The following is a 123,843-nucleotide window of genomic DNA, read 5'->3' as shown; positions in this document are numbered from 1 at the left end:
ACATCATTAGAAAACATAATTAGGCTGCTCAGGGACCCTAGTCCTTGGTTATCTTGCTGTTTGTTTTAGCTTACACTCAAAGTTCACTGGAGGGTCAAGCCCAACCAGACAATCCAGGTAACACTGATGTCACCTGCTGCGTGTCTCACATACTACAGACAAAAGCCAGTGTATGGACCTCTCTGTGACATGATTGATCTCTCCATCTCAAAGTTCACCATGCTCTTTGTGTTAGTGTATATCCCTCCTGAGGAGCGAGAACTTCTGGGAACTTAGATTAGTGTATTATAACAGCAGTGAAAGCATTTCATCAAACCTTTTCGCTTATAGGACATTATCACAAGACATTTGTAAACCTTTACATTTGAAACTTATGATGTTAAGCCATATTTTATGTTTCTTAAGTGGAGTTCCTTGTATTTGGTGAATAAACCTGAATTATGATCTTTGGGTTTCAGGTTCTGAAATAAGTTACTACTTCACTTCACTCCCTTAAAGCTATACTGTGTATGTTGCTCAACTAGTGGTCAGTAGCGGTATAGCAAACCGCGGTCGCATCTGTTTTTTTTCCCGCCCGTTTTTCACCGCGGACCGGGCCTCAGACCACCACGACCACCGCCTCGCCGAGACGCATCTGTAGAGGGGTCTCGCGTCCCTCTACGACCAGGCGTTCGGGAGTTACGGACTCCTACACCAGAGTAAATGCTGTTGTTATGTTGAGGCTAGCTACTTCCTTAGAAGACAACAAGACGCGCTGTGATTGGCCAGCAGTGTATGATCCTTGCTGTGATTGGCCGGTAGTGTATGATGACGTAATTTTTCCGCGAAATCCGGACCTCAGCCCCGATTTCAAAAACATATTTAAAAAAGCCTTTCAGGGCTGAAATTAATTGAGTGGGTGTTCTAAAACTTTAGCGATGTAATAGTTAGATCAAATTTAAGATTTGTTCAATTGAAAAAGTTGCATAGTATAACTTTAAAGGGTACTGTAGTTTTAATGCCAGGCAGGGACATTTCCCCTCACTGGCCGATTCTTACCCTCTGACCGCCCTTATTAGATTGATGAAGGCCATGCAAATGGAGCTAATTAATAGTAGCCTGCATCAAATGTAACAGAACGACTCTGCTATGCTAACCACGCAAGCGGAACTGTGTCGACTGGTCAACAAGAACAGCCTGGAATCAAAGCCCTGGGTCATTTCAAGGGGGATGTGTAAACAGTGTGAATGAACAGCACCACAAGTTCCGATTCCCTTGTTTATGTCAAACTCACAGAAGATATAACCCTGCCGTGTTATATACTCTTTTGAGGATCAAATGATGGAATTTAACCAATTTACTGTACAAACATCAATCAGTGATACATTGTGTCGAGTTGAACATGCTTCCTCGTAGGCTACGTGAATTGGTGCAGGTTAAGGAGAATCAAATCTGAGAGAGAAAATACAGTATTACATAAACAAGGACATTAAGTAATAGTGCCTTCATGTAAATAGCTTAAGTAAAATATATTTTTTAAACAAACAGCTATTAAACAGCATTTAATTAAATTGTTTATTTGTTTCTTGCATTCAATAATCTGCATATAGCATAGATATGGAAACAAACTATTCGATGTCCAGGTTATGTACAAATATACAATTACCAGCATCATGGACAATATAATACATTATTGAAATATAAAAAAACAAAACAAAAAAAAACACATCTATGATGTAGCTTATCACTCTGTCAATACACATTGTTGCTATAATGTGTGTGGGAGCATTGTGCATTGTTATTTAACCCCAACCGAAGGGATAACTAATTTGTACATGAAAAAGACAATTAAGTATATCCAGATACTATTTTTTATGTCTTTCTTTGCAGAAGTCTAAGCTTTTTTCAGAAGAAAATCGTATATTGCAGTGCGGGTGTATATGTTAACGTTAAAGGGGCACTCCACCACTTTTCAACCTTTGTTCATATAATTGGTCCTCACTCAAAAATAGCTTTTTTCTTTTTTTTTTTCTCAGAGGAGGGCTGTGGGCAGGTCAGAAACCCATAGTCTTGTGACATCATCGATTGCCAATCCAGCTTATAGAAACTGCAGGCTTTCTATTCCTGAAAAGTTGCAATTTTAAAGTGGAAGCCATTGTTCTCGCGATAATAAAAATCTAAATATTTTTTTCAAAAATATTGATTAATTTTTTTTTTTTTAAATGATGTCACAAGACTATGGATTCTGAACTTCCCACAGCTCTCCTAGGAGACTTGGACTGAGTAGAAAAAAATTGTGCTATTTTATCATGAACATTAGTGAGGACCTATTATATGAAGACAGGTTGAAAAGTGGTGAACTACTCCTTTAAGGTCGTTGCTGCTGCTGCGTTTTTTCAGCCGAATATAGGAGTGAATTTTGGAGCACATCAATAAAGAAATCAACCTCACGTTTACTGTATGTCAATCACGTTTGCACACTGCCACCCATTTCGTGTTTATTTTTGGACCACTGGGTCCCTTGCTCTCTCTCTCTCTCTCTCTCTCTCCTAGCCTTGAAAAACGAAACGAAAAAACGCAGCAGTGTGCAACCAGCTTTTCTGTCTTTCTTTGCATATGGGTAATCCCTTTTCTGGGGGAAAATATATACATATTGTATATTGCGGTGCTGGTCTATATGTGAATATATCTGCTATGCGTGTATGCATGTGAGTGTGTGTGTGTGTGTGTGTGTGTGTGTGTGTGTACACAGTACACACATGTGTTTTACAGTTTGAGCTTGGCCTCTTTCGCCTCCATGGCTTGGGTGGCGACCTGGGCGCGCTGCGCTAGCAGAGCTGCTTGCTCAGCTGGTCCCTGGGCCTGGGCATTCTTCAGCAGGAAGTGGCTGATGAAAAGCTTCAAGCCCTCTCGCAGCATTCCGAGCTTGGGAATGCCTGAAATCCTGGAGGACGGAACACAACGAGGGACATTGATTCAGACTTTCACACAGTGGCTTGGACGAATAGCAGTGGTGGAAGAAGCACTCAAGATGTTTTACTTGAGTAAAAGTAGCAATGCCACAATGTAGAAATACTCTGTTACAAGTAAAAGTGAGGTATTCCAAATTGACTTGAGTAAATTACATAAGTATTGGCTTCAAAATATACTTAAAGTACCAGAAGTTAAAGTACTCATTATGCAGAATGTCCCATTTCACAAGTTTTCAATGGTATAAATAAATCTTTTGAAAATAGCAGATGTACAAGTTTGGTTATTTTCAAACGGCCGAAAAGTATATAAGGCTGAAGAGGGTAATGTATGTTTTGCAATAATAATCAAAATCAACAAAGTAACATAGCCAGTAAAAGTACTGAAAATTGGAAGAATTCCAGTAAAGTAAAAATACCTAAAATGTGTATTTAAGTACAGTACTTGAGTAAATGTATTTTACATGGATATCATTGATTGATTGATTTCTTATACAAGTATGGCTAATATGTACACAGAATGTGATGACACTCACTTTCCAAACATGATGACAAGATCCTCAGGCTCATTATCCTTTAGTAGCTTGCTCAACACTTGACGCAAGAAACGCACCTTGGGCTTATCTAGTTCTCCAAACTCTATTGCCTACACAGACGAACAGAGAGAGAAACATCAACACCTCGATAAAGACTCTTGTTCGGTGCAATTTGCAATCAAAACATGCATCACTGTGCCAGACTGCAACCCTGAACCGTCCTCAAGTGATGCAGTTCAGGGGTGTAGCACCAAATTCTGGTCCCTGGGTACAAGGATTCACACCCCATGAGCTTTAACTAGTTTGTGCTTTAACTATTGAAAATAGCAGATATACAAGCTCACAGCGCGGCACTCGAGAGCTTGTAGTTCTGCTATTTTTGAAAAATCGTGAAAATTCTTTGAATATTTCAAATCCTTCTAAGGTTTTTTTTTTTTAAAACCTATGTTTCTATGTCAATGGTGCTCAAACCTTTTCAAGTGAAGGAACCCCAAAATGATATGTATTTGACCCCAGACCCCCATCTCAAAATATTTAGTTCCAGGGACCCCCCAGAAGCGAAATCTGAGTTACAAATGTTCTCTTAAAAAATACATAATATTCAAACTATTATTACACAACTTTTCAAAAATAGCAGATCTACAAGCTCTCTGCTATTTTTCAATAGCTAAAGTATAAAATAATTAAGGCCCCTCCACCTTGGGCCCACTTTTCCCCCCCTTGTGACGCCCCTGATGCAGTTTATCCTGCCACGCACTTTGAGTATGGAGATGGAGAGGGCCTTGCTCTGTAGGACGTGGGTAACCAGATGGACCAGGTTACTGAAGGTGCTGTTGGAAAGGTTGGCCAGCTCTTTGAACTTGTCCCACAGGCTGAACTGAAAGGTCATCTAGGGAAACACAGAGAGGGTTCATGTGATCATTTCAGAGCCACAGAATCACAGAAGACAAGCTAAAGAGCAAATTGATAAGATATTATATGAACGCACGCACACACACACACACACACACACACACACACACACACACACACACACACACACACACACACACACACACACACACACACACACACACACACACACACACACACACACACACACACACACACACACACACACACACAAACAAGGTGGGGATGCAACAGTGGATCATATGAATAGATTTAATTGATTATAAATAATCAGAAAAATTGCTTCTCTGCAAGCTCACCACGTGATATAGTATAAAATAGGCAATAAGTGGTAAATCAGACTAATCGATTTAGTCAATTATGAAATTGTCAATAAAAATGTCTCTTTATTCGTTGATATATACGTTTTTCTTAATATGCAAAAAGAAAAGGAAATGTTCACGATTGTTCATTTCATAAAAGAAAAAAAAAATCTATAAAATAGTCACTATAAGATAATAGTTGATAGTTGAAGCCCTATACCACGGTAAAAAAAGGAGCTGACCATTGACTGATTTATAGATGAAGCCAGGTGAGTGTACCAGTGAGGCAGGGATGGCCACTTGACTTTAGCATACAGAGTGCAATGATTGCAATGATGGCTAAGTGATCTATAGCCAGTAATGACACTTAATATCTCCTCTAATATCTCCTCCCTCACACACAAACACAGGCAATCGACTATAAGCCAGGTCCACCTTGCACGAGAAAAACTAAATTTCCCAGCAGGTCTGACCGAAGCTCTTTGATGGGGACAATGGTTATCAGTGTCTGATATGGACCAGTGGCCTGCGGGTCAGCTAGGGAGGAAGCGTGGTGTCACCTCTATTGTTTGCTGTGGGTTTAAGTCAAATATAGCGTCAGAGGAGAGAGGTGTGAGAGGCTCCCACACTGTAGTTAAGGTGACCTGCCGGTCACAGACAGGTCACATGTAGTGGGGAGTCTGGGTGGTCAGATTTCATTGCCCTCTGTAGCTTCAAATATTAGTTATATTCAGTAAAATGTAGGGGTGGGCGATATGGAAAAATACAATATCACAATATTTTCCCAAGCTGTATCACGATACACGATCTTATCACGATTCTTTTTCACGTTGGTTTTTATGTTTATTTTTCAAGTTACTTGACAAAAACTAGACTCTCTGGGTTCCTTTTGGGAGGTCTATATTGAACTTTACAAGTAACTCTGACAGTATACAAATGAAACCAAATGGATCCTTACGGGTCCATTTGGTTTCATTTGTATACTGTCAGAGTTAAGTGGAGACCTTGACATTTTAAAGTTTGAGAACTACTGATTTAGATCAAAATGCAGGTTTAAACTGAATTCTGCAATGAATCTCTGTATTAACGAATCATAACGATTAAACAGGCTCCCTCAATTGTATATATACGATACCTCTGAAAAGGCATATAGTGGAGACATTGTATCGTCTCAATGATAATTATCACCATATCGCCCACCCCTCGTAAAATGCCAATATATGAGGCCACATAATACGTACTGCATAAGAGTCACAACTGAGCATACATGATCAAATAAGCCAATAATGACAGCAATGCTATTTATGGACCAAATGTCAATATTCAGTCTCGCTATATTTTCGCATTTTCTCTAAACTCCAATTAGTCACATAAATATGTTTTTCATAATGTGCAAAAATAGCCCATCTACAAGCTCACAACATGATGTGAATGTGAATGCGCTGTGAGCTTGTAGATCTGTTATCCCTAAATCTATCCAAAGTTTTTTATAAGTTCAATCTGGCATCAGTCGGTCATTTTTAAAGGTTGCTCCAAATAGACTACAGCTGACAATCAGTTGATGGCACTGTTCTGCGCCAGCATGACAGGAAATAAATCTCCTTAACATAATGGGTGAATACATGAATGAATGAATAATCTTATAATCCTCGCACGACTGTCATGAATGAAGCTCTTTGAGTTGTTGTCGAACACACCCCTATAGTGGGTGGGGTTTTACAAGTGAATTTTGTTCCTGCCACGCCGACATTGACTTTAACATTAAACTGGAGAAGCAAAGAGTTTACATGGTGGTCTGTTGTGAGCGAATCACCATGTACGCACAAAATATGGCAGATTATCCGGCACAGACACCTTTCGGCGCCCAGATTGTCCGACAATGCCTTGGCGTGTAGACTTATTTACACAGTGAAAGACCAGAATATATTCATAATTGTAAATAATTATCTTTCTGTGGAGCTTTTCACATTGTTCTGTAAATGTGATCTGTGCAGAGGTCAATTATAGACTGCAGTGCACACAGCGCTACCTGGAAGCGCCTGTCGTGGGAGCAGAACTTCTCTCCTAGCACGGCATAGAAAGCGTTGAAGGTCTTCTCCTGCAGGCAGCAGTCGATCAGAACGCGGACTATGTCTCTCTCCTGATGCTCCTTCAGACCCATCCTTCACAGGAGGCAAAACAGAAAAACAGCAGAACCTCAAGTCCACACTGAAAAGTTGCCTTTAACCAAATACACATCACATCAGAATGGCCTCATTGCTGTACCTCAGGAGTTTTTCAAACGCATCCAGGTAGTCCTCACTGGTCATTAGCACACAGAAGATGTTTCTCCTGACCTCTGTGTTCATTCTCTGTTTCCTGGCCATGTCCAGCACCTTGGCACTAAACTGAACAGTGCAGACCATGGAATTATGCAGTTGAATTGTCAACGATTAGTATTAGTATTATCAGCACAGCTTGATAGTTACAGTACATCAAGAATTACTATAGGGGCCTGGACCGTTGGCCTAACGGTCGGGGCACTTTGGCTCTAATATAGGCTGACAGCGCAATATGTATTTTTAAATAACATAGCAATGCATACACACATAAAATACATTTTAAATCAATTAGCCCTATAGATCCATCCTAATTGTAATTAAAAAAAAGGAAATAATAATAATAATAATAACTCCATACCATAGTGAAACAGACCTGAGTTGGCTCTGTACTTGGTGTGCTCTTAAGCCCCTTTTCGACTGCAGCTTTAGCACCACACCACACTACACCACACCACATAAGAATATCTACATTTTCCATTACACAAAAGTATCGATAAGAAACAAATTGACCCTTTTAACTGTGATTATAATACAATATAAATTTGCATTACAGTATAATACACTATAATGGATTATAACTGTGATTATATTACACTATAAAGTATTAATGTATTACTATGATAATTATAATACACTATAATAGATTATAATAGTGGTTATAACACAATAGAATCTATTATCATGTATTACAACTATATCATGATGGTCTAAATGAAAAGTCAGTGAGTGATCAGTCATTATGAAGTGTTTGGCCCTGTTTGGCCTAGCTCAGACCTACTCTAGATTGGATACTTTTTAGTACCATGTTTAGTACCACTTTCACACCACTCTACCCAGGTCCTTGCTGTGGAAAACCTGGCACAAGTGGGCGGTGTTGTGTGGAGTGGTGTGGTGTTGGGCCAGTGGAAAAGGGGCTAAATTTGCAGATCTAAATTCTACACTCTAGAAGCTTACAACGCGTTGAGATGCATTGTGAGCTTGTAGATCGTCTCTTTCTGGCATAGGGGGTGCTAGGGTTTAAGTGGTTAACTGTATTGTAACTGTACTAGAGGGTCGCGGAAAAAAAAAAAAAAAAAAAAAAAGTACAAAAAAAAAAAAAAAAAAGTACAAAAAAAAAAACAAAAAAAAAAAGTTAAAAAAAAGAAAAAAAATGGGGGGGGGGGGGGGGGGGGGGGACTATTGTGGCGGAACTATTGTGCCGCAGCGCACATTTCCGGTCGGACATATTTGACCGGCGGACTATTTTATACAGAGGCAAAATATGAGGGTAATAACTGTATACAGAGGTTTGGAAACGACATCTTGCAAAGGTGACATGGGTGTTTGAATTGTTAAGCTATATTTAGTACATATGTAGTACATCTTGGCCAAGTGGTTTGGTATTTAAGTTAGCGATACATGACCCGGAAGTAGATCACTTACTCTTTTGTAATATAAAGATTGCAGCAGAATCCTTCAGCGTTCCATTTTAAATGAACACCAAGGATTGTCAGTCCAGGTGGGGTGGTGTACCTGTCCTTCAGCAGTGGGCTGTGCGGCTGGCATGTTCCCCTGGTCGTTGATCATGGGTCGTCCACTCCAAGAAGATCCAACTATCCACCAGCGTCCAACCTGATCTGCAGCCAGGAGGTTCTCCAAGGAGACCCTCAGCTTCACGTCACTGCCTGCGGCACTCTGCTTTATCTGGGGTTACACACAGTGGTGGAAGATGTACCAATATAAACATACTCTGTCAGAAGTAAAAGGCCTACAATTAAAACAATAAAAGTACAAAAGTGTCATCGAAATATACTTTCAGATCTTTTTTCTTCAAAAATGTGTAGAACTTTTCTGAAAATAGCAGATCTACTAGCTCATGCGTCGCAATGCGACATGTGGTGAGCTATTTTCAAGTATAAAATAGAGCTTAAATGGTTAATGTATGTTTTGTATTAATAATCTAAATGCACACTAATTTAGCAACTAAACCTGTCAAATACATAAAAGGGGCACTCCGCCACTTTTCAACCTATGTTCATATAATTGGTCCTCACTCAAAAATAGCTTTTTCTTTTTTTTTTTTTCTCAGAGGAGGGCTGTGGGCAGGTCAGAAACCCATCGTCTTGTGACATCATCGATTGCCAATCCAGTTTATAGAAACTGCAGGCTTTCTATTCCTGAAAAGTTGCAATTTTAAAGTGGAAGCCATTGTTCTCGCAATAATAAAAATCTAAATATTTTTTTCAAAAATATTGATTAATTTCTTTTTTTTGGAAATGATCAAGACGATGGATTCTGAACTTCCCACAGCTCTCCTAGGAGACTTGGACTGAGTAGAAAGAAATTGTGATATTTTATCATGAACATTAGTGAGGACCTATTATATGAAGACAGGTTGAAAAGTGGTGAACTACTCCTATATAATATTAGCCTCTAGTAGAGTAGAAGTATAAAGTATTAAAACTGAAATACTCAATTTAAGTAAAAGTACCTGAACATTGTACTTAAGTACAGCACTTGAGTAAATGTACTTTGTTACTTTACAGTTTACACCACTGGGATACACATTCATCATGTAGTATTTACTGGACAAACACTGCTTGTAAAACCTGTTACAAATTAAAGAGGCAATTAAAATACACTGCTGCAAATTAAGATTAATTCTGAACCAGGTTCTACTAGACATTGAGTTTGTAAGGTGGACCTTTGGGGCCCCCTGGTGGTATAAGTGAGAGCTACCACTTCTCACTGGACAAATAGAAAGAAAATAAACTACCAATGGGTAAATCTAACACAGTATGACCAGTGACCAGTGTGTGCAACTTAATCAGGGACAGCTTTATATTACAAATTAAAAAACCAATAAAGGTGCATTTAAATATATATAAAGCTAGCTATAGGCATACCGGTATGTATATTCAGTGTTTTCTGACTAGCCCTGATAATTAAGTCTTACTGGTTTATAATGACTTATTATTATAATAACTCGTTTTAACCGTTTACTGTACTGGTGAGGTAAGCTAGGAGTAAAATAATTTCACTGCATGCAATATTGCTATAGTACCTGCTGTATTGTTGTGCATGTGACAATAAAATACCTTAAACCCTTAAGTGTGTCTTCTTCAAAAAACAAATCTTTCAATTACACACCCCATGAAGCCTTAAATTATTGGCTTGGGAACGTGACAAAAAAGAAAAAACATGATTTGACACACCCCATGATGAGACTTCATTGGGTGTGTAATTGATAGAACATTTTTTGGGTGTACAACTCCTTCAACACATTAAAACCGGGAAAGCATCTGCGTCATTTTAGATTTCATACGCTGGCTATTAAAAAATCACACCCGTGTGAAGTGGAGCTGTGTGTGTGTGTGTGTGTGTGTGTGTGTGTGTGTGTGTGTGTGTGTGTGTGTGTGTGGATCATGTGTACCGATTTTTGTGACATTTGAAGAAAATATGTAGGAAAAGGAGCAAAAAGTGTGTTTTGGAGAAAATTCAAGATGGCGGAAAATCTATCATGGCGCAAATGGGCGTGGCCTATATGGGGAGATGCGTCATGACCCAAGGAATCCAGGGAAAAAATATTTTTAATTTTCCGACCTACGGTTCAAGAGTTACAGGCCAAAACGTAAAGTGGGGTGTTATAGCGCCACCATGAGGCCAAATGACACAATTATTTTTTATTTAATCCTTGAAATCATTATGAACCTCCTCTCCAAGTCTTGAAACTGTAGCCCCTGTGGTTTGCGAGAGACAAATAATTGAATGTGAGTTTTTGCGATTCCCATTCTAAGTCAATGGGGAAAATTAATTCACTAATAAATTAATATCAATTAAACTATAGAACCTTTCTCTTAGAAAAGTAATAGCCCACGATTCCCGAGTAAGCCGGTCGATTTGACATATGGCGCGAGTGTTTGGTGGCAAAACTGTGGGACTAGTGGCGTGCCGAAGTTTAGGAAGTTCAGGCTACATACACACAGACACACACAGACAGACACACAGACCCACACAGCCACGTATAGGGAGCCTGTGCTTCACACAGCTCCAAAAATAGCAGATCTACAAGCTCACAGTCACAGCGTGTCACTTTGAGCCACACTGCTAGCTTGTACATCTGCTAAATGTGAACATTTTTGAAAAATCTTGAAAGTGTGAGAACTACTGATTTAGAAAGCATTTGGTCTTAGCGGGTTGAGGAGACGACATAATGAATATGATGACGTACCAGTGTTCTCTGCAGCTTCCTGAGTTTCTCCACAGGCTCTGGGTCATAGCCTGGGATCTTCCTCATGTCGTTGTTCTTCAGAGCCAGCATGGTTTCCAACATGAAGCGCACCTGAGGCCATGATCACAAATGACATGAATAAATGGTTATCACCCTCAGTACAATCAAATCACCTTCATTCATTTCACTCTTAACAGTGGCTCGAGACCCATGTTTGGGTTGCGGACCCATATTTACAGTATGTAAAGTAAATATCAATCTCAATATCATTAAAAACATATATTATTTCAAAAGATTTGAAAAAGTTAAATCATAATAATAATATTAATCACAGCTCACAGATTCCAACATTTTTCAAAAGTATTTCATAAATATTTGAAAAATCGAATCATTGCCATGAATACATTTTTTAAAAGTTTAACTCACCCACCGCTATTTTTAAGACCCTTCTAATGGTCCACACCGCCAGGATTTTGCCTACCTTTAACGTGGGCGCGCGCGCGAATCCATTGCGTGCTGGTTCACCGATTGCATTCACAATACGATCCAGGCATGGTAAGCAACAAAACACAACAGCCTGCCATTTCCCAGAGCGAAACCTATCGAGTCCAGCGTGGCCGTTGTATAACATTATACCGGATGGGATTTTGGCAGACAGGATACAGGCGTCGTTGTCCCGCCCCCCCATTTCCGTTTTGGAAGATCTGGATCCGGTTTTTGTGAATAGGGCCCTTCCATAGAGCGCTATGGACGGCGAATCGGCGATCATACTTTTTTGTTTTATAGTTATTAAAGCTAATTGATAACTCGTCATACTCGTCATAAGCAGAGTGGACCCATAAATATAGCTCGTCAAACTCGTCCTATGCAGTGGGTGAGTTAAGTAGTAGTGAAAAAGAAAAAAAAAAAGAAAACAAGCCAACAACGGGGCATGTTGTCTGCTTGTAGATCTGCTATTTTCATTGGGTCTTGTGCAAATGTCTAATTTCTCTTTTGGGTCTTATAGGAGTTACGGTAGTTCACCCCCAAAATGACTTTTTTTTCCTATTGATTACTCATGCCCCATTGATTCGGGATGGGGAACCAAATGCATTTGGCGTCCCCATCCGGAATCAATGGGGGTACATTTATTGTAATCAATTTTTTGTCTTAGACAAAAAACGAAAAATATTATTGAACTCAAGTCTCCAATCTCTCCATGGCAAAAAGTCATTTTGGGGTGAACTACTCCTTCTGAGCTAAAACGTTTGGGAACCACTGGTAGAAGACTTTAGTGTGTGGAGTTGGCAATTTCTTCCATGCAATACCTTACAATTTTGACAGAAAGTTGAGCATTCTTGCCTAACGGTTTAAGTTCCTTATCTGCTTTAAGCTTTAGGTAAATGTTTTACCCTAGTTTGATCCTTAAATGTGGACCCAGCATCATTGGCCTTGCGCTGAGCATCAGAGATGAGTTCTTTGAGGGCTAGAGGATCGTCTTTCCGCAAGGCGAAGCCAACAATCTTCAGCACAAACAGTGCAAGCTCAATGTCCTTTTCAGTAAAGTTCCCCACTAGCACCTTTAGGATGTCGAAGATAAGCAGTGAGTGGACCACTTGGAAATTGTACATGTGAGCCACCATGGCCACCAGATTGTCACACTCTTTGCCTCCACCTGGGTTCTTGTACAGCTCGTCAAATCTGCGTACCACCGTCTCCAGGAAATGGGCTCCCACCTACACAATGGTACAATGGCACAGTTTAACCACTCTCACCCTGCTGTCCAATTGCTGGGCATGTGAAAAAAGGTGAAAAGGTTCAAAAACAGCAACTGATTTTCAAATGGAGGAATTATATGAGGCTTAATTGGTTAATATTCCGAAACAAAAATTAAATAAAAGAAAACGGAAGACCTATTAGCAAAATGACACAACATGTTTCTCATTCTGTATTAAGAATATATTATTTGTTTACGTTTCATCATAAAGGATATGTAGGCCTATACGGATACAGGAATGAAATGACTTTAGTTTCTTTTAGTGTATCCTTTTTTGTATAGGTGAAAGGTTTTTATTTACGCACAAACAAAAAATGTGTTGAAAATTCTTGAAATGTCTGTTAACAACATAAACATGTGAAAAAAGTGAAAGAATGTATTGTATTGTCATAACATGTTTTGACTCAAAAGTATATAAAAATGGTTAATACAGGTAAATTACATCTGGCTACTGTATGAATGTTATGTTTCTATGTGCAGCCATTATATTTACTTCACTAAAAAGGCACGCCTATAAAAGCTTATTTTAAATCACAAAAAAATGCTTTACCTTGTTAGCCACTTGAGCAATTTCTTAACTTACGATGGCGGATGGTACAATTAAAATAGCTGTGTGCTTGTGTCATTAGGTGAACAATTTTCACCTAATGACATGCCCAAAATACATCAGGTTGAAAGTGGTTAGCTATTGACTGCTGACTGTGTGTTGACTTGTTGTAGTAATGAGACTGTGTGTGGTCACTTACAGGATGGAGAGTCAACATACGAAAGAGATAACAATGCTAATACACCTTTAAGTAAAGGAAACCTAAGGTATTAGATGTCACGTTAGAAAGGGGCATTAGCTTACAAAGCCGGCAATCCCCTTTTATGCTTAACACCTAATAAATAATCCAAGGACTAATGTCCATTCTTTGGTTAATTGCAACTATTAACTTCTCTCTCACACAGGCTGGGAAAAATAAAACCCATTTTTCGGAGATCTCTTATCAGTAGAGCAGACAGTGACCTAAGGTCACCAAAAAGCCATGACCTGCAATATAACATCTGTGGTAACATCGTGGTAAGCATTACATCTAAAGGATACTGTATGAACTCACTTCTTTTGGGGGTAAAAAAAAGCCTACATGCATAAATAGAATTGTTTATATGCATTTTATTATTAAAGGTAAGGAGACATTTGTTACTGAACAAACGCTCTACAGCAATCCTTACTATCATAATATAGTAGTGCTTTAACCTTTCAACAACAAAGTTGTTTTAACCAAAAAATATAACTTACCCTAACTTTAAAGAACAAGAATGGAGGAATTGAATGCAAAGTGTAGTGCTTAGCCACTCGAACTCCAGCATCCATAATCTCTGTTTGTGTTCAGACCTACTATACAGTCTTTATGTGTCAGATTAAAGGCCCATTCCCACTGGGCCAGATAACAGATAAAAAAATCTCTTTCTCCAGATATTTTTCCATTCAAAGTGGATGGTAGATACAGATAAAAAAAATATTTGCCACAGATAAAAGTATCTGTGGCAAATATCTGTGGTAGATATTTTTTTTTATCTCTATCTACCATCCACTTTGAATGGAAAAATATCTGGAGAAAGAGATTTTTGTATCTGTTATCTGGCCCAGTGGGAATGGGCCTTAAGGCATGTTTCTTGTGTCTCTCAGCCTTCTGTTCAGTATATTTTTCCCATCAGGGAAACATTAGGTAAGATTTGGGGGTAACCTTTCCATTTTCAGCACATTATGTTAAACACATTAGGTTAGGTGTGAGTGCCACCCAGTGGTGAGTTCTAGATTGTTTGGATGGCATCTGTAATTATTCCATCCCTCCCTCACGCATGGCACACGCACATGCGCGCACATATATGAGCACACAAGTGGTCGCCGAATTAAGTTTAAATACTATGAAGTGTGGCAGGTCTATTGTTTAATGTGTGAATTCCTTCACCAGCCGCCATCATCACATAAACATAGACAATAGCCAGACTAGGCTGTAGTCCACATTTTTACTGCCCCAGCACCTTCTCCTGCGATTCAGATACGCTTTCTCAGACGGTTTGTGAATGGCTACAGTTCACTAAGAAACATTTCTGCAGGTCACACTGTACAGTATAATGCGTATCACGGTAGAACACACCACTGTTGCCACCCCTCTCTTGTTCGATTTTTAAGGTAGTTGTAGAGTAGGTTTTGTTTAACAATGTGTTTAGAGAAATTGGTTAGTGAGTTGAATTTGTCATACGTCAGACTGAGCTCTGAGCTCCAGGGTAAAAACCAGGTTGCTTCCCTCTAGAGCAGTGGTTCTCAATGTGGATTCCAGGGACTCTGTTCCTTTAAAGGGGTCTAAATTGAACCATACAAGCCTGTAACTCTGACAGCGTACAATGTCAGAGTTAAGGGAGACCTTGAAATTCGAAAGTTTGAGAAACACTGCTGTAGAGGATGAACAGGTATATGGTCTCTTCCTTGGCCCTAATCACACATAAGAAACGTGTCAAACTATGAATGACTGACGTCAAGAACGTATGCCAGTTGTCCTCACCCCCCCCCCCCCCCCCGAGGTAAGTCAATCCCCATCTCCATCTAGTACTGTAGGTTCTGGCCTTAGAGAGGTGGTGAACATAGTTACCTCCAGCCCCACAGCATGATGGAGGATGCTGACCAGCAGGATGTGCTCCATGAGCAGCCTGTCAGGCATCAGGGCAGGGTTGACGCAGGCCGCCAGCAGCAGCTCCGTCAGGACGTCGTTCATGTCCTTCCTGCTGCTGCTCATGTACAGCTCCTCCAGCTGGCCGCAGATGGACGCCATGTTGGGCTCACTCAGCCTGGGAAGGTCAGATGTAGGGATGGGACGACATGAACATTTCATATCACAATTATTGTTGTCACAATTTGTCACAATAATTATTATTGTGACCAAAAAAAAAAAGAAAAAAGAAACGCGATTTACGATATCATATTATCAGGATAATGAAAATCCATTATCCTGGGGCGGAACATTTGATAGAGATTGAAAAAAAGACTGTATCAAGAAGTAAAAGAAGTACCTTTTACCAATTAGAGGGTTTAAATCGCACCGGATATGTTGCTTGGAAAATAAAAGGTGAATTGATCCCAGTGCATGAGAGCGGACGATATCATGATAAATTAAATCTCCACGATACAATTATCGTGAGTGTTTTTTATCACGATAAACGATAATATTGATTATCGTCCCATCCCTGGTCAGATGAGGGCTCAAATATCATATTGTTGCTGTCGCCGGGCAGAAAACCTCTCGTCTCCATATTTTAACTTTGGATTTTTCCTTTCTCATGAATTCATGTCCTACTTCGTCATATTATAGTGTCAAACAAAAGTTGGTTGAATTATTTTATTTTAATCTGAATAATTGCTGAAAACGTGCTATTTTTGAACCCTGAAAAGCTGTTGAAAAGCTGTTGGCTGAGATTTCCACCCAACAGCAACAAAATCACTGTCAAAGTGTGTCTATGTATTTCTGGTGGGCTTTGACTAATAATCTAGTATAGAAAGAGCAACATTTTGCTCTTTGTAAAAGAATGTATGGCCTTGTAAGAAAACTCCAAAAGAATAGTCAAGAAAACTTGTATGCAAGCAGTACAACAACTTCAAAGCACCTTTTCCCAACTGCTGTGACTGGCCTCAGTTCTTTCACGACTAAACAATAATATATTGCAAATAAATAATATCAGAGCCTATTGACGGTAGGGTAAGGAAGGATGTATAAGTGTGGTGTGTACCTGTTCAGCAGGCCTTTGACATTCCTCTTCAGTTTTCCAAGCTCAGCTTTGCGCTTATCGTCTCCAGTGTCACGCAAGTGAGGGGGCACGTACTTGCCTGCCACGGAAGCGACCTAAATGTTGGAAGACGTCATTTCAAATTCAATTTGTACTTCATGAATGTGTAGCTCAAGAAGCTCATCATCTTTAACCCTGAAACCTCCAATTTGGGCATGTGATTATAGGTGGAAGTTTTTTTGAAAAAGAGCACATCTACAAACCCTGATGAGCTATTTTCAAACAAGCAAACAAATATGGGCCTGCATTAAGGGTATTATCTAATAAACCAGGGGTCTTCAACAGGGGGTCCGGGACCTCTAGGGGGTCCTCAGAGTTACTACAGGGGGTCCTTCAAATCTTTGTGTGATAGAAACCTTTTTTCTCCTTTTTTATATTAACCACTTGAACCCTAACGTCCATATTCTGAGAACTTTAGCCAAGAATAGCAGATCTACAAGCTCACAACGTCTCGCGCTGTGAGGCGTTGTGAGCTTTTAGATTGGCTATTTTTGGCAAAGAGGTTTGGTGTAGAGGGGAAAAAGAGCCCACTAAGTACATAGTGAAAGGTCAAGGTATTAAGTACTGACGGTTCAAGTGGTTAAATATATGAAAACACAAATTGACATGAATCCAAAATACACCGATGTTTGTGCTGTCAAACGATGAAACCATGGAATCTATGAGAAGGTTGTGGGGGTCCGTGCTTCATCTCTCTCTCAACTAAGGGGTCCTTGGCCTGAAAACGTTGAAGACCCCTGTAATAAACGTTAAGAGTTTCTGAACTTACATTTGCAGGCTTGGCCTGGAGGACATCTGGGCCTTCCTCCACTTCCCCTTCACTTCCACTGGACAGGTGCACCGCTCCGTCCTCATCCAGCGCATCCTCTGCCTCCATCTCATCTCCCTCTGCTTCCTCTTCATCCATCACCCCATTGTCATCTTCCTCCTCCACATCTGCATTCTCTTCATCATCCGTCTCTCCACCAAGATCCTCATCATCACTGTCGTTTCCACCGCCTTCGTTTGCAGACTCGTCGTCAGTCATTTCTTCCCCTTCTTCGCCTGACATATCAGAGTCACTCTTATCGAGCTTTTCCAAGTGGTCTTTGGCCATGTACGTGTCATCATCGCTGTCAAACACTGTAGATTCAAAGCCATATTTTGGTGTGTCAAGGACGTAATCGAGTCCATCCATGGCGAAGGACTGCGGGAGGGTCTTCTTGTTTCTTCTCTTATTGTACCCGAGAAGCTTCGACATCTTCTTGACTTCTATTTCCTCCTCGTCGATGGCCTCAAAGAGAGCCTTTTTTCTGGATTCCTGGAGTTTGTTGGTTTTCTTTCCCATCTTCTGTGTTGATTCTGTTTTGGAAAGCTCAGATTTATGTTTTTTATCTGTTTTAGCATCGGTCGTCTTGATTTGAGGAGTTTTTGACACCACTTTCTTTGTTTTCTCCTGCACTTTCTCCTCCTTTGATTGTTGTGGTGCATCATCAGCTGGTTTTAAAGAACCAGCACCATCGCCCTGAGGCGGCAGGAGATTGTTTTTACCCTCATAGTAACTTTTCATTTTTATTTTTTTCATCTTTCTCTTCTCTTTTCGTACCTCTCTCCGACTTTTCCTCTTCACAAACCTCAAACGGGGGTCATTTTCCACTTCTTCTCCTTCCTCCCCACCTTTGCTTTGCACGAAATCGTCCACCGAGTCCATGTACTTTCTCAGCATCCCATTGTCATTCATCTTCTTCTTTTTGACGTTCGCCCCCCTTCTCCCTCCTCTGCCTTTCATTTTTTCTGTGGTGGAAAAAGTACTCCCATGTTACTAAAGTAAAAGTATCAATACTGCAATATAGAAATACTCTGTTACAAGTAAACGTCCGGAATTCAAAATTTACATGAGTAAAAGTACAAAAGTATTGGTATAAAAATGTACTTAAAGTACCAAAAGTAGGCCTACAAAAGTATTGGTATCAAAATGTACTTAAAGTACCGAAAGTAGAAAGTACTCATTGTGCAGAATGTCCCATTTAAATTTTTCAAATGTATACAAATCTTTTGAAAATAGCAGATCTACAAGCTCAAATGTGTGTTTTGTAACAATAATACATATCTACAAAGTAACTGAACTAAAGTTGCCAAGTAATTGTAGTGGAGTAAAAGTACAATATTTGCCTCTGAGATGTAGTGGATTAGAAGAAAAAGTATTGGAAATACTCCAGCAGTGGTGCTTTGCGATTTTTTTTTTCGGGCGGACGGTCATTTATTGACGTCACGTGCACGCGCGTGCACGCGCCTCTAGAGGCTATTTAGATAGAAAGGATGTCAGCAGATCTAATGGTGGGAAAACAATAGTTGTCTAGTCTTAATTACATTTGCATTGTTACTTAAGATTTTATGTTCTGCTTTCTTTTAATTCATTTAGAAAATACAGCGCTGCAGTAGGATAGAGAAACAAAGTTTGCCTTGAACGAATCTCAAACACTAAATAGCCTAATATGGAGCCATCAGCCATGTATGAGGAGAGGACACACACATATCGACACATGCACATGCAGTCACAGCTGGAAACCTAGGTGTTAAAGTAGGCTATATATCCATATGAATAGATGCTTGAGGACGCTCACACATTCACCGTCCACTAGAAACCTGTTATGCGAAGTAGTAGCCACTGATAAAAGTATTGCTTGTAGGCCTAGTTATCGCGGATTCGCGGGGTGGGGGGTTGTCGCGGCTCTCGCGGGGGGGTATGCACGCGTTTACACGCTCGTGCACCGTTCGGTGCCGTCCGTGCGCGTGCATGTGGGGAAATATTTCCGGCCACACGGCGTCCGGTCCCGTCCGGCCCCCAAATCACTACTGTACTCCAGTAAAGTATTCTACAAATAACTCAAAATAGTACTTGAGTAAATGCACATAGTTACTTTACACCATTGCATTTTTTACTAACACAAAATGTTGATTAACAGTGAATATTCACTGGCTAAAGGCTTAGCTAACCAAATTAAACCAGTCAGGAGAACTTGTAAGTATCATCACCTACCTTTAACAATGGTAAATCCAACTTACTAAACTGGGAAACAACACACGTTTCTTAAACGTTTTAAACGTGATATGATGTAACCTTGTGGTTACTTTATAAACAGATAATACACACGTTAGTTAAGATTATGTTGCACACATGTCTTTACATGAGCCTGACCCAAACACACGTGATAATTCTATTCCAGAGTAGAAATGGGACGTTCACGAACGAATCGAGTCTTTTGAACGGCTCTTTGAGATGAATGATGGGATCCGTTCATTTCTACATTGCAGTGTTGTGTTGATACTTTTACTTTAAAAAAAAGAAACGTAAAAGTATCAACACTGCAATGTAGAAATACTCTGCAACAAGTAGAAGTTTGGAATTAGAATGTAGGCCTACTTGAGTAAAGTGTATCAAATGTCCTACAGTACTACCAATAGACTATAGTTGAAATTACTCATTATGAAGAATGTCCAATTTCACAGGTTTTCCAATGAATAAAATGTAGGATATAGCAGATCTACAAGCTCACAATGCGTCGCAACTCGCAACGCGATGCATTGTGAGCTTGTAGATCGGCTACTTTCAAATGACCGAAATGTAGAGTTGAAGTGATTTGTAATTATAATCAAAATGAGTCTTTTGAACGGCTCTTTGAAAGGAACGGATCCCAGAAATCCGGCTCACTTCAAAGAACCATAAATCCCATCTCGCATCGTCGTAGAATGATGACGTACGGTTGGTAGTGGTGGAAAAAGTACTCAGTAAAAGTATGAATACTGTCTAAATGGTACTTACACGTACAGTACAGTACTTGAGTAAATGTACTTAGTTACTTTACACCACTGCGTGCGTACGGTCGCGCAATGTCGACGTTATTTATTATGGGGCGTTATTTTTTGAGCGGTTAATAACTGTCGTTGACTCGTTGTAAAGGCTGTCTAGTGTCTCTGCAAGCTGCCTGCTGCCAGTCAGTCACACATGACACATACTGTACACACACTGACCGCACGGTATGAGCAATAGTATGTAGTAGAGTGTGTTAGCTTTAGCATTTTGCAACATGAAGAATGGAAGAAGACGACGTTACTATCAGAGAGCAGAATTTCCACAGCCAAGTGCGAGAGTGCATGGTAAGTATATTATAAACCTCCACTGACACAGACAGGCAGCTAAACATGCTAACATGCTAACGGGACGTCCTCTGCTGTCTGTCTGTGTGAGTGCTACTGCTAACTTGCAATTCCCATTTTCAATTCAGAGGAGCTTTATTGGAATGAGAAAACATACGTTTACATTGCCAAAGCAAGTGTCAAAATATAATAAAAACCGTTGGGGAATATAATACAGTTGGAGGGTGTACAGCAGTGTGTAAACAGCTACGTCACATTGTGTCGTCATACATATTATACATACAGGGTATAAAGCTTTTTGGAACACACAGCAGCATTATGGGGCTGTTAAGTATGACATCATTTTGTAGGCAGAGGAGAATTTCTGCCCCCAGTTTCCGTGAATCTTTTTATTATTTTTACTATTTACACATTTTTCTTCTCTTTGTTGTTGAAAGGAAAGTGTTAGAATTATACTTTAGTCGTTATTTTTGTCTCGGATCTGTTGAAATAGCGAGGGACAGAAAATGCTCTGGGGGCAGAGTTCTCCTCTGCCTACAAAATGATGTCACAGCTTAAAAGCCCCATTGCTCTCCTAAACATTATTTTATAATAATAAATAATATAACATAATAAATACATTATATACACTGTCTTTGTCATTCATTTGACACCCTAATTGGGGAAACTTTAATTGTTTTTAACTGTTAACAATTAACATTTATATTCATTGAGTTCCCTTTAACTCAGCCACCTGGTCTATTATTCACTGTTATTACACTAAAAAAGCCTCAGACTTAAAATGTGTTTAAAAGGTAGCAGCTCTGTTTATACTGTATGTGCAGTAGGTCTAGATGTCACTTGTGCGTTTTTTAGTCCGGCTTATAGGTTTCCATTCTCTAGCCTACTTTTATCACAACAGTTCACAAATCTTGCTGCTGTGTTACTGTTCGCACATTGTTGTATTTCTCCCAGTAGGTATGGGAGACTTTTGTCGTTGGTCATGTTTCCAAAACTCACTTTAGGTGTGTGTGTTATCTGTGGAAGTATGTGTCTCTGATGTGTCGGTATAGTGGGCAGGTGGTTAGAAAGTGTAGCTCTGTTTCTACCACATTTTGTGTGCAGTGGGTTCATATAGTCTGTCTTCTCTTGGAAGACACACACACACACACACACACACACACACTGTATGTCGTACCAGCATCGAGCTATCGATTCGTAAAAATGGAGAAAAACAGTGATTCTCTCAGCCCTCGTAGTTCTGAGGAGGACCCGATTTGACATGCCACGGCACAGGGACCCAACATTTTTTAATTTGATTTGATCATGCACGCTCTCTGCATAATCAGTGTTTCTGTAACTGATAGATCTGTGTAGTGTAAACCCACTCGATTGTCATTTCCTGACTCAGTGGAGCAACACTTTCAGTTTCAACATAAGGGTGCACACACATCAAAATACCTATGAGAGTGGAATGTGCATTCCGCCAATGCATTTCAATGAGAAAGGAGCGGTTTCATTCCAGTAGAGGATTTCTGCAAAAAACGCTCCATTCTCATTGAAACTCATTGGCGGAATGGGGAATCCACTCTCATAGGTGTGTGTGCACCCTAATACAACATTAAACATAGTTAAGCAATTCATCCATTCGAACCTCATCCATCCGTCCATTGCTGTGTAATGCTGTGTTACACTGAATTCCCTCAATGTAATGTCAAATGGACCTGTCAGCCAGTTCTGTACCAGGCAAGGTTGTCTGTTCCAAACACACGCATCTGAATATTACATGTCAACACTTGTGGCAACTGTGGCCTGAACCAGATCTGCTATGCTTGACTAAGCATATTACTGCCGTCTCACCTTCCTGTCACTAGCAGCTGGTGCTCAGACACCACAGTGTTTATACTGATCCTTGTGTCATACGTGTAATACGTGATCAGCTGTAGCTGGTTAATCTGAGCCGAGGTTATGTCACTCGGTCTGACACTGAGAATGAACTTTAAAAACACCACTTTGTTTGTGCTCAGATGGTACTGTACCACCTGGCTTTGCTTGGACTTATTTGGTGCAGCAGAGGAACTCGTGTACAAACAGTACATACTATTATTTTCATAGTTGTGTTAACTGTATAATTAACACTGGTGTTAAAAGGAATAGCGTCAACTGACATGGATATTCATATTCATGACTATACTAGAGTAGAGCCTTTCTTCAACTGAGTCCAGTTGCACACCCCCTCTAGTGTGAGTTCAGATATCATCAAGCCGGTGTGAAATGCTGTAGCCGAGCCTGTTGAAGCACTTGCAAAAAATACGGGCATGTCATCATTGCCTTGTTTTCTCTTAATGTTCTTTTAAGCAGTAAAACGGGCTGTAATATTCAGACTTCTGATAGGATAAAACTGAGCAATGTTGTGATTCAATTCAAATATCTTGTTACATGGCCTTTTAAGTGCAGTGAAATATCGGTAAGTAAGTGTTATAATTGTGAAGGTACTGTCAGCCTTTGCATAATATGTCTTATCTCTTGTTAGACTCTTGTGTGTTTGACTTTGTGCCAGTTTATCCTCCCCATGCACTTACTGTATGTATGTATTCTCCTGTGTTAAGAACATATCAATACACACCCTTGTAGAGTGATGGCTTGTAAAGACATTAGGGACTGGACTGGGAGTGCTCATGTGCAATGACTCGGACTGTCTATTTACTACTGCTCTTTGTTAGATAAGACAATTTGCCTTTGCGATTCTTCAGAGGAAAGGGACGCACCCTGCAAGCCTGGCTACATTTTTTGATTTCGGGCTGAAATTTGCACTGCCTGTCTGCGTATTCCTTGGCTGAGTCATGGTCACAGCTAGATCCATGAGCTGTGTGTGTAATGTTGAGATGGCACTGAATGCTGAGGTGGAGGGTTCTAACATTAGTTATGGTCATGGTCACTGTCACAGTAGTAGGGGAGAATGTGGAATGTGATCTTATCTGTTTAGCCCTTCCAACTAGTTGCGGCGGCCCCGCAGTCACCCTATAAATTCCACACACTGGCTACCTTCCCCACACCCCTTTGCTTGTACCCTTGGCCTAATTAGCCTCTTCATTTTGTAAATCGATGACTTGACTACGCTCTGGTTGTCCTGCAGTTGGTGATGAAGTTATTCTTATCAGTGTACCTGTACATACCATAATAAAGTATGGAGAATATGTGTGGACTCAAATCACATGACTTGGAGTCAAGTCAGACTTGAGTCACAAATCTGATGACTATAGTATAGACTCGACTTGACAAAATTAAAATGTACTTGCAACTCGATTGGACTTTATCCCCATGATTTATGTCTTTGCTTGGTTTTGGGTCTTTTGAATTGAAAATACTTTTTTTGTGCTACCATGGCAGACAGCTGTGTTCGGTTTTTGGTTTCTCTGTACATTGATTGATTGATTGAAGACTTTATTAGAGGTTTGCATAGGAAAAAAAGGTACAGTTTCATGACGGTACAGTTCACTGGTACAAGGTCAACTAAAAGGAGATCCTAGAAAAGACTAAGCTTATTTCCACAGGAAACCATTGAAGTATCTCATATAACATGGAATGACAGACGAATAGAACACAGTACTATGCAGTAGATATAGTCAGGAAAAAAAGAAAGAATAAACAAAAAACAGTAAGTCTATACAAACAGTAAGTTTATACAAAGAATGGTCAGGGAAGGGTAGGGCTGGGCTAGATTTGTTTTTACCAGTTGTGAACGGCTGCCGCCTGTAAGTGGTTTTTCAGGGCGATTTTAAAGGATGCTAGGGATCCACACTCCTTTATGGCCTTCGGTAAGGCGTTCCACATTTTGGTGGTATAGCAGAAGAACGAGTTTGACCCTTTGTTGGATTTGACTCTGGGTTGAACGTGATCTGTGGCGCTGCCTCTGGTGTTGTAATTATGGACATCCTTAACGTTTATAAAGTATTTTGACAGGTACATGGGTATCATAGTGTCGTGGTGTAGTGTATCTTGTACAACAGGCCCATTGCAAGTTCATTGGCATCACGATACCATACGTGGACTCCGTAGTCAAAGAGGGGCTGAATTATTGCACCAGCTATGGTCTTCAGTGTGTTGAAATTGACCATCGGGGCGATCCTCTGTAGGAAATGAGTTTGTTGGTTGATTTTATTTATTACCTTAGAGGTCATCTTTTCGCTGGAAAGATTAGCTTCAAGGATACATCCTAAGTAGGAGATTTCGTTTTTTTGTGTTATGACCTTGTCACCCACTTTGTTGATTGTGAAGTTATCGACATCCGTCCATCCTTCCGTCTGTCCGTCCGTCCCAACCTCGAGGACCAAATGGGATATCAGTTAGGAAAGCCATGAGGATATATATCATGTCATTTGACACAAACATCCACATGGACTTTAAAGGATGAACCATTTCGAAGTACCGGTAGGTGGTCAAAGCCAGGTCAAGGCCATAGGTCACTGTCACTACAATCTCACTAATAAGTAAGCCTTGTAGAGCCATGAGACCCATAGGGCAGGAGCCAATCTCCTGTTTCTGTAGTGTGAGGCAGCTTGATGTACAAGTACACCCCTTGGAAATTACGCTAGTATGTTGCAGGGACCTCACTAAGCACATTCATTATATTCCTTCAAAGTATTTACCGCATATACTTCATCACAAAAAGCTTGGAAACGTAATAATTTCGGTTGATTATTTCTCCCCTTCAATAATACTAATTGGTATTTTATTTCATGTATTTTTATCATTGAACAGTCCCCTTTACAACGAGGTTTAACTTGTTAGGATTGTGCAATTGTGGAATGAGCAACACAGCTAAAAATGTACAGTAGGTAGCGCAGCCCCCCCCCCAAAATCAGCCAAAATCCCCCAATATGCTTCTTTTGGTGTTCATTCTTGATACGCACTCACGTTTTCAGCCTGAGCATGGGTCCTGCAACTTTATTGAGTTTGTGTATGCTCCAAGCAGCAACACTGTCCCCTTCAGGATAAGGCCCGATAGGTGCAATAGGGCAAGTGGAAGCTGGTGTTCCATTCCACAGAGTGGCGGCATTATTTGGTGTCACTGTCAGCCCTGGTGTCAGCCCATCTGTGACTTGACAGACACAGATGTAAACTGCAATTGGTTGGCGGAAACATATAACCTCAATGCCGGTATTTTTAGTATCATATTAAGGCATATTTATGACATGACATTATTTTGTACTCATTTCAGTATGAAAATGGATTAAAAAAAGAATTATAACATATTAATTGTAGCACCAATTATAGCAACTAGATGTTCGGGCCACTTCGCAGCCCTCGCATCTGCCCTACAGGTATGTTGTGCTGCGTAGTTGTGTACATGTAGTGAATACGGAAGGTGTTGGTTTGAGCAATGAGTATGAATGATGCATGTGTGAAAATGCATATGATATGGGCAGTTGTTGATGGAAATTAGATTGTATTTGTTGTTAGATGTCATGGTTTATTGTCATGTTGAAATATAGGACAGTGTTTGTTGCAACATATATACAAATAAGAAATGAAATAGTACTAAAAGGAAATTATATCCAGAATGACAGTATGTCTGAACATTAACAATGAAGCAGTACCGGTAATCAAAGGTTTGAGCCTCAGTCGGAGCTCACAGGGTTAGACAATGAAGGGAGACCAATAAACTCCACAGATGGGAGCATTACTGGTGTGCGCATTTCATTTGTTGGTGAAGGTTGTGTGTTCCACTTAAAGCAGTGGTGGATTACAAATCTCAGCTGTCTAAGCCAGGAGAAACGCTTCATGTGATATGAGCCTGGCGGTGCGGCTGGGACTTTGTAACACTAGCACTACCAGGCATGCACAGTGTTGACATGTTGGCTTACATCTGACACACACACACACACACACACACACACACACACACACACACACACACACACACACACACACACACACACACGTTTAAATGTATAAATATTACTTTACTTCACAATGTTGTTTCATGTAAATGGTGAATGGACTGCATTTATAGTGCTTTTCATAAAGCGCTTTATGTATTTCACATTCACACACCGATGGTGGAGGAAACCATGCAAGGCACCAAATCTGCTCATCTGGAGCGGTTCAGTGTCTTGCTCAAGGACTCTTTGACACTTAGCCACGAGGAGCCGGGAGTCGAACCTGGAACCTTTGGATTCCAAGACTCCTGAGCCACTGCCGGCCGCTCTATTATCATGTGGGAGACGAGTTGGCTAGAATGTTAAGTTGCAGGGTAACAGGTTACACTGATATCATCATCAAACACATGCAGGCTCTGATAGTGTAGTTAAAAGCAAGGACTTATTTAGAAACTGTCAGGAAAATGATTTTGTACATCATGTTTACAATTTTTGCCTACCTAATCTTTTGTTTAGTTTAGCTAAGTCCATTCTACACTAGTCCATTCTATCTATACCAGCCAACTGACAGGGTGTGCGTGCGTGCTTGCATGTGTCGAGGGGGTGGCTCGACTGAACTTGTGAAGTCTGTTATGTTTATGTTATGAAAATAATAGTAATATTTTAATAATAATTGTTAGAACTGGTGCACCCGCATATATTTAGTAAACCTAATGTTGTAATGTTTCCCAATGGGTGTGCATAAGACATTTCACAAGATAATGCATAGATGAGGCATAGTGTGTGCCTGAATAACAATTTAGTATTGATTCATATTTCATAGATTGATATTTGTTTTTTTACTATCATGATGGTACAAAATACACCGAAAGTTGTGCATTATCAGAAGCAACAACACTGAAGCAATCAAATTAATATATTCATGAAATATCATGTGATAAACGATGTGGTGTCAGATCTGCATAGACAGGCAGACTCCGATAATTCTTTCAAGCCGTATCAGCAGCTTTTCTAATTGGTATCGGTATGGGAACAACTCTAGACCAGACGCTGAGAGCAGGAAACCTGCAGTGCTGATCGGTCCATGTAGAATTGAAGTTTAGTGAGCGTACCTGGGCCTGAGAAGCAGCCCATGAGGGACATGGCTCCGAGTCAGTCTGAGTCAGGTTTTGTAACTTGATCAATGCAACATACTGTATCTGACTTGCTAAGTGCGAACTATTTGACAGACACATCCGTCATTATGCACGTGTAACATGGGCATAGACAGTGCTATGTATTAAACCTTTGGAACATGCTCTGGCCAACCCATCCAATGTCTATAATCAGGGTTTCCTGCAGGAAAAAGTCTTGACCAGGGGGGGATCTGCACGCGCTGAAATCTTTTGATGATTAATTAATTAATTCGAGTAATTAATTCACTTAATTTTTAATATTAATTCTTATTTTTAAAAAAACACATGAATGTGCCCATGATGATGGAAAACACAACTACATGCTATCATCCACATTTATTCAACATTGAATAAATACGTTTTTCACAGGACAGTGTAACTTGTTTTTTCCCCCCAGGTTAATCAACCAGCACTTGTGCCATATAAATAGAAGTCTACAGCACAGTAAAAAAATAAAAATAAAAACATTGGTGTAAAGTAACTAAGTAGATTTACTTAAGTACTGTACTTATACTGTACAAAGGAGATGTTCAGGTATTTGTACTTTACTTGAGTATTTCCTGTTTTCAGTACTTATTTACTCCACTACATCTGGGATCCAAATATTTTACTTTTACTCTTACAAAGTTAACTTTAGTTACTTGTTACTTTGGAGATATACATGTTTATACTATAAAACATACATCAATACATTAACATACATAAACAAATAAGTTGTCCTTTAACTTCTTCGGTGCCATTATGTAAAGTGGGACCTCTTATATTGCCGGTTCGCCACCAAAGGGTTAAAAAAAATAGTGTGCACGCTGGTGTACGAATTGCACAGATCATGCACTATGCATGTACACGCTTTTCACAGCTTTCAAACAAAAAAATCCGCTTGGAAATCCGTTCAGGCATTCAGGAGATAGCAGCCCTTATGTTTTCTTCAAATGTAAACAAACATGGCTGCCATGTTTGAAAGATAGGGTTGGTATAGGGGTTAAACATGCAATTTCGCGATCGCGATCATGCCTAGTACAATGTTGGAGGTCCAAAAGGTTTTTTTTTTTAAAACATTTATTTTTATTTTTATTTATTTTATTTTTTAGACCCTTGGGGGGGCGGGGGGGTTTTCTGGCCGGGCGGGGCGCCTGGCCTGTAAAGTGCTGCAGGAAACCCTAGTATTTCTTGAAGAATGAAGATGTAAGCACTTATCGTCATAATCTTGTTGAAAAATGTTCATGCAAAAAAGCATTTTTTTATTACGAAACCTAAAAGGCTAACATAAATGTATTTTTATATTCATACGTTCCAATGTTCAATACCAAAAACCCAGTTATCACCACCAACAAGTTTTATTGCGACCGTAGGTCGCATTTACTATCAAACCCTGCACAAAGTGTCAGTCTGTCTGTCAGTCTGTCTGTCAGTCTGTCTGTCACACCTCACACGTCACACTCTTGCCCTGCTCATATCTCCGCAACCGTTGCCCCGATCCATGCCAAATTTTGCACACACGTTCCTTACCTGCCAAACTACAACCTCCAAGGACCCCCGGAGCTCCAGGGACCCCCAGGTCCCTGGGGGACCCCCAGATGTAAAAAATGACCAAATGTGCTAAACTGACCAAATGACCACCCCAACGGGGCTGCTCACGGGGAATTCCCGGGGACCACCGACTCCTGGTGCTCCAGAACGGATGCAAAAGTGGTGGCGCCCCCAGTGGAGGACCCCCTACACTGCAGCTCACATAAAATGCCGTAACTCCGGCTAGGAGCGACCGGGACAGCCGGGGCCGGTACCTATTCGTCCGCCTTGCCGGCGCGGAGATCCCACCCCTCATTTCTCACATGGCCCTCTTCTAGCGCCACCATGAGGCCGATTCTTGCAAAACACATTTTTGGACACTGCTCCTACAATTTTTGCCCTAAAATCACGCAAATCGGTACACAGTATGTCTACACTCATCCCATCAACATGAATCTCTCCCATATAGCGCCACCTCCAGGCCGATTTTTAAAAACACATTTTTGGACACTGCTCCTACAGATTTTGCCCTAAAATCACGAAAATCACTACACAGTATGTCTACACTCATGTCATCAACATGGATCAGGAAGATTTTGGCAAAACACATTTTTGCCCTATTTGTGGAGATAAGTGACCTATGGTCGCTTATCTCCCGATTAGGGAGCCTTACTGGTATTATTAGTGTGACAATTAATAATCAACTTAAATTTGTATTTGTGACATCCTTAATTAGTAGTACATGGTAAACATGAGGCCTTTAGGAAGTTGTAGGTAGATAATGATAAACTAGAAAGTGTGGTTGCTGTGATGCGAGTCGCAGTTGCAAATGAATTTCGTCTTAACTCATACCCTGCCAAAAAAGACGTTTTCTATAATAAAAACGTCTTTTTAACTATGGACCTCCCTGCCAGACGTCTTCTGGACGTCTTTTTTTTTTTTTTATAATAAAAAAAAAAAAATTGGACCTCAAACAGTGTACTAGCCATGATCGCGATCGCGAAATTGCATGTTTAACCCCCATACCAACCCCATCTTTCAAACATGGCAGCCATGTTTGTTTACATTTGAAGAAAACATAAGGGCTGCCTTCTCCTGAATGCCTGAACGGATTTCCAAGCGTATTTTTTTGTTTGAAAGCTGTGAAAAGCATGCACATGCATAGTGCATGATCTGTGCACGAATGTGTGCACCAGCGTGCACACTATTTTTTTAACCCTTTGTTGGCGAACCGGCAATATAAGAGGTCCCACTTTAAATATGGCACTGAAGAAGTTAACCATTTGAATTTCCCCATTCAAGTCAATGGGGAAAATGTATTCACTAATTAATTAATGGCCATATATGGAGATCTCTGTGTCAGTCCTTGTCCCTTTTATGCCAATAAAATCCCTGATGTCATCAATATTATGGAATGCCCATATATGGACATACCGTGTCAGTCTCATGTGGTCTATGATGTCAAACATCTATGATGTCAGTCATCTCCATATTTGGGAAAAGCTTCATTTTTATTTAAAGTCAATGGAGAAAATGAATTAACGAATACATTTATTTAAATTAAAGTTGAGTCATACAGTCTGCAGCAGGTTTCTCAAAGTGGGTGCTGTGCCACAGAATACTTTATTTGAATATTTGGAATTGATCAATATCACTTCAGTTTAACCACTTGATGGACCGCCAAAAATAGATGATCTACAAGCTCACAACACATTGTAGATCGGCTATTTTTGGTGAATCCCCCCGAATAGAGATGCTGGGATTCACGTTGTTAAACGTCAAATATGAAGTTATTTTCAATCTGTTTTAATAGAAACGACTATTCTCTCAGGTTTTCCTCGTGACTCGTGCTGTATCTTATGGGGAAAGATTTACATATTTACGTAATATGACATAAATTTAAGGTTCTATAAAGTAACAATGTAATATTCAGGGGTGCCTTGGATGAAACAGTTATTTATTTACACCTGAGACAAAAAAAAACACTGATCTACAATCATATAAAATTATGTTTTGTCTTATTTTGTTTCAGATTTGCTTCATGATGTTTGCAGTGCTGTACATTGTGTCGTACTGCATCATACACAGGTACAAGAGAAAAAGCGGTAAGTCTTGCAAATCTTAAACATATAGTTAAAGCCTAAGAAAGAGAAATACAATGGAATGCATGCATGCATTCAGCGAGGCAGTCATGCTTCTTAGGTGTTCAAAAGCCACTTGCACACCTGTGTTGTGTTCAAAGAGTTGTAATATTTTCCCAGCAAACACTGTGCAAATCAAGTGTTCACAGAGTGTTTGCTCATAGACTGATGTCTCTCTCCTTTGTGAGGAGAATAAAGGGGACAGTGTGGCCAAGTAGGCGTTGGGGCATAATGTGCGATAAACCACGCCCATGTCTGTGGTGTGTGAGAAAGATTTTTACGCATTCAGCGGCCACAGATTTAAGTAAAGTAAACTATACGCATATTTTTTTAAATATTTTCAGTGGTGTGGAAAGAGTTGAGAAACCACTTTGTGTGGCTGTAGTCATTTGGCTACAGTACTTTGGACATCACATCATTTTTACACTTTACACGTTTTCATGTTTTACACGCGTGATGTCAAAAGTAGCCCTCTTTGGGATTGAATGGATTGAAGTCGGTTTGTCAAATTTTGAAAACGATTTCCTTGTTTTGTTTTGTTATAGTTTACCTGCACTTCTAGGCAGGAATAGACTGCAAAGCAAAACGTGAAAAAAGAGGAAAGAAAAGAAAAAAAAGAGCCTAGTCAAGAATTATGAGCTGTGTCTCTTTTTTCCCTGGACAAATATAGTATGTGCAGGTCATTGTGGCTCCCATTCTCATTTTAAAAAGTAGACCACGTTTGCACCAGGAATCCTCTCTGGGGGATTTTACGCTGGAAATCTAGGCTGCTCCTGTCCTTGCACCCAGACAGTTTGGAAGTATAACCCTCTACCTTACAGTAGAGATGTGAAAATAGAGGACATTGCATGCATTATTAGGACTTGTACTGCGTTCTGTGAAAACTGGGATATTGGGTAGATGCATCAAAAATGGCATATGTTTTAAAGATTGCACATTGTGTTCTAGAGACATTGGTATTGGTGGACAGTTGTTGATGGTGGCACTGATATGTCAAATTCAGAAAGTTCTGTGTTGATCTCAAACATCTCTCTATTTATGGGATGTAAGTAGATTTCATAATGCATGGCATTCCTGTCGATTATTTTCTGTGTGACAGCAACATTCATACATGACATGCTATCAGATTTTTTAAACTGAATCAGACCATGCTACTGTAGATAGATTTCCTCAACTGAAATCCACATACATTACATACAAGAAGGAAACCCGATTTCTCATTTAAATAATCCAGTGTTTGGATGTACATCACTGTTTTAATACATCACCTTGTATTAAGCTAATGCTTTAAAACCGGTACCAGTAATTAAGTTAATGTATAATATAGTTAATTTAGTATAACTATATTAAACTAATATAGTGTAATATAGTTATTTTAAATACCCAGTCTTATTGTTTTAATAATAAAAAAAGCATCTCCCTGAGTATAGCCTTAAATTATGTGATCAAACATGAAACTTGAGTTTTGAAAAGTGGTCCTCATATGGCTGTTATTGTGATTTTCCATGGTTGCGCTCTCATCAGTTTTATCTCCCTATGTTTAGATGACCAAGAGGATGAAGATGCCATCGTCAACAGAATATCGTAAGTGAAGCTGATGTGCTCATGTGGCCAGTATTTTCAGTTTTGCATTAGAATTAGGGCTGGGTCGGTATCTAAATCTTGCTACCACGGTTTTCGTCTTCCCATTGCAGACGGTAATGCGGTAATTACCGCATTAATTATTTATTAATTAGGGTTCGGCGATGAGCCAAACTATTCCTGTTGTTGGCCCAAAATTCGCCGCTCAACAGTCCTATAAACCCCAGTTATACTTCCATGTACAGCGCAGCGGGTCTCGCTTCGAAAGTAGCAGATCTACAAGCTTGTGATCTGTGCAGTGTCGGGTTACTATATAGTCACTGGTTAGCCGACTTGCAGAAACTAGCGTCTAGCGCTTGAGCAGTTGAACTCTGCTGCTCCTGTATGAGGCTACTGCTGTTCCAGTGCTGAGGATTTCTGTCCGTCCGTGTGACGGCCCGAGCTGGCTACAAACATGTGGCATGTGGCCCAGAGCTCCGCTCGCATGCTCTGTAGCCTATATATGTTTATATATATTTCTTTACCGCGGTAAAGAACCTGACACCGTGGTATGCTATCTTGCCTATCATAGCCACATGCCTCCTGAACCCTGCCTATAGTAGGCTACGCATTGTCATTTCTGTCTGTTCGGGTCCAGCTTAGGACCGTGGCGGTGACACTGAAAGGGCCTACTGTAGCTAAGTAACAGGAAGCGTTTCCAATTAACAAGCTTCTTCAGTGATGTGGCAAAGCTGTGACTTTGTCCCGTCCCACCAAGAACTGCTGAGCAGATGGTGCACTCCTCTGGGTCCAATCTGAAACCTCAATGCCCCTGAATCACAGAAAATGGCAACTTCCAGATTGCCCCTGCAGCCTATGTCTGTTGTTCTAGAACAGTGGGTGTGTGGGTGGGTGGGGTGGACAAATTGATGTGGAAGCCGGGGTGGAAGAGGAGAGTGGATTGACATTCAGCCTCATAGACAGTGAAATAGCCATCTGCTACATAACGGCAGTATTTAAGCTAAGTGGTCTGTGACACCAACTTAATTCCCTCTGGGCATTTGCTTATTAATTCCCACAGTGTGCCGAATTATTCTACATTAACATGACATGTAATCCAAAACTAATCTGCAAAATGGCACGAGTGATAGTTTTGAGTTGTAACATATACCGTAATCCGACTTAATACATTTGTTGTTGTTAAATGTCATATTTGAGGGGTGCCCGCTGGCCTAGCCGTCCAGGCGCATACCACATTGGCTCTGATGCCTGACAGCGTGTCGCGGGTTCGAGTCCCGATCCCGAGGACATTTGCTGCGTGTCACTCCCCATCTCTCTCTCCCGTTTCCAGTCCGTCTACTGTCCTGTGTCTCCTCTGCTATACAATTACTATTAGAGATGCACAATCATGAAATTGTTGCCGATATCCAAAAAACGATATTTGACAGGCTCATATCTGTCCACCGTCGGCGTGAGCGTCTGGGAAACCGGGGATTTCCCCGCTGGGCCGCTAGGGGGAGTCCGGCGAGCGGGCCGCTGCAGGTCACTGCAGTGTTTCAATTGAAACGGGCCTCGGCCGTCAATGCGAATGATCGTCGTCTATCAGAAACCCCCATTGGGGCCCCCTTTCTGTAACGTGCTAGTTCTGCCTATGTCCTGTTGCCAGGGGGGACTCCGACTGCCAGTAAATCTCAGTCCAAATAAATGACGCTCATATGTGAATGACACTCTATCGGAAGCCCCCCTCAATGGGCCCCCTCTATCACGCTGTGCCTGTGAGCTGTGACGCTGCACACCGATTGGCTTCACTTTGTAATACGAGCTAGGCGCGCGGTTTAGTTGTTGGATGGAGTGATGGACTATCAAAACAAGTTGTTATTAGTTAGAATACATCACAGAGCCTTTCAAACAGAGAGCATTTGTGAGTAAAGTTGGCAAGTTGTTCAACCACTAATTAACAAGAATGCACGCTCATTTTAAGATGGCAACAACAAACATGGACGCAACACTGGTCTGTCGCATCCTATGGTCGCATCCAGTCAGATGAAACATGTCATGTGGACAGCTGGACACGTTAAAACGTTACCTTGAATGGAATATATCTGAGGAGCAATTATGTCAACTTCCCCAAAAGGCTGTCCTGTCTTATTAAACCAGACGCTGGGACAGCATCCACTGCTTGTATTGTATCCACAATATAACTTGTGAGTATCCTAATTTATTACCTTAACATGTCACGCCAATGCGCAAATGGTAATGTGGGTAGCCTACAGTAATTAATGTACAGTATTTGTGCAAGTTGGCCCTACATTTGTGGATAGCCTATGCATTATGTTCAAACAGTTCAATCCAAAACATAATGCTTATAGTCCAGTAATTTTAGGCCAAAATTAGGCTAAACCTAAAACAAATTGCAATAGTAGCAAACTCAACTGATTCTGTATCCTCATTATATCCTTAGTGAGAGAAAAAAAGTCCCAAGGAATCCCATCAGGGCAAAGTTTTGAAAACGACCTACCTACCTTCACTTACTATACACTATAATATAAAGGAAAAAATGACTCCCAAAAAAATCTGCTTTAAGTGGGATGTGAGGGATCAAACTAGGGGTTTTTAATTATTCGGAATCCATTGCAAGCATTTGTTTTGCACGAAAAACATTCATTGGGCAAGAAATGGCCACTCAAAATGATGGTTTAGTTATGAGTCATCAATTTTCACAGTCTTTTGGGGTCCGTTTTTAGTGTGGCGTTGGAACCGTTCATTTTGAGGAGGGGGTGCTCAAGTGAAAAATTGACAATTAATTAATAAATAATGCTCAATTTTGACAATTAATTAATAAATAATGCTCAACATTTTTTAAGCTCGCGCGCTACGGGCGCTCGCATAGGGCCGGTCTGATGCAAATCCCAGGGCTGAAAATTCCTCCCACACCGAGCCTGTATCTGTCGATACCGATTCCGATACTGATATGTATTACATTAATATATTATAATTATACTTGGGCCATTAACGGCGTTAACGTGCTGCGGTAACGCGAGACTCTTGTCGGCGGTAAAAAAAAATATCGCCGTTAACCACGTCGTGATCAGTGCAGTCACAAAACAAGCTGCATGTTTAAAGTGCTCTGTGTTGTTAAATGCTCCCCTATAAATCACATGTGCAACTTGTGCAAGAAAGAAACGTGTGTAAATCCGTTGATAGAAGTGCAGCAGCAGCTCCGACCGCAAGGAAGCACAAAGTAGCCTACACTGTAAACAATGTTATGCCTTCTCGTTCTGACCACCGCAGAAACGAGACTGAGCACACTGTAAAAATATTTTTTTAAGAAATACAGGTTTATTTTTTATTTTTTTTATTTTTTTGAAAATAAATAAATAGCCTACAAATAAAATAAACATGTAGCTGTTAATATTATGGGCTCATTATTTACACAGGAAACCTTTATGTATCTCATATAACATTGAATGACAGACGGATAGAACTCCATCATCATTTGCAAAAGGGCCCCCACCCCCATCCTTGCATCCTCTGCGATTTTCAGGGACGCCACTGATCATTGGCCACTAATTTTGAATGCCTTCGGCAGACTTAAAATGAGCCATTTTAATCGCGATTAACTCCAGGATTGGAGTGCGATTAATCGCGATTAAAAAAAGTAATCGTTGCCCACCTCGGAATCGGTATCGACAGATAAGACACTGAAAATATCTAAATTTTATATATTTATTTTTAAAAAATCAAGTTGAAAAGCTTTCCCAGAAAACCCTGATTGAATCTTCAGCCTTCCATCATTACAAAGGGCTTTTTCAGCTTCACATTCAAATGTGAATATTATAAAAAAAAAATATCGGCTAAACCGATCAGTTATTTTGATATCGGTTCGATACCAATAATGCAAATGCATTATTGGTATCGAACCGATTTTTATGGCCGATATTGCCGATACCGATATGATGGCCCGATTAATCGTGCATCCCTAATTACTATATCAGTGGTTCTCAAACATTTAAATTTCAAGGACCACCATAACTCTGAGAGAGTACAAATGGTTCCATTTGTGCACTCTCAGAGTTACAGGTCTGTAACTCTGAAAGGGTCGATTTGGAACCCCTATAGGAATCGTTTAAAGGGAACCGGTAAGGAATCGGACCGTTAAGAGGGAATTGTTAAAGGAGGGGTAGCAGGGACCTTACCTTATCTAAATAATGACACCTATCTCTCAAAGACCCCCTAATGATGGCCAAATTACATTTAAATAAACAAATAAATAAAAGACATAGGCACATTTGAAGTTATAATCAGTTTCTCCCTCTATACCCTCTACTTCGGGACCACGCCTCTTCCGTGATGTCCCGCATGCCGCATGTGGGACAAGTCTGCTGCCAGTACTTCATTCAGAGTGAATGATAATGCCTTGTTCTTAGTCAGTCAGACAGACAGACAGACAGACACCCCCCTCCCCTCTGCCTGTTTCTGCAGGACTCTGCACTCTGCACTGAGAGAGTGAACGATTAGTGAATTAATTGTTTAATCTTCTGATTGTGTGTACTTTACTTCAAGTAGTAGCAGAGAATTCATTGCAGACTGTTTGATTGTGTGACTGTTTGAGCTCGCGGCTCGCCGCACGTGTGGACATGTCCGCAGTGGTGTAAAGTAACTAAGTACATTTACTCAAGTACAATTTTGAGGTGTTTGTACCTTACTTGGATATTTCCAATTTCCAATACTTTTACTTCTACTCCACCACATCTCAGAGGCAAATATTGTACTTTTACACCATTAAAATGATTTGAAAGCTTTTGTAACTAGTTACTACAGAAATAAATCATAATATTATAAAACATTCATTAACCACTTTAGCACTATTTTATACCTTGGCTGTTAAAAATAGCCGATCTACAAGCTTATAGATTGGCCACTGCACGACACGTCCTACTGTCCATGCGAGAATGAAAATACCTTTACTTAAGTAAAATATGTGAGTACTTTTTCCACCACTGCCCGTCCTATATTCTCACACGCTTGCACGGACAGTGTGCGAGACCAAACCTTACTGTCCGTGCAAGAATGAGAGTCCCTTATTGATCAAAATCCATTCAGCTGCTTTAGATGTCATCAGCCGGTCAAATTAATGTGTGTGGATATGGACACTGGGTGGGCTGGGCAACATAAGAGACGTCACATGTCACTCGCGTTTGAGGAGGAGGACCTTATCTATCTATAAATGCGACAAATCTCTGTCTGCGTGCGTGTCTGTCTGTATGTAATCCGCGTATCTCGAGAACCGTTCGTCCCATAAATGGACACAGGCAAACAGATGGTCAATACGGGTCCTACAGAGATCTCCATATATGGGCATGGGCATAAATGGACACAGGCAAACAGATGGTCAAAACGGGTCCTATGACAACAGGTATAATGGGGTTTGCATTAAAGGGGGAACTGGCACTACCACATGAGTCAGACAATAGGTATAATGGGGTTCGCATTAAAGGGGGAACCGGCACTGTGTCTGCAACACAGTCGGAGGCACAGACAGATACAGATATCTCCATAATGGGCATAAAGTGACACAGACAAACAGATACAGAGATCTCCATATATGGGCATAAAATGGATGCAGACAGACAGATACAGATATCTCCATATATGAGCATAAATGGACACAGGCAAACAGATGGTCAATACGGGTCCTACAGAGATCTCCATATATGGGCATAAAATGGACGCAGACAGACAGATAACTCCATATATGGGCATAAATGGACACAGGCAAACAGATGGTCAAAACAGGTCCTACGGAGATCTCCATATATGGGCATAAAATGGACGTAGACAGACAGACAGATATCTCCATATATGGGCATAAATGGACACACGCAAACAGATGGTCAAAACAGATCCTGTAACAACAGGTATAATGGGGTTTGCATTAAAGGGCGGGGCATTCATTCCCTATTTACATTGTTTCTGAGTTGGCCAGGGCGCCTGGGCGGCCGAGCTTCTAGTAACTTTAATTCCAGTGAAAAACATTAGGCTACCTTCTTTTGGGTGAGTTAATCCAATGTCGTCTCATTGTTTGGTCCAGATGTACAGAACACATACATTGAGAGGGAGGGGAAAAAGCAGCAGGAGAGGTGAATTAAAAAAAAAAAAATCCATGACCAGGCAGACAGAGTCAACTTCAGGGTTCTACCCCCAGATGAGCGCTCATCTCTGGGCTTGCTAGTCTACAGTGCCTCGCTAGAAGAGCCGGGTCGCGAAGAGACACGCCACCCCAGGCTAGTACATACGGTACATACTGTAGATGTGTGCTCTGTTTCCCTATGGAATGGTTAGGGAAAAAACGGCCGGGGGATTCTTAAAAAAAAGTGTATAGCAGACATGTGGTTGGTCATGTTAATTAATAAAGTAATGAGTTCACTTTATTATGTAATTCCCAAGGCGAGTTTCAATGGGATTGTATAGAAGCCTTGAGTTCATTAATATTTTTGGGTTTTTGTCGCATTCCTAAGACATTAATGTGTTTACAATAAATGTACCCCCATTGGTTCCGGATGGGGACCCAAATGCATTCGGGTCCCCATCCGGAATCAATGGGGGTACATTTACAATAATATATTTGTTGTCTTAGGAGTGCGACAAAAAACATATTATTGAACTCAAGTGTCCAAGGCATGAGTAATCAATAGAAAATAAGTCATTTTGGGGGTGAACTACTCCTTTAAATGTCTGAAAAACACATTAACACTAATCCAACTTATGCCAGTGCTGTCTAACAAGTTGATGTAAATCCATACATTATGTATTTGGGGGTCCCTGCTTTATCTCCCTCTCAGCTAAGGGGTCCCCGGCCTGAAAACATTGAAGACCCATGGACTAGACTAAGACTAAAACATTTCAGATGACTAAAATATGACTAAAACTAAATGGTGTGTTATTCAAAAGACTAATGCTGTCAGAATTAACACTGGTTCCGTTTACAGGATGTACCTGTGCACCTTCACCCTGGCAGTGTCGGGTGGTGCCGTCTTCCTCCTGCCGTTCTCCATCATCAGTAATGAGATCCTCCTCTCCTTCCCCCAAAACTATTACATCCAGTGGCTCAATGGCTCCCTCATTCATGGTCAGTAACTTGTAAAGTTCATCTTCTTATTGTTATTCCGTATTACGTTTTCTTACTTACCTTTGCCTTTTTGAGTATTAACATCTTCTAAACAAAATATACTTTTTTTTAAACAAATGTTAGATTAATAAACATCATATCACAATTAATATTTAACAAGAATCAGTAGGTGTTATTAGGGTTGATTTACATGACATCTGTGACTTGCCTAATGCCTGACAAATGTTCAATAAGTATTTTTACACTCATGGTTAAATTAACAACTGAAGTGTACAAATCACATCACAGATGTAAACTCTCAATCCAGAGGGGTTTGCAGTCTTCTATTTTGTTTAGAGAGGACTGAAGGATACTTCCACCTATAGCCACCAGGGGGCATCAGAGTCCAGGACATGGAAAGGCCTTACCCTATATTGTCATGACAGTTATCTGGAGTATGATCTTCTCCCAGTGAAGCCCCCACTAAAACCTTGATTTAAATGTTTTGATTGATTGATATTGAATACTTTATTGGTCATATATGTAAATGGCATGGACGTACAGTAAAATGTGTATTCAATTCATCAACAGCATAGAATATCAACACATTAATACATCATACACACTCTGCTGTAGTGCTCAAGGGGAATATAATATCTCTCTACTTGTAGTTTTCTGACAGATGCTTTTTCAGGCCTGTTTTGAAAGAAGACAGTGTTTCACATTGTTTTAGTGCACACAATGTGTTTCCCAAACAGTGGGTCGGGACCCATTTGTGGGTCACAGAGCCAAAGGTTCTGTGTGTCACTCACTCTGGAGAATAGTAGTTAGACAGGTATGAGGGTATTGGTGGTACTGAGCCATCCCAAACTAGCAACGTGTGTTGGAATTAGGTGGGTCATGGGCTTTGGGCTGAGTAGTAGTCAAATCAGTTTATTTTGGAGGTCTGAAGTGTAGTTTTTAGTGATATTAAGTTTTTGGAGAACCAACAGGTGCAAGCATAATCAATCAATCAATCAATCAATCAATCAAAATGACATTGAATGAGGGCTCCAGCTGGAGTCTGTAGTGCTCTCCTGTTGACAAAAGAGGAAATCCTGACCAAAAATCCTGTTCTTTGATTTCCATTCCTGTTCACTTTCAGTCAGTTTGTTATCAAGAATACAGCCCATTAGGTAACCTCTTCTTTACTTGTGTTTCTAATTCATCATACTGAACAGATGAAATGTTCAAGTCTAATAATGTCACCTTCTTAAAGGAGGAAAACTATATTTTTGCCTAAATCAGCTGTTCATGACACAGGCCACCTCAGGTAAAACCGCCTATATGCTAATTAAAGAGGATTGTGATGTCAAGAGTGCGACTTGGGCCAAAATAGGATTTTCTTTTTGCCTAAGTCACATGGCCTTGTGAACAATTGCCTAAGTCTGTAGTAAGTTAGTAAATAATTTGGCCTAAGTCATGTTTATAATATATGTATAATATTTTATGTTACATAACTGACAGACAGTGTTATTTTTGTCAATAGTCATATATTGTTATAAACGTTTTGGGTGAAATGATTAAGAAATAGTTTAGTTTTGTTTTGGATCAGTTTTTTCTGTTTTCTAAAAAAAAACGACACAGGCCATTATTTGAAAAAGAGGATAATATGTATATGTTACATAATAGTTTATAAAGGAATCTAAACTATATAAGCCTACACAGTGTGTAATAGTACCAGTTGATTGTCCTCTGTAGGCCTGTGGAACCTGGTGTCGCTGTTCTCCAACCTCTGCCTCTTTGTCCTGATGCCCTTCGCCTACTTCTTCCTGGAGTCTGAGGGATTTGCTGGATCTAAAAAGGTATGGACGAACAGCTTTTATATCTCCTTTTAGCAGTGGTGTAAAGCAGTGGTTCTCAACCTTTTTCAGGCCGCGACCCCCAAAAGAATCATATTTTAACTGGGGACCCCTCCCCCCCACCCTGACGAGCACTAAGAGTTGAGGCATTACATTTTGTATATGAACAAAACATATTTCAAAGAAGTACTGCTAGATTCCAATGGTGTAGAAAGCAGACTTGCAGAGTCTACTTTTACTTTTACTCACTACATGTATTTGACAACTTACTAGTTACTAGTCATTTTGTTGATAGATTTGTATTACAAAACATAAATTAACCATTTTAACCCTATATACATTTTGGCCATTTGAAAATAGCCCATCTATTAGCTCACAGTGTGTTGCATCGCAACACATTGTGAGCTTGTAGATTGTACATGTTTGTAGTATTTCTACATTGCAGTATTGATACTTTTTACACCACTGCCTTTTTGATGTCTCCCTGTCTTTCAGACAGACAGTCCTCAAACCTGTAATTGTTTATGTAAAAAAAAAGTGGATTATTGTGGATTTGACTGGGATCAATTTGAACAACATTGTTTTCTCACTCAACAGTTAACAAACCAACAAAGTATAAGTGTATACAGGGTATATTCACATTTCTGTAACTGTAAACTAAAAGGACTTTCCTAGGGATGCCCCGATCAGGGTTTTTTTGCTCCCGATCCGATACCGATCAAATATTATTGCTTCCGATTCGATCCCGATCTTTCCCGATCCGATCTTTTGGCAAGGCATTAAGAAGAAAAAAAAAATCTATTCATTCTATCACTTGGTTCTCAACCTTTTCAGGCTGTGACCCCCAAAATAATCATATTTTAACTGGGGACCCCCGACCCTGAAGAGTTGAGGAAGTATATTTTGTATAACACGGTTCTATTGTGAAAATAGCAGATCTACATGCTCACAACGCCTCGCAACGCGAGGAGTTGTGAGCATGTAGATCGGCTATTTTCACAATTTCTGGCTTTAATATTTGACAATTTGGCCAATGTTTAATTTGTCATTTTAGAGGTATTAAAAAGTCCTTAATTTTTCACTTTCGAAATGTGCAGATACCCTCTATACACTTAAACTTTATGTTGATTTGTTTACTGTTGAGAGAGAAAACAATGTTGCACATTAAGTTAATCATCTGGGGACCCCCCCAAAATAATTTGAGGACCCCCCTGGGGGTCCCGACCCACAGGTTGAGAACCACTGAGCTAGTTGACAGTGCAGAGAGACATAATTGCCTTCCTTTGATCCATTAGCAAGGGGCCAATTACTACTTATTGGCATCAGCTGCCAGCTGTACACAGAGTCTGACACAATCACCTTCCCTCTGCAGTGCTCTGTCTGTCTCATTTCTCCAAAAGCCCTTGAATATGATTGAAAATGATTAAGGATTACTGTGATTATGGTAAGCTTACATTTCATATCGCATTCACCTTACCTGTAACTTTCAGTACTCCCAGAAAATATTTTTTTGAAAAAAAAAAAAAACCTTTTTTTTTTTTTTTCGATTTTTTTTTCCCCCGATCTCCGATCTTATAAAAACGGCCATATCGGCGGCCGATCCGATCACGTGATCGGGATCGGGCAACACTAGACTTTCCACAGTATTACGCAAGGCCTGGTGACTGAATTAACCTAATTGTGGGTTATTGTGGGCTCGCCTATAAGGCGAGCACACTTTAGATATTGTCATTATTTATCTATCAGTCAGTCAGTCAGTCAGACAGTAGACGGGAACTTCGGTTCCTTTCTACTCCTACATACTTAGTGAGAAAATGAAAATAAAAACATCAATGTGTTCAGTTTACAGTGGCGAAGTGCGCTATTATTTTTTATAGCAATCGGCCAAATGGTGGCGCTGTAGGAAGCCTTCGAAAGTGCGAACTTTGAACAGGTATAGCTCATGCTGTGTTTGAGTTACAGTCATGAAACCTGTATACACGTATGCGTCTCCTCATGCCGAACAACTTTTACCCTCTAACTTTTGACCTCTGACCTTTAGGTCTCCCACAATTCGGAATTATATGAAAAACAGTAAAAATCTATCTCCTCCTGGGTTTTTTTCGATACGCGCACGAAACTTTTTTCACATGAACTTTGGACCAATACGGTCAAACTAATCTCGGCGGATTTCTTTTAAAGTGAAATATAATTTTTTAATAGTTCAATCAATATTGCGGTTTTATGCAAATTATTCTTCGGCCTCTAAATCATACATGCAAAGTTACACGTTCATGGCATTTGGCAAAGATGTGGAGGGTTAGTCAAAGTATCACTGAAACCAATTTTATTCCAATCGGCCAAAGGGGGGCGCTATACGAAGCGTCTGAAAATTCAAACTTCAAACGGGCATAAGTCATGACTCGTTTCGTTTGAAGACATGCAACTTGTTACACGCGTGCTTTGACTCAAGCGGAAGACATCTGTGTCGTTGTTAAGTAAGCTCCGCCCTTCAATTTTCCGCCATTTTGAGCAGTTTGTAAAACGCGTAAACCCGCTTTTATTCTGGAATTTTCGCGTCACGTGCACAAAACTTTTTTTACGTGAACTTTGGACCGATATCTAAAGATCTGTCAGATCGGATTTCTTTAACATTGAAACATGCTTTTTTAAATAATTCAAACATTATTGCATTTTTATGCAAATTATTCTTCTGCCTCTAAAACATATATGCAAAGTCACATTTTCATGACAAAATAGTGTAGAGGGTTAGTTCAAATATCACTGAAACCAATCTTACCCCAAATGGCCAAAGGGGGGCGCTATATAATCTTGAGCAGTTTGTAAAACGCTTAAACCCGTTTTTATTCTAGGATTTTTTTTGCAATTTGCATGAAACATTCTACACGCAATCTAAGGACCTTTGTCTAACATGCCTATGAAGTGCACACAAAAAAATTATAAAATAATAATAATAAATATAGCTGCAAGCAGCGATAAAGTGGCCAAAGCCAAAAACACCTCAAATCATGAACACAGCCTGGGATGTGCGTGAAATCTTGCAAGCACATTCCCAATAGGTCAAGGAACAGATACCAACCTTCTCACATTGGCCTGTTATAGCGCCACCAGCGGGTCAACTTTTGCACAACACATTTTTGGAACAAAAGGGACCAATCTTTGACGTCAGTAACGTCAAAGAGAGCACTGCCTGCGATCTTGACATTTTGTGCTTTTATAGCCATTGTTTTCTGGCTTGAAGCGAGCCCACAATTGTTTCGAAGGAACAATATTTTTCTAGTTTTAATTGACACATTATCAAATGGTGCTTTCCCATTGCCTAAAGTCAGCTGAGCTCAGCTCTACTGAACTTCGTTTTCCATTGCAGATGGAATCCCTTTAATGCATGCTTTGCCCTTTAACACATTGGATGCCATTATGTTGGTAATTATTTGGCTATAGAGTGCCATCATTGACTTGCTATTTATTTTGAAGAGCCCCGCAAGCCACGACCGTGTCCATGTTGTGGAAATTCACGGTTTAAAATGGCGGATCAGTTTGTTTACTTTTGGTCGCGAAACTAAAATCCTAACCGCGGCCGACCGTCACGGCCCAGTGTCACGGTGAAAAAGATTGATTCTCGGCCCTGCATTTTTGGAACTAGATTCCGAGATAAATCAGTTTCTTTGCACCAGCAATGGATAGGAGCCTATGGAGAATAGACGCTCCATGATGCTGGAGTTGCATGATATGTTGTGTTTTGGTACCTGGTAACCATGGCAACCAGGTAAGACGTCCCCACGCGTCTTAATGAGGAGTCTGCGTCCATTAACCTTTGACCCTAAGACTTAAGGCTTAGGCACCCAATGTATTAACATGCAAATGTTTGCTAACTATAAACAATCGAAATTATTATATCAGCTATACATTCCTACAACATTTCTTAACAGCTGTTATACTCTCCTCAGAGAGCGTATCACAGTGAGGGAGACCGGAATATATGCGAGAAATGTGCAACGTGTATAGTTTTGCAGAATAGAATGTCTACAACACAAGCTTTCCGTCCACTGTAGACCGGCCTAGACATCGTGTTGTGAATCCCACCGGAGCAGAGTTGAGTTTTCTTTTTTTACGCTCACCACCTCTCTGTCAAACCCCAGTCGTAGCAGTCATTCATTTTAATAAACTTCAAAATGTATATTCTTTTTGCATATACAGGGTGCCGATTGCCAAGTGGTTAAGGTGCTGTACTATCCAAAATAAAGGCAGGAAAGCCCAACAAATATCTTTAGTTAATCTTAAGTTATCTTAAGTTAAATAATAATGCACAGGATTTGGGGACTGCCCATAAGTCAGAAAGCTCATTAGTCAGAAAGCTCATTAGTCCGAATTTAGTTAGGGTTAGGTTTTAGGGTTAGGTTTAGGCATAGTTTTACTGAGGTTAGGGTTTGGGTTAGGTGTAGGCATAGTTTTACTGAGGTTAGGGTTAGGTTTAGGTTTAGGCATGGTATTTTTCATCAGGTTAACATCACCAGATTCTGACTAATGAGCTTTCTGACCAATGCCATGTGACCCAGGATTTTACGTTGTATCGATGCCTTTGTATATCACAGTGGTTCTCAACCAGTGGTCCGGGGACCACCAGTGGTCCTTGAGGGGGTTCTCGGTGGTCCCCAGCTAGATGATGGCGAATTGGTAACCAAATTAAACTTCATAGATCTTTAACTGTTGGGAGTGTAAAATGAAACCAAATGGACACTTACGGGTTAATTTGGTTTCTATTATTGGTAAACATCTGCATTACTTAATTTACAAGAAGTCTACACAATTAGAGAATGTAGAAGAATTGTTCTTTTGATCAATGTTTGCCTGTTATCTCTCCTATGGTAACGACATCAAAATCCTATCCAACGGCAACAAACTATTCTACGTTCAAACTATTCAAACGGTGGTCCGTGGCTCAAATGCTGAATAAATAATGGACCTTGATATGAAAAAAGGTGGAAAACCACTGGTCTACGAGCGTCCAAACGAGAGGAGGATTCCTCTCAGCAGCCAACGCTGCTGCGATGGCAGCAGCAGCAGCAGCAGGTGCCTATAGTAGTCCGTGCCCTCTCCCTGACTTGCCCCGCTGACCATAACTGCCACCACAGAAAGCTCATTAACCATGAAAGGCTGAATCTGGTCTTCGCCCAGCGCCACATCCTGACAAACCCTTCCAATAAGGCTAGACGCTGCCATCGATTCAACGCGGCTGCATCGGCCACCGCTGATTTAAGGCCTGATACCCCGTCACCCCCTCCCCAGCAGGCCCTAAAATAAAACTTCAAAAGGACAGGCTAATAATCGAGTTGTAAGGCTCAGCGAACTTCCTTGTTTAATTGATTACCCCCCCAACCCCCCTCCTCCTCCTCCTCCCCCTGCACCACCACTACCACCACCTCAAAAAAAAAAGAAAAAAAAAAAAGAGGCTGGGGCCCGCGTTCACAAAGTCCATAAAGTCGCAGCAACATGACAGCACAATAGAGCCCCGGCCAAAATGGAGGGGGAAAGATTTACTTTTAATACACCTCTATCCTGTGTCACAGTTTGAGACCCCTCTGGTTTATGTCCCTCCTGGCAAATGCACATAAAAATTTGTCTGTACTGTAGTTTATGGGCCGTCCTCTTTATTTCCTCCCCTGCCTGCTAATTTGTTTCGGTTGGATTTCTTCAATAAAAAGGGCAGGCCCTGATGGGTAAGGAGGCAAGGAAGGAGGGCCTCTGTCACCTTGCCGCTTTTTGTTCTTTTTTTTCTTGTTTAAAAGCAAACTGTTTCTTGCTACTGATCATCCATAAATTCGCTCAGAGGAAGCGCTGTTCAGTGTTGAGCTGCACTTGCAAGTACATTTTGCTGCGTGCTAAGGGGAGGGGGGGGGGGACCTCTCATTTCACCCCCTCCCCCTGCCACCCCATGGAAGAAAAGTGCCCCACGGAGGTGATCATGAGCCCGACAGGAGGAGGAATGAATGTAAAACACTGATTTAAGTTTTTATAATGCGACGTTATCCCTTTTCCTCTATAAGAGTATTAGACCTCAGTGTCATGGGGTTTTATGTGTTATTTTATCATCCTGGGGTAATGTTAAGGCACCGAGAGGTCCTTTGACCACGGAAATGAAGTGAATGATGAATTTGACCGGTAACAGTCTAAGTCAGCCTTTTCATGTGGCACTGTTTATTTTTGACGAGGTACTAAAAGACGGCACGGGAATAAAGATTGAAATTTGAATGTCTTTTTTTTTTTTCTTTTCGTCAACGTGAACAGTTAAGTTCTTCAGAGGCGCTCTCTGGCGCCCGGATGATTAATAGTTTAACAAATTGTCCAAATTGTGGATGAATCGGAGTGACTCGCGTATGGTTCTAGATGTCACGTGTTATGATCGCGGCTTTATTTGCTGGCGTAAAATGTCTCTCGCTCACACTAAGTTGCTCTCACATCTTTTTGTAGAGGAGCAAAAAGCACTGGTAGCCAAGAATGTTTTTTTGCGTTTTTTTATTTATTTTTATCTTTTTTTAAATGTCATCTCGCAATTTCAGCCATTTGGCTCCTGGTCTTGTTCCAGAAACCCATTTGCTCTCCTGCATTTGTCCCCATCAGATTTCACCTCATAATGGATATTGCAAAGTGTGTGCGCGCGTGCGTGCGTGTTTTCTCAGACCATTTTGTGGCTGCATTAACAATATGATGATGTAATTACAAACACTATTACGGTGTTATTGGAGGTGTAAAACGTCTGTCCATCGGGGTGACAAAAGCCCTTGTCCTTTTTTTTATAATGAGGAAAATTCAGTTCTTGCTCAGCTGAAAATGCCTGGGACTCACAAGGGCCCGCCATGCCACCAGTAGATGGTAATTGTAATGAAGAAGACAATCTGTGTCATCATGACCTTACAAAGGCTGCCATTCGTGCTTAATTGTGCTTGCAGATAGCAATATGTCAAATCTACATTTAACCCCAAATATTGTCCAGTGAATAGATGTGTAAGGCCCTAAAAGTTTAGAAAATGGCAATGTGCTGTCCCCCTTTCTACTTTATGGTAGTTCAAATACTTCATCTGTAGATGGAGACACCGGTATTGTTTTATTCATTGTTTTCAAATGTAAATGTTTTTGTAAATATCCTGGATGTGTGGGTCAGATCATAAGCTGTGCAGTGCAGGGCCTCACTAGTCTCACCCGCCGCATTGAGACCTGTCTGATCCTGAAAACCAGTTGAAACGAGTCTGACCCCCCGACTGACCCCGTGATGGGCCAACAGGTTTCATCTGGTAGTTAAAGAAACTCCTCATCAATCTCATCCCTAAAAACCTCATTTGTGCCTTGGTGACAAAAGCGGCTCAACAAGAAAATTACACATTTCCGTCTAAAAGGGAAAAAAAAGTGAAAATCTTTTTTCATTCGCAAATATGTTATTATTATTATTATTTTTTTTTTGTCAAGCAACGTGCCGCACGACACTTTGCCGCCGAAGCATAAATCAGGTTTAAGCCTTAAACAGCCCCGATGATGAGGAGTGGGTTTATTGTGTTGGGGGGGGGGGGGGGGAAGGGGGAGGGGGGGTTTGTGCACATCTCGCCGAGCAAACCCTGCGTGGTGTTACTAAGATACTCGTCTTTGTTAGACCTCCACAATGGGGGCCTGGATATTTATTTCAAATCTCCTGAACATGCAAACATTTTTCCCAGGCCTTCTTTCGGGCCGGGGCCAGCCGGAGAATATAAAGTGGTGTTTACATACCTTCCTTTAAGGTCACAATGTCTCCCTAAAGCCTGCCGGTTACAATGTCCATTACCATGGCAACATATTAGTTTGAGTCGGGAATTTAGCGGGGGAAAGAAAAAGTGAGCTGTCCTGGATTTGTCTTTTTTGTAATACCCCCCCCCCCCCCCAATCCTCGTCTGGGTTTTTCAAACTAAGTGATCGGCTCCGAGACTCGTTTTCTTTTAGCCAGATTCTTCAACGACATGAACCCTAGCATCCCTATTCGGGGACCAACATTCCGCAAAAATAGCAGATTGTATAAGCTCACAGCTGCATCGCAACTTGTAGATCTGCTGTTTTTGGCAAAGAGATTCCATGAGCCAGATTCTTCAACGACATGAACCCTAGCATCCCTATTCTGGGACCAACATTCCGGCAAAAACAGCAGATTGTATAAGCTCACAACTGCGTCGCAACATGTAGATCTGGTGCTGTTTTTGGCGAAGAGATTCCATGGAGAGAGGAAAGATTTGCAGACCGAGTATAGAGCCATGGGGGACCCCGGTCAACTAAGTATATAGGGTTTAAGTGTTTAATTATAAAGCATGACATCCTGTCTCTTACCTCTCTAGATTTGGCTCCATGTATATACTGTAAGTCTGTGGTTAGGCTTAATTGTTTCTGTTAAGACCCACCCGTCTGTACAATGTTCAGTAGATTCAAACAGGCCAGTGGTTTTGCGCTGACCGGTGGTGACTGTCTTGGCGGTACTTGGACATAACCCTTATGCTTGACAAAACTCAGGTGACAGTCATTTTATGCTTTGAAGACTTATCAGTCTGACACCTCGCCGTAATCAGAACAAGCTGCCGTCACTGTAGGATGCAAATAAAGCTCTGCAAACATCAAAAGTGCTGAAGCTACTTCCCCCCCCCCCCCTTTTAAATCTCTGTGTGTTGTCGTGAGTCATGACTAGTGAAATGGCCGTGGGTGCTGGAGGAGAGACGCTCATTTCAAAGTAAAAAAAACACTGTTAGTGAAGTATGATTTTCTTGTTTTTTGGAGGGAGGCTTACTTTTTACGATTTGTTTTTGGCCTTTTTTTTATGCCTTTATTCGATAGGACAGTAGACTGACAGGAAATGGGGAGAGAGACAGGGAATGACATGTGGCAAAGGTCGTCCGGATCGGGAATCGAACCGGTGACGCCAGCAGGCATCATAGCCTAGTATGTGGTATGCGCCTTGACCACCAGGCCAGCGGGCGCCCCACCCCCCTGCAAATTTTGACAATACGACGTGATGCGGATGGTTTGCCATGCCGGCCATGTCGTTGGGCTCTTATTAAGGAGTCTTATTAAGCGTCTTTAGAAGTTTATTCTGCAAGCTTTTTACAGGGGAGTGCCCCCTCTTCCTCTGCTTTCTGTCTGCAACACGGCCACTGCCCTGTGGCCCGCGCTGGTTGAAGGATACACTAATAAGGTCCCCGGGCATCTGGTGTGTCTTTAGCAGAGGGCAGTTTTTGCTATCGCTGGGGGAGTGAGAAGGACCCTGACCCCCCCCCCCCATCCCACACGCCCCTGACAGTTAGCAGAAGGATGAGCCGCGGGCCGATCTCTTGCCGCTGCCCGTTGACCTTCTAAGGATTGATGGTGGCCGCTACGAAGCTCCCGTGTTCTCTCTCTCTCTCTTCCTCTTGTAAACTCGTTCTCTTTGTCTGTCTCATTCTGTGGCTGCCTCTCTCTCTCTCTCTCTCTCTCTCTCTCTCTCTCGCTGCCCCCCCCACCCCCCAATCACAAAGTACAGCGCTGCACCATCTCGGTGTCCTCTCTTACCGTCACACGCAGTAGCGCAGTGACACGCGGCTTCCAGAGAATGTAACTCTCTACGGGCTTCATACTCCGGCGAAGCATCAAGGACACGGCCCGCAAAGCCCCCCCCCCCCCTCCCCCCGTGCTTTGCTAGTTTTCCCACAACGCTAGTAGCCAGAAGAGGGATGGCACCTCCGTCGTTGTGTGAGGCCCTTCAGTGGTCGTGTATTTATATATGAGTAGGGTTGATGATTTGGATTATCATGTCATATATCCCGTCTGTGTTTAGTGTGATTCACACCCTGATTGTTTGTCTTTTCTAGGGCTGTCTAATCGCGATTATCTTTCATAATCGTCATAATCGTTTCCATGTTGAAAAATTTTCATATATTTTTTTTAAAAGTCAACAATATAATAGTGGAAATAGCAGATCTACAAGCTCACAACGCGAAGCGATGTGAGCTTGTAGATCGGCTATTTCCACTATCAATCTTATTTTTTAAGTATAACGTTGTCAAATATGTCAGTAGTTTTTTGTATATTTAGGTTATGTGTCATATCTACCATGTGCAACTTAAAAGCCAAACAGAAATGTAATTGTCAATGGCAAAAACACAATTACCGATAAATCGTTTATTTGCAATTATTTGAGTGACCATGAATCGTCATGTAAAATGTCATAATCGTGACAGCCCTAGTCTTTTCTCCCCCCATAATAACTGGTTTCTTGGAAGTCTTTCTCCAGTCTGGTCGTCAACTGGCCCCATGCTCCACACGGTGTGAGGATCAGGTCTCTCTAGTCTGGTCATCAACTGGCCCCATGCTCCACCACGGTGTGAGGATCAGGTCTCTCCAGTCTGGTCGTCAACTGGCCCCATGCTCCACACGGTGTGAGGATCAGGTCTCTCTAGTCTGGTCGTCAACTGGCCCCATGCTCCACCACGGTGTGAGGATCAGGTCTCTCCAGTCTGGTCATCAACTGGCCCCATGCTCCACCACGGTGTGAGGATCAGGTCTCTCTAGTCTGGTCATCAACTGGCCCCATGCTCCACCACGGTGTGAGGATCAGGTCTCTCTAGTCTGGTGGTCAACTGGCCCCATGCTCCACCACGGTGTGAGGATCAGGTCTCTCCAGTCTGGTCGTCAACTGGCCCCATGCTCCACACGGTGTGAGGATCAGGTCTCTCTAGTCTGGTCGTCAACTGGCCCCATGCTCCACACGGTGTGAGGATCAGGTCTCTCCAGTCTGGTCGTCAACTGGCCCCATGCTCCACCACGGTGTGAGGATCAGGTCTCTCCAGTCTGGTCATCAACTGGCCCCATGCTCCACCACGGTGTGAGGATCAGGTCTCTCTAGTCTGGTCGTCAACTGGCCCCATGCTCCACACGGTGTGAGGATCAGGTCTCTCTAGTCTGGTCGTCAACTGGCCCCATGCTCCACCACGGTGTGAGGATCAGGTCTCTCCAGTCTGGTCATCAACTGGCCCCATGCTCCACACGGTGTGAGGATCAGGTCTCTCTAGTCTGGTCGTCAACTGGCCCCATGCTCCACCACGGTGTGAGGATCAGGTCTCTCTAGTCTGGTCATCAACTGGCCCCATGCTCCACCACGGTGTGAGGATCAGGTCTCTCCAGTCTGGTCGTCAACTGGCCCCATGCTCCACCACGGTGTGAGGATCAGGTCTCTCTAGTCTGGTCGTCAACTGGCCCCATGCTCCACCACGGTGTGAGGATCAGGTCTCTCTAGTCTGGTCATCAACTGGCCCCATGCTCCACCACGGTGTGAGGATCAGGTCTCTCTAGTCTGGTCGTCAACTGGCCCCATGCTCCACCACGGTGTGAGGATCAGGTCTCTCTAGTCTGGTCGTCAACTGGCCCCATGCTCCACCACGGTGTGAGGATCAGGTCTCTCTAGTCTGGTCGTCAACTGGCCCCATGCTCCACCACGGTGTGAGGATCAGGGGGATGCTGAATATTTCAGAGCTAGCTATATTTAGAGGTAGTTACACATTTAGAATGGCAAGAATAGAAACCTTCAGCAGGGTGCTCTGAATGCCACGGTGCAGGTCTTTGTAATGTGGATATATTTGTCTGAAACGGAGAACAGTGTCTCATGTCGTCAACGGTGGCTCGGTTTGATTTGAGCCCGATTTAAAGCCTCGATCACATCCATGATCCATTGTGACTGCTTCATAGAACATTAACTAACATTAGCTAATGATGGAAGAAGGGAAAAAACTCTTTAGTTCTTTTTTTTTTTTTAGAATACAGGATAAATGGGGTAAAAACGGATGTATTGTGGACATACAATGACACACAGAGAAACGGTGTGGGGTAATGAAACCATCCAGGGTGTTCAGTTCACAGGGAAAAAAAAACATGTCTGACATGGCAGATTTTTTTTTTCTTCTTCTAGGTCCAGGGATGATAGTAAGGGAGGTGACAAGCATTGCCTTTGCCCTAAATGATCTGAATAGGTAATGATTTGAGCCTTATGAATGATTGAGAGAGCCGGGCCCTACAGGGAATACACCTTCAGCATGGCATGGGGCGGCTGCTTAAGGTGGACTGACTCGCTTGAGCGAACGCGCGCCACTGCCCGCGCCTTGCTCTCTTCCTGTGGCGTCCTTAAGAGAGAGCATATGGGATGTGGCTGAAGTCCCTGAAAGCATTCCGCTCTCTCTCTCTCTCTCTCTCTCTCTCTCTCTCTCTCTCTCTCTCTCTCTCTCTCTCTCTCTCTCTCTCTCGGGGATGAGAAGCGCTCAGACGTTGACTCCTCTCCTCCACCCCTTGCTCTATCTTCCTCTCTCTCCCTCTCTCTCTCGCCCCTTTTCTATCTCAGTTTCATTCCCTCTCGCCATCACTCCCAACCTCTCCCTTTCACCTTCTATGTCTCTGCCGGCGTCGGATGCTGTGACTGCAGCATCAGTCTGTGCAGGCGGTGTGTGTGTGCTGTTGCTGCACAAAGGATGCATGAGACGGACTGTGTATTCGACATCTGGGTCATGTTTGGGGCATATTTTGCATCTGTCCTGGTATGAGGAATTGAACGGTGCTGCTGTTGGCGGCTTTCCCTCAGACGTGTCATGTTGTAAGGTGGCAAACGCTCTCCTGAGCACAGAGCAGTTATACAGCTGCACGATAATGGTACTGTACGCTCAAGTCCTGCTTATTCCCCTCCTTAAACAGCTGAACCTCCCAGTGGTTGCAGTGTCCATCACGGCCACACTGGGGCACTCCAGACCCTGCCCTCTGTCTTTCTAGCTGTGCTAGAAATGTCGACATTCACTGAGGTTCCTGCAGAATGGCTCTGTGATAGGAGAGGCTGTATAGAGAGGATGCGGTGGCTCAGTAATTGGAAGAGGAGAGACACTGCTTTCTTTTTTTCTTTTTCTCTTTTGCTTACAAGCGAGGACCCACTTCTCAGAAGAAATTGTTCATATGAATGATTTCAGTAGATGCTTTGCGTGACAGTGGCACAAGAAAGCATGGTGGGGCTTTGATTTATTGTGTCAGGGGACTAACAGGGAAATGTATAAACCCCATCACAATTCATCTGTCAGACTCGAACCACTTCCATCCATTAAAGAGGCCTTCGTGTATAAAAGGTGGAGAACCTTCAAAGAGAGACCTCCTTCATGTATCTGTTAGCAAATACTGAACAGCATCGCAGCAAGTCCTTTATGTTAGCTGGCAACAAATTGCTCATATGTGCCTAATTTAGCCAGCGCTCCACCGGCACAGAGCCCCTATTAGAGCCCCCCCGAGAGCCTTGGTGGTACCCCGCCCCGGCGTGCATGAGAACGCCTATCCGTCTTACAGTGTGCTAGACAGCTTGGCTCTCCGGCGGGAGGGAAATGGACCCTGTGTGAACAGGTAGAGGAGGACTTTATTAACCACTCAGTGCTTTGTGACCCGGAAAACCCAAATTACCCCAAAACCCCTCTGGTCTGCATGGCCCGGGACACGGCCGTGTTAAAGGGACCTCCTAATCGGCCCCAGATGGGAGGCCTGCACTCAATCGCAAGACAGTAGCTAGCTGGCCCAGGTCCTGTACAGCAGCGCTCTTTTTTTCTTTAACCCTTCTTTTTAATTTCACCTCTACCACTACCGTCCCACCAGTCAGTCGAGACCTGCTTTATAGACGCCAATATGTGCATATAAAAGAGTTGTTTTACGCAGGAGTCCACGGCGAGCGTTTATGTTATGTTTGTGTGCTGTGAAATGGAGGTGATGCTGTTTTAATGTGAGAGAAGCTGGATTAAGAGGGTGATGTTTATAGAGCGGACTTGAGGTCTCGGGGTAGTACTGCTCGGCTCTCCCAGGCCCAGGCCTCTAGCAATGAGGCACTCATTCTGTGCGTTGAGCCTGAGTTTCGCTTAAGTCGTGTGCGGGAAAATAGCCGATCTAAATAAATCGGGCATTATGTTGCCGTGTGTAGTGTAAGACTGGAGCCCACAGATAATGTATTTCTTTGTGTGTTTGTTTGTCTGTTCCCATTTTCTCTCACAGGGCATTAGGTCACGCATTCTGGAAACATTTGTGATGCTCTTCCTGCTTGCGTTGCTGATCTTGGGCATAGTGTGGGTGGCGTCGGCGCTCATCGACAACGACGCAGCCAGCATGGCGTCGCTCTATGGTAGAGCCCTGTCTTCAACCTTTCTGACATGAAGTGCCATGTTTTTATTGTCTTGATTGTCAGTGTAATAACATTTAATTATGACACCTCATGAAAATAAAATATTTCCAAAACATTTTGATTGTCCATGATATGATACATAGTTGTTTTCCCACATCAAGACATTTTGTAATCATCATTAGACTCCTTCCCCAGTCAGAGTTCAGAGTTTGAATGAAAGTAGAATTACGGTATGTGCAGGATGTCATTTGTATTCAGAATCAGATGTAAATGTTTTAAAACAATTTATTTTAAACCTCTCTAACACGTATCCCAGTGTGCCAGTGATTACCCTCCTCTGTGCCAATGATGGCACCAGTGCTGGTTGCCGACCCCTGCTGTAGAGCATGGGTCTTCAGCAGGGTTACTACTACTACTATAGGGTTTTTAACCTCTTGAACCCCAGCATCCCTATTCTGGGGCGAAACATTCACTGAAAATAGCCGGTCTAGAAGCTGACAACGTGTCGTGCTGCGACGCATTGTCAGCTTGTAGATCTGCTATTTGCGGTGAAGAAGTTTGGTGTAGAGGCAAATGTCATGTTTACTTAGTAGTATTGAATGTTTATAAGTGGTTAATGTCTGGAAAGTACACATCAGCATGAATCCAAATAAACAAGATGATAGATAGCTTGATAGACGTGCTTGACAGCACTATGAAATCTATGTTAAAGTTTAATCTTAAACACAATTGTATACAATATGTAGTGGTGGGGTGTTCCTGCTTCATCTCTCTCTCAGCTAAAGGGCACTCACTACTTAGCCTGATAAACGTTGCAGACCCCTGTTGGACCCCTCCAATTTGGGTTTATATTATTTGATTTGATCAGATTTTTTTGCCCTTCATTATTATTTAAAGGAGTAGTTCACCCTAAAAAGTACTTATTTTCTATCAATTACACACCTTTGAAGCCCTGAGTTCATTTATGTTTGTCACATTCCTGACTGAGCCAATAATTTGATGTCCTTCCTGGAGTCTCCTATTGACCGATGACCCTGTCATCGAATTATTGGTTTAGGAATGCAACAAAAACAACACAAATCTCCATGAATTCAAGGCTTCATTTGGGTGTGTAATTGATTGAAAATAAGTTTTCTTTTTTTGTGAACTACTCCTTTAAGAGTGGAGTAATGCTTTGACACTTCTTTGTCACTTCTGTCTTAATTCGAAGTCTTTTGCCTCTCCAGATCTCTGGGAGTTCTACCTGCCATACCTCTACTCGTGTATCTCTCTGATGGGGGGACTGCTTCTACTGAGTAAGTACTCAACCCTGCACCAGGGTTTCTCAAAGTGGGTGACACGGCACTAGGGCACTAGACAATTATTACATAATCGTTGTCTATTATTTTTCATAATCGTCATAATCGTTTCCATGTTGAAAAATGTTCATATATTTAAAAAAAAAAGGTCAAAAATAGTGGAAATAGCAGATCTACAAGCTCACAACGCGTCCGTTGTGAGCTTGTAGATCTGCTATTTCCACTATCAATGTTCTTTTTTAAGTATAAAGTTGTCAAATATGTCAGTAATTTCTTTGTATATTTAGGTTATGTGTCATATCTACCATGTGCAACTTCAAAGCCTAAAAGCCAAACAGAAATGTCATTGTCAATGACAAAAACACAATTAAATCGTTAATCGCAATTATTTGAGTGATAATTAATCGTCATGTAAAATGTCATAATCGTGACAGCCCTACACGGCACCCTATGAGAGAGAGGGCGAGATCATTTAGCGACCTACAACCGGGTCGCGACGTGGTCGGTAGTTTTCAGCGACCGGGTCGCTAAATCGACCGACTGGGACGGTAAAACCACCGACCGGGACGCTAAAACCACCGACCGGGACGCTAAAACACCGACCGGGTCGCTAAATCGACCGACCGGGACGCTAAAACCACCGACCGGGACGTTAAAACCACCGACCGGGTCGCTAATTCCACCGACCGGGACGCTAATCCAGCGACCAGGTAGGTAAATCCACCGACCGGTGGTCGCTTCCACCGACCACCGGGCTACTAACCCTAACCCTAACCCTAAACCTAACCTCAGTAACCTTACCTCAGTTAGGCTAACCTGCCACGCAACCTCCCGACCGGGTCGCTAAATCACCGACCGCGTCGCTAAATCACTGACCGCGCCGCTAAAGCGAGCGACCGGGTCGCTAAATCGACCGACTGGGGCGCAAAATCTTCCGACCGGGTCACTAGATGTACCAACCGGGTCGCTAAATCTACCGACCTAAAACTGCAGGCAGGTCGGTAGATTTAGCGACCGGGTCGGTCGATTTAGCGGCGCGGTCGGTGATTTAGCGACCCGGTCGCTCGATTTAGCGACCCGGTCGCTCGATTTAGCGACCCGGTCGCTGAAAACTACCGACCACGTCGCGACCCGGTTGTAGGTCGCTAAATGATCTCGCTCCTACTGCCCTATGATGCAAGTCCAGGGGTGCCGCAAAGTAGTTTGAAGTGATATTGATTAATTCCAAATATTATCAGTTTAACCACTGGTCTCAGACCCTCTATAAATGAGATGCACTTTACTATCTACGCCAGGGGTCTTCAACAGGGGGTCCGGGACCCCTAGGGAGTCCTCAGAGTTACAACAGGGGGTCCCCCAAATCTTTGTGTGATAGAAACTTTTCTCCTTATTTATATTAACCACTTGAACCATAGCGTCCATATTCGGAGAACTTTAGCCAAAAATAGCAGATCTACAAGCTCTGCGCTGCGAGGCGTTGTGAGCTTGTAGATCGGCTATTTTAGGCAAAGAGCTTTGATGTAGAGGGGAAAAGGAGCAGACTAAGTACAGAATGAAAGGTCAAGTTTTATAAGTATCGACGGTTCAAGTGGTTAAATATCTGAAAACACAAATTGACCAAAATACACTGACGAATGTGCTGTCAAACAATGAAACTAAGAAATCTATGAGAAGGTTGTGGGGGTCCCTGCTTCATCTCTCTCTCAACAAAGGGGTCCTCGGCCTGAAAACGTTGAAGACCCCTGATCTACGCCAAATCTCTTCACAAAAAACAGCAGATCTACCACAATGCATCGCCTTACGACATGTTGTGAGCTTGTAGATCGGCTGTTTTGGGCTGATGTTCTCCCCAGAATAGGGATGCTGTGGTTCAAGTTGTTTCAATCTGTTCTAATGGAAACGCACACTGCAGCTTAGTGGGAAAGATTTACATATCTACGTACCATAATATGACATATGATTATAATATGACTTATTTAATAATGTATGCTCTAATTCAGGGGTGCCGTGGATGAAAAGGTTATTTACAGGAGTACCCTGAGCCAAAGAATGTTTGAGAACCACTGCCCTACACCCACTGATGGAATGTAATAATTTTTGATTGAGTGCATTGAAACCCCATTGCCTAGAGATATTGCAGCATCGCCATAGATCTTACTTGCAGCAGAACAACGTAACACATTTCCTCGTAATAAATATCGCCACGTCATGCTCATATTGTAGTAATAATGGCCCGGGTTCAGCGGTGACTCATCAACGTAACACATTTCCTTCTTGTAATAAATATATTGCCGTGTCATGCTGATATTGTAGTAATAATACTGGTCAAGGTTCAGCAGTGACTCATCTGTGTCTCCCCGTCTAGTGTGTACTCCCGTGGGCCTGTCCAGGATGTTCACCGTCATGGGCCAGCTACTGGTCAAGCCAACGGTGAGTAATCAATGAGAATGACATTTCATTTCTTTTCCGGTTTCTAAGAGATTAGGGATGGGATGGGGATGATATGAAAATTACAAGTCACTATTATTTTTGGCAAAAATAATTGCGATTAACGATATTATCACGGTAATCTAAACACATTGGTTGCCATTGACGCTATAACGCGTTCGTTGTTTTATTATAGACTGCGGTCTCCCGCACCTGGAGGGACTTTCCTGTAGGTTCTTTTGTCTGCCCAGACCAATGATAGCAAATTCATAAAAATTGATACAACTCGATTTCTACTCCCAGATTGTGCTTTCGTCAAATGAGCTTTTTTTCAACAGACCATAGCTGTTGCGGTTACAGTTTTTCTTTTCCGGGTGAAAGAAGAGAAGATCGTTGGATGTTACAAACGGCGTGTTTTTTTTTTTTTTTTGCGATAAACGATTAAAAAAACGGTTAACGTCCCATCCCTACTGGTGATACCGGTCGAAGTTTGCTAATGCTCCAGAGGTGGAGTATGATTATTTTGCTTTGTCTTGTCTCGGTTGGCCCATTAGCATGTTGTGCGGCGACACCAGGACTACTAATACATCACCGACTCATCCTCCCATCTGCCGTCGTCGTCCAGTCCCACTTTGGGCCTAATTATAACCCATTTCATTTCTACCCCTCCCTCCGCAGATCCTGGAGGACCTGGACGAGCAGATTTACTGCATCCATTTGCAGGAGGAAGCCCTTCAGAGGAGATTAAACGGTGCGTCTGTGGGAGACGTGTTAGCACATTACAGCCGAGTGGGAGGAGGAGGGGACGGAGGAGTGGGTGGGTGGGCAGGGTGGACTGCCCTGATGAGTGTGATGGAGCGCGCCGCACTGGCACACATTAGCAGTGACGAATCAGCTACACAAAAATGCCCATCTGCACACAGACACAGGGAAACACACACGCACAGTTACCACTACTGCCCGTAGTGTGTGTCTGTCTGTCTGTCTGTCTGTCTGTCTGTCTGTCTGTCTGTCTGTCTCTCTCTCTCTCTCTCTCTCTCTCTCTCTCTCTCTCTCTCTCTCTCCCTCCCCCCCTCCCCCCCATAAGTGTTGTCTAAGTAGGACAGCCATATTTTACATTTCAGAAGTTTTTAATAGTCCATTTAAGACCACTCAAAGTGCCACTGTCACTACTGGTGAAGTGATTGCCTCACTGAGATCATCAGGCCTATAATGGAATTGGTAGCCTGCACGGCACGCCTGGCTGTCAAAAAGGATGCCCAAACAGAACAGTCTCAATGGCCTTGCAGAGTTGGGGCACTTTTTTGTGCTATTCTCAATTAAAGCACAAAGGCAGAGTCTACAGAGAGCGTGCGTTTTGAGAAACAGTCGAGGTGTTATTATTTGTCGAACCTGCATTTCCTTTTCATCTTGCAGGCCTGCTTCAATCCCAAATTCCTTCTTTTGGCGTTGAACAATCCAACAGCGCAGGAAGTATTTGGGCCAGGGGCCAAAACATACTTTAATATTAACTCAAGCACGCAACCAAGTGTACAGATGCAAGCAAATGAAGAGGATGGGAGTCCTTTCACACCCGGGAGGTAAAGGAGATCTCCTGCTGATTAGCCCCATGTTATGGAACGCTACGCCGGCCTCCTCCCATAGACTGCCACCTAAGCGTAGGGTTACCTAGGGTGTGCGCCAAGCTGCCCCGCTTTGAACAACTATGACAAAATAATTGTAATCTGTTCCTTATCGGTCCTCGGGCACTTTTGATCTTTGCAAGGCACCGTGAGGTGAGAACAATAGCAGGCGGCCTCTGACATCTCCACCAGGGCACGTTGGCCAACCTACACCGAATGCTGTTAAATGGAGCAGGCTTCAGGGGGATAAAGAGGGGGGTAAAGGAGGATGTCGGTTGGTTGGAGTGTTTTAAAAACTTGTGCTTATCAGGCATGCCAAGAATGTTTTCTATATACATAATCATATGGATGTTCCCCAACAGCCACAGATTCTCTCTCTCACACACACACACACACACACACATCGGATAAACTGAGGGGGGACGGTGGGGGGGGAGGCTACAGTAGCTTTCCTCTTGATCTTCTGAGAGGTTTGAGAAGGCGGTGGTTCAGAAACAGTTCACAGGACACACTCCAGAAGCAAACAATGTTGCCCCCCTCTCGTCTCGCATCACCTGTGTTCCACCCTGCGTTCAGCGTCCTCTGGTACATCACACCCGTTCCCGTTCCCCACCGCTTTTTCATTTGCAGATGCGTGGCCCACTGAGCCGCATCGACTGATGTATCAAAGTTTATTTACACTTCTGGTCTCCCTCTCTCTCCCCGCGCAATTTCCAACCCGTAATGACTTTGTGGATTGGTTTATTTGCTGTAGACCGGCAGCTTGTGGCTTATCCTGGCTGACTGGCTGTGTGTGTTTGTTTACTCTGTCAGGTAGTGCAACTGGGCCAATGTGACATGGTGGGAGACACGCAGTGACACGCTCCTGACACTATCAGATAAGCAGCCGGTGCTTAACACACACACACACACACAGGGGGACGAAAGCTCTCATGTTTGACCTTGTCTGTATCGCATGTGCTTGAGAGAGTTTTGAGAGTGGCTCTTGTGACAGGTGATGTTATTAGATACAGATCGGAGCAGGTCTCGTCCTTTGTTCTCCCTGGCGGGACCTGAGCCTCATGTCATTGGGGCTCGGCTTGATCTTTAGCCCCCTCCACCAGGTGTCTCTGTCTACTAATGATTTGGGGCAGGTTGGCATACACACCGCAAACACGATTAACATGCTGATGCGGCGTTGTCAATACACGCGATGCACCTCTTGGCGGTGCAAACTATTACGCTGGGAAATTGCAGGATGGAATGCGATCAGACATGGATACCAAGGAAGACTGACTATGGAATTACTAAGTAATTAGCTGGGACAGTAACTTATTGTATGTATTGTTCATGTATGCGGATGGTACACTCACACACGTAGCACACACACTTGTCCATACTGTCCCCTTTTTGCTGTGCCGCTGTCAGTCTTGGCCCGGGACGGCTCCTTGGCCCCTCTGCTCCGATAGCAGAGTGCTCGTGTCCAGATGCTATGCGGCACGATGACCTTGCCAGCGCCGTCCCGCCGTTTCAGCATGGCGTTTAGCATAATTGCAGATGACGTAATCGCTGGACTGGCGGTGAAGGTTGGAGAGGATACGTTGAATTATTCCGGTCCTCTTGGCTGCCAGAAGCCTCACTCAGCATCTCTTACCTCGCCGTAACTCAGTCAGGTCTTTTTCACTGGCTGCTGCCAGCAGTAGAAATAAGTCTGGTCCATATATTTTACCTTTTTTGATTGGAAAGATGTCTGGTCCAGACGCCGCAGTTCGCTTGAGACACGTTCCTCTTCCTTCATAACAAGTAATGATATTGTTCTTTGTATTTAGGTTGAGCCCTCCTATTAGTCATGGGTATTAAAGAACGTGAATAATATTTGAGAAATGATTTATCTGTCCCGGGTGACAGGTGAGGCTGTGTTTGGATATGTTCTGCAGATAGGTGATAGATTAGTTCACTCGCGGCTGAGCAGACACGGCTCCCCCCCGGGGGGACTCGCTCGGTTCATCTCTTGGAGAGAGAGAGAGAGAACGCTGGTGAACTGCCCGTGACATTTCCTGTTGTATTGTGACGGCGTTTGCTCCGAGGGGTTTCAAACTTTCCCTTAGCTTAGATCCCCTACGACAGGTATCGGCGAGGGCACAGACAAACACCCCTCAACTCTCTCTTTTTCTCGCTCTCACTCTCTCTCTCTCTCTCTCTCTCTCTCTCTCTCTTTGCCTACTTAAACCTATCCAGACAGGGCGTGTCATAATAACAGAGAGGGAGAACAGGGGGTTTGATCAAAGTGATTGGTCCTTCACTCCTGTAACAAAGATGAAAGATGGTATTTTTATTGCATGCTGGTAACAGTGTAACACTGAACTAATTGGTCTTGATCTGCCAATCACCCCAGGGGATGCAAATGGATACTCTTCCAGTTTGGCTCCGAGGGGGCCCTTTTACGCTCTGTACGTCAAGGCTGGAAGGGAAACAGAGTGAAACGGATAAATTAGCCTTAAATGAGCTGGCCTTGCGGTTTTCCTGGAGAATCCCTTGCTGTCTTCTCCCAACCTGCCCAACCAGTCGTGGCATGCGCTAGACAGCTCCTGACACAGAGATTATTATACTTTTTTTTTTTTTTTTGCATGTTTGAGATCACATTGTTGTGTTCTGAACAGGATTACCTGTTTTGGCGGTATTTCTTAATAAAGAAAAAGAGGTCAAAACGGCATACAATCGGATGAGAGACACATTAGTTGTGTCAAGTGCCATCTGTTGAGGTTAGGCAATTACCATGACAAGTTGATGTCCTCTTAATTGTACCATTAAGGCACTGCCTCGCACTTTTCCAGGGACAAAAACAAAACCAAGAAGGCATCAACATGAGAAAGATAATATGTATACGGTACATTTTAACTGAACGACAGGCCACACCGGGTGGTACATAGACTGACCATGGTATATTTTGCCCTCATGATCCTGTTTTGACGTTTTCACAACTGAATCAACACGTTTCTTTGGATATTCTGGCAGATGCTTGGCAGATGTTTAAGTGAATAAGTGGTGCTTGAGTATGATAAGTGTTAAGATAACAACTGATCATGTCACTGAAAGTATAAACACCGGTTAAGACAATACAATGATTTATGTCCACAGGTTCATCCCTGCACATTTACAGTCGCAGAGGCTCCTCCGTTCACCAGCTCAACAAGGAGCTGGACAGTGTCAGAAATCAGAGAAATAAATTGGGTAAGTATTTGTACTCTGTGAGCGGCCCAATATATTTTCTCATAGGACCTTAAATAACCACCAAAACATATGCCAAGAAGCTTTGCTTTTTACATATTGCTGTCGGGCAGGCCCTTTCTCCCTTACGGTCTTAAGTTCTTAATTTGGACCAGGACCAAAACTGCCTGATAATTATTCTTTTCCATCCAGTTTGGGATATTATAAATGTGGCGCAGCGTGCGTGAGTCTTTTGGGGAGCAGGGGGGGTTGCGGGGCACAAAGGCACTTACGATATTGGACAGGATGCAAACTTTATATTGTGGCCAGCCTTTTAGTGATGTCATTAATTTAGCAGGGCAGTGCATATGAAGTGCACTTGGCAAACTTCTCTAGGAGGCAGGGAGGGCTGTGCGCTGAGATGCGAGTGGGTGCATGGTATTGAGTCGAGTCAAATGTGCGTCAGCGTCTGACTATAGACGTGTCCTTAAAATAAGATATTAAAGAGTAGAGGTGTAACGATACATTTTAACAGCGATACGATACGCATCATGATAAAGGTTGATGATACGATACATGGACGATATTGGTTAATTCATGGCAATACGATTCAGTGATTTAAAATCGATAAAGTAACTTAAGCTAATACATTTAGCATGGATAATGCAAGTTTTTTAAGGGAAACATTTAATATTGATTCTCTGGCAAATACATGGACATTGTATTTGAACACACATGACAAACCGCAACAAAACCGGCATGAACACAGAGAATACACACAATTATCGATAGACCACCAAGTGTAGCGATATGGAATGGAAAAGTAATTAAAGTAGTAGTTCACCCCCAAAATGACTTTTTTTCTATTGATTAGTCATGTCATGGAGAGTAGAGTTCAATAATATTTTTTGTTTTTTGTCGCATTCCTAAGACGAAAATGTGATAACAAGAATGGGGGTAAATTTACTCTAATCAATTTTTTGTCTTAGGAATGTGACAAAAACCAAAAAATATTATTGAACTCTACTCTCCATGGCATGACTAATCAATAGAAAAAAAATCATTTTGGGGGTGAACTACTCCTTTAAACCACTCTTTCTCTTTTTTCTTAAAATTGTTAAATACAACACACAAGTACTTAATATCGATACAATCGATTATTTGCAATGCAAAACAATACGATACAAAGTCAAACGATAACATATGTTGCTGTTTACATATCGATATACTTGTTGAAATTAAAAGCGATGCATTGATGCAGTTACTGGGGTCCGTTACACCACAATTATAGAGCCACCCACGGGTGAGGGTGTACGTGTGCCTTGCCTGCAAACAGATGACGTGCTACCGAAATAAGACTGGTTATCAGGTTAGAACAATCAAGATGTATACTGTAGATACAGCTTGACAGTTTCCCCTTTCTTTTGACTTGAGAACACAGAGGTACATCGGTGGCAATATCTCAGGTGTGCGAATATAAATCACAATATTAATTTCTTTGCACTTCCTTTTATGTAGGGTGCTATTATTGTTTCCACTAACTAAGGCTTGCGATAAGGATGGCTAATTAAAGAGGAAGGCTGTAACTTATGAAGAGCTGTGCACTAGATATTACCTGCAGGGGCCGATGAGAGGGGAGATTGTGTTCAGTGCACACACTCACGATGTGTTTTACCAAACCAAGTTGTACAAACTGTAAACAAAGCCCCAGGTGCCTGAGGTTTCAGTAGTCACCTTTCATCAGTATATTAATTAACCTATGTAAGGAAAATGATGTTTAGGCCGGAGATCAGCTCATGATTTAAATGTGGGGAATTGGATCCGTATTTGTATTGACTGGAGGAGTTGTCTATACAGTATGTGTTCCATCTGCCTGTCTCCTTTGTATTATTGTTTCATTTTAGTTTGTTTCTTTTTTTTCTAATTCAGTTTGTTTTAATTTGTTTTTAGAGGCGGTTTGCTAGTTTTTTTTTTTTTTTTAGTTTCCTTTTTTTCATACTTTGGGTTATTTCTCAGCTTCAGGATCCAAAAAGGTCAGAGTAAGTATAGAGGGTATGCGCAAGACATCATCATACCTGGAAATTATGTGGGTACTGAGTGGCAAAAAGCTACTTTCTGGCCTTGACAGCCCAAACAGAAAAGTCCTATCTGATTGCATTAAATGACATTGAACTCACTTTGCCACTCGATTTGCCATTCACTTCATGCATGCACATACTCTCTATAGTGTAATAAAAACTCAACAAGATGCCATTATAAAATGTATATCCAGTTACTGTTGGAAAATCAACAAGAAAAACGAAAATGAAGGGCATTCATTTATTTATATTAATTTTAGTTTTGGTTAGTTTCCGTTATCTAATAACCTTGCCTCTCCCTCTCGTCCTCCCCCTCTAGAGAGGAGAAAGAAAGCATCAGGCTGGGAGAAGAACCTGCTGTATCCCATAGTGATGCTGATACTGCTCTCAGGAACGGTGGGTAGTTTGCCGCTGACCTATCATTAGACGCTGCACTGTTTACTCATGGCGTACGCAGCCTGGCTGGTGCCCACGGAGACTCGCACGTGTTGCACCTCCGCACTCGGGTCTCACGCTGCATGCCAAGCCTCTGGGTGGGGATGTACTTTAAAATTTTAATGGCTGTTTGAGGAAAAGGCCCTAATAGCCGCCTTTGCAGATGCTGTGATTTTGGATAGATTATAGTGTGGAAATCCCATGTGATCACATTATTGTTTGCGGTGCCGAAAGGGCACGTGCATCGGAAATGTGCGGCACGTGCATCAAAACAGCCCCACCGCATTGTTTGGGTTGTGAGACCATTGTTTGGGTTATGAGCTTGTGAGCACCTAAATGACAGTTTACTGTCGAGGAGGAGGCTTTGTTTTCCGCCGCTGCCATGCGCGCTGTGGCTCGGCAGGGGGCTCCCGCGATGCTACTTAATTGTGATTCTTGGAACCACAACATTTTTTTATGTGATGTTTTTGTGAGTTTTATTAACTCCACCATTTGTTAAGCAACTTCTTCCCTCTGTCTCTGCTGCAGACAATCTCCGTTCTGATGGTGGCATTGAATATTCTCTACCTTCTAGTGGATGAGACCGCCATGCCAAAGGGATCCACAGTGAGTCTACTGCATTGTGTACACACACACACGCACAGACACACATGCACACGCACACACACACACACACACATAATAATAACCAGTAAGACTCCCTAATCGGGAGATAAGCGACCGTCAGGTCGCAGCGTGATTTTAGGCCAAAATGTGTAGGAGCAGTGTCCAAAAATGTGTTTGAAAAAATCGGCCTGATGGTGGCGCTATATGGGACAGATCCATGTTGATGACATGAGTGTAGACATACTGTGTATCGATTTGCGTGATTTTAGGGCAAAATCTGTAGGAGTAGTGTCCAACAATGTGTTTTAAAAAATCGGCCTGAAGGTGGCGCTATATGGGACAGATCCATGTAGATGACATGAGTGTAGATATACTGTGTAGCGATTTGTGTGATTTTAGGGCAAAATCTGTAGGAGCAGTAATAATAATAATGTTTATTGTCCCCAAAGGGATATTTGTCTTCATAAGTCTTTTCGAAAGCAATACATAGCACAAAGCAACGTATCACCAAGACAATACATGAGGTCCCCCACCGTACACAGAAAACGGGGGGCAGTTTGTTTAATGCTGCAATTGGCTAAGGGGACAAAACACCTGCTAAAACGAAGCTTTTCCCTCCTCAGTGTTCTGTATCTTTGCCCAGATGGCATGAGGTTTAAGTAGCGATACAGGGAATGATCAGTGTCATTGAAAGTGCTAAGCGCGTGATGGCCTTGTTATTCATATCAGAAAGTGTGTGATGGCTTTATTGTTCATATCAGAAAGTGTGGGTGCGGGAAGTCCGATGATCTTGGAAGTATACTGTAAAGTTTGTTCCTGTTAGGCATAGGGACATGTATACAGCTAGTGTAAAAGTGCATACTCACACAGGTATACACACACACACACACACACACACACACACACGCCTGCAGATTTACAGACTCACTAACACCCTTTAACACCCCCCCCCCCCCCCCCCCCGGCCTACCTCCCTATCAGAGCCGCTATGCTCCCCCGGCGGAGACATAAATCACATTCCGGATATGCTCAGGTGCACGTCGTTGAAGGGAAAGGCTCGGCCGGCCCCAGATGTTAATCAGTCTTGTGTTTAGGGGAAGCTCATTGGAAGTCATTTCACAGCAGCACGCAGATTAAATGAGCGAGAGCTACGGTGGTCCACGGTGGAGTTGAGTTAGGAAAGCGGCTTTTTCGCATGCCCTTTTTCTCTCCCCTGCTGTTGAGGCCGAGACCCCACGGCAGGTGAAAAGGGGGGTCCAAGCCAGGTGGATGACTCTCATCTCCTTACCTTTACATGCAATGTGTTTTTAAGCCCGCTTATCTAATCTCGTCTGCAGTGACAGAGGTGTGTGTGTGTGTGTGTGTGTGTGTGTGTGTGTGTGTGTGTGTGTGTGTGTGCGTGTGCGTGTCTGTGTGTGTCTGTGTGTGCGTACGTGCGTGTTTTTGCGGTTGCATTCTTTTCTCCGTGAAAGGGCAACATAATGTATCCTATTTCCCCTCCCTTTATTTCGCAGCTCCTCGACCGAGTTGCCCTCCTCGACATTCCAATTATTTTATCGGAGGAGAGAAACAGAGAGAGTGTGTGAGAGATATTTTCTTTGGCATGACGCGTCGCAAGAAAATCCCCCAAATTACACTTGTCATTTGGCTCGGGGCTGTCCTCCCCTGACAGCGCGGGCCCGCTAAACGCTCCTGCGCTGTTTGATGAGCTGGACCCGTGCCACTCCTCTGATCTCACGCCGCGGCGGGGGTGGGGTGTGTGTAGCGTCTCATCCTCAGACACGATCAATACCCATATATGATATCCATCTCACCGGTCTACAGGGGCGTCACAAGGGGGGGGAGAAGTGGGACTGAGTTACTAGGGCCCAAGGTGGAGGGAGGGGGCTTTCATTATTTTATACTTTAGCTATTTAGAAATAGCAGATATACAAGCTCACAACAGCGCAGCACCGAGTGCCGCGTTGCGAGCTTGTAGATCTGCTATTTTTGAAAAGTCGTGAAAATGTGTGCAAATCTTTGAATTAGGGCTGGGACTTTAACTGATTAATTGCGATTAATTAATTACAGAAAATTAACGTGATTAAAAAAAATAACGCATTTTAATCGCACTTAGTTTTTGCACCACAGAACCTTCAGTTTCGGGCATAGCGATCATAGCAATGCACCAACCAAGAAGAGACAACAAACGCAAAGGGAGAAGTAGCCGATCAGAGCGCTTTGCTTGGCCCAGTGGATAAGAAATTTAGATTTAAAAAACTCACTCGTTGATTCACTCGTACAACAAAATATGTTTTACTTGAAAAAAAAGATTCTCTGGTCAAATATTAATATGCGATTAAAATGCGATTAATTGCGATTAATTAATTACAAAGCCTGTAATTAATTCGATTCATTTTTTTAATCGCATCCCAACCCTACTTTGAATATATGTATTTTTTAACTCATATATGTATTTTTGTAACTCAAACTTTTGTAACTCAAATTTTGCTTCTGGGGTGGTCCCTGGAACGAAATATTTTGAGATGGGGGTCCTTGGTCAAATACATATCATTTTGGGGGTCCTTCACATGAAAAGGTTTGAGCACTGCTGACATAGAAACATAGGTTTTTCAAAAAAACCTATGTAGTTAAAGCACAAAATAATGGTCTAAATGTGTTAAACCCCCTCCTTCCCCTATGAAGAACATTCATGGGGGGCCCGCAGTGAATCCTTGTACCCAGGGCCCAGAATTTGGTGCGACACCCCTGCTGGTCTACCCCCACCCCTGCAAATGCCCTTATAGTGCCCTCCCTTTTTACACTTCCTCACACTACTGCAGTGGTTCTTAAACTTTTTCATGTCAAGGACACCCAAATTGACATTTATTAGCCTGCAGACCCCCATTTGAAAAGGTATGCCAGGGACCCCCAATGGAGAATATTCTCAACCATTATAATTTCGAGGACCCCCCCCCCCCCCCCCCCCCCAGTTTGACATGCATTAGTCTACGCACCCCCATTTAGGGGGTCATTACATGAGGTCGATTTTTTTGTAGACGATAGTTTTTACTATTGATTCGGCCATTTTGACACACGGAGACGCGGTTTCATGACCCTAACCGATACTTTTCGGAATTCGGCTCTGAAAGTGCATTTCTGCGGTTTCGCATTGGTTTCGCACCGGTGTAATATAGGAAATCGGCGGCGAGGGAGAGTGCGATGATGTCATAGCCCCCTGCTCCCCCTCCCCTGCTGCATACAGTGTCAGTCTGTCATACTAACCGAAAATGTATTATTATTATTTGTGTTGTTGTAGGCCTAATTAAAACCCAGAAAATAGCCAAAACTGAACACATAGTGATCTATTAGCCCAAACCTCATTTGGAAAATATCAGGAGTAGGCTAGCCTATATGAAAGCCTTTTAAAAATGTTTATAGCCTACAATTGGAATCCTTCTCCAAACCAATCAATTACAACTGCCAGCAAAAGACGTAAAGATTATGTAGGTCCGATCAATTTAGTATTTAGCGCAGCTGGCTACTATACAGCTCGTTTGACAGGAGTCGCAAGCCCACTAGGCTACCAACAGCTCTCCTCTCATCAAAGTTACTTTAAACCAGTATTCCATTCTCAGCCAACTAATTATTAAATCCATTTATTTCCGAGTTTCCAAGAGACCGACCATTTAATGATTATTAAAGCCCATAGTTGTGCGTCCCTCTCTGCCTTCATGTGCAGATCCATCCACTTGCAGTGCAGCCGTGCGCTGTTCTGATTGACAGCGAGGAGCTGTAAACTGTACACTTTATCATGTAACATTTATGGTATTCCAGGCAATAATGCATTCCCCTTGTTTTTACCTAAAAACTGGATTAATTCTTCAAAATGTGGACTACATCCCACGTCACAGATGCAGCGCACTCAAGGTAATTATTGTGACTTATCCAGATGCTTTGCAATTAGGCTACTCACACGAGTAATGAATATGCTGACAGACAGACAGACAGACAGACAGATAAAAGAAACTGCTCATATCACAAAAAAAACGTCCTCCTATCGCTCCTAACTTTTACTGTCCAGTCAGAGTCCACGAATAGGCCACTCGCTCATAATGTCACAAAAAAAAGAAAGAAATTCCTCCTCCTCCTCCTCCGGCGCTGCTGGCCGCCAGCAGCGTCAGTTCTGCAAATGCAAAGGTATGGCAACATGGCTGTTGTCTTGCACGTGTGAAGGCATGCATGCAATACACCAGTCATGTTGCCAATACTTAGCAACAGGCATGATGAATTTATTTTAAGAAGTACATTTTATTATTTCCCCTTGTAATCAAGGTATGGTAGACTACCATACCCATATGTGCCTCTGTAGGCTACTGCGTTCGCTGCCTCGCAGCATGTTGCGTTATAGGTCTACTTCTGTGTTGCAGATAGAAGACAGAACTCACTTTATATAGCCCATCCCCGTAGATAGATAATGTCCAGAAATATGCTCCATAGGCTATAAATGTTCCGAACTTCATCTTCCAGGTGACTTTTGTTGGTGTTTCACTTCACCTCGCTAAAAACCTCCTTTTGCGGGACTCATTGAATATGCGAACAGAAGATAATAATATGGATTTGGGAGCATAGCCTAATTACAAAGCATGTCTCATTAAAAACAATATATATTTTATAGTTGAAGGGTAAATACACAGTATAGGCCTATGTAGGCTGGGAACATGACACATTTTGCTTGAATTCATGCGTTGTCAACTTGTCGTATAAACACAGAAAAACGAACCAACAACCAGGTGTAAATGCGACGTTTTTTGGGTAATAAACCCAAAACGAGACCGGCAGCGTTTCCAATCGTCCTGGTATAAAGACCCCCTTAATGATACATTTCTATCTTTGAGACCTCAATTTATATTCTATTTCACTCTCTGAATTACATACCCAATAAGGGTCCATTTGGTTCCTAACAATCATTTAGCTGGGGACCCCCTGGAACTCGCTCAAGGACCCCTGGGGTTCCCCAGACCCCACTTTGAGAGCCAATGCACTAGCGTACTTACTAGCATCCGTGCGCGTCGAAGGCGAGAGTCTAGTGAGAGTGAAGGGCAAGTCTGAGGGAGCGAGGAGGACGCACACGCAGGAGATGAAAATGAGGTTAAGAGTCAGGGGGTGAGGAGGGGGTTGTGGGCTCTAGGTCAGGGGTCTTCAACGTTTTCAGGCCCAGGACCCCTTAGTTGAGACCAAACCTCTTTGCCGAAAATAGCCGATCTACAAGCTCACTGCGAGGCGTTGACGTGTTGTGAACTTGTAGATCTGCTATTTTCGGCCACAGTTCTCAGAATATGGACGCTAGGGTTCAAGTACCTCTTTGCCGAAAATAGCCGATCTACAAGCTCACTGCGAGGCGTTGACGTGTTGTGAACTTAACTTGTAGATCTGCTATTTTCGGCCACAGTTCGCAGAATATGGACGCTAGGGTTCAAGTTGTTAATATAAAAAAAAATCACACCCGTGTGAACTGAGCGGTGGTCGTGGAGGCTGCGCAACAGCAAAACAAATATATAATAATAATAATAATTATAATAAAAAATATTAAAAGAATATGAAAAAAAAAATAATAATAATAAAATATATATATATATATATATATGGGGGGGGGGGGGGGTGCTTGCTTGCTTGCTTGCGTGTGAGAGAGAGAGCCATCCATCCATCCATGTCACTCAGGCCACCACTGGTATTGCAGTTGATGCTCAGGGCAGACTAGACTCAACAGCACCTCTCTGGTCACCAGGGGTACTTAGGCTACATACGGACCCACCCACAATCCCACATACATAGACGGACGGATACACACACGGCCACGCTATGGAGACGGTGTGACCACCGCTCAAAAGATTGGAAGATTTGAAGGAACCCCCCTGTAGTAACTCAGAGTACCCCCTGTTGTAGACCCCTGCTCTAGGTGCTGCTGCTGGCAGGGAGAGAACAGAAAGTCCAGACTGTGGGAAAGTCAAATGAGGCCCAGATATGGTGATGTTGGCAGGGGGAGGCACTGGAGGGGAGGGAGGAGGGCAGCACAATGGAAGTGCCCTGTCAATGTTTGTCTATCCCTCCCTCTGTGCTTAGCATCCTTCACACACACACACACACACACACACACACACACACACACACACACACACACACACACAGAGTCCCTTAGCATACTGCGTAAGAAGCCCCCCACCCCCCAGTCAGCTCCTACAGAGATGGAGGAGGTGGGGAGCGGGCACGTGCACACGTAGACATCAAAAGGGGCTTGAGCCCCTGCCCTTTTATTCCTCTGTAAAAAGTGCCCTCTCCAGACCATGAATGCAGTTTTTACCACGGTGAAAGAAATGCAAATGCTGCAATACCTAAAGGCAGTGTTCAAGAGAATCGCCTTGTCCAAATTCTCCTGAACTTGAATGCAGCATCTTATGTTGAAACTAGAAATACTTTTCCTACGAAACAGTGTGGGCTCGCTCGTGACTACATTCTGCAGCGTGCTAACTGTCATTTCCGCACCTCAATTGCACCTCATTGGCTAAGGGCCCTGCCTTTGTACTGTTGTGGCGGAACTTGGTAAATAAACTAGACCAGGTCAACCTGGTTGTGCCAGACCCCGGTTCTGCCAACCCTCTGGGCCTATAAATCTAATGGTACATTTATAGGCTGTCTGTCCCTTTATAGGCTGTCTGTCCCTCCCTCATGTCATCATCATTTGTGACATCATTGTGACCAAATATGGAGAAAAGAGGGAGGGACAGACCGACAGACAAAGCCTTTTGCTTTGTCTGTCGGTCTGTCCCTCCCTCATGTCATAGTGATGACATGAAGGCTTTGTCTGTCGGTCTATCCCTCCCTCATGTCATCATCATGTCATCATCATGACCATCTATGGAGAAAAACCGGACAGACCGACATTTGCTTATGTAGGCCTACCCATTTCATGGGTCTGGCAACTAGACCAGGTCAACCTGGTTGTGCCAGACCCCGGTTCTGCCAACCCTCTGGGCCTATAAATTTAATGGTACATTTATAGGCTGTCTGTCCCTTTATAGGCTTTATAGAACCGGGGTTGGCAGAACCCCGGTTCTGCCAACCCCCTGTCTGTCATCATCATTTATGACATCATGCCTTTTGTAGGCATGTCATCATCATGTCATCATCATATATACCCTTTATATAGAAAACCCGGACAGACCGACATTTGCTTATGTAGGCCTACCCATTTCATGGGTCTGGCAATAATGAAGATAACATAGTGTTCTCGCCTTTCTGGCGAGCCCACAATAATTGCCCTCCTTGTGTAGAAATCCATGCTGTACGCTACATCTCCAGTATTGACTTGATTATATGCTTAGTCCAGTGTGGTATCAAGCACCAAAAATATTTTCGATATTTTCACCAAAAGGCCCTTTTAGAAATTTCAGCCCCTGCCTCTCTAACATTCTCTGCACCTCCCTGGTGGGGAGATGAAGAGCAAAAGGGAGGAGGAGGAGCAGGAGCATGTGGAGACAAGGGATAGGGGGGATGATGAGTTGTGGAGGTGTCTCCGTCAAAGGACACAGCATTTTACAGCTTGATGAGCAGCCACTCTTAAGACGGACCAATAAAGCGGTAACTGCCGGCCCTCTCCTCTGTGTGTGGAAGAAGCCACCGCACTGTAATTACATAAACGGGTCAATTGGATGATGCGGTTGGCACTAGCATGTTCACAATCACACACTAGCGTAATTGTACGTACAAACTTTACCGCAGGCACACACACACACACACACACTCTTGGCTCACAACCTCTGAACTTTTGGCCGATGACACTTTGTTCCCTGTCAGTTAGCACCTCTTTCCTGGGAATAATGATGATGATAAAGAGTTGAACGCCCCCGTCTAATCCGTGATTATTTTGGGAGGTTATTATCTGTCATTAAGAACTATTCCCCACTGACATCAAAGTGTGGCGACGGACTTGGCGCACCTGAAAGAGACTGGTCGGGCCGTGTGTGTGTGTGTGTGTGTGTGTGTGTGTGTGTGTGTGTGTGTGTGTGTGTGTGTGTGTGTGTGTGTGTGTGTGTGTGTGTGTGTGTGTGTGTGTGTGTGTGTGTGTGTGTGTGTGTGTGTGTGTGTGTGTGTGTGTGTGTGTGTGTGTGTGCATAATGTGGCAGCTGACGACCTCACCTGCACACAGGTGTTGCGAGGCGCTAATCCTAGAAGGAACAAATCCAACCATGCGTCTGCTGTCTGGGCTATGGCAGCTTGTAGTGACAAACCTACAAGTACTCAAGCGCGCGCTCACACACACACACACACACACACACACACACACACACACAAACCTATCCCAAAAAACACATGTACCCACATATATCCATCTCTGCCTCGCCTGTCGCAAGTATGAAAAGGACAGAGTTGAAAGGAGGTGTAATGTGAAAGGTAGCTATCCTGCACGCACACATACTGTATATACATCCACACATACTGTATATACATCCACACATACTGTATATACATCCACAGGAAAATCCTTAGTGTTCGTTCATTTAACTGTGACACCAGGGGCGTCACAAGGGGGGGGGAAGTGGGACTGAGTTACTAGGGCCCAAGTGGAGGTGGAGGGGCCTTAATTATTTGCTTTAGCTATTGAAAAATAGCAGATATACAAGCTCGTAGATCTGCTATTTTTGAAAAGTCGTGAACATTTTTGCAACTTTTTGAATATAAAGTATTTTTTTAAGCAAACATTTGTAACTAAAAAAAAATTCTGGGGGGTCCCTGGAACAAAATATTTTGAGATGGGAGTCCGTAGCCAAATACTTCGATTTTTCAAAAATAGCAGATCTACAAGCTCGCGGCACAGCACTCGGTGCCGTGCTGTGAGCTTGTATATCTGCTATTTTTCAATAGTTAAAGCACAAAATAATGCGTAATAATGCGTTCACTTCCCAGTCTAAATTGGTTAAACCCCCTCCCCTATGAAGAACATGCATGGGGAGCCCGCAGTGAATCCTTGTTCCCAGGGCCCAGAATTTGGTGTGACACCCCTGACAGTGCATACAAGTGTACCAATTTTACCCACTGGGTTAAATTCACACTGTGGCTGTGTTGTTGGGTGCCCCTTCCTTTTCTTTCACCCTCCCTCCATTATAAAATGACATCAGATGGTGTCTGCTAATTCCCAGAGAGAGAGAGGGAGAGAGAAAGAGATGGGCTCTGCACCAAGGCTCTGCAGTAAGCTCCCACAGATGACAGTTGCATAAAAAGGCGTGAAACAACCTGCCAGCCTGCTTTTTTTTCCTCCTCCCTCTCTCTCTCTCTCTCTCTCTCTCTCTCTCTCTCTCTCTCTCTCTCTCTCTCTCCCTTCATACTTTTTCTTGGCGTCTTAAGTATATATATATAAATATATATATATATATATACAGTATATATTGTAAAGCAGCGATCTGCTGACATGTACAATATGTGCACGGTGGAAAATGGTCAGCCGCTGTATAGATATCGCCTCCGTCGGGTGGAAACCTCACATGTCCAAAACTGTTACTTTTCAGGATTCAAATAAAGTAGCAGATCTACAAGCTCAAAACGTGATGCTCCGTGCCACGTTTCAAGCTTATGGATCTGCTACTTTTGGTGCTTTTGTGTGATGTAGTTTGATCCAGTATCATAAATTATAAAAACACTCATTTTGAATGTGGAGATAAGAGGTTTTCGGCCCGACGGCAACGATATGTAATGCAGTGATGCAGGTGGACCGCTGCAGAAACTATTGTTTGTCAAGGTTCACTCCAGCGCTGATCCATTTGATAACAGTACGCCCTATTCTTAAAACGACTCCCCGCCAATGCCAAGTTTGACAAAAGCAAATATTTATCATTTGACAGCACAGATGCCCAGCCTCTGTGGTTTTTGTATGTAGATGTATGTCTAAAAAACGGCGAGGGGAAACGCCTGGCATGTTTGCCGGAGTATTTGTGTCGTTGTTTTTATGTTGTTGGCACGCTCTCCGTCTGTACACTCTCCTTACCGTAAGCAATGTGCCGTTTTTGTTTGAACACCTGTTCACATAGTGTATGATCGACAGTGATTTGAAAAGGGCCTCTTTCATCTCGTTCCATTCATTACTTTGCCAATTTGATTCTGTCTGTCTGAAGTGGGGAAATTCTTCATGCAGCGACTCCTTACTTTGCAGGAGTTCTGTAATAGCATGTGTGCGTGCGCAGAATAGCCCGCGCTGATGTCGTTTATCCCCTTTTCCTTTATTTACTTGTGTGATATGTTTATGTGTCCGTCTTGTCTTTCTGTCTTGCAGGATCGAGGTCTCGGGAACATCTCGTTGTCCACATTTGGCGTGGCTCAGGCGGCCCTGGAGATCCTTCTCATGTTGTATCCTTTCAGTGACACCCATCGCACTGTCTTCACCTCCCTGTACCCCCCTCCATCCCCCACCTCCAGCTTTGTCCGTGGCCTGCTGGGGTCTCATGCTCCACAGCCAAGAGCGACATTCTCAGGCCAGTCTTGTTTACTCAGCACATAGCTCAGCCAGACAATCTCCCGGAAGACGCCTTCTTGGCTGTTTCATCACCTATTATCGTCGAGTGAAAAGGTGCAAACTTGAAACAAAAACAGGGGGGAAAAAAAACATTTTAAATTCATCTGTTTTCCCTCCCAGTGGAGGTTGTCCTTGACTGGTTTGCCGGACAGCTACCTGATGGTGTCCTCGGTCGTCGGCTTCTACAGTCTGCGGGTCTTCGAGAGCCTCACCCCCAGGAAGGATGACACCACCATGACAACGGCAAGCATGGGGTCGGGGAGGTCACAAAGTGCTGATGTATTTAGGCCTTGTTCTCTTCCCTGCCCTGTAGTCCAGAGATCTTTCTTCTTCTGTCCCTCTTTCTCCATTTACCTGTCTGTCTCTCAGTCTGTCTGTCTCTGTTCCTCCCTCTCTTTCTACTATAGTCCAACCTCGCTCCTTAGTCCCCCCTCAATGGCTTTAGTCCATCCATCCAATATTTGTTTGTGTGGTTGCGTAAACAGGGACACAGTGCAAGCTCCTTTCTTGTACATCAGAGAGAACAGGGTTTTTTGTGGAATGGGATGGGATTGGAGGGGTGGGGGGGGGGGGGGGGGGGGGTGAAGGATGTGTGCTCTGTTTGGCCCTTGGTGGCATCAATTCACTTGGTAATGAGTTAGAGCACGGAGAGGCTTGTTAAGTAGCCATGACGCCTCCGTGAAAGGACTTGAACGCACAAAGAGCCAAACCTGGTAATGAGCAACTTCAGAGGTACTAATTGTACAATATGTGGAACCTATTTAACCTCAAGTGCTGTGTGTGTGTGTGTGTGTGTGTGTGTGTGTGTGTGTGTGTGTGTGTGTGTGTGTGTGTGTGTGTGTGTGTGTGTGTGTGTGTGTGTGTGTGTGTGTGTGTGTGTGTGTGTGTGTGTGTGTGTGTGTGTGCGCGTGCGTGCGCACGCCCGCGAGCGCATCACTGCTAAAACTAGACGGAAATTTAAATTTTCTCCTCTTTTTTTTATCCTGTCCTTTCTGATCCATAGATCATTGGTTGCTGTGTATCAATCCTGGTGCTGAGTTCAGCCCTGCCAGTGATGTCCAGAACGCTAGGTGAGTTGTGTGAGTGAGCCTGTGCGTGTCATGTGCATGCAAACTGTGTCATCCCTACCAGGCCGCAACATGTACTGTAAAGGTTTTCAAATGACACTGAAGTTTGCACTGATGTCTTAATGCCAGGTGTGCATTTTACAACTTGCTGTCAGAGAGCACTATCTGAATCTCACTGCTCTTTCTGTCATAAAGGATGTCTATAGCCTGATTTCAGACTCAGCTCATGCTTTAGTCTGAAAACTGTGCCCTATTCTGAGCAATTCACGGGGGAGGGACTTTTTTGCGAGCGTGCACGCGCGCGAGTGATCACGACGCACGGTGATCGCGACGCACAGTCGCGGTGTGTGTGTGTGTGTGTGTGTGTGTGTGTGTGTGTGTGTGTGTGTGTGTGTCTCTGTGTCTCTTCTGTGCCAGTGACTGCTTCCACACAGAACTGCGACCAGAAACATGTAATCAACATTAACAGCTTGGTGAAATCAGCGTGTGTATGTGCCTGCCTCAGCCTGCCTGGTGGTGTGTAAACTTTGTTTGAATCGTTTCAACTGCTGCGCGGATTGGATATTCGTTAAACCCAACCCCACCCCCTGCGCTCATTGGATCAGCCGCAGTTTTTGGCTGCTAAACTGCCGATTCATGTACTCAGCTCCAGACCAGAGAAACAGTCCACTCTGAGAGTGGGCGGGGTCTATGGTCTAGAACCAGGCAAGGACGTCTAGGTAAGTAACTAAAAATCTCCGGGGCGGACTAATTTCAGGATTCCCTCAGGATGTTTCACTGCGGTTCCAACATCTATTGAGCCGTGAGAGTCCTCATTATGGTAGCCAATCATTGTGTAGCACATTGGAATAATTCGAGGAACACCACAAAAGTAAACTACTTTTCCAATATAACACTCATATATAACACAGTGCAGTGTGTGTCCTCGTCTGTACTGAGCAAGAAAAAGAGAAGCAGAACACATTTGTTGAGACAATTATGGGTGGGCGGTTCTTCAGCGAAAATTGAGATTAGCTGCTGACTGTCACAGACAAAAGTGCCTCGAGGACTGGTGAATGAATCAAACGTGCTTGATTCCGTCACAGTTTTTAGTGGCTTTTAAAGCTGATCTGACTGAATCATTGGTGTCACACTAATGACATGAACGTGCTGTGATAATGCACTGGGACTTTCTTAAGAAATGTAGACAAGACAAGACTTTACTAAATGAAGGATAAGACGAGACTTTCCTAAGGAAAGTTGATTAGTCTGTACATCATGCTAACAGCTGACCACATCGAGAGGGAGAGCAGTGTGGGCAGCAGCCTTCTTTCTCACACACACACACACACTTACACATAGACACACACGGACTGTTAAGGTTAGAAAGTTGAATTCCTCTATAGTTTCCCATAGTGATCGGAGAATGGAGAGAAAGGGTAAAAATGACAGGGGTTTGCGGCATCACAATGGCACTAATAAACATGCAGAGTGCAGACACAGCTGTTCAAATAGCATTACTGCATGTCTGAGAGAGAGAGAGAGGTGCAGAGCAAGCATACAGTGCGTCATTGGAAGCTTTACAAAACATCAACAGGTTCTGCTTTGTGACACTGAATAGATGAAAAGGAATAAACGCATTAGATGGGTTTAAAGAGAGAGCAACCCCTCTACATTAGGGGAGAAATGAAAACGTGCAGGGAAGTAAAGTCAAGGTGAAGGGAGACTTTATGCAGCATTCGAGGAGTTTGAGAATAGAGCACGGGTTTGTGAGACGTAAAACCCCCCTCATAAAGGCAGAGGAACGATGCACAACAGTGTGGAAAATACAGGGCTAAATTCAGTTTTTGCTTATACTGTATACCGACCAGCTTGCCCCTTTTAAGTAATTTCTTGTGCAATATTTGCACAGCTTAACAAAGTAATTCGAACAGAGCGCACAGAGATTTTATGACCATTTTTGAGACTCGGGAAAGAGGGCTGCTGCTGCTTCTGCTGCTGCCGCCCTAACCATTTAAGATACAGTCCAGCCATTTGGGATTCCATGATGTTTTATTTAGGCTCGTGGGACCTGTAATGGTGTTGAGAGACAGAAGTGCTGCTTGTTCCTCTGCAGCGGCGATGGGGGTTAGAGTGCAGGCTTGGGTAAGAGGCCCATAACACCATTTTTATTTCAGGAGGAACAGAGACGTGGCCCCGAAAGAGGCAGCAGACCCTTTGAACAAATGCCCGCTTTTCCCTATGTGTTTGTTTAAGAGCACCAGAAAGATAGAAAGTTTGTTTTTAGTTTTTTTAAATCCCATTTTCCTCGTTATGTTCTCGAAGCAGCGATTACTGCTATGTCGATGGGAAGAGAGCAGTGCTGGGAAAAGTGCAACGTTTTTTTTTACTCAAGTAAAAGTATCAATGCTGCAATGTAGAAATACTCTGTTACAAGAAAAGTCCGGAATTACAAATTTACTAGTAAACATATTGGTATCAAAAATCAAAATGTACTTAACTCATCGGATGCCCATGTGGTGTCAACGCGCCAATCTCTTTGATGTTTACGTGTGCCCATCGACGCGTTTGACGCGTTGTACAGTAAACTATACTGTACTGTAGCTACTGTACTTGGCTACCGCGGTGATGAAACAAACTCCATTTCCCAAAATGCAGCGCGAAATCACGTGACCAGGAAGTGCTGTCTGCCTCGTTCACTGCCCTGTAAAGCTGCTGCACAAACATGCAGTTTTCTCCGGATCTTTTCCTTTTTTTCTTTTCACATTCAAAACTCGGCCTCTTCTACCGGCCGTCACACAAACGCTGTGGCGCAGGATTGATAAAAAAACGGTCCTGACTGAAAGAAAAAATTTTCGCGAAATAAACAGGACATGCTTGGATTACATTCACTCAGATTTCTTTTTCTGCCAGGACATCGAAGGTAGGCAAAATGGCGGGTTGCCATGGGCACCAGCAAATTAAGGTACAAACAGTAAAAGTACTCATTATGTAGACTAGAAAAAAGCCCCCTGCGGGGGCCTGGCCCCCTTTCCTATGTGAAAGTCCCCTGTACCCAGAGATGGATACAGTCCAGTGGGCAGCTAAGCAATACAAATTTAGGATAGCTCAACATTAAATATGCAGTTTTTTCCAAAATGCAAAATAGTGTAAATGGCAATCCATCCATCCATCCACATCCATCCATCCATCCAACCAACCACATCCATCCATCCATCCATCCATCCATCCATCCATGCATCCATCCATCCATCCATCCACATCCATCCATCCATCCACATCCATCCATCCATCCATCCATGCATCCATCCATCCATCCATGCATCCATCCATCCACATCCATCCATCCATCCATCCACATCCATCCATCCATCCATCCATCCATCCATCCATCCATCCACATCCATCCATCCATCCATCCATCCATCCATCCACATCAATCCATGCATCAATCCATCCATCCATCCACATCCATCCATCCATCCATCCATCCACATCCATCCATCCATCCATCCACATCCATCCATCCATCCATCCATCCATCCACATCCATCCATCCATCCACATACATCCATCCACATCCATCCATCCATCCATCCATCCATGCATCCATCCATCCATGCATCCATCCATCCACATCCATCCATCCATCCATCCATCCACATCCATCCATCCACATCCATCCATCCATCCACATCCATCCATCCACATCCATCCATCCACATCCATCCATCATCCATCCATCCACATCCATCCATCCATCCTCTACTGTACCTTACCGTACCTTACTCTACTGTAATCTACTGTACTTTACCTTACTGTACTGTACTTTGCTGTACTCTACTGTACCTTGCTGTACTCTACTGTACCTTGCATCCATCCATCCATCCATCCATCCACATCCATCCACATCCATCCATCCGCATCCATCCATCCACATCCATCCATCCATCCATCCATCCATCCATCCATCCATGCATCCATCCATCCATGCATCCATCCATCCATCCACATCCATCCATCCATCCATCCATACATCCATCCATCCACATCCATCCATCCACATCCATCCATCCACATCCATCCATCCACATCCATCCATCATCCATCCATCCACATCCATCCATCCTCTACTGTACCTTACTGTACCTTATTGTACTGTACTCTACTGTAATCTACTGTACTTTACCTTACTGTACTGTACTTTGCTGTACTCTACTGTACCTTGCTGTACTCTACTGTACCTTGCTGTACTCTACTGTACCTTGCTGTACTGTACTGTACATATTCTGTGTTCTATATCTATGAATTCTATGTGTTCTAGAACTATGAATTCTGTGTTCTAGATCTATGTTTTTGATTCTTGTTCTAGATCCCCCCCCCCCCTCTCTCTCTCTCTCTCTCTGTGTGTGTGTGTGTGTGTGTGTGTGTGTGCATCTGACCCCCCCCCCCCCCCCCCCTTCCCTCTTGTAACCTGAGACCTGGTGATGATAATGACACTTCGCTCCCAACTATGGATTGCGCAATATGCCGCCTACAGGCCAAAATGTGGGGAAAAATTTTAAACATTTTGGGATTATGAGAAGTAGAGACACATCTGAAGGTGATAAAGTTGATGTTGGGCAAGGTACATGCGTTATTGATTTTTGTATTATGTTTTTTAGACAATTGAACAACTGCTGAACGTGGAGTTACAGATGGAAACACACACACGCATTTTTTTGGGGCGATTCTGATTATGTAGTGGGATTGTAGAATGTCCCATTTCACTTTCCTTTTTTCTTTTTTTCCAAAAAAAAATAAAAGAATCTAATGGTGGAAAAGGGTCACCAGCTAGATTCAAACCCATAACATTGCAAGCACATGCCTGTTAGTCTTAAGCATCAAAGCTACCAATGCACAATGAGGGAGTACAGGAGAAACTGTCATGGCAAGGCTATCCTTAATCAGCAGAGGGCTATTCAATTATTATCATTATAATACCATCTCCATGCGCAGAATATCGGTTTACATTGATCAATGATAAATGTAGCATCCACCCGATTTTTCGGGTGTACCTTAATTTGTTTATCGAAATGCGTGCTCCAAATAGTTATTATTTGCGACCGACACATCTTTTCAGTACGTCCTTCTGTAACGTCTACATTTTGTTGACATTGTGACATCACCTCATCAAAGATCAAACCCTGGATATCCATACATGGAGACAACTGGATCATCACCTAGATCTCATATATAGAGCTGACCTCTACATCTGATTCCCAGATGATGCCCTGTTAGGGCAGCCACACTAATAGAATCCCTTAATCAAGGACTGAGAGACAGATACTGACACGCACAGATGCATGTCTGGGGTCTCACAACACAAGGTTGGTTCTACAGTCAGGGATCTCCATATATGGGCATAAAATGGATTGTATGCTGTCAGACGTAATAGACTCTCACAAGATTTTCACATAACGAGTAACCGAGTAAGCATGTCTGGGGTCTCACAGCACACGGTTGGTTCTACAGACTCCAACTTTTGCACATGGATAGCTCATTTGCTTATGTTCTTAACTGCTTCCCCTGCCGTTACTGTACTTGCACAGTGTACAGTTGTATGAAACAACATTTTTTTGTAGAACCGCCGATCCAACCAATATGTCCATATCTCCATATACATGGATTTCCATATATGGTATCAAGGATCTCCATATATGGGTAACTGGTCTGAAATATATTAATAATGAATTCCGTCCTGTGTGAATTCCGTCCTCGCCCTCTGCGCGACTTCGCCCCATTTTTCCCTTAGGCGTCTTACTGGTATTTAAGCCATTAAGACCGGGAAAGCATCATTCTAGATTAATTCTTGGCTATTCAAAAATAGAAGATGTACAAGCTCACAGAGCGTCACATTTCTTGGAAAATCTTGAAAGTGTGAAAACTACTGATTTAGAAGACATTAAATGTCTTCTAAATCATATTTTGAAGAATCGGCCTCATGTAATAATGGGTTAAGAAAAAATGTCACACTTTGACAGCACTACACTATCAGAATAGGCACATGCACACATATGCACACATAGACATCAAAGGGGGCTTGAGCCCCTGCCCTGCTACCTGTCTGTAAAAAGTGCCCTCTCCAGACCATGAATCCAGTTTTTACTATGGTGAAAGACATGCCCTCTTTCCATGCCATACCTGAAGGCAGCCTTCAAGAGAATTGCCTTGTCCAAACTCTCCTGAACTTGAATGCAACATTTCGTGTTAAAAGAATTGCTCTCACTGTGTACTGGAATAAATGCTGTACGCCACCTCTCCAGTATTGCCTTTCTTATGCTTAGTTTAGTGTGGTATCAAGTACCGAAAATAGACAACCTGCTATTTTCAATATTTTCACCAAAAGGCCCTTTTAGAAATGTCAGCCCCCACCTCTCTAACATTCTCTGCACGTCCCTGCATCAGAAGCATTCGCGGACCAGGGGCAGGCTTCTGAGAGAGGCATTATCATTGCCAGCGGCACGCTAATGTCTTCCACTCAAATGCCAAACATCTTTCTTTCTTTCTTTTTCTTTACCTCCAATTAGATTTCCTCAAATTACCAAACCAAGATCAAAACCTCTGGCATTAGATTTGAATTTAGCTGCAGTGGCAAGAGACAAGGCGCTCCATCATCTCTCTCCCTCCGTGTCTTCACAGGCAATTTAGTTAAAGGCCCTGGATGCTCACAAACTGCTTACTGTGACTGTAAATACATCTCTCCAGACACTCAATCGATTGACTAATCTAACTGAGGAGCAGAGGTTGTGAAGATACTACAGGGGAATTATAAAATGTTCAGAGACAGTGTGCCACTTTTTGATGATGATTTATAAAATTATAATTATGATTTGAAACGACAACTTCTGGATTTCCCGGGCAAGTTTATAATGTCTCCCTGCTGCAATACTAGGAAGCATTCCAACAAAACCTAGAGTTTCACCAAACAAGATAATGCTAGTGAGAACACTGATGACGGGTGCCGCCTGGGTGGCATAGAGGGGACAAACTGACCTACTGGCACAGCAAGTAGGTACCTCTGGTTTGGCCGGGGCTAGGCCTGCCACAATTATTACTTCATCATCTAATCGCAATTATTTGAGATAATCGTAAATGATTGTTTCCATTTTGGAAACAATCGTTTATTGTTTATACCGTATTTTCCGGACTATAAGGCGCACCGGACTATAAGGCGCACTGTCAATGAATGGTCTATTTTCGAATTGTTTTCATATATAAGGCGCACCGGACTATAAGGCGCACATAATAGACACTACCGTTGCGTTATGCATCCAACAGATGGAGCTGTGCTAAAGGGAATGTCAATGTCAATGAATGATCCATACTGTATATAAGGCGCACTGGACTATAAGGCACACTGTAGTTTTTTGAGAAAATTAAAGGCTTTTAAGTGCGCCTTATAGTCTGAAAAATACGGTAATTTATTGGAAAAAGTATGTATTTTCAGAAATAGTGGAAATAGCTACACCGGCTATGTCCACTATTCATGTTTTTTAAAGTTATAAAATTAAAAGTTATTTGTCATATCTGCCCTGGGCAACTTGAGTTTATGAAGCCTAAAAGCCAAACCAGAAGTGTAATGTTTTATTCGTGATGTTCCAGACAGTGTTCAACGACAGAAGCTACTATTTGAACGACAGTTAATCGTCAAGTAAAGTTTCATAATGGTCCGGGGGCTCCAACAAAAATACATTAGGCAGGTTCACACTTTCAGCAGGGGTTGGGTCCTCGTCACTGACCTACTGCTTGTTCATTGGGGAGGGGATATAAACCCCAGACAGTGCACGCTCCCTCAGTGCATGTCCATGATTTCATATCGTTGCAGTTGGGCAGAAAGCTCTTAAATCTGTGTTTTAACTTTTTATTTTGTCTTGTATTGCTATAATATTATATAATGCCTCTCCCATTGTGTAATAACATATGGAATAAGGTATGGTGCCGTCCGTGGTTATATCAGGCACCAAGCGCCTCTCCATGGATGTTTCCCCATCTCTGATGGGGTCGAAATCTGCCAGGAATTGCACAAGCCATCAGCACAGCGGAAACCTACAAGATTGTGCTTGTTTATTGTTTGAATTAGATATGTAGTTAGCTCAGCGGTTGACTCAGGTGGATGTGTGTACAGGTGACTGTGGTTCCATTGAAGACTGCACTGCCTTGGCTCGGGTGTGGCGTCTTTTTCTTTTCTCGTACCGCCTTGTTTTGCACGCTAAGAAAATGACTCCTATAATGAGACCACAAACGGAAACCTTCCCTGTGAAAAGAATGGACACGATCCGGACCTAGGAGTCTTTCAGAGCCTTTTTTTCCCAGGAAGTGCGACAACTGTTTGCAAAGTCATTTACATAGAGGTCTGTACAGGTTTAGTGTTTGTTTTCATCCGTCTTCAGTCAGCCATGTCCTGAGATTCTGCATGCAATGTACATCAAATGGTTTTTGGCATGTAAGCCCTTCTTTCAGTTTGGCCTTTCTGGCTTGTTGAAAGAGATGGGCCATTGAAGAGAGACACTCTTCGGAGAGCCTCAACTGGAGACAGGGCAGACATTCCTAAATGGGCCCATTCGCTATAGTCCCGTGCCTTTGTGGAGAAAGAAGAGGTTTTGCTTATGAACACAATAGTTGTTTTGTGAAGGGGTGCTTGGAAAAAAAATAAAAACACCAAATGTTTGCCTAGAGATTCTGTCCAAAAATCTTGATTCCTAGACCTTTTTTGGAATGTGGCATAATTAGTTCTTAGAAAAATAAACAAAAACACTCGCACACTGTGGGCTCACATGCGAAAAAGTGCTTTATTGCACCAAATAAATGTTGTGGCGTTTCGAGCAACACTGCTCTTCTTCAGACTGAAGTTAGATTGGGAGGAGCACATAATTATACAAACACCAGCAAACATTCAATCACGATCACATGGGGTACAGCTGTGGATAGTTATACATGTGACCAAAACACTGCCACCTGAGTGGTCAGAGATATCAAAAGTTAAGACATAATTAATTGTCTACCAGGCAATACAAAAAGTCAAATGTCCTAACTGAAGGTGTGTATAAGGATGATAATACAGACATGCAAAGACAAGTATAATACATTTGCAATGGTCATATTTAAGTACAAAAAAAAGAAGGAAAAAAAAAATATATATATATATATATATATATATATATATATATATATATATAAACCCCTAACACCAAGGACCACTACTAATACAATAAAAACAGTTGAAATAAGGAGTATAACTCCATAGGTGAACAACACTGACATCGGGCTGAAGAGCCGTCATAAAGTGTACCTCCGTTATTCTACACATTGGTACAATATATACAAAGCGAGCACTATAAGAACCCAGAAGGAAATGGGGGACCACAAAAATAATAAAGACCAGCGCGCGAGCAAAATAATGAGCATTATTTATTAATATAAACAGTAACAAACACTTATTTTCCCCATCTACTTGCCTGATTAACCCTGTGTAGTGCCCTACGGCAACCTCAAATATAAGTGTTAAGACACTCAGATTGTGTGATATTTTGGAAACGTTCAGAAGCTTGTGTAACCCATTCTTTTTTATAATTTCTCTGCAGAAAACGTTGTTCTAGATCAGCTCTATGTACATGAAAATCAGGGTCAGAACTACATATTCTACGTATACGAAAGTGTTGCTCGAAACGTCACAACATTTATTTGGTGCAATAAAGCACTTTTTCGCATGTGAGCCCACAGTGTGCAACGAGTGTTTTTGTTTATTTTTTTCTACTCGTTCGCTCAGCACCTGCCCAACTCGAGTTGGATGTGCATGTCATCTCCCCTTTTTTCATAATTAGTTCTTCTTTATTTAATTAGTGAACACATTGTAAGCATGAAAAGGAAAAACTGGTTTACTTAAAACAATGGAAACAACATACTTTGGGTTCACACAGGACCTAGAATGGTGGTTCCAGAAGGGAGGAAAGAATGGAGAAATGTCAGGCAAGGTGGATAACGTAGGTTTTTCAAGAGATCAGAAGCCTGGAAACCACTTGGCAACAGTCTAGCAATTGTCTCGTAGCCACATGTGTACCATAGAACTTGAATGGGAAGTGCCTAGCAACAACCACCTACAGTAGTGTTAAGTAAATTACCTGTACTCTGTACACATTTTTATGTGTACACCAAATCGCTTTGCCAAAAATAGCTGATCCACGGTGTTGTGAGCTTGTAATAAGGCTGGAACTTTAACTGATTAATTGCGATTAATTAATTACAGAAAATTAACGCGATTAAAAAAATCAACGCATTTTAATCGCACTTAGTTTTTGCACCACAGAACCTTCAGTTTCGGGCATACCAATCATAGCGCTGCACCAACCAAGAAGAGACAACAAACGCAAAGGGAGAAGTAGCCGATCAGAGTGCTTTGCTTTGCCCAGTGGATGCGAAATTTAGATTAAAAAAACTCACTTGTTGATTCACTCGTACAACAAAATGTGTTTTACTTGAAAAAAATGCTTCTCAGGTCAAATATCGATGTGCGATTAAAATGCGATTAATTGCGATTAATTAATCACAGAGCCTCTAATTAATTAGATTAAACATTTTAATCGCATCCCAGCCCTTGTAACACAAGAATATGGATGTTGGTGTTCAAGTGGTTAATTATTAGTGCTGTCAGCTTGTTATTGCTACCAAGGAAGATGGCCATATCTAAAAAATACCTCATGTTAACATGAATTGAAGTGAGAAGCAATTTGTCAGTGGCTCAGTAGGTAGAGTGGCCATTTTGATCTTCGGCTCCTCTAGTCTTTGTGTCAAAGTATCCCTGATCAAGACACTTGACCCCTAACTGCTCCCCGCAGTGTTCATTTTGACAGCAAATATTGATTTAGTTTTAATCATAGTCTTTTGAGTAAAGGTATGACATATTTTGTTGATTCAGGCTTTGACAGTAGAAAAAAACAAATCAGCTACATGTATATGAATGCTGACAATGACAACGTTTCGGCGAGTTACAAATGTGCGCTAATGAAGCTGCTGGTGACAACACGCAATAGTGTGGCTTTCGGGTATTTTTTGTTCTCAGTGGCGATTTATTTATTATAATTGCACAGCGTCTCTGAAATGCTGACACGTCCGACTATACCCTTCACAGGTATCACCAGGTTTGATCTCCTGGGAGACTTCGGGAGGTTTAACTGGCTGGGAAACCTCTACATCGTCCTGTCATACAACATGTTGTTTGCAGTTGTGACAACGCTCTGCCTTGTCAGGAAGTTCACCTCAGCGATACGAGAAGAGCTCCTCAAGGCCCTAGGTAACATTATCAGTGTGTTTCATCTCATTATGTGTTATTCATGGGACCCCAGGTCCATATTTTAAGCGAGTTGTCGGTTCCACCAACCAAAAAGTACAATGGGGAATTCCACATGTGGTGTCCTCGAGAATACTGTTGAAAATTAATATCCTGCAATTTTAGGCACAAGTAACAGTGCCTTTTGTGATGTCAGACCCATCGTAGAATAACAGCAATCACGTCCATCCTATATGCAGTAATAAAACTTTGTCAAACCAATCCCATCCTTAGTTTTATGTCCACAGAGGTTAGGCGTGCGGGACTGACAGCAATATCCTCTTCTGTGGCTTTGAGCAGAGTGTGTTGATTCATGTCAAGACACAGGGACCTGGAGTGACAAAATGGAGGAAATTGCGGACAAATCCAATGTGTCCGGAATGACACATGACGGGAAAGATGGTGGCTAGTCTCCGGGGCCTGTTGTGACATGTTTGATACGCAGAGAGTGATAGGGTTAAGAAATATCAGACAGGGGGTGCCGAGGGGAGAAAAGGCACATCAATACCTCCGTCTAAGTGAAAAGTCTGAGGCTTTTTTTTTTTCTTTAATGAGATTTCTCTCCCTTATCTCCCCCTGCCCAGGTCTGGATAAATTGCAACTGTCAAACAGCCCCACTGACCCTGAGTCTGGAAAGCTCTCCGCCAACGGGCATCAGAAAACTCTGTGAAAGGGACGATAGATCAACACACACACACACACACACACACACACACACACACATCATAGCGCAGCCAAAGGGAGATTTCCAGTCCTGCCCGACTGCTGAAAGGTGAAAAGGATAGGAAGAGACTTATTAAACCCAGACGGTGTCTTGACGGATGCTGCAAGAACGGAGGCTGAGAGCAATTTAGCTTCATGACATTCCATCCTCTGTGTCTCGGGTGGAAGCGGGGACCAGGAGGATTGAGGAGACGGTGGCATGAAATAGAACTGGCATCACTGCAGTGACCTTGACGTTGACCTCAAACCGTGACTGGTGACTCTAAAGCCACCCATCTCTGGGCTTCAGAGGACACTATCTTCCCCCTGCTGCTCTGTATACCTGTCATTCTGCTACGGCCCACCTCAACACCACAAGGCTACATTATCGGACAAAGCAACTGTGAGACAAGTTGTTTTCTTTTGGCTGTTTTAGTTTTGTTTTAGTTTTTAAACTTAAGTTCTCATGCCCCGTTTCAAAGTCAAGCTTTTTGTTTTTTATAAAACATCATAACCTGTTCTGCTTTTCATTGTGACAGTTGTTACTGCCCCCAACCAACCCCAAATATGGTAGTTTGTTAAAAGGATGTCATTATTATTATTTTATCGTTGGCATTTGTCAAGTTACTTGGCATCAGTTGATAGACGGAGCATTCACTGCGTATAGTCTACATTGTATGACTTTTTTGATTGGCGTCATTGTAAACGGAGCGTGTGGTAAACCATCAATGTCTCATTCTTTAGTTGTGCTTTTGATTTGCTTTAATCTCAAAATGTGAAAATACAGAGGTACTCTTCAGAGTGTGCTGACATGTATTAGTCTCTCTCACCCATCGCAGCCAGCACATAAAATGGCACTCAACTATTACAATGTAAATGTAAGCATTTGCATAATTTTCCTTACTGATAGGCCTCTAATTTTAGCACTTACGTGCTATATTTTGTTCTTTTATTTGGCTTTACTGAAGTGCGCTTTAATATAGAAAGATGTCATCACTTTGAGGTAGGAACTTTTTTAGGTGCTCTACATTGAACTTAGACCGCTCTGCAGATGTGGAAACTAGAGTGGCTTTTTAAGAAGAGTCCATGTCCATCTTTCTGTTTTTGTAAAATGTTTTATTATTATGTACATAATGTGTTATGTTTCATACCTCTTGTCTTTTGCATTATTTAGATGTAAATAGTTAGGCCATTAGCCTATTGAGGGACTGACTCACTAAGCAGTTTGCACCAATTATTTTGTACCTCTATTGTATTATAAATGTGCGAACCGTGCAGTTGGTACGAAAACTTGGTGACTCAGGCCCTACGTGTCGTGTGATGTTCTCCGTCTGTAGCACCACCTTTAATGCCTTATAGAAAGACCATCTCACAGGCTTCGTGTTATACAGTACGTAGGTTGTCTCTCGTTGTGCGCCGTCCTGTGTGTTTGTTTGTGCGCACGCACGTGCACACGTGTGCATTGCGTCCCTAGACCACTGTGAAACCCTGTACATCTCTGAAAATTGCAGCTGAAAATCTGCCGGCTATAACGTTGTGGACATTGCTCTTTGCAAGTGAATGAAGTGAACCTTTTCTAGTTCCACACAATGGGGCTGTGGAGCTCCGTTTATCCGCACTGGTTCATTCCACGAAAAACCTGAGCAAGCTGGTAGTTTTATGGCGATGTAAATGTGATGTGTTTTCAAGGTCGTTAATGTGACATGGTATAGAGAAAAGGAATTAAAATATATATGTATATTGAATATGCATTCGAAACCTTTTTGAGTTTCTTTGCACATGGACACTTTTACATTGATGGATTTTATTTAAGAAACTAAAAAGCAGTTTAACAGAAGTTCCCCTGTTTGAGGAAATCAAAACTAAATAGGAAATGAAAGATTACCGGTGGCGGTAATCCAATGCATAGTTACACGGAGCTGACTGCAGGCTGGTTCAGTGACATGTTGCGATTGGAATGTATGGTTTGCAAAATGTGGCTCAGAAACAAATGGTGACTCATAGGTTAGCAAACAGCGCCATCTAGCGTCAAAAGAACTTGTCATATTACGTCATTGGCGGTGAATGTGTTAAAAGAGGTAGAGCCCGCACACCGTCTTCCAGGTAAAGGACGGTGCTCTACAGCTTTTAATATTAGTTTATTTGGCCCACTGTCGATGTACGTGCAATTAGGTATGCTCCACAGATACCCCATATCTTTCATTCCCATAGAGATTTCCCAAAACATTTATATTAATTATTTCAAGCCTGGAACCAAGCTATCCAAAAACTTTAGCCAAAAATAGCTGATCTACAAGCTCACAACGCCTTACAGCGTGAGGCGTTGTGAGCTTGTAGATCGGCTATTTTTTGGCAAAGAAGTTTGGTGTAGAGGGGAAAAAGAGCAGACGAAGTACATAGTGAAAGGTCAACTTTATTAAGTATTGAACGTTCAAGTGGTTAAATATCTGAATACACAAATTGACATGAATCCAAAATACATGATTGTGCTGTCAAACAATGAAACTATACGGAATCTCTGAAAATGTGGGGGTCCCTGCTTCATATCTCTCTCAACTAAGGGTCCTTAGCCTGAAAACGTTGAAGACCCCTGTGTTATGGTCATGATTCACCAGGAGCGTGGACGGCTTGGTTCCAGGCTTAAAATAAGACAACCTTCTCGTATCAATATTTTCAGAAATCTCTATGGGTAAATGAATGGGGTTTCTAAACTTTCTATCCGTGGAGGCACAAATTGACCGCCACTGCTAGGCCCTATAACTTTTAGCAAATCTGATATCGGGGAAAAAGTGCAGCTTTATCCACAAGTCTTTGAAAGCAGACAGTGTGCTTGCTTTTCTAACATATTGGCTTGTCCTGTTCCATTTGCTGTCTGCAATCATTGATTCGATTCATCTTCAAAAACAACATTATACATTCAGATTAGGATACACTGTGAAAAATCAAGATGATCCAAAGTTACTGATATGCTAAAGCAGAGAATAATTAAAGGGATAGTTCCAATTTTACATATTTGATATTGCACATGCCAAGGTGCTTGTCAAATAGTTTGGCTCTACACTCAGAAATCCACCAGGCTTGCAGCAATGCTAATGTTAATGGTCAGACAGTAGGCTGACCCCATTTGTGGCCATTATCATAGTGACAAAATGCTAACAAGCTTTCAGTGGACATTTCTCAGTAACCATTGTGCCAATAAAAAGGAAAAGAAGATATTTGACTATCCGTGGGATGAGTGATATCAAACACAAATGTTAAACAAACCAAAAAAGTAGAACTATCCCTTTTAAGGTAATTACAGAATATGGATGAGATGGCTACAATAACCATCTTTGAGGCTTGTATCTGTTCCTGTACTTCATAATTCATTCAGCCACTGACAAATGGTAACATTGGGTTCTGCACGGGTCTCTCAATGTCAAAGTGCTTGTATTGTTTGGAACACAATGGTGATCAGAGGTCATAATATCACAATCTTCCACCATAGCTTCTGGGCTTCTGTTTCTATCGCAACAAGCACTTCTAGTTTCCTTTTATAGTATTTCTGCATATTGTGATTTCTAAGGTTGGGAGTTGGTCTCATTACAGGCCAAGCAGTTTTATGTCCATCCGTCTGTATGTCAGTCTCCATGTAATGTTTGTGAATGTGTGTTTTTTGTTTTTTACTAGCAAATTAGTTTGCTGTATGTATCTTTTGTTATTTTTTATGTTGGTTTGTTTGCAAATAAAAGGGAAGACATTTTAATTTTTGCTTGTATTTTTTCGGGGGGTTATTTAGAAACTCTATTCAATAGAGTAAATTAGGTTTAAAGTCTGCTTTTATTGTTTATTGAATGAATCCCCATTAGCTGACGGCAGAGCGACAGCTAATCTTTCTAGGGTCCATATAAGAAAAGAAGAAATATACAGTAAAAACATGAAAATACATAATTACAATGCATAATACAAAATGAACAACATAAAATTAATCCATTTATCAACATTGAGATCACTAAATCAGGGGGGGGAAATTATCCCACAAACCCATTTTTTGTCAATTATCGAGCGTAATCCTGGGCACTACACTCCCTCTGCCAACCTGGGGAGAGCAACGGACCTCATGCATCCTATGCATGAGGAGTCCAAGCTGCTTTTTTTACACCTGACGGGACGTAGCGCGTGGAAGGAACACGTTATTCCAACCAGTTCCATTCCCCTCCATCAGGCACCCCGGATGGCCAGGGGGAGGCAGTATAGAGACCAGGATTACTGCATGTTTTTGGTGAGGGTACCTACCTTAGGAGACACAGGGAGAACATGCAAACTCCACACCTAGGGTGTGGGCACTGATGAAGCAGAGGAGAGAACACGCCCACAGCATCCCCGGCGGGAATCAAACCCAGCGCCTTCTAGCTGTGAGGCGACAGCGCTACCGACTGCACCACCGTGCTCTTGATCTTAACTCACCCACCGCTATTTTTAAGACCCTTCTGAGGGTCCACACCGCCAGGATTTTGCCTACCTTTAACGTGGGCGCGCGCGCGAATCCATTGCGCGATGGTTCACCGATTGCATTCACAATACGATCCAGGCAGGGTAAGCAACAAAGCACTACAGCCTTCCATCGCTCAAAGCGAAACCGACGGAGCGCCACGCTGGTGTTGCACAACATTAAACCGGATGACATTTCGGCAGACAGGATACAGGCGTCGTTGTCCCGCCCCCCCATTTCCGTTCTGGAACATCCAGATCCGTTTTTTGTGAATAGGGCGGGTCCACAGAGCGCTATGGACGGCGAATCGGCGATCATACTTTTTTGTTTTATAGTTATTAAAGCTAATTGATAGCTCGTCATATTCGTCATAAGCAGAGTGGACCCATAACTATAGCTCGTCAAACTCGTCCAATGTAGTGGATGAGTTAAGGGCTCAGACAAGTCTTTTGTAGTAGGCAGACCTACACAGGGGGCAGGTGGGTCTCCTGTCCACGCAGAATGACTCGAAGGCCTCCAGACAGCGCTGGTGGAAGAGGTGGGAACATGACAGGAGGACGCTGCGTCTCCCTGCCTCACCTCCCTCTGCCTGCCCGGGGCTGCAGAGTGACGTCAGACAGATGGCACACTCCCACACATCCTTCTGAATGACCTGCCAGCCACACATTGAAAAGCAACCTCTGTATTATCACTGTGGTTCTCAATCTGTGGGTCAGGAGGACCCCTCAGGGGGGTCACCATATTATTATACTTGTCCTGATGCCATTTCAAGACCATTTTAATACTGTATAAAAAGAATAAGAATGCACGCATCCGCCTGGGTTACAGGAGACTGCTGGGCGAGCGCTGGCACTGCACAGACCTGGTTGGTTGTTTAAGTGGTACAATATGTGGCCATATTTTCCCCAAATATGGAGATTGGTTCCCATGAGTAAGCTCAAAGCTATGTGTCAGACCACTATGAGACTGACACAATATGTCCACATATGGGTATTACCAGATATGGGCTTAATATTGATAACATCAGACTCCATACAGTATATGGGCATAAAAGGGAGAAGGACGGAATTCATTTGCAAATGTGACTATTGATGACATCAGGGATCTCCATATATGGGCATGAAAGGGATTGTATGATGTCAGAAGTCATAGACTTTGGTCTATGACAGGGGTGTCCAAACCTTTTTCAAAGGGGGCCACATTAGAACATATTAAAACACCCAAGAGCCAACTATCAATGTACTTTCGGTCGGACCATAACAAAGCCACATACATATGCATCGCATTTAAATTATTTTATTTAACTATCATCATCAATATTTAATATCAATGGTCTTTTGTCAGGTGTGTGCTCTGAACAAAACACAAATAACTAAGCCTTATTTCACATTACCAAATGTACCTAACCAGACGTGCAAGGTTAAAAATAAAATAAAATAGCCTTTCTTTGACCCCTTCAGAATGAGACAACAGGGAACAATCCTGACCAATTATACTCTGTGAAAATATTCTTGTTTGGCAGTGCTGGCGGGCCGTTTATAATACAATTTAGGAATAAAGCTGCGGTCCGTATAAAAATTTCTTCAAGCCATATTTGGCCCCCGGGCCAAATACATTATAAAAGCTATACCTTGGAAGCGGTTTTCACCGCTTCAAAAACACCTTAATTATTTTATTTCTTCTAGAAATAGCTAATCTTTCACTCAATAGGGGAAATGCCCGTCGCAAGTTGATGATGTCATAAATGTAATTTGTGATCTATCCCTATGGAATTTATGGCATGCATGTGCAAATAAAAACAATCGTAATACTTCCTATGGTTAATATGAGCATCAAATCAATATTTCAAATCTGTTTCTGTTTTGTTTTTTTGCACATGCATGCCAAAAAAATGACACATGACATTTATGACATCATCAACTTGCAACAGGCATTTCCCCTATTTGAGTGAAAGATCAGCTATTTCTAGAAGAAATAAAATATTTAAGGTGTTTTTAATTTTACATTGTAGTTATAGAGGACAATTATAATGTATTAAGGCATATTCGTCGTATTAGCCAGGGATCCTTTTAACCCTAACCCTAACGGGGCCTAACCTCAGTAAAACTAACGCTGGTGAATGCTAACCTGGTGAAATGCTAACCTGCCAATGCTGGTGAATGCTAAACCTGGTGAAATGCTAACCTGCTGACGCTAGTGAATGCTAACCTGGTGAATGTTAAACTGGTCGGACCAACACTGCCTTAACCCAGTTGCTTTTTTGATACACTCGGACTGAAAGACCTGCAAAAAACACTCCCATGCAAAGACAGGCCTACATTGTAATAATACAACATCTGCTGCAATCCCAATAAAAATGAAGGAGGTCTCCATAGCTAGCTTCAATCAATGATTAACCCAAAGACCGCTTCCTATTCCATATTGAGAGACAATCAACAGGCCTCACAGAGTCACCGTTAAAATTGTTTGATAACGAGAAGCGCTCTGTTTTATAGTGTTTGTTCCCATGAGTAAGCTCAAAGCTATGTGTCAAAAACGTGTTCACCGTTTGATACTCCTGTGTCAAGGTTGAGCAGCCTCTGTCCTGTGTGCAGGGGCGTCACACCAAATTCTGGGCCCTGGGTACAAGTATTCACTGCGGGGCCCCTGTGCTTTAACTATTGAAAAATAGCAGATATACAAGCTCACAGCGCGGCACCGAGTGCCGCGCTGCGAGCTTGTAGATCTGCTATTTTTGAAAAATCGTGAAAATCTTTGAATATTTCAAATCCTTCTGAGGTTTTTTGAAAAACCTATGTTTCTATGTCAGTGGAGCTCAAACCTTTTCATGTGAAGGACCCCCAAAATGGTATGTATTTGGCCACGGAACCCCATCTCAAAATATTGACTTCCAGGGACCCCCCAGAAGCAAAATTTGAGTTACAAATGTTCGCTTAGCCAATACATATATATATTCAAAGATTTGCACACATTTTCACGACTTTTCAAAAATAGCAGATCTACAAGCTCGCAGCGCGGCACTCGGTGCCGCGCTGTGAGCTTGTATATCTGCTATTTTTCAATAGCTAAAGTATAAAATAATTAAGGCCCCTCCACCACCTTGGGCCCTGGTAACTCAGTCCCACTTTCCTACCCCTTGTGACGCCCCTGCCTGTGTGTAACCCTTTTCACACCAGATGAAGGAAAAAGGAAAGATGTCTTCCTTTCCACTACCCTTCGTGCCCCCACCCTTCAGTGGAAAAAGCTACTGGCTGCCATAAAAGTCTTGTGCACAGACAGCAGCAACAATGGAGCCCTATGGAACATCAAATCTACACTTTTTGTTCCTTTCCATGGAAGAGTCAAGGCGTTGAAAAGCCTGGCGTGTGTTATCAGACCAGGTCGTTTTCTGAGTGTGTTTTTGTTGTAAAAGCAGTGGATTATTAACCTACCCACTGCCACTTATTCTTAAATGAATGGTCGCCATGAGAGAGATTATTTTGTATTGTATTCTTTCTATATACAGTAACAGATGGGATGCAGTTGCTGCTCAACAAGCAATGACACGTTAACGTGGCGTGGCAAGGCCACAAGGAGAATGAGACTAAGATTATATTGTGCCTTTTTTCTTTCTTTTTATGCTCTCATTTTACTCGGTTCAGGGTGGTACATTTAGTTCCCAACCTGGTTTTGCATTCTGTCCCAGTCCTCGTTTCGTGGTTCGGAGACACGCTCGCTCTCCATCTGGTTGAGCACCCGCCTGCTGGATGACAAGGTGCGGTCCATATCGCTCAGAAAAGCCTCGACGTCCGTGTGACAGTATTGGAGGAAGCTGTCGTTTAACTCCTCCAGCTGATTAGAAAATAGAAAGAGTGCACATCATCAGAGACAAAATATTAGGGGAGCAGGCACGTGCACACATAGACATCAAAGGGGGCTTGAGCCCCTGCCCTTTTATCCCTCTGTAAAGAATGCCCTCTCCAGACGATGAATTCAGTTTTTACTGTGGAGAAAGAAATGCAAATGCCCTCTTTCCATGCCATACATGAAGGCAGCATTCAAGAGAATGCTGCCTTCCTTGTCCAAACCTTGAATCCTTGTCCAAACTCTCCTGAGCTTGAACGCAGCATCTTATGTTGAAGAAATGCTCTGTGTCGAAACCAAGCATCGAAAATAGCCGACCTTCAAGCTCTAACGAGCTTGGAGGTCTGCTATTTTTGCTATTTTCAGCGAAAGCTTTCCCCACATTAACAGAAAATACACTAGTATAGAGCCCTGGGGGACCCAACTGATAATTACACCATTTTATGTTAGCGCTGGGCTTCTTTCCTCTTTATCACAGATGCAATTGCAATCTGTTCCTGAGTTAACAAAATAATAGCCTAACTATCTACTTATGTAGAGGTATCGCTTGCCAAAAAAGAAGTGAATAGGTTAAAATGGGCGCAACTCAAGAGAACCGTTTGCGCACCCTGCCACACAGTGGCCTACAAATTAATGTGGTGAAAGAAATGCTAATAGTTAATAGTATATGATTTTGGCTTCACGTCTCATTAAACCTTAATATGCAAACATACAACCTTTGTTTTGTTTTGTTAATGTTATGATGGCGCAAGGAAGGTTGACTTGCCTCTGGTGCTTTGACCACCACTGGCATCACATCCATGCGATCAGAATGTCTTGTATAATATCCATGTGATTCCACAGAGTTCGGGTCCCTTTTGAGCGGTGGTGACGCCGCTCCTTAGAATGGCCGTGTGTGTATGTCTGTAGCCTGAGGTGTATGCAGGAGTGTGTATCCGTGTATGTGTCTGTAGCCTGATGTTGAATCTAGCCTGAGCATCAATTGCAACAAACACGCACGCACACGCACGCACACGCACGCACAGGTACGCACGCACGCACGCACGGCCATGTGTGTATCAGTGTATATATGAATGTATGTATGTATGTATGTATGTATGTCTGTCTGTAGCCTAGTACCACTGGTTGACCAAAGAGGGTGCTGTTGCTTCTAGCCTGAAAATCAACTGCAACACACACACACACACACACACACACACACACACACACACACACACACGGGGAGGGGGGGGGGGGGGGGGGTCACACACACAAGCACCCCCCCCAACCATATTATTATTATTATTTTTTTTAATATTTGTTTTTAATCTTTTTTAAATCTTTTTTATTATTATTTTTATTATTATATTTATATTTGTTTTGCTGTTGCGCAGCCTCCACAACCACCGCTCAGTTCACACGGGTGTGATTTTTTTATTATCGTCTACTGGGTCCAGTCACACACACACGCACGCACGCACGCACGCACGCACGCACACACACACACACACACACACACACACACACACACACACACACACACACACGTTCTCTCTCTTTCTATCAGTCTGTCTCTTACACATCCCATCCCCCCAAAACACACTCGCCCCCATTTGTTTTCTCTGACCACTCACCCCCAGCGCTTCTTGTATTCTTGTATTTTTAAGGTTAAGGTTAGGAACATGTTGTTTAGGCATAGTTTTACTGACGTTAAGTTTAGGAATAAGGTTAGGTTTAGGCATTTACTGAGGTTACCTTACGTTTAGGAATAAGGTTATGTTTAGGCATAGTTTTACTGAGGTTATGTTTAGGAATAAGGTTAGGTTTTGGCATAGTAGTAGGCGAGATTACGTTCAGGTTACATTTAGGTCAGGAATACCTGGTGGCGACCGTTCCAAGGTTGTCGGATTAGACGCGGTGCGATCGTGTTTTGGGGCGAGCACTTTCGTATTCATCCCATACACCAGAATTGCGTTTCAGATTCTTTATTACCACAAATTAAACAACTGTTAGGAGGGGTTTATGAGCCTGGACGACTTCTACAGTTATGGTAAACAACACAGGTGAACTTTGTCTCTGCCCCACGGCAGACGACGTGCACAGGAGAGCAGACCGGGGGAGGGAGCAGAGGGGGGAGGCAGAGGTGTTATCTTGCGGCAATCCATCTATGTCAGTAGTTATCCCCTTAATGTGTTGACACAGGGTCGGACCTCCGAAAACAGGTAGAAATGGAAAGCTGGCCATCGGGATCACAGCCCTCCCGATAAGATTAAGATTCCCGAGGCTCGCAGATCGGCTGCTACACGAACACCTGCTGCCGCTTCAGTGGACAAAGATGCTTTATTGTCACCTGCTGTGACGTCGGGTTGAACAGGAAGTTCACCAGAAACACGAGGATGAGGAGCGTGTGGCTCTGCGCTAGGGGTGGGCGATATGGTGGTAAATAAGTAAGTAAGTAAGGGTCCATTTGGTTTCATTTGTATACTGTCAGAGTTACACACTTGTGAGTTCAATTTAGTCAATTTAGACCTCCCAAAAGCCAAAAGGAACCCAGAGAGTCCCCGGACCTCACTTTGAGTATCACTTTTTCTTTTAGTTTTTGTCACCTTGTAGGTGGTTGTACTGTTGAGTAACTTGAAAAAATAGCCATAAAAACCGACATTAAAAAAAAAAGGTCTACGATCGTGATACAGCTGGGGAAAATATTGTGATAATGTATTCTTCCATATCGCCCACCCCTACTCTGCGCTCCCAGTACAGACCTTTCCATCCAGAACCCCCCCCCATCCCCGGCCCCTCCATTGTACTGTACAGTCAACTAGGCATAATAGTCTTCCTGCTGAAAATCAGGTGAATCAGACACGTCACTCACTGCGGTGTGTAATCCCAGCTTATAGTTTTCCAGTGTTGGGCAATATTACTAAGGAGAGTAATATGTTACTTCCATTCAGGCCGGGTACACATTTTAGTGTATGGGAGGGGCTTACAGTACATGTACAGTATGTATCAACATATTTGTTTTTGTTGGCTAATTTCTGATTTGGGCCTAACTATAGGTTAGGCCTAAATGGGTTAATACATATTACTCCTTAAAAAGTAATATTATATTACTTATTACTCGGAGAGTAATATACTAGTAAGACGCCTCAGGGAATCTTGGCCATCTGGCCAGTGATGTATATCGGACCAATTACCCATATTATGGAGATCCATGTACTGTATATGGAGATATGCTGTGAGAGCCCAAACATGCTTACTCAGTTATTCGTTATGTGAAAGTCCTATGATGTCTATGACATCTGACATCATACCCTTTTATGCCCATACATGGAGATCCCTGTCTGTGGAACCAGCCACACAGATATGGGCTGTCTTGGCCATCTGTCTTGGCCATACAGTATGGATTCTGTTAGTGTGGTGTGTGGCCGATGTGGCCTACATAATTTTTTATATGGGCATTCCCATATGAAGTCCTGTTAGATATGGGCTGAAGCGTGATGTCAGAGCGGCAAACCCATTCTCTTAGAGCGGTTCCCCTGACATCACAGTGATGTCAGAGCATGATGTCAGAGCAGCAAACCCATAGACCGTAAAAAGGTGTACACGTCTAGACGGAGTCAGCATGTGCCGTTTCACGACTAAATTGCAACCTTTGGCCGCAATTTTCCCTTACACTTTATTACTTTACCCAGTAACACTACTTGTTACTGGGTAAAGTAATAATATTACAGTAGTAACTAGTTACTGTCCAACACTGTAGTTCTCACAGATCGGAGATGACAAGCCTTTTCCTGAGTAATTATGTTCCATCGTACGGCGGGGATATATACAAACCATGCGCTCAGAAAAAACGGCACGGTTGTGAGCTTGTAGATCGTCCATTTGCAGCGTGCGTCAACGCCATACGGCAAAGTATAAATCGGGCTTCAGAGGTGTGTGAGATCTTTCAAGCACATCCGTCCCAGGCCACCCAATCCCAGGCCAGCTGGTGCATAATGATTGAAACTCGGGTCCATGACAGGGGTCTGAACACATGGGCCATTTACCACAGCTTACTCTGCTAGAACAGAGTTAATTGGACCAATAAACTGTCTTTTTGTTTACGTGGCATGTTACAGCATGGTTTACAGGCAAGATGATGGACAACGATGGGGGGCCGATGTGTAGGACACACTGACCCTCACAATACATCACAGTACAGTACAGTCAGTGGTGGAAAAAGTACTCAAATGTTTTACTTAAGTAAAAGTATCAATACTACAATGTAGAAATACTCTGTTACAAGTAAAAGTCCAGAATCCAAAATGTTCTTGTGTAGAAGTATTGGCATCAAAATGTACTTAAAGTACCAAAAGTAAAACTACTCATTATGCAGAATGTCCCATTTCACAAGTTTTCAAAAGTATCCAGAAGTTTCCAGCGTCCAATCGTGCATTGCGCAGAAGGTGGGCGGCAGTTCCGGCGCCGCAGCCGAGCCGAGCAGAGTGTGATCTACAAGCTCACAGCGGTTGAACAATGCGTCGCGATGCGGCGCACTCACAATGCGTTGCGATGCGACGTATTGTGAGCTTGTAGATCAGCTATTTTCAAATGGTCGAAATATATGTAGGGCCTGAAGTAGTTAATGTATGTTTTGTAATAATAATCAAAATCTACAAAGTAACTAGTAACTAAAAGTTCTCAAATGTAGTGGAGTAAAAAAGTGGATCCGAGATGTAGTGGAGTAGAAGTAAAAGTATTGGCAATTGGAAATACTCAAGTAAAGTACAAATACCTCAAAATAAATAAATTAAATGTACCTAGTTACTTTCCACCACTAGTGCATCGTGCATTGCGCAGAAGGTGGGCGGCAGTTCCGGCGCCGCAGCCGAGCCGAGCAGAGTGTGATCTACAAGCTCACAACGGTTGAACAAACAAATACCTCAAAATAAATAAAGTAAATGTACCTAGTTACTTTCCACCGCTAGTACTGTGCGGCCTGCCCGCCTGCAGTCGTCAGCCTGGCTTCATCAGGACCGTGGAGCCACTCTGCCTGATTACACTGCACTTCAGACATACTGTACGTACGTAGTCGTACATGTGGCCTCTCTTTCAAACAAGCCATCAGACATACAGCATACCGTCGACACACCGGAATTAAGACTTGTGAGATAGATGTTGTTTGTGATAGCGTCTCCCGAAATTATTTAATTTGACATTTTAAAATAACATTTGACTTGAGCAGTGAGCAGTGGAAGGGATCGGTGGCTATGGTGTGATCCCACGGTCATCCTGGCGGTCAGACGTGGCCCCTGTGGCCCTCGTAAGGGGAGGTTTTCCACCGAGGGAGAGTGTTTTTTGCAGTTCTTTCAGTCCGAGTGTATCAAAAAAGCAACTGGGTTAAGGCAGCTTATGATTGGCTGCTCAGAGGTGCCGAAAGTCGGGGGGACAGAGATAAACTTAAACCTAACCTTAACCACAGTAAAACTAACGCTGGTGAATGCTAACCTGGTGAAATGCTAACCTGCCAACGCTGGTGAATGCTAACCTGTTGAAATACTAACCTGCCGACGCTGGTGAATGCTAACCTGGTGAATGTTAAACTGTTCGGACCAACGGTGCTTAACCCAGTTGCTTTTTTGATACACTCGGACTGAAAGACCTGCAAAAAACACTCTCCCTTTCCACCGTGCCCCCCCCCCCCCCCCCACACACACACACACAGACAAAAGAGCCCGAGCCTGAGCGTCAACCAGCGCAGTCTGCTGGCTGGCCTCCAGGGTTCAGAGCTCACATTCTCTGTCCAATAAGTCGAAGTATCCCTGGGATGTATAGCTTGTGAAATAGGACAAGAGAACAATGGCTGCAATGACAACAAGCATCAGGTCTCCTCAGCTTAAACTGCCAGACTCTCAGTCCCTACGTCCCCTCCCCTCACTCACCTGTCCTTACCTATCTACGTCCCCTCCCCTCACTCACCTGTCCTTACCTATCGCATAGTCGAGAGGCGGTCAGGGGTCGGGCCACAGCCGAGGACCCTGCTGGAATGTCCAGACTGTTTGACTAAAACACACACTCTCCATAATTAGTTGACAAGCAGTGTATGATTCACAATGCATCAAAGGAGGTCGAAAGGGTGAGGGCGGGGGGAGTGTGCATGAGCAATGTGCATGCATGTGTATTTGTGCGTGCCCATGTATATGAATAAGTGCACGTTGGGGTCAGTGAGTCCCTCTGTAGTGGAAACCCAGAGCCCTTAGATACTGCAAAATGATCAGTGAATGTCAGTGGAGGCTGCAGGAAGTACAGAGGCCATGTGACCTTTGTGTGTTCGATGTGAACTAAAGGCTAATCCCTAATTTGTTGAATGACATCTTTTAAACCGTATGAATTAGCCGTATGAAAGTCTGGTTCCAGCCCATAGACCCCGCCCACTCTCAGAGTAGACTGTTTCTCTGGTCTGGAGTTGAGCAAATGAATCGGCCGTTTTCCGATCCAAAATTGCGGCTCCTCCAATGAGTGCGGGGGGTGGGGGTGGGTCTAACGAATATCCAATCCGCACAGCAGTTGAAACGATTACATTTCAGGAAGTTCACACACCAGGCAGGCAGGCAGGCACACAGACACACACACGCGCGCACTGATTTCACCAAGCTGTTAATGTTGATTACACGTTTCTGGTGACTGGTCGCAGTTCTGTGTGGAAGCAGTCACTGGCAGACAGACACACACACACACCGCGACCGTGTGTTGCGATCACTGTGCGTCGCGATCACCGTGCATCGCGATCACTCGCGTGCGTGCATGCTCGCACAAAAGTCCCTCACCCAGAAATCGTTCAGATGGGGCACAATGAAGACTCAAGCGTCAGCTGAGTCTGAAATCAGGCTAGAAAATTCATGTACAGAATTTCTATTCCCCAAAAAACATCCCTAAATGCGTTTTATGGTGTCTCACACTTTAACCTACAGTATCTTTGCCCTCTCTTAGCATAATTAATAGGACCTATTCATTATGCCAATATGCCACGCCTGTAGAATCAAGCCCTCATTAATATACAGATGACACATCCTTAGAATCAACATACTGAAATCTCTACGCCCCTGCAAGAATGTCTCCCTCTAGTCTACGGTACACTAATTGCAATCCCATCTTCAACTGAGGCGGTGAGGCCTGTTTGTTTAACCCATTTACACCTGATTCTAAAAACGCCTTCTAGATCCTGAGAGTTTTCTGAACATATGTATCCCATTGGTATTTATGCCACAGATGCAGCTCAACGCACCTTTGCTTCGAAGAATTTGCGGCGCAGCCTTAGATCTTTTGGGGGATTGGTCTTCTTCACGTTACTGTACCACTTCCGAGCCACATAGCCCCGCCAGCATGCTTGAATCCTACAGACAAAGAAAACAGCTGAAAAAATGGGTGCAGAAACGTAACAAATGCAGTTCCTTCCAAGGTGTAGTGCCCAGTGGACTTTGATTTTGGATCAAGATGGCAAGAGTAAAAGATCCAAGTGACTATGAAAGAGGGTTCATTATTGGGCCCCTCCTGGCAGGGAGGTCACACAAAGAATGCTCAATTGGCTAGTGTTTCAATAGGAACTGACTCGATCTATGTGAAAGATATCATTAAATGGGCAGTTTTGGACATAGGTAGATAGATAGATACCTTTATTATCCCAGGGGGGGAAATCAGTTGCCCAGAGACATATGAGGTTTCCACCCGACGGAGACTATTTGAATGTTCAGTGGTGCCAAAACCATAGGCATTGGTCTACTCTACATACAGTAGATGTGGAAATAAAACATGATATGGTCAGATGAATCATCCTTCACCATATTCTCCACAAGTGGGCGACAGCATGGATACACCAAGAGAATGGTAGAGGACTGAATGCTTGACCCTTACAGAGAGGGAAGGGGGTCGGGTCTGTTATGCTGTTGGGGGCATTTTCCTGGCATGGTTGGGGTTAGAGGGAAGTGTATCGCTGAAAATGAATACAAAGTTATTCTGAGTGATCACCTTTGTGTGTGTGTGTGTGTGTGTGTGTGTGTGCGTGCGTGCATGCGTGCGTGCGTGTGTGCGTGCGTGCGTGTGCGTGTCCAGGGCTAATCTGGGAAACCACTAGTTTTATCAGTGCCAAATTCCATGTGAACTAAATATTTTCACATTTGATTTGATTATTTTGTCAGACTTAAAGGCCCTCATTTATCAACATGGTGCAGATCAAAATTTTGGCATACACCAAAACTTAGGCAAGTGTTGGCATATTTTCAAAATGTTGGCGTACACCAAAATTTAGGCAAGTGTCTGCATTTATTCAAAAGTTTTATCATTTATTATCGCAATGTGACTTTGACGTTGGCGTAGGGTAGGCTCAGATCTCACATCAAGTTCTGAGGTGGCGTAGGATTCATCTTACACCACGTTGTTCTATTGTTGACAAGCAGAGCAGCATTGTCTAACTATCTGACACATGTATCCAGGGGTGTCACAAGGGGTAGGAAAGTGGGACTGAGTTACTGGGGCCCAAGGTGGAGGGGCCCTAATAACTTTATCTATTGAAAAATAGCAGATATACAAGCTCACAGCGCGGCACCGAGTGCCGCGCTGCGAGCTTGTAGATCTGCAATTTTTTGAAAAGTTGTGAAAATGTGTGAAAACCTTTGAATATATGTATTTTTTAAGCAAACATTTCCAACTCAAATTTTGCTTCTGGGGGTCCCTGGAACTAAATATTTTGAGATCGGGGTCCGTGGCCAAATACATATCATCTTGGGGGTCCTTGACATTATTATAAAGGCATACATCATGGACATGCACACCAATGTTATTTCCAAGTTACAATGACAAGCATAATGATAATGGAAGAAATCTAACAAGTGCTTAACAGTCATTCAGATAAAATTGCCAGCTCAGAACAAGGATATATTAACACTCCCATATTAGGCTATATGAGCGCTTATGCGAGAGCATTTTCAGGAGTCAGGACCGGCGCTGTGCGGCTGTAATCTTTTAGTGGACCGTGAGGTCTCCATATTATACAGTGAAGTGAGTCCTATAAAACCCACTCCAAACCTGGCTGTGCCCCGCACGGCGCACGCTGTGGATGATTTATTTTGGCCAACGGGGACATGGCCAGCCCCATACATGGCTCATGGGGAAATGTATTGCTTTATTTTAGTGTAAGCTCTCAAACGCGCGTTGCGCTCATCGCTGATATTGGGTTAAATTAAAATCCAAACGTAATTCCATTCATGACGATGTGCCTGCTGGTGTGGTGTATTCATGTAGGCTACTTTACAGAATAAATGGTAATCCCAGCAGTGGCCCACTGTCAAAGACTGCTTTGCTTGTGTGTGTGCACTGTCTGCAGTGTGGGTGGTGACTACACTGTGGGACGCGGACCTTAACGCGGACACGAAAGGGAGTGAGGCGTGCGGTAAACCCTTTCCTATTGGCTTCCATTATGTTGCTATAACGTATTCCGTTTGTTCTGGTCGCAAAATCGTGGCGTCTCGAGTATATTTAAGGGCATGTTATTTAAATTCAGCTGTCAACGCTGGGATCAAATGTAGGGCAAGGTTGGCCAGGTAGGACACTTTTGTAAATGCCAAGGAAACAAATAAGCTGTTTTTTACACACCATTGATAAACGAGGGCCAAAGTACTTCACTACAGCCAAACAGTGATAGTTTTCATAATATGGCACATTTACAACTGATAAGACTAATAAACCTCAATCCCAGGACTGGGGGAAAATGCATTCTACCACTCTGCCAACAAAATCTCAGCAGCCATCTAGATTCCACATCCACATTTAAAACTGACCTAAAAACATGGCTATCCTAAAATTATAATTGGACTTAAAGCTATACTGTGTAAGATGCTCAACTAGTGGTCAGTAGCCCTATAGCAAACCGCGGTCGCGTTCGCGTCTTTCGCCCATTTTTCGTACCTTCACACCCCCGCGTCTGCCTCCACAACGCCGAGAGCTATCTTTAGAGGGGTCCCTGGTTCCTGTGCGTTCAGGCATTCCGGAGAAACGGGCTACTTCACCCTGCCTGGTAGGCGAGATTACCTTTTGAGTAAAGAGACACACGGGCGACTACAAATATGGCGACCCCACTTCAAGATGCGCTGTGATTGGCCGGTAGTGTACCATGTGTGCATGATCGGCGATGTGATTGGGCAACGTATACACAACGTATACAGATGATGCAGATTACGTCATTTTGGCGCGAAATCCGGTCCACGGCCAGGATCATAGAAAACATATAAAGAGAAGGCTTCAGAAGCTGAAAATAACGGAGTGGGTGTTCTAAAACTTTAGCGATTTAACAGTTAGGACAATTTTAAGATTTGTTTTATAAAAAAAGTTACATGGTACAACTTTAAGTAATTTTGACCCCCTATTTTGTCCCTACCATTGAAGGAGCCCTATAGGAGTGTCATCCATCCTATAAATATATCTAGAATAGCTTTTAGTATTGTTGCTGATATGTAGCCTTAAGGTGACTTCACACCAAACAGTCTACTTCCAATGGCCCCAGACTGCCAGTCTGTTGTAGTCTGTTGGTGTTAGTTGGCAAACTTGGCGTTTAAAAGTCGGGCGACGGAACATCGCATTCAGACGAGACCTCTGTAGCCTGCACATGAGCCTGGAGCGCTGCACTGGTGTGTTGCCAGGTCTGCTCATTATAACCGACTTTGGTCTTGTTTTCCTGTAAAGTCAGTTGCGGGTTGCTTTTGTTTTGGCTTGTTACTGAAGTGTAGTCGCTTATTTGGCCTTGCTTTCAACATTCTTTTAGAAAATAGCTAATGTAATAGAGCTCAAGTGGTGAAACCTTTGGGCTTGTTTTCATAGACTTGGTCACTTGTTTCACTCACAGAATTTGGCAACCGGAGAAATTGGGAGAATATTCCACAGCAGCAGCAGCGGTGTTTCTCTTCTCTCACCAAAACAAAGCACGCACTATTACTAACTTTGCTTTGAGAGTTGAGATTGAGAATATGGTATTTATATGGTCTCTGGCTTATTTAGGCTTGGTTTCTGCAGCAGCAGCAAACTAAAGGTCCACTCTACAGGAGTATCGAGTCTCCTCAATTCTACCAACTCTTGCAAAAGACTGAGCAGGTTCCGTTTTTATCGACGGGTCCCGCCGGCTTTATCGACGGCAAGCGTCTCTTGCCGACAAGCTACCGATGGCTCCCTGTCGGCAGCCGATGCTTTTCGACGGGAATCATGGCCGAATCTGTGCGGTTAAAAGTGTGCTTAATGCATTGTATGTACTGTGTTTCTTGATGAATTGAGACCACAACGGAAGTCCCCAAGAGCTTTTTGCGTTATCATTTTTGCATAGCTTTTGTAACTGCACTGCCAAACGTGATAATAAAGTATTCAACTAATCTATTACCTGGTGGCACACTGCTGTCTGAAGAGGCGAGCCCCATCGTGGATCAGCCGTGTTTCATACTGCTCTTTCCTGCACATGGGACAGCACTTCCTCCCCGAAAACCTTTCAAAGGCCTGCAGACACACTCTGTGGAACACGTGGGAGCACGACAGCAACACCTAGAACGGAAAGACAGCTAATGTTAAAGAGGTGGTGCCATAACGTTGTACCTTTTCTGGTTGTCATGTGTCTAGGAGGTTGACAGTATTTCATTAGACCCCCTGGTGTGGTTGTTATGAGTAATTATGTATTCCCTTTGTATTTTGGGTTCCTTACTCGAGGCTGCCACCTTGTGGGTCAAAAGTGCCGATCCAAAAACACAGATAGAGTGACATCATAGAATCATCCCCTCCCCTTTTACCATTCACCCAACACTGTGGGTGTGGCTAACTTCAGCTGGGTCACCACCCACCATGACAACCAGGCATACTTAACTATTTTACTGCCACAGAATTTAACAAAAAGCTCAATCCACCGCCAGCTAAATTGAGAATTGTCGCTCATCTTTGAAGGCCTACTGGAGAAAATCTGTTTTGACTATAAAGACAACAATGATATGGCAACGAAGAATAGAATGTCTACTTTGTAACAGAAAAAGATTTCGAGTTTTTATCATGTTCTGTCCATTAGCTAGAAGCTGCAGAATATGGCCTAAAAACAGCTCTTTGAGAACATAAAGCTGAGAAAAATGCATTTTTGTGAAGAAGACATTTTCAGGCAGAAATCTCTCTTTAGCCTTTTATTGTTGGCTTCAGTAACATCACACCTATGATCAGTGGTTGTTTACAAACAAATTCAAAAAAATAAAAACAAGAAAAAGTGTTTTTTTACACACTTTTAGTGTGTAAGAGCAGTAAGAGCAGTGCAGAACATTGACACAGTGACATGAGATTCAGCCTGAATCCTGCTTCAGCTTTCAGGGTTCTCTTTATCTCACACTTTTTAGGTTGAAGTACAGTACAAATGATTGTCTAGTTTTACGGGGGGTGGGCTGTAAGGTCGCAAGTGAATGACCTAGCTTTTCATTCAGCCTGCACAGGGCCTGGGGCTCCATTCTGTTTCACTACAGCCAGGCTCCTCCGGAAGGGCTACACCGAGTCTGCTGAACTCTGCACCCCTACCACGTACACAAGCCTATGGTCGATCTGTAAATTATACAAATACATAATTACTATAAAATACATGAAAAATAGTACACCTCCAAGCTCACAACGCGTCACAGCAGAATGGGTGGAGGTTGGGGGCCTAATATTTTCATCAAAAGGCTGTTTTAGAAATTCTCTAACATTCTATGCACTTCACTGCTTACCACACAAATATATATATAAACATATATATATAGTAATTATGTAAAAACAGCATTCATGGTCTGGAGAGGGCACTTTTTACAGATGGATAAAAGGGCAGGGGCTCCAGCCCCCTTTGATGTCTATGTGAGCATGTGTCTGGTGCTAAGTCTGCTTTACAGAAAAAAGGTTTTTGTTCCTATCCTTGTCCTTGGACGACTACGATGTGGCAATGAAGAAGTAGGCTCATCATCGTCGACTCATCATCTAAAATCATAGCCAGGAAATTATCAAAAGGTTTATATGTAAACAAATCAATTTACAATTTTGACATTTAGCAAATGACTTACAATAAGTTCATATGTAATACATAAAATGCAGATATAGTAAATAGTTACCATGCATTTACTGTCACAGTGAAATGCCCTTTATACCCTGTATGTATAATATATAAAATGTCACAATGCAACATAGCTCTGTTTACACAAAGCTGTACTCCCTCCAACTGTATATATGTTCCCCATTTTCAACAGTTTTTATTTGTAACACTTGCTTTGGCAATGTAAACGTATGTTTTCTCATGCCAATAAAGCTCCTTTGAATTGAACTGAAAAGCTACATCATCAGACATCAGAGATGTAGGCCTACTGATGATGATGATGATGATGACGACGACATAGCGAGGTGGGTGCGGGGCGTCCACCGTACGTGCATAGTACGTGCACGCGCGTGCACCGCACGTGCACCACACGTAAAAAGAAACCTCTCCCTCTCTCACACACCACGTGTGTCCTGTGTAGCGACAAAAACAAACGCATGCACGTGGATCCTAACTGCTTGGATCAAGTTACTGATCCGGTCCGGATACGGAAACATTTCTTGCATGTATGTGTACGTGTAAATAGCCGGATGCAGTAGGCGGGCTCTAGACCGGATCCCAATGTCGGAGTGGCAACACGTCGCAATGGAAAACCGTTACCCCATCTCACTGATAGAGACCAGGCTTCCACACGGATGCTCTGTTATCACACAGTATACAACTATACAGTATACAACTATACAATACATACATGCACTGGATTTAAGTCTTACCACTTTGGACAGTAGAATCGTGGCCTCTGTTCTCCGAGGGGTCTCTCGGAGAGAAGCCATTCTTCATTGGCCAAATCGTCCAGTTCGTCTGTCTCTTCGCGGCGGTGGCGGCGGTACATGGTCTCTGCTGCTGCGGCGATGTGAGCCCCCGGGCGGGGGGACATCCTGCACGGGGGTCGAGCTCCGTCGGGATCGGTTTCCACAATATCAGGTGGCTCTTGATCCACTTTTGGACCCCGGTTCTTCGCGACTGGCACCATCTTCAATCTTTTTTATCTTCAATACCAACGGCTACAGTGGACTGGCACCATCTTCAATCTTTTTATCTTCAATACCAACGGCTACAGTGATCTTTTTCTCTTCTTCTTCATCATCATCATCATCATCATCACGACCACCACCACCATTCATGAGCGCTGGTCCTGGGTCACCAACACGGGTAGGTTGTGTAATCCTAATTCTAACAAAGTTTATTTCTATCCGTGGATCTGCTACTGCTGCTCCTCGGCCAGGGGGGGTTGGGTCGCGCTTCGGCGGAATGATACCAGCAAGTTGAGGCTGAGTTGGCCTACTACTTGGCCTAATAGATCTCAATATTCTAGTACTGCTAAATACTACTACCTACTACAATTACTATACTACTAATACTATAAAACAACTGATTTCCGACAAAAGGGGGAGGATGGGTAAACCACCGCTCAGTTCACACGGGTGTGATTTTTTTTTTATGACGCGGTTTCCGGCTGTCCTCAAAACGACCCGACGACCAATTATACATTGAAAAGTTGCGCAAGGACGTCTTTTATCATAATCCATTAAAAACATCAAACGAATGAACGGCCGTATTGGCGCGCCTCACTCTCTAGAATTGGGGCGAACAGGAACGTCCAAAGCAGTATAAGAGTTAATGAACTGGTGGGTGTGGCCACATAACCTAATTTTAACTCTTTCTGTACACTTTTTTGCAGAAAAAAAAATCTTCCTCCTAGTATAATCATAATACCTGATAATCATGTTTTTTGTTTTTTTTTGCTTTAGCCATGATATACTGTCAATCGCTGTTTATCTGTTGCTTCTGTGTTCTGTGATCAAGGAACCGGACATACCAAATCCACTCAGTGTCATTGTATATCTCTTTTAGCACCTAAACAAACACAAGCAAAGGGGATTCTACCAGTATTACAAAAGTCCTGCATTTAATGTAATTTATTTTGCCTAATGGTGGCGTTATTATCACAATACAGCAAAATTGGTGACATATAGATTTTTGTTCTGAACTTCCATCAAGGGTAAGATATTCCCAAATCAAAAGGTGTGCTCAATAGAGCATACCCTAATACCTCTCTCCATCTTTCTCTCTTGTCCATTACACATTCATTGTCGAGATCTCTTCATCATTCTCATTCTCTGTCTTGAACTGAGTAATGAGTGGTACAGGGGTAGTGTGTGTGTGTGTGTGTGTGTGTGTGTGTGTGTGTGTGTGTGTGTGTGTGTGTGTGTGTGTGTGTGTGTGTGTGTGTGTGTGTGTGTGCGTGCGTGCGTGCGTGCGTGCGTGCGTGTATGTGTGCACGCACGCACCTGTGCTGTGTGTGTGTGTGTGCTTTGCAGAGAGAGAAATGAGACGCAGCATAACCCCACTGTGCTGGCTGTGACCCCCCTCCAATACACAAACACACACACAAACCTGTACAGGGTCTCTTTTATCGTCTGAGAGGACACAGTCGCCGCGATGGGGCTTGGCACACAAACCAGTTTGCTCTGATCTCTAGAGGGCATTGATTTCCCATTGTTTTTTGGCCTGACCAACACACACTCCATCACCAGAGAAAGGGGCCCCCCTGCAGTGCACAATTTCCAGCAGCTCGACAAACCATTAGACCAGAGAGAATTTCCACTTCTCACTTAGAAACACTCAAGGTTACAAGCTACCCCTGTCAGAGGGAATAATAGAAACTGAACGGAAAATTAAATCGCAGACAATACCAGGTGTGGTTGATATTAAAATAATTCAACCCATTTAGACCTTGAGAGCATCTGTGTCATTTTAGATTTTAACCACTTTAACCATTATTTTGTACTTAAATAGCACATACTCGAGGCTGCCACCTTGAAAATGTGTGCAAATCTTTGAATATATATTTTTAAAGCGAACATTTGTAACTCAAATATTTTTAGACGCCGTCAAATACATATAATTCTAGGGGTTCTTGACATTAAAAAGTTTGTGCAACACTGATATAAAAACATAAGGATTTAGAAGAAATAAATACTGGAGCGATCGCTGGTGTATAATTGGGTTGTTTTTGAACGGCCCGATTAATACTGGAAAACACAAGAAAGCAACCCATGACACCCCCCACCCCCACCACCACCATTTCACGATGAATGCAGGGGCTTGCGGATGTATGTCAAATCAACAGAGATTCCCCGCTTGTCACTTTCTCCTTGTTAGCAGGCACTAATTAACATTTTTTTCCCTGAGTCAAACTAATATTTACACGCGCGTCTATGGCAACTAGTGCTTTGTGAGGCCATGTATTCTAGCCGCTGCATTCTTGAGGAGATTGGCATCTTAAAAGGGGATCAGAAAGGTGCAAAAGACTGAATGACCCTCACAGTAACACACTGATTGCTACATCATCGCGTCACAGTTGAGTTCCAAGGCAGTATGGGTAAATTTGTACAGTTGTCTACACAGATTAGAACATAGAGGAGCCGGTGGGAGGGGGATATTCTGTGTGTGTGTGTGTGTGTGTGTGTGTGTGTGTGTGTGTGTGTGTGTGTGTGTGTGTGTGTGTGTGTGTGTGTGTGTGTGTGTGTGTGTGTGTGGTGGGTGGGTGGGTCTGTGTGTGGGTGGGAAACGGAGTGATGATGCACATTGAAAACATTCAGGAAAGGGTTTCTCACAGAAAACAAACAGCAGGCATATTGTGTGTTAAGTCTTTTTTTACCTGCTGCTGAAGGCGGAACTCCTCCCTGCATATCACACAGGGCTGGGTCGAGTCCCCCTGCCGGGCAGACCTAACCTTGACCCGAGTCCACTCGTCCACCGTCAGCCTTCTAGGTGGGGATGCCACCAAACCCATCTTCTGTGCTGCAAGATATTATAGCAGAGACAGATCCAGTACAGTCAGGGGTCTTCAACGTTTTCAGGCCAGGGACCCCTTAGCTGAGAGAGATATGAAGCAGGGACCCCCACAACATTTTCATAGATTCCATATAGTTTCATTGTTTGACAACATGATCATCAGTGTATTTTGGATTCATGTCAATTTGTGTTTTCAGATATTTAACCACTTGAACCGTCAATATTTAATAAACTTGACCATTCAATCTGTACTTAGTCTGCTCTTTTTCCCCTCTACACCAAACCTCTTTCCGAAAATAGTCGATCTACAAGCTTGTAGATCGGCTATTTTCGACTACAGTCCTCAGAATATGGACGCTAGGGTTCAAGTGGTTTAAAAAAAAAAAGAGAAATCAAACAAAGATTTGGAGGACCCGCTGCAGTAACTCTGAGGACCCCCTAGGGGTCCCGGACCCCCTGTTGAAGACCCTTGCTTGCAGTACACACACATGTACACACACATGAATATGAAGGAATTAGTATGGCATTCAAAATGTGCTTGAGTACCAAAAATAAAAGTACTACTTTATGCAGAAGGTCCCCTTTCACATGTTTTCATATGTATACTGTAGAATGCATGAAAATCTTTTGAAAATAGCAGATCTACAAGCTTTTGAGGTTGTAGTTTTCAATTATTATAGTGGAGTAAAAGTAAAATATTTGCCTTGAAGATGTAGGCTAGTGGAGTAAAACTATTGACAATTGGAAACACCCCCAGTAAAGTAAAACATATTAACTCAAAATGTTACAGTATTTGTGCTTATACTTTCCAGTGCTGTACATAACAGGTAGGTATATTTAAACCATGTGGTTATTTCCAGTTCTCCACTCACTGTACCTAATGTTAAACGAGGTGGTGCTTGGTCAAGCACGTACTCCTCCTCCTCCTCTTCTCTTTGGTACTTTGGCAGATGTTTCTGTTTCAGAGTCCCTGTGTCCCTCACCCTTTTCCTGGCGGTGTCTGTGGATGCTTTTCTACCGTGGTTCATCTTCACAGGGTTATGTGATGATGATGACGAGAGCGTCTGATCCAGCAGGTTCCGTGATATGTGGTCTTGGAAGGCAGCCGAGGCCATGACCAGGTGGTTGCTGCCAGTCGTCTTTGCAGTCATGCCCTGCAAACACGGTCAGTTTGCAGTGGTGTAAAGTAACTAAGTACATGTACTCAAGTACAGTTTTTACTTTACTGGAGCATTTCCAGTTTTCAATACTTTTACTTCTTGCTCCACTATATCTCAGAGACAAATATTGCTGTTTGTACACCACTACAATTATTTGAAAACATTAGTTAGACCTACTAGTTAGTTACAGTGCTTTGAAGATTTTTAATATTATTACAAAACATAGCCTACATTAACCACTTAAACCCTATACTTTACTTTTGGTACTTAACTCAAGTAGGCCTACATTTTGAACACCAGACTTGTACTTGTAACAGAGTATTTATACATTGTGGTATTACTACTTATACAAATAAAACATGACAATACTTGTTCCACCACTGCCAGTTTGCAGTATTAAATCTAAGATATGCAAACTCATAAATTGTCAGACCTGTCTGTCGTTTTCTTCTCACCCTGTGATAATGCACATGATTGCAAAGTTAAAATGATAATAGCCTGAATTGTAGGCCTACTGCTAGCCGAGAAGCAATTGATTCTATCAAAACAAATATTATAATTAAAATGTGTAAATCAATAAATGTGGGATACAATGTCAAAAATCGAACCTCTGTTCGAAGTGGAGCTGTGTGTGTGTGTGTGTGTGTGTGTGTGTGTGTGTGTGTGTGTGTGTGTGTGTGTGTGTGTGTGTGTGTGTGTGTGTGTGTGTTGCAGTTGATGCTCAGGGCAGGCTAGACTCAACAGCACCTCTCTGGTCACCCAGGGTTACTACATACAGGCTACATACAGACCCACAGACCCACCCACCCACATACCCACATACCTACACACACGGCCACGTATAGGGTAGCTTGTGTTCCACACAGCTCCAACAAAAGCTTCAAGAATGTGACTTTTTTGGAATGATAAGCCCCATTGACATTAGTCATCTTGTATAGGCTATATTATTTTTCCAAATGTTGTAGTCTACTTATATTTATTCGTAGGCCTATAGACCTATATATATTTTTTTACAAATGGCATGTAGCTGTCTTATTCAATTCGGCTCGCAAATAATGTCAAACAAACAATGATATAGTGAACAACACGTTACTAGCGCACTTTCAGGGAATCAATCAATGCATATATGCGTCCAAAGCACACGCAAACAAAAAACAGAAACAAACGTTGCCGTTTCACACAAGCTAGCGCCTTCACGAATGAACAAATTGATACAGTTAATGAATCTAGAATCCAAACCTTCCGCATTGTCGTCCTTGGAGGGTCAATGTTTTATGGTTGCTAAGCGACAGACCACGCCTTCTCTTCCTACAGTCTTCCACATGCCTGGACTGTCTACTGTCTTGACTAAACCGTGTTGAGTGTTGATGACACTTGACAGTGATCTCAGTTAGAATCAATATAGGTTAATACATAAATACAATTTAAACCCAACTCTCTGTGATGTTGCATTCTGAAGGCTTTAGTGCTCTCAAAGGGGTGCATATTTAATTGAAATTCCCACGTCTTCTGTGTGCACCCTGACCGTTTTAAAGTGCTTGATTCAATATTGAATATTTAGATATTCATTTGATCAGTTTTACACATTTTCCCGGCCTCTACGTTTTATGATTTTTCTTTTTCTAAAATGGCTAAGATCTATGGATGTGTAGGCCTATCATGTGTTAGTGGACCAGTTAAGCCTGGCTACACGAGGTTAGTTAATTGGTCATTGCACCTGTTGCTGTGCCTGTGCTTATTTGATTGGCAATTCCTTGCACCTGTGTCAGAAGAAAGCGTAATTTTACCATTTAGCTCAGTGAAACCAGCAGCAGCTGCTTCTTTTCATGTTATGGTGGGTGTGTTGTCCATTTAAAAGGTAAGTTTTATAAGCTATTATGGCTTAGAGTTTTATGCACAAGTGAGTTTATATTTGATGTTAACTGTGATAGCCTACATGTGGTTAACTTTTTCTGTATTCTTTAATGTCTAGAAAACCACACATACCTTTATGTAACATTTAGCCATTTGTAATCTGCACAGCGCATGAATAAAAACACAGTGCATTGTTATGGCCAACGTGCGCTATCACACGTTTTGAAAACATCTGTGAAGTGAAGTCCATGGTTGTGGACTGATATTGTCCTACTAAACTAAAGCATGAGGATTAAGGAACCTATCATATTTCAATTAGGCTAGTCATTTCATGCATGAGTTTCATGGATTTAATTAATGCATGGACATGATGCAACATTACATTTAGCCTACAGAAAATATTAACATAATTATGAAATAACCAATTGAAAAGTGATGGTCTCCTCTGCATTAGATGGTTTTCTGGGATGTGTTTTCAATGAGTCTAACATGAATTAGTCTATTGGAGTTTGAAGTTGAATGGGCTTAGGTAGGCTACTATGTTTGATCAAATGAAAATTAAATAGGTATCTAAATACGTAGCTATATGAAATATCCAAATAGGCTATTGGAGGAACTTAAAAACTGTCTGGGGTGCACACAAAAGTCTGAGTAGACATGGAAATGATCCCAGAAGTGAAATACCGCTTTCAGATAAAATAGAGATGTGAACCTGTATTGATCCCAGTGGAGAAATGTATTTTATAGGTATAGACATAGAGTATATATAAAATAGAGAGCGGACGAGCCCCGCCCCCACTATCATTTCAATGCAAGTGCTCAGTGGCGTTTTGAAGCAACGGCTACGTGCTAGCATGTAGCTAATCCAGGTGCATTCTGGGGGAAATTGGCCACTATTTCGAGACCACAAATGACGTCACGCTGCTCTCTGCTCACAGGAAGGATTGTCTGTAGTGGAGGGGGCGGGGCCAAAATGCGCGTTTAGGCTGCAGTTCCAACTGTGGCCACCATCGGGGCTGCTTCAAATCTAGCCCTGGGTTCTGGGGGCTTGGGTATAGAGCATCGCAGTTGAAGCCCCACCCCGTCCTCACTCTGGTGTCGGAAGTGTTTTCCCCATTCATTTCTTGCATAGACATTTCATAAAGTATTTATTTAAACGTTTTTAAGCCTTGGACAAAGCCACCTCGGCTGGAGAGGAATCAAGACAATATTCACATTTTTTTGAATGCAAAGATTAATTCGAAAGCTGAAAAAAATGGCAGGGTACAAGACTGTGTACATCATTATTTTTAAAATTGCGGAAACTACACTCCCAGAATGCTTTGCGAATGTTGTTGTTGTTTCCTGAAATATAGCCGTTAAATCACGCTCAGTTTAGTTATCCAGGCCAGCATATGGCCTGAAATGTAGTGATTGTCATCTCTGTGGACTCTCTTATCGTCATCTTTAACTAGTGCATCATATTTGTAAAAGAACGTATTCGCTCACGGGAGTTCTGCTGACGTGCAATAATCTGCCAGGAAGACAGGGGGCAGTAAGCTACTTCCGCGGTAACCGCAAGATATGTGAAAGAAGAAGAAGCTAGACCAATCACAGACGTTGTTTTTACGTTTAGCAGTATGGGAAATGCAGTTCTTCTCCGTGCGATCTTGATTAAAACGTGTTTTTACTAAAACTAGAGTGATTGCATACATACTCGGGGGTTCTACAGGAGCATATGGAACCATTTTACAACGGTGTCAGGCATATTCGCCTATAACATACTCGCCTACACGCATTTGGTTCTTTCGCCTGGCATTTTCGCCTTGGAGGAGAGTCTTTTCACCTACCTGTCTGAGCCATTTCGCCTACCCTCAATTCTGACTGTCCATGTTTTCATATTATCTCTTTGTCATTTAAATATTATAGTGACTGTGACTGTGGTGTTACATGTCAAACCTACACACAGCTATCCTATGCACTCCATAGTAATCACATAAATACAGAGCTATTGGAATCAGGTGTGCCCAAATAATTAATTAATCCATGTCCCGATACTATACATTCTTTGGTGCAGTATTGAACAGTATTGTAAAATGAACAGTATTGTAGGCCTATATTGTTTTAACATTAGGCTATACAAAATATATATCTAGGCTATTAGCCTATAGGTCTATATAAGATATATGCTACACCTAAATAGCCTATAGAATCAACCTTGCCTGTCAACAGGCATAAAAAAACTATTTTGTCATTTTTTAGGAATAAAATGTGATGTAAATAATAAATGTCAAGTAAACTGTTAGATTCACTTGACACCACTGTCACAGTCATTATAATATTTAAATGACAAAGAGATAATTTGCAAACATGGACAGTCTGACAGCAGAATTGAGGGCAGGCGAAATGGCTCAGACAGGTAGGTGAAAAGACTCTCCTCCAAGGCGAAAATGCAAGGCGAAAGGACCAAATGCGTGTAGGCGAGTATGTTACAGGCGAAAGTGCTGGTGACCTTTTACAACCACCAGCCTAGCGGTAAGTGTACATTGAATTGCTACGACTTTGTGGCTGATAATGAAAAACCCTATGGTAAATATGAATGGCCAGCTTGCTTCCGACACCTCACTGCGATGCTCTATAGCAACAGCAGCAGCAAGGATAATTACCAAGAGTCAGGAGCCAAACCAATCTAGATAAGGATTAAGATCAGTATAAAATAATTAGACAAACAACAACAAACACTAGACATCTGCACTTGGACTAACATAATTTTGCCACAGTCCATCTGCAGTGAATACAGAATAAGTAAGTAGGTCGGAAAGACTTATGTTGTCAGTATATCAGCCGAGAACTCTCTCCTCTCTGTTTCAATGCATTTGACTAGACCCCTTTGAGATGGATTGATGAGGTAGAGCGCAACACCTACCATCAGCTCCTAGTATTTACAGCATGTCTAATAGTTTCCCAAGCTGTGCTACTCATATACTCCTAGATCAAACCCAGAACCCTGTTTGCTCAGCTCATTGATTAAATCAATTTGCAAATAGTACAGCAAGTACAATTAAGCAAGCAATACTAAAAGGATAACACAAAAAGCCTAAATTCATAATCAAATAAGAAACAATACAAATCCTCATAATCACTCCCAGGAGAAATAAAAGGTATAGAAAACGACGCAGGAGGGGACTTGGTCATCTTGTTTGTTGAGGACAGGTGCACTGTGCTCTTTTATGGTGGTTTTGAATGAGGATATAGGGAGATGGTAGGGAATTCCACGTTGTGGTGGCAGAATAGTAGAATGCATTCATCCCCATGTCTGTGCTGAATTTGGTGGGTACGTGGAGCTCGCTCTGATGTTGTGCCCGTGGGTGTCTTCTCACTCTAGTGAAGTAGTTTGACGGATACATGGGCATTGGGCACTGATCCCCTGAGCATCTTGAAGACTTGGCCCATTGCAAGTTGCTGTACTTCTGTCTACATTGAGCCATCACAATGTACAAGAGAGCTGGGGTTAGCTGAGTCCTGGGAGTGAAGTCAGTAGTGATCTACCGGTAATTAGTTTGAGAGTAGTCTGTAGTTTTGATTTTAGTGACATCGTGGTGCTAGAGTACCATGAAGTGCATGCATAGTCAAAATGACACTGGATGAGTGCTCCATCTATGGTCCTCAGTGCATTCTTATTGATAAATAGAGAGCCTTGTGGTCCAAACGTGAGTGCTCTACCAGACAAGTGCATGATTGAAGATACAACTATCGGCAAGATTCATCCAGTGTTCATTTAGTTACCTAACGTTGTCCTTTGATCTTTCTTGTCAAAAATGTTTTTGCTGCATATGCCCTGCTTTCACAGTAAAGCTTATTTTCCGTTGCATTTATTTGCAAACCAGTACCTGCAATGGCTCGATGCCAGTAATGATTATTTTATTGTCAGGAAGAGGTGTCAGGGAATTGTTGGAACCTGACCAAAGAAGCCTAGTCTACGGTGTGTCTAGGTGACTCACCAAGCTGTCGTCAGAGCAGTCGCTGAACAAAGC

General features: G+C 42.7%; 3 protein-coding genes across 4 annotated transcripts; 1 reads left to right on the top strand and 2 right to left on the bottom strand.

Annotated features, from left to right (window-relative positions):
* Positions 1 to 2,353: 2,353 nt before the first annotated feature.
* On the bottom strand, positions 2,354 to 19,959 carry nom1 (nucleolar protein with MIF4G domain 1). Its single transcript, XM_080751995.1, has 12 exons — positions 19,830 to 19,959; positions 17,580 to 18,583; positions 16,754 to 16,866; positions 15,622 to 15,817; positions 12,621 to 12,944; positions 11,230 to 11,340; positions 8,532 to 8,702; positions 6,964 to 7,085; positions 6,728 to 6,860; positions 4,242 to 4,373; positions 3,485 to 3,594; positions 2,354 to 2,923 (listed from the first exon to the last, which is right to left on the bottom strand). The coding sequence occupies exons 2-12, from the start codon at positions 18,576 to 18,578 to the stop codon at positions 2,746 to 2,748; spliced, it is 2,589 nt and encodes an 862-aa protein (XP_080608121.1). The 5' UTR covers positions 18,579 to 18,583; positions 19,830 to 19,959; the 3' UTR covers positions 2,354 to 2,745.
* A 779-nt stretch (positions 19,960 to 20,738) lies between these two features.
* On the top strand, positions 20,739 to 93,891 carry lmbr1 (limb development membrane protein 1). Of its 2 annotated transcripts, XM_080752005.1 has the most exons (17): positions 20,739 to 20,947; positions 31,525 to 31,597; positions 33,178 to 33,217; positions 40,183 to 40,322; positions 42,042 to 42,145; positions 56,186 to 56,312; positions 57,539 to 57,607; positions 59,976 to 60,040; positions 60,716 to 60,788; positions 64,777 to 64,869; positions 67,243 to 67,319; positions 67,887 to 67,964; positions 78,268 to 78,341; positions 78,660 to 78,750; positions 79,511 to 79,577; positions 90,721 to 90,882; positions 91,503 to 93,891. In XM_080752005.1, the coding sequence occupies exons 1-17, from the start codon at positions 20,885 to 20,887 to the stop codon at positions 91,586 to 91,588; spliced, it is 1,482 nt and encodes a 493-aa protein (XP_080608131.1). In that variant the 5' UTR covers positions 20,739 to 20,884; the 3' UTR covers positions 91,589 to 93,891. The 2 variants fall into 2 exon arrangements, with proteins under 2 accessions (XP_080608131.1, XP_080608132.1); XM_080752006.1 differs by lacking the exons at positions 20,739 to 20,947; positions 31,525 to 31,597; positions 33,178 to 33,217 and adding an exon at positions 35,303 to 35,397.
* Positions 93,892 to 96,527: 2,636 nt separating this feature from the next.
* On the bottom strand, positions 96,528 to 117,967 carry rnf32 (ring finger protein 32; the record flags this gene model as incomplete). Its single annotated transcript, XM_080751759.1, has 6 exons — positions 96,528 to 96,743; positions 99,755 to 99,922; positions 107,178 to 107,286; positions 111,312 to 111,469; positions 116,680 to 116,822; positions 117,694 to 117,967. 6 exons carry the CDS (start codon positions 117,965 to 117,967, stop codon positions 96,528 to 96,530), a joined length of 1,068 nt encoding a protein of 355 aa, XP_080607885.1.
* Between the last annotated feature and the right edge of the window lie 5,876 nt (positions 117,968 to 123,843).

The sequence above is a fragment of the Nannobrachium achirus genome, assembly GCF_963921795.1.
Source record: "Nannobrachium achirus genome assembly, chromosome: 21".
NCBI classification, from domain to species: Eukaryota; Metazoa; Chordata; class Actinopteri; order Myctophiformes; family Myctophidae; genus Nannobrachium; species Nannobrachium achirus.
This window is presented reverse-complemented; position numbering and strand designations above follow the sequence as displayed.

Bases quoted from the DNA above. Each gene is read 5' to 3' on its own strand.
- nom1 (XM_080751995.1), bottom strand. From the start codon at position 18,578: ATGAAAGGCAGAGGAGGGAGAAGGGGGGCGAACGTCAAAAAGAAGAAG. The intron at 7,086-8,531 runs GTACACCACCCC...TGCACTGTTCAG, and splicing joins AGCCCACTGCTGAAGGACAG to TTTAGTGCCAAGGTGCTGGA. The intron at 4,374-6,727 runs GTAGCGCTGTGT...GTGTTTCCCTAG, and splicing joins CCCACGACAGGCGCTTCCAG to ATGACCTTTCAGTTCAGCCT.
- lmbr1 (XM_080752005.1), top strand. From the start codon at position 20,885: ATGGAAGAAGACGACGTTACTATCAGAGAGCAGAATTTCCACAGCCAA. The intron at 20,948-31,524 runs GTAAGTATATTA...ATTTTGTTTCAG, and splicing joins GCCAAGTGCGAGAGTGCATG to ATTTGCTTCATGATGTTTGC. The intron at 57,608-59,975 runs GTAAGTACTCAA...CTCCCCGTCTAG, and splicing joins GGGGGGACTGCTTCTACTGA to TGTGTACTCCCGTGGGCCTG.